The sequence below is a fragment of the Diceros bicornis genome, unplaced genomic scaffold (genome assembly GCF_020826845.1).
Source record: "Diceros bicornis minor isolate mBicDic1 unplaced genomic scaffold, mDicBic1.mat.cur scaffold_73_ctg1, whole genome shotgun sequence".
In the NCBI taxonomy this organism is placed as follows: domain Eukaryota; kingdom Metazoa; phylum Chordata; class Mammalia; order Perissodactyla; family Rhinocerotidae; genus Diceros; species Diceros bicornis.
Window position 1 is genome coordinate 486,483 of NW_026691615.1, and position 107,312 is coordinate 593,794.

Consider the following 107,312-nt stretch of genomic DNA (forward strand, 5'->3'; position numbering starts at 1 on the left):
CAAAAAACCCTTGTGGCTCCCTGCTGATCTTAAAATATCGAGAAATTCCCCAAAGACTGTCCCAGCCTCACCTCTCTCTCCTCTCTCCCTTCTTCCTGGTATTCCGGCCACTCAACTTACACAGGGCCTTTGCACATGCTGTTCCCTCTCATCGGGATGCTGTTCCCTTTCTTTAGCTTTAACTTCCATTTAGCTCCTCCTTATCTGGCTAGTCTCAGAGCAAGTGTCACCGCCTTGGAGAAGCTCCCCATGACCCCCCAGCCTAAGTCAGGCCGTGGGGCACCAGGTACCTCGCTCCCGTGGCACTTACCACCACCAGAATGTGAGTTCCAGGGATCTTTGCTTTGTTTGCTGCTGTGTCGCCCCTAGCACCTAGAACACTGCCTAGTATACAGCAGGCACTCAATAAATGTCAGTTGAATGAAGGGTCCCACCGTGTCTGTTTCTGCTCGCCTTCCTATCCCCAGTGCTTGGTACACGGTAGGTGATCAATAAATGGTTGTTGTGGAAATGGGTGATGGCCTCAGGCCTGGGTCACTGGGCACCTGTGTCTTGGGCCGCCAAGTGGCCACTGCATATTGCTGCCAGCTTGATCCCACCTGATTTTCCCAGGAAAATGACCAAAAAGAGGTTTTCTTTCCCATTTTGAAGATGAGGGAACTGAGTCTGGAGGTGGAGAAGCACAGCTCGGACACACGGCTCGGACTCCACGGCTTGCTGATTCCTCTGAGCTGACAGTGAGGTTTTTTCTCCATCAGGGATGCTCACTGTGGTGGGCTGCATAATGCACCCCCCCAAAGATGTCCACGTCCCAATCCCAGGACCCGTGACTCTGTTACCTAACACGGAAACATATTTGCAGATGGGATTAAGTTAAGGATCTGGAGATGGGAGATGATCCTGGGTTACCCCGGGGACCCAGTATCATCACAGGGCCCTTATAAGAAGCAGGCAGGAGAATCACAGAAAGATTTGAAGATGCTACACTGCTGGCTTTAAAGATGGAGGAAGGGGCTGTGATCCAAGGAATGCAGGCAGTTTCTAGAAGCTGTAAAAGGCAAGACAAGGGATTCTCCCTGGAGCCTCCAGAAGCATCACAGCCCTGAGGACACCTTATGGTTAGCCCAGTGAAAGCCGTTTCAGACATCTGCCTTCCAGAACGATAAGATAATAAATTTGTGTTTTTAAGCCACTAGGTTTATGGTAATTTGTTACAGCGCACGTAGGAAACTCGTGCACCCTCCAACCTAAGAGGAAGATTCCAGCAGGTCAGTGGGCAGAAGGCATCTGACAGATCCCGCATGACCGTTGCCTCAGCGTTCAAAGCCCTGTGTCCCAGACACAACTAGCCCTGTCACTCCAACTGCATCCCAAAACCAGTGGCTAAGCCTGCCCTCCCTGGCAGCAGAGGGTGAATTACAACTTTGGAAGCAGGACAGAGCTGTCAGAAGCACACAAAATGCATGATTGTGAAGGGAAACGGCAGCCAGCAACTATATGTCCTATGGCTGCGTGAACATCCAGACTTTTCTCTCCATCAAGAGAGAAAACTAGGGGCTGGGCCCATGGCACAGTGGTTAAGTTTGTGTGCTCTGCTTTGGCGGCCCCGAGTTTGCTGGTTCCAATCCTTGGTGTGGATCTACACACTGCTCATCAAGCCATGCTGTGGCAGCATCCCACATACAAAAGAGAAGAAGATGGGCACAGATATTAGCTCAGGGCCAATCTTCCTCAGCAAAAAAAAAAAAGAGAGAGAGAGAGAGAGAACAAAAACCAAGAAAAAAATATCAACAAAATGAAAAGACAACCTAAGAGATGGGAGAAGATATTTGCAAACTATATACATGATAAGGGGTTAATCTTCAAAATATATAAAGAACTCATACATCTCAACAACAAAAAAAACTAACAACCCAATTAAAAAAATGGGCAAAGGATCTGAACAGAGATTTCTCCAAAGAAGATATACAGATGGCCAACAGGCACAGGAAAAGATGTTCAACATCACTCACTATCAGGGAAATGCAAATCTCATTACTACTAACCATAAGAAACGATGAAATCCAGCCATTTGTGACAACATGGATGAACCTTGAGGGTATTATGCTAAGCGAAATAAGTCAGAGGGAGAAATACCATATGATCTCACTCATAAGTAGAAGATAAAAACAACAACAAACAAACATATAGAGACGGAGATTGGATGGGTCGTTGCCAGAGGGGAAGGGAGGAGGGAGGAGGGAGAGAGGGGTAATTAGACACATATGCGTGGTGATGGATGGTAATTAGTCTTTGGGTGGTGAACATGATGTAGTTTACACAGAAATTGAAATACAATGATGTACACCTGAAATTATAGAATGTTATAAACCAATGTTACTGCAATAAAAATTAAAAAAACAAAAACAAAAAACAAGAAAAACCCCGAGCACTCAGAGAACCCAGCATGACGTCGTGTTTCTGGGGAGCAAGGACGAGGGATAAGACGCGCCCAGCCGCACCCCTCCAGAGGTGGAGGCTGCAGGTAGGGAAGGACGCTGCCGATGACCAGGCTTAAATGAGCCCAGAGGTGAGACTGTGGTCTCCACATGTTTTTCTTAACTGTGGTAAAACACACATAACACAAAATTTACCATCTTAACCATTATTTGAATTCTTAAAATTATTTTTTTCCAACTTCATTGAGGAATAATTGACAAATATAATTGTGTTTATTTAAAGTGTACAACGTGAAGATTTGATACACATATACATTGTGCAAAGACGACTTCATCATTTTGAAGTGCACAGTTCAGTGGCATTAAGTACATTCAGGGTTGTGCAGCCATCCCCACCATCCATCTCTAGAACTTTCTTATCCCCCCAAACGGAAACTCTGTGTCCATTGAACACTGATTCCCCATCCCCTTCCCCAGCTCCTGGTACCCACCATCTACTTTCTGTCTCTGTGAATTTGACTCCTCCAGGGACCTCCTGTGAGTGGAATCAGACAGTATCTGTCCTTCTGTGTCTGGCATATTTCACTCAGCATGATGTCTTCAAAGTTCGTCCATGTTGTACGATGTGTCAGAATTTCATTTCTTTCTTCTTTTTTTTTAAAATGCTTTAAAAGCTTTTATTTAAAAATGCATTTAAAAATGCTTTTATTGCATGTCGAAATGCTCTGACCATAATTAATACTCCGCACACCGTCAGGTGCCAATCAGAGAGGGCTAGAGGCAGCGAAAGGAATGTTCTAGCACACTGGGACAGGGAGGGTTCTCAGGACTCGGTCCAGTTGTCTGAGCTCCAGGTTTTTTTTTTTTACTTACTAAACTACAGAGTTTATTTGGTTTTTCCAGGATCCAGTCTAGTACACCACATTGCATTTATTTGGTCATTAATGCCTCCTTAGTCTCCTCCAATCTCTGACAGTTTCCCAGTCTTTCATGACCTTGACACTATGAGGAGTACTGGTTGGTTATTTTTTTTTATTGGTGTCATAATAGTTTATAACATTGTGAGATTTCAGTTGTACGTTATTGTTTGTCAGTCACCATATAAATGTGTCCCTTCACCCCTTGTGCCCACTCCTCACCCCCCTTCCTCCTGGTAACCACTAATCTGTTCTCTCTGTCCACGTATTTGTTTATCTTCCACATATGAGTGAAATCACGTGGTGTTTGTCTTTCTCTGCCTAGCTTATTTCGCTTAACATAATACCCTCCAGGTCCATTCATGTTGTTGCAAATGGGACGAGTTTGCCTTTTTTATGGCTGAGTAGTACTCCATTGTATATATATATATATATATATATATATATCTATACCACATATTTACCCACTCATCAGTCAAGGGACACTTGGGTGGCTTCCACTTCTTGGCTATTGTGAATAATGCTGTGATGAACATAGGGGTGCATAAGCCTCTTTGAGTTGTTGATTTCAGGATCTTTGGATAAACGCCCAGTAGTGGGATAGCTGGATCATATGGTATTTCTATTTTTAGTTTTTTGAGGAATCTCTATACCATTTTCCATAGAGGCTGCACCAGTTTGCATTCCCACCAGCTGTGTATGAGGGTTCCCATTTCTCCACATCCTCTCCAACATTTGCTGTTTTTTGTCTTGGTGATTATAGCCATTCTAATGGGTGTAAGATGCTATCTTAGTGTTGTTTTGATTTGCATTTCCCTGATGATTAGTGATGTTGAACATCTTTTCATGTGCCTATTGGCCATCTGTATATCTTCCTTGGAAAAACGTTCATATCCTCTGCCCATTTCTTGATGGGGTTGTTTGTGTTTTTGTTGTTCAGCTGTGTGAGTTCTTTATATATTATGGAGATTAACTCCTTGTCAGATATATGGTTTGCAAATATTTTCTCCCAGCTGGTGGGTTGTCTTTTCATTTTGATCCTGGTTTCCTTTGCCTTGCAGAAGCTCTTTAGTCTGATGAAGTCCCACTTGTTTATTTTTCCTTTTGTTTCCCTTGTCTGTGTAGATATGGTGTTTGAAAAGATCCCTCTATGACTGATGTCAAAGAGTGTACTGCCTATATTTTCTTCCAGGAGTTTTATAGTTTCAGGTCTTACCTTCAAGTCTTTGATCCAGGGCTGGCCCCATGGCTTAGTGGTTAAGTGCTCGTGCTCCGCTACTGGTGGCCCGGGTTCAGATCCCGGGCGCGCACTGACGCACCGCTTCTCCGGCCATGCTGAGGCCGCGTCCCACATACAGCAACTAGAAGGATGTGCAACTATGACATACAACTATCTACTGGGGCTTTGGGGGAAAAAAAAAGGAGAAGGATTGGCAATAGATGTTAGCTCAGAGCTGGTCTTCCTCAGCAAAAAAAAAGAGGAGCATTAGCATGGATGTTAGCTCAGGGCTGATCTCCCTCACAAAAAAAAAAAAAAAAAGTCTTTAATCCATTTTGAGTTAATTTCTGTGTATGGCAAAAGAAAATAGTCTACCTTCATTCTTTTGCATGTGGCTGTCCAGTTTTCCTAGCACCATTTTGTGTGTGTGTGTGAGGAAGACCAGCCTTGAGCTAACATCCAATGTTAATCCTCCTCTTTTATTTGCTGAGGAAGACTGGCCCTGGGCTAACATCCGTGCCCATCTTCCCCTACTTTATGTGGGATGCTGCCACAGCGTGGCTTGCTAAGCGGTGCGTCAGTGCGCGCCCGGGATCCAAACTGGCAAACTCCGGGCCGCCTAAGTGGAGCGCTAGCACTTAACTGCTTGCGCCGCCGGGTTGGCCCTGTCCAGCACCATTTATTGAAGGGACTTTCTTTTCTCCATTATATGTTCTGAGCTCCTTTGTCAAAGATTAGCTGTCCGTAGATGTGTGGTTTTATTTCTAGGCTTTCAATTCTGTTCCATTGATCTGTGTGTCTGTTTTTGTGCCAGTACCATGCTGTTTTGATTACTATTGTTTTGTAGTGTATTTTGAAGTCAGGGATTGTGATGCCTCCAGCTTTGTTCTTTTTTCTCAGGATTGCGTTAGCTATTCGGGGTCTTTTGTTGCTCCATATGAATTTTAGTATTCCTTGTTCTATTTCTGTGAAGAATGTCATTGGGATTCTGATTGGGATTGCACTGAATCTGTAGATTGCTTTAGGTAGTATGGACATTTTAACTATGTTTATTCTTTCAATCCATGAGCATGAGATGTCTTTCCATTTCTTTATGTCATCATCGATTTCTTTCAATGATGTCTTATAGTTTTTGTTGCATAGGTATTTCACCTCCTTGGTTAAATTTATCCCTACACATTTTATTCTTTTTGTTGCAATTGTAAACAACATTGTATTCTTGAGTTCTCTTTCTGTCAGTTCGTTATTAGAGTATAGAAATGCAACTTATTTTTGTAAGTTGATTTTGTACTCCGCAACTTTGCCGTAGTTGTTCATTACTTCTAACAGTTTTCCTTTCTTTTATGGCTGAATAATATTCCATTGCATAGATGGACCACATTTTGTTTATCCATCATCCCTCGATGGGCACTTGAGTTGTAGCCACCTTTTGGCTATTGTGAATCCTGCCGCTATGAACACGTACCTGTTCAAACCCCTGCTTTCAATTCTCTTGGGTCTATGCCCAGAAGCACTGGATCATACGGTGATACTATGTGTAAATTTTTGAGGACCTACTGTATTGTTCTCCACGACAGCTACACCATTTTACATTCCCACCAGCAATGCACGAGGGTTCCAATTTCTCCTCATCCTCACCATTACTATTTTCCTTTTTTAAAAAAAATAATAGCCATCCTAGTGGATGTGAGGTGGCATCTCATGGGTATCACAGCTTTTTGCCTCTCCAAAGGGCAGATTGGTTCTCCATTGTCTTCAGGTGGTTCCAGATGAGAGCCCTCTCCTAGAATTTCCTCTCGATCTTCCCGTTCATGACCTTCCAGAGGTGGCAGATGTGTGTCTCCTCTCTGAGAGTCGGGAGCCCTCTCCTTCAGAGCCATGAGTCCGTCTGCATCTCAGGAAATGCCTGCCCGTCATTGCTCCACGGCTGTCTCCCCAGTTCCGAGTGTCGGGAAGTCCTCCCCATGCGGAGGCTGCCTTGTTGACCTTCAAGTGTCTTTGTGGGCCAGCCTCTCTTCCACTTCTCCTCCTGGCCAGCATTTTTGTCATCAGCAGCGGCCATCCTTCCTTCCCCTGTGACCTCTTGACCACACGACGGCTAAGCCACATCTGCAGTCTCCAGTCAATTCTTCACGTTCTCCCGGAGCTCCTTGCCATATCCCTGTGGATGTGCTGTTCCCCTCCTCCCTGTCCCTCTGGCTTCCTAGGAGTCACCCGGGACAATTGTCTCTTGTGCATCTTGGGTGTCTGCTCTCTGATCCTGTCAGGACTTGTCACCTCCACTCTGTCCATTGTCCCTTCGGCAGACAGGCTGCGGGGGTGGGAGGTGACGAGGGGGACCGTGCGTTGATAATTACTGAGGCTGAATGATGGACCCACAGTGGTTCGCCACATTGTACATACTCTCTCTGCTTTTGCGTATGTTTGACATTTTTCATAACAAAATATTTCTAAAAGCCCTGCATGATGTCTAGCATGACATGGCACCTGTACTTGGCTATTTCCTGAAGTCCTGAAAGTCCAGAGGTAGGTGACTAGGTAAATAAATCACCAGTTTCACCAGTTCCGCTCACCAACGTAGTCCTCTGCAGACATCAAAAAGAATGAGCAAGTTCTCTCCGAACTGACACAGAAATAGTACCAAGACGGGCCGGCCACATGGCTTGGCCGTTGGGTGCGTGCGCTCCGCTGCTGGTGGCCTGGGTTCAGGTCCCAGGCGCGCACCGATGCGCCGCTTCTCCGGCCATGCTGGGGCTGCGTCCCACGTGCAGCAACTAGAAGGATGTGCAGCTATAACATACAACTATCTACTGGGGCTTTGGGGGGAAAATAAATAAATAAATAAAATCTTTAAAAAAAAAAAAAAAAGAAATAGTACCAAGACCTCTTAAGAAGTGAAACAGAGCAAGTACATTCATAGCAGCACTATTCACAATCGCCGAAAGGTGGAAACCACCCAGGTGACCGTCAACTGGTGAACGGGTACACAAGCTGTGGCCCCGCCATACAATGGAATACTATTCAGCCATAAAAAGGGATGAAGTCGCCATACGTGCTAAGATGTGCGTGACCCTCGAAATCACATGTAGTGAAAGAAACTAGATTAAAAGGCCACATAGCATATGATTCCATTTACATGAAATACCCAGAATAGGCAAATCCATAGAGACAGAAGGTAGAGTCTTGGTTGCCAAGGGCTGGGAGGAGAGAGTAAGGGGGACAGGGTTTCATTTTGGGGTGATGAAAATATCTTGGAACTAGATAGAGGTGATGGTTGCACAACACTGTGAAAGTACTTGATGCCACTGAATTGTGCATCTTAAAATGGTTAACTTTGTAATGTGAATTTTACCTTAATTTAACAAAATGGTAAAAAAAAGTGATCAGGGAGAGGCACTTACCAGGAAAATAAATTTTTATAAAGAGGAAAAAAGCAAGCACAGAACAATGTACACAGGTGCCGATGTTTGTGTTTAATGTTAAAGAGAAAAGAATACGTGTGTATCAGAGAGACACAGGACTCTGTTACCTCCCCCTGTCTGGGAGACTGAGGTTTGGGGGGCTGGTAGTGGCAAAGCCCAGGGGCACGGGGAAAGTTTCAGGCTGTGTGACCTGGGTTCAGATCTGTCTGTGCTCCCTTTTTTTTTTTTTTTGGTGATGAAGATTGGCCCTGAGTGAACATTTGTGCCCTTCTTCCTCTATTTTGTATATGGGAGGCCACCACAGCATGGCTCGATGAGCTGTGTGTAGGTCCGTGCCCGGGATCCAAACCCACAAACCCCAGGCCGCGGAAGTGGAGCGCACAAAGTCAACCACTACACCACCTAGCCAGCCCCCTCTCTGTGCTCTTTACTGGCTGTGGGCCTAGGGTAAGTGACTTGGGGGCTCTATGCCTCAGTTTCCCCATCTGTATAGTAGAGATAGCAGAGCCCGCCTCAGGGGTCTGTTAGGGGTCCAGCTTGGCATGCAGTGAGCACTTGATGAACTGGGGGGGCTGTCATCCCCAGAGAACCTGACAGGGAAGCCCTTGGGGGTCCAGCTGCTCTCTCTGCCCCCCTCCTGTCCCACTCTGACCTTCTCGGGGCCATCCCGGGACCTCCGGGACCTGCCCTCCCAGCCTCATTCCCAGGCATCCGGCCAAACTCTCTGTGTGCATGTGCTCTGTCCTCCCCTCGCCCAGCTGCCTCCTGAGCTCAGACAAAGAGAGCTCTGTCCCCAGGCCACCCGGCCCAGGCAGGCCCAGCGCACCCCACACAGCATAGGCTGCAGGCACCCCCCGGTGCCCCCGCCATGTCTCTTTGCCCCCAGTCCTGGCCCCGTGCTCCCGGGCATGCCCTGCCCACCCTGTCTCCATCCCTTCCTCAGGCCGCGCTAATGGACATCTGGGAGTCTCCTGGCCCTGGATGCACACAGTAGCATCCTGCCTGCAAGAGGGGGCTCTGGGGCTTCACAGAAAGTCAGAGGGGGGGCGTGTGAGGAGAAAGGTTGGATCTGGAATGACTCAGACATTCCACAATGACTGAACAGGATGACGCAGTGTGGGTGCGCAGGGCAACACGGATTGTGCGCCCATGTGACAGGGACAGGTGACAATTAATAGGAACTGGGGATGATGGAGACACAGTGTGACAGCAACAGGTGACAATGAGAGGACAGTTGACAGCAACAGGTGACAATGAGGAGACAGCTGACAGCAACAGGTGACATTATAATTTAAAAAACCCCTCGGGATTGGTGTAATGTTGGTAGGGAGGCTGTGATATTCTAATAAAGGAAAATAAGGGGACATGTATGAAAATGACAGGGGACAGTGAGGAGACAGTGCGGCAGTGAGGGATGACAGTATTAAGACAGTCTGTGACTGTGATGCCTGACAGTAGAGAGATGCTGTGACAGGAACAGTGACTGATGATGAGGCAGGAATAACACAGCAGACAGGACCTCTGCCATTTTTTTAGCCATGGGTGACTCAGATGGCCTTTCTCTAGGTCTGGGACACGCCCCCTTTATGAGGCCGACCCCACAACAGAATCTCAAGACACTGGATCCCCATTTTCCCAGCCCGCCTTGCATCAAGGTGGGGGTGCATGGCCCCACACCCCTCTGCCAGGCACCTCTGCCCCCAACTTTGGTGGACGCTGGCCCCAGAGAAGTGGGGACCCTTGGACTCCGTTCTGCCGAGGGTGGCACAGGTTTCCAGCATCCAGATCATCAAGCATCATCTGAGCCCAGGGAGTGGAGAGGGAAGGGAAAGTGTCTTTGTGGGACCAGATCTGCGGGCAATTTCGGGGCAACTCTGCTGGCTGCAGACCCCCAAGCTTGGGTCTCCAGCCTCCCAGGGAATCTGCGTGCGACCAAGCACCCTTTCTGCCGAGACCGATTTGTCACTTGCAGTTTAAGAATCCTGACACTCTGGGTGATGGGACCGTCGTTAACGGATGACAACATCACAGCGACAAGGTGAAGGTGTAAAGGTGACAGGAGACAACACAAATGTCACAGGCAGCGGAGTCACCAAAAAATAGCAAGGTATCCTGTTCACTGTGACAATGAGAGGATGACAGCAGCGGGTGACAGTGACAGGTGGCCCTGTAATGGGAATTTGGTGATGATGCAGTATTGACGGGGAGACTGTGACATGCTCTGCCCTTGTGACAGTCTTGGGGTGGCACTGGGATGCTGGGGGGGGTGAGAACCTAAATGTCCCTTCATGACAGTGCGATGTCACGGAGTGACTGTGTAGGTGACACTCAGAGTGACCACATCAGTCGTGGGCAGCAGTGTAGCAGACCCAGGCAGTGGTGCATCGGAAGGAAAGACGGTGTGACAGTAGTGGGGGGTGTGAGGTCAAGAAGCACTCGCTTCTGCTGTCATGGAGAACTTTCTTGTGCACACACACCTCCTCTGTCTTGCCCCACCCTATGGGTTCCTTCTCCCCTCGCTTCCGGAGAGCAGGGAGGGAGAATTCTAGAACTGAATCACTGCCTCACCCACCACCCTTTCTCTGGGCTTAGCCATCGAAGCATCGGTCACGCGGAGTCCCTGGTAGGGGACTGTCCCTCCCCACGTTCTGCACATCTGCTGGGCTGCTTCTGGGACACCTGGAGCCTGTCCTGTGTAGGACACACTTGTTGGCTGAAGAGCAGACCAGGCGGGACTCTGGCAGAGGAGCTTCAGAAGAGGTGACAGAAGGGTCCCTGGAAGCTGGCCCATCCCTGAGAGCCTCTGGGCCTCCCACACTGGAATCTGCACACCTCTCACTGCTGTTCCAGGGTTTCCTTCCCCGGCACACCCTCGCCACACCCAGCCACCCTTCTCACAGGCCCCGGTAACCCTGCTCCCTCGGCCACGATGACCCAAATCTTGTCCCTGAAGTTCCTCTCTGTCTCATGCCCTCGCTGCCCCCCAGATGCGGTTCTAGAACCAAGGGGCAGCCTCTGGAGGGACCTCCTTTCCTGGGAGCCCACCCCAGCTCCCCTCACAGGCGGGGGGAGCCTACTGAGGGCTCCTGGGTGCTCCTGGCTTCTGCTCACCTTTCAGCCTCCCTTGTGCCCTCCCTCCCTTTCTCGCCTCCCCCAAAGCTCTAGCCTCACTCATTTCCATACTTTCCACACTTTCTCATCTCCAGGCCTGTGACTGTGCTGTTTCCACCTCCTGTCCCTCCCTCTACTTCTCTGACTTGCTCCCTTCTACTGAGCCCTCAAGGCTCCCATCAACAGGCAGAATGCTCCTTTCCTTCCCTGTTTTTGGGGTCCCTCCCTCTGGCCCGGGAGTGGGGAGTCCGGGTCTGTCTTCTGGGACGTACACTGGGAGATTATAAGAGTATCTCCCTCACAGGGTTTTTTGGTCATGAAATGAGATAACGTGTATGTAACTCTTAGCGCCAAGCCTGGCACATAGGCACCCAATAAATATTAGCTCAAATTGTTATTTGATATGTATTTATTACATACCAGAAGTGCTATGATGGAGGCATGATCAGCACAATCAGCTTTGGGAATTCAATACGGTAAACTAACAATTTGGTGGTGGGGAGATTTTTGAACTGGGCTTTGTCAGATGCATAGGAGTTTGCTGAGTAGACTAACAGCTTCAGGTCCAACAGTTTCTGGCCAATCCCCACCTTAAGGGTCACTGGTGGAAAATGCTGGGGAAAGCTAGAAATTTTCGCTTGGGTAGTAGGCTCCAGATAAGGGGTGTAAATTCTGAAGTTCAGCCCCTATGACAGGTGGAGAAACTGAGGCTCAGAAAGTCTAGACCTTTTGGACTCAAACTCTTCATTTTGAGAATCAGATGAAAACATGGCCCTTCTCCCCAGGAAATGCATCTGGGTTTTGCTTACATTTTTAGGGGATTCTGGCTCTTAGTCTAGTTAAGAATCCAGGCTCCAGGCGCCAGGTGAGTTTCCGAAGTTGCCCTCGGAATTCTCCCTGCCCGAGGGAGGGGGGAGGCGTCTTGGGAGGACGTAAGAGGGCCTCCCAGGTGAGTCTCGAGACATCCCGGCCTGGCTGTGCTCCAGGCCGCCCCAAATCGGAGCCCCACCTCAGGGCACCGCCGGCTCAGTTTCTACCCGAAAACGCGGTCGCCGCAGCCCCTCCACGCCCTGCGCCCCCCAGCCCGCGCCAGCCCCGCCAGCCCCGCCCTGGCTCCGTGCTCCCCGGTTTCTCCAGCCCCTCCGAGTTTCACCCGGAGCCCCGGGCCCTCCCCCAGCTCCGGCCCCTCCCCCAGCCCGGGATCAGAGCCCCCGGCCCCCGCCCCGGGAGCTTCGAGGTGCAAACGCGCCCTCCCCCGACTCCTCCCGCCCGCAACTCCCCCCGAGTGGCAGCTCTTGGCTGGGAAGGCGGCGGGGTCGGCCTCTCGGCTCCGCGCTCCCGCCCCGGGCCCCCGGCGCCGCGCCCAGCCAGCCCCTCAGCGCGGAGCCCCGCGCGCCCGCCCACCGTGCCTACCTCCACGCGCGCCGGCCCGCAGGTAGGGGACGCGCGGGGCCCGCGGCGGGCGAGGGACCCGGGAGCGGGGCGCGCGGGGAGGCAGGGCGGGGAGGAGGGGGCCACGGCCAGGGCGGGGGAGGGGATTCCTTTGTTTGCAGCCGGCAGCCCCGGGCCCAGCCCCCTCCCCTCTCCGCGCTCCGCTCGGCGCCCGCTGGGGCGCGGGGACCGGTGCCGGCGGGAGGGGCTCGGGCCCGGCCCTGACCCGCAGGTGAGGGCGGAGCCGAGTGTGGTCGCGGCCCCCGGCCCTGCCCGATGGAGAGCACCCCCTCCTCGTCCCCCGAGCCCGGATCCCTCGCCGCCCGGCCCCCGCCTCCCCGCCTCCCTGCCCGTGCCGTGCGCGCCGTCCCCGCTCATTCATTCGACAAACTCCAGGGCGCGGTTGGCGGAGGCCGGGCGGGGGCCGGGTCGGGCCAGGCCGGAGACCCCCCGAGGCGACCGGGCCGGGAAGGAGGCCCCGCGGGCTCTGAGGCTGCGCCAGGCGTCCTGGGAGCGCAGACCGGCCTGGACATCTTGGAAGCAAGAAGCCGCTGCCCCTCCCCAGCTGGACCGTGTCACCCCCGCCTCCCTGCTAAAGTTCACAAGGATCTCTCCTTTCTCCAAGGACCTTGGGACCACCTGGGTGGGCTCTCCTGTCACCCCAAGGCCCAGAGAGGGGCAGCCACGGGCCCAAGGGCACACAGCGTACTCCCCACCCGTTCCCCACCCAGGCCCAATTCTTCTCCGCCCTGGTCTGGAAAGTGGGACCTGAAAGGGGCCCCGGAAGGCCACTTGGTCGGCCTTATGTCCCTCAAGTATTTGGCTTCCATCCTGCTAACCTTTGCCTGGTCATCTCCTCCACCAGGAGTGGCCCTGTCCTCATCTCCTCCCTCCCATCTTTCCAGGTCCAGGAGCCAGCCAGCCACCTCCTGGGGGTTGGGGGGGGCGCCCCTGATCCTCTTCCCCTCCCTCCCCTCTGCCTGGGCTTCAGCCCCCTCTCAGCTCCTCACTAACTGTGTGATGGCCTTAGTTTGCTGATCTGTGAAGTGGACACAAAAGCTGTCCCCTCCTTGCTGGGCGGTGGGGGGTGCTCTCCATTGGGAAGTTTCAGACTCTGCCTGGTGCCCCTGCTCAGTATATCCACCTGTCACCTGTCTCCCAACCCTTCCCTCCCCGCTCAGCCCTCCCGGCCAGGACTCTGGGGGTCGCCTCAATGCTCCCCACCTCCCTCCAAGTCAGCTGCCACCTCCTGTGATTTCTTTCCTCTCTCGGCCCTCATCTGGACGCCTGCCTCAGCCTCCTCACCTGCACGCTTCCTCTGAGGCCCTACAAGCCCTTCCACACTCCATCAAACACCCATTCTGCCCTTGTTCCTCCCACTTAAAGCCCTTCAAGGGCTCTCCATTGCCCTTAACCTACAAGTAGGAGCTCCATTACACACTTATCGCTCTCACAACACTGGCCCATCCGTCCCTCTCTCTCCTCCACTCCATGCTCCACGCCCTCCTCGCCTCTGCTCTCGCTGTGCACACTGCCCCAGCACCTCTCTCTTGGTGAACTCCATCTCTGAGACATCACGCCTCCTCTGGGAAGCCTCCCCTGACTTCATGTGCTCCCGGGTCAGGGTTGGATGCTTCCCTGGGCTCCCACAGGCCCCGAGTTTCCCCATCCCGGCGGCCGCCCCACTGCTCCTGGTTCTTCTGGATGCCCCGTGGCCGAGGGCTTCTGCTGGGGTTGACTCTGCTTCCTCTCCGCAGTCTCCGAGGGACACATCGTGGTTCTGGAGGGTCTCTGCTTGGCAAGGAGAGGGGCTGACGCTTTCACCATGGCCTGGGGCCCCCTGGCTCGGCTCCTGCTGGCCGGAACAGCCCTGTCGTGCGTGGCGGGTGTCCAGGGCCGCTGGGACGGGGCGGTGGAGGCTGCAGGCCCCGGACGTGTGCGCAGGCGTGGCAGCCCAGGCGTCTTGCAGGGGTGCGCGGTACCCGAGATGCTGAGAGGCCCCCGGGGTGTGGGTTGGGCTGAGCTGTCCTGCTGGGGGCTGGGGGTGGAGGGACGAGGCCCAGGGAACATCCAGCTGGGCAGGGGCTCACTGCCCATGTCATGCTCTCCCGAAGGCCGAATGTGTGTGGCTCTCGCTTCCACGCCTACTGCTGTCCCGGCTGGAGGACGCTGCCTGGCGGGAACCAGTGTGTCGTCCGTGAGTGCTGCTGCCTCCTGGAGGGGGGCGCAGGAGGGGACACTGGGCAGCTCTCCGACCTGTGGGCAGGACCAGCCCTGGTTACAGGCGGCCTTGGCTGGGGGCGTCTGGACGAACCACAGGAATGGCCCTTGGCTGTCCTCAGGTTCCCAGGCCACCCTGCCATGTTCGTTCCTTTGCCTTACAGCCTCTTTGTGTCTGTCTGCCTGCCTGTCTCTCTGTCTGCCTGTCTCTTTCTCTCTTGGCCTCTCTCTCTTTCTGTCTCCATCTCTGTCTCTGTCTCTGTCTCTCTCTCTTTTTCTTGGTCTCTCTCTCAGTATTCTCTGTCTCGCCATCTCTTGGTCTGTCCGTTTCTGTCTCTCTCTCTCTCAGTCTCTGTCTCTGTTTCTCCTCCCCGTCTCTGTCTCTGTCTCTTTCTCAGTCTCTGTCTGTCTCTCTGTCTTTTTCTGTCTCTCTCCATCTCTGTCTCTGTCTCTGTGTGGCTTTTTCTGTCTCTCTGTCTCTCTCTCCCCCCATCTCTGTCTCTGTCTCTCTCAGTCTCTGTCTCTCTGTGTGTCTTTTTCTGTCTCTCTGTCTCTCTCTCTCCCCATCTCCGTCTCTCTGTCTCTCCCCATCTCTGTCTCTGTCTCTCTGTGTGTCTTTTTCTGTCTCTCTGTCTCTCTCTCTCCCCATCTCCGTCTCTCTGTCTCTCCCTATCTCTGTCTCTGTCTCTCTGTCTTTTTCTGTCTCTCTGTCTCTCTCTCTCCCCATCTCTGTCTCTGTCTCTCTCAGTCTATCCCCCTCCCCAGCCTCTAAAGTCTGACTCCACTCCCCAGGAGAGCCCCCTGGCCACCATGGCCGATGCCCCAGCACCCTCAGCTTCTCTCCTTGCTGCTCAGCGGTTCTTCCCCAAAGAACCTCTCTCCCAAAGGCTCCCGCAGAAGCCTGGAGCCTTGCCCTGGGCACATACGGGGTGGGGATGGTGCTGATTCGGGTCCTGGCCCTGACTGTCACCCGCTCTGCCTGTGCCAGCTGTCTGCAGACACGCCTGCGGCGAGGGCTTCTGCTCCCGACCCAACCTGTGCGCCTGTGCCGATGGGAAGCTGGCCCCCAGCTGCGCGGTGGGCCCAGGTGAGCGGGGAGCGGCCCGCAGGGGTGGGATGAGAAGGTTAGAAGTTTGTGGATGCCACTGGGAGCCCGGGCTGGTTTCGCTCAAGGACCAGAGCCAGGCCTGGCCGTCCTGGTCCTGCCGCCTTGCACGAGCATCGTGGGGCCTGTCGCCACCTTACTGTGCGTCCCTCCTCCCTGTCCTCAGGGTCGGGGTGCAGTGTGAGCTGCATGAATGGGGGCAGCTGCCGAGGGGAGTCTTGCCTGTGCCAGAGGGGCTACACGGGCACCGTGTGCGGGCAGCGTGAGTACCCCCCACGCACACCTGGGCCTGGGATCCCAGAGGGCGGGGCTCTGCTGCCACCTGCCCACACCCACAGTCACTTCTGGGACCAGGGATGGGAGGGGACACACTCATCACTGTCTTATCACTGGGTCTGGGTCAGATCATGGGGATTCCCGGGTGAAGACAGGCTCGCTAGGGGCCCAGCTCCCTCTGTGCCCGGGGGACCTCAGGCCACCCTGCCCTTTCCCTCCACAGCCGTCTGTGACCGCGGCTGTCACAACGGGGGCCGCTGCATCGGGCCGAACCACTGCGCCTGTGTGTACGGCTTCATGGGGCCTCAGTGTGAGAGAGGTACCAAGCTGGGGGTGGGGAAGGGCTCTGGAGGGAAGGAAGGGGGCTTCCTGGCAGCCCTGAGACGAGTCCAGGCCCTGGGAAGGCCCAGCTGGACTGTTTCCTGCCGCCCCTGTTGCTGTGAAGGGCAGAGAAACCAGGGAAGGGAGTCAGGGAGGGCTTCCTGGAGGAGGGAATAAGTCGGAGTTCATGAGATGGACAAGCCCCTTTTTCTTGCACCCTCTCTATCAAAATGATCCCACGGGCTGAGGTAGGGGGGCGTTGGGAGACAGTTGCCAAAAACTAAGACAGTGGAAGCAATGATGTTTTGTTGGACGTGGCGGGCGAGGGGAGGGATGGAGGCAAGGACGAACCCCAGGTCTGATCTGAAAACCTGGGGGAAGGTGCTGCAGCTGGAGGGCAGGAAGGGGGGAGACCCTGAGCTCAGTGTTGGCCCAGGAGCCAGGGGGTCGTCCAGGAGGCAGCTGGACACCCAGGCCTGGGGCTGCCCCATCCACGGGGCCTGAAGCAGAGCGCACGGTTGAGGTTCACGGGGAGGAGAAAGCAGGGAGATTTAAGTGCATACGGAAACCATGGAGCCCACAGGAGGCTGAGAAGGAGAAAGCGAACAGGAGCGGGCGGCCTTGGGGATGCCCAGGCTGGCGAGACTTTTGGTTGCAGGAACCATCAGAGTGGCCAAGGAGCCCAGGACGGCGAGGGTGGGCAGGGCCCTGGGACTGACCTCCAGGGGGAGGTGGTGGCTTGGGGAAGAGGCGCATCTGTGGTCGAAGCCAGGTCGGAGAGGGTGTATCGATGAATCAGAAGCCGGAAGGGCTGGGGGTGACCTGGGTTCGAGGGTGGGCTTGTGGGAACTGGATTTGACAAGAAGACAGAATTGGAATTTGAGCTGACAGAGGGGGAGCACCCGGGGTGGCCGAGGGGGAGTGAGGGTCAGTGGGGAGGGCGAGAGAGGAGGGGTTTGGGGTGGGTGGTGGACAGGGAAGGTCCCAGAGAGAGGCAGGGCTGGGTGCCTAGGCAGCAGTGAGTGGGGGTCCAGGGTGCTGGGTGAATTAGGTGAGATTCTGGGAAGAGAATGGCTTAGGGAGTCAGGGCCGTTGGGGGTCTCTGTGAAGCCCCTCCTCCATACGGGGCCTGGCTTTGGCTTCTCCTTCTGGGAGGGACTTCCCTTGATTCAGTGCCAGCCCCTTGATTAGAACCATCTGGAAGATGGAGCCAGGAAGTCACATCCGGGCCCGTGCGTGGCAGGGGGTAGGGGGGGTGGGGACGGACGGGACCACCTTCTGCTGGGTGCAGGGGTCAAGGATGTGGTGTTGTGGATCCAGAGCATCTGGGCAGATGCTGGGTCCCTCCCAAATTCCAGGGGATTTGGCAGGGCCAGATGTGTGCTCAGGGACCAGAGAGGCTCCCTAGCCAGGCATCCATGGGTCCCTGCCCAGGCCTGAAGGTGGGGCAGGGTCTGGGGGAGGGAAGGCATCCCCAGATATGTCCTGGCCTCTCTCGGAGGTTGGTTGGGGAATGCTTTGGAGAGAAAGGGTTTTGAAGGGTGAATAGGAGTTTGTCGGGTAGGGAAGGGGAACAGCATGAGTAAAGGCTTGTGGTCAGGAAAAAGCCTGGTGTGTTGGTGTAGGGAGGCTGGGAAGGTGGCTGCTGCAGGGGTCCAGGTGAGAGAGGTGGAGGCCCGAACTGGGGCTGCTGGGATGGAGATGAATGAGGCTCTGGGGCGAGGGCAGCTGGCCTCAGCTGCAGGACACATCCATCTGTCCTGCAGACTACCGGACAGGGCCCTGCTTTGGCCAAGTGGGCCCTGAGGGGTGCCAGCACCAGCTTACAGTCCTCGTCTGCACCAAGGCGCTCTGCTGTGCCACCGTGGGCCGGGCCTGGGGCCTGCTGTGTGAGCTCTGCCCTGCACAGCCACACCCCTGCCGCCGTGGCTTCATCCCCAATATCCACACGGGGGCCTGCCAAGGTGAATAGGGGGGTCAGCGAGTGGGGATGGAGGTCCTGGGGGCCAGGGCTGAGTGGGAGCCCTCAGCAGCCTTGGTTCCTCCCTCTGACGGGCCTCTTATTCCCTCACAGACGTGGATGAGTGCCAGGCTGTCCCAGGCCTGTGCCAGGGGGGCAGCTGCGTCAACACTGTGGGGTCCTTTCAGTGCCACTGCCCGGCTGGACACCGGCTCAGTGAGAACAGCGCCAAGTGTGAAGGTGGCCGACGGGGAGGGGGACGACCTGGGTCTTCCTCTGTGCTCTGGATGGCTGGGGCTCCCCTGCAAGGAGAAGGTGCGCAAGGGCTGGCGGGGGGGCCGGCTCTGATCGAGCATCTGTCTACACAGATGTGGACGAGTGTCTCAGCGTGCCGGGCCTCTGCTCTGGGGGAGACTGCACCAACACAGTTGGGAGCTACCTGTGCACCTGTCCCCGTGGGTTTGCCAGCAGCCTGGACGGCACCCGCTGCCTGGGTGAGCCGAGGGGGGTGGAGGGGCGGAGGGCGGGTAGGGGACAGGCCCCTTGCGCATCCATCTCTGCACCCCTCCGGCCCTCAGGCTCCTCTGGCCCTCCGAGCTCTGTCCTTCTGCCTTTTTTGGATCCCGGTTTCCATCCCCTCTGGCATCCTGGCTCCCTACCCAGTAGGCTTTGTGCTTTCTGGACCACAGTCTGTGCACCCCTTTGGCTTTCCATCTCCATGCCCTTTAGCTCTCTCATCCCCTGGCTTGGCCTCTTGGAGGCACTGCCCCCCTCTCTGTGCCCCTCTGCCTCTCAGACTTTAGGCCCTTCTGGCTCACTGGCCACCTTTCTTGCCTCTCTGGCCCCCTGCCTCTATGCCCATCTGACCCTCTAGCCTCCATCTCTGTGCCCCTCTTGTCATCTAGCCTCCATCTGTATGCCCCTGTGGTCCTCCAGCCCCATCTCTATGCCCCTCTGGTCGTCCAGCCCCATCTCTATGGCCCTCTGGTCGTCCAGCCTCCATCTCTGTGCCCCTCTGGTCGTCCAGCCCCATCTCTGTGCCCCTCTGGTCGTCCAGCCCCATGTCTGTGCCCTTCTGGTAGTCCAGCCTCCATCTCTGTGCCCCTCTGGTCGTCCAGCCTCCATCTCTGTGCCCCTCTGGTCGTCCAGCCCCATCTCTGTGCCCCTCTGGTCGTCCAGCCTCCATCTCTGTGCCCCTCTGGTCGTCCAGCCCCATCTCTGTGCCCCTCTGGTCGTCCAGCCCCATCTCTGTGCCCCTCTGGTCGTCCAGCCTCCATCTCTGTGCCCCTCTGGTCGTCCAGCCTCCATCTCTGTGCCCCTCTGGTCGTCCAGCCCCATCTCTGTGCCCCTCTGGTCGTCCAGCCCCATCTCTGTGCCCCTCTGGTCGTCCAGCCTCCATCTCTGTGCCCCTCTGGTCGTCCAGCCCCATCTCTGTGCCCCTCTGGTCGTCCAGCCCCATCTCTGTGCCCCTCTGGTCGTCCAGCCCTATCCCTGTGCCCCTCTGGTCGTCCAGCCTCCATCTCTGTGCCCCTCTGGTCGTCCAGCCTCCATCTCTGTGCCCCTCTGGTCGTCCAGCCCCATCTCTGTGCCCCTCTGGTCGTCCAGCCCCATCTCTGTGCCCCTCTGGTCGTCCAGCCTCCATCTCTGTGCCCCTCTGGTCGTCCAGCCTCCATCTCTGTGCCCCTCTGGTCGTCCAGCCCCATCTCTGTGCCCCTCTGGTCGTCCAGCCCCATCTCTGTGCCCCTCTGGTCTCTAGCCTCCATCTCTGTGCCCCTCTGGTCTCTAGCCTCCATTTCTGTGCCCCTCTGACCCTCTAGCCTCCATCTCTGTGCCCCTCTGACCCTCTAGCCTCCATCTCTATGCCCTTCTGACTGTCTAGTCTACATCTGTATGCCTCTCTGGTCATCCAGTCTCCATCTCTATGCCCATCTGCCCATCGGCCTCTCTAGACGCCCCCGTCTGGATGTCCCTCTTTCCACTCCCAAAGACTATTTAGGCGCGCCCATCTTCCCCCCAAGCCATGTGTTTGAGATAGGGAAACTGAGGCTCAGAGAGAGGAGGTTTGCTGAGCCGACTCAACAAGTCCAGATGCCCACACCCAGCTCCCCAGGCCCCCAGCCAGGGTGAGGTCCTCTGCGCCATGCCTTCCCCTGGATGCCCACCCTTCTGTAATCTCCCACACCCCGCCTGGTCGGGACGGGGGGACCCTTGGGCTCTCACTCCCTGTCCTGCTGTCTTGATGAGCCTGTCATTAGACTTTAGAAGTTGCTGGTGCCCAGCGGGGCCAGCCAAGAATATGGACGCTTGTGGTGGGTGATGGGCAGAGTCCTGGTTTGGGGAGGAGCGGGGCGCCTGCCAGTTCCCCAGCACCGCCCCCCCCCCCCCCGCCCCGGGCCCCTCTGGCTGGGCCTCTACCAGGCAGGGCTGGGAATATTGTGTTTGGAGTTCTGCCAGCATGCTGTGGCCAACGCCAGACCTATTCCTCCACCTCGGAGGGCCACCGTGGCGGCACGGAGGATCCCTCTGGGCAAGTCCCCCAGACAGTGGGCACCTCTCCCAGCTACTGCTGTTCAGTTGCCAAGAGCAGGTTGCCTCTGAACTTGAGGTTGGGGCTCTGTCCTGGGTTCCAGCTGTCATCGGAGCTGCTCACAAACTCTGTGACCTTGGGCCAATGGCTTAGCTTGTCTGTGCCTCAATTTCCTCATCTATAAAATGGCCATAGTGGCAGTACCCACTTCATGGAGTCATGGAGAGGATTAAATACAATTTGTGGAGTGATTTGCCCAGGGCTGTATGTAGTTGACACTCGATACACATTCACAAAGACAGGAGAACAGTGGAGTTGGGGGCTGTGGCCGCTTAGTGGGGCCTGATCACAGCGGATCGTTAATAAGCAATGGCAGCGTCATTTTTGTTAAAGTTCTTACGTTTGGTCTCGGTCTTCCCTGCTTCAGAGGCAGCTGCCTGGTCAGGGCCCCTGGGGTTCAGAGATCTGGCTTCCCATCCTTCCTCCCTCTTTAGCAGCTGTGTGACCTTGAATGAATCTGTTGACCTCTCCTCATCTGGGCAGGCCCAGCCCCCCCGGAGTGCAGAGGCGACTCCGACCCATGCATCTGGGATGTGCCCAGGTGCACGGGGTGGGGCCGGGGAGGTGGAAACTGTTGCATGTTTTCTCAGCCTGGGGCAGGGCAGGGGCGGCTGTGAGCCTGTGAGCCGCCCTCCGGGCTGGTGAGAGGGGTGTCTCCACTGTGGGCCCCCAGCCAGGATTTGTGGGATTTTAAACCTAAAAATACGCTCTTTGAGTCAGAGCCCAAGAAATCTGATCGCTGCATAAAGCCGTCTGACTTGAGGACCCAGTGGGAAGCGGAAGACTGTCCGTAGTTCTCATACCTGAGGGGCCTCTGCCTCAGTCTCCCCAGGGGCTGCAGCTGTCAATCCACCGGTCTGCCCCTTGGGGTTCCTCCTCAAATTCACAGCCTTTTAGCTTTCTCCGGAATGCCCAGGGCTGGCAGGCAGAGACGCCCAGCTATAGATCCCGGCGTCCCCCCAGGGCAGCCCCCAAACCGAGAGTTTTTCCTCAGTGTAGTTGAATACCCACAGTGACGGGGAGCTTACTACCAGTGCCAGCTTTAGGTGTTGGAACGCTCTTGCTTGAATGAGCCGAAATCTACCTCCCTGGGATAATTTGGAAATCTTGGTAATAAAAGATGTCGCTCAGTGAGGATTGGCCATGTGCCAGACATCCTATGCTCTGCTTTTCATCAGGGCAACACTCTTCCGAGGTGAGGTGGATGCTCTGAGCATCCCCATTCCATGGGTGGGGAAACTGAGGCACAGAGAGGCAAGGAGACCTGTCCTGCAGGCAGTGCTGGTGGACTTGGCATTTGAACCCGGCTCTGGTAACAGACCCGCCCCGCTTTCGTTGCAGACCACCGGGCTGGCACCTGCTTCTCGGCTCTGATCGTGGGCCGCTGTGCTGGGGACCTCGCCGGCCACTACACTCACAGGCAGTGCTGCTGTGACAAGGGCAGGTGCTGGGCAGCTGGCCCGACCCCTGAGCTGTGTCCTTCGCAGGGCTCTGGTGAGTGGCCTGGGGCTGCCTCCCGTCCTCCTCGGCCCCCAGGGCTCCGCCTGCAGCTTGGGGCCCCGGGGCACGCTGAGGGCTGGCCTCAGACCCTGCCTCCTTGCAGATGAGTTCCAGCGACTGTGCGCCCAGGGGCTCCCGCTGCTGCCCTCCTACCCCGGCCCCTTCCCTGGCCTCCCCGGCTTCGGATCCAACGGCGCGGGTCCTGGCCTTGGGCCGGCGCGGCACAGCCCCCACGGCTCCAGTGGCCGTGGGGTTCCCAGCCTGGGCCTCGGCGACGCCAACATTGGTGAGGCCTGGGACCTGGGAGGAGGGGTCCAAGACCTGGGGGAGGGGGTCCAGGCCTTTGGAGTGGGGGGTCCTGGCCTGGGCAGTAGGGATGAAAGTACCCATAGTGGTCTGGGGGCAGGGGTCGATTGGGGATCTGGGCCTCAGAAGTCAGGGTTTGGGCCATGGGGGGGTCTGGGCTCAGGGTGGTAGTCTAGGGCTGGGGTGGGGGATCTGTGCTTCTCTGAGCCTGGGGTGGGAGTCTGGGCCCAGGGTAGGGTTCTAGATCTGTGGTGGGGGTTCTGGGCCCAGGGTAGGGTTCTAGATCTGGGGTGGGGGGGTCTGGGCCCAGGGTAGGGTTCTAGATCTGGGGTGGGGGTCTAAGCTTCTCTGGGCCCAGAGTGGGGATCTCAGCCAGGGTGGGAGTTTGAATCTAGGGTATGATTCTGGGTTGATGTGGGAGAGCCTGGGCATAGGGGGCGGGGTCCCAGCCTCAGAGTGGGGGTCTGAACCCAGAGGCAAGACCCAGACTCAGGGTCGGGGAGGCAGTCAGTGCTCAGGTGCCCCCACTGGCCCCACGGCAGGCACAGCCACGCTGAACCAGACCATCGACATCTGCCGACACTTCACCAACCTGTGTCTCCACGGCCGCTGCCTGCCCACCCCTTCCAGCTACCGCTGCGAGTGTCACGTGGGCTACACGCAGGACGTCCGGGGGGAGTGCATTGGTGAGCAGCGGCCGGGTTTGGGGGGGTGGCCGCACCCTGCCGGGCTGGGGCTGAGGGTCGTCTGCCCGCAGACGTGGACGAATGTGCTAGCAGCCCCTGCCACCACGGAGACTGCGTCAACACCCCCGGCTCCTACCACTGCCGGTGCCACGAGGGCTTCCAGGCCACACTCAGCAAGCAGGCGTGCGTGGGTACGGCTGTCTATCAGAGGGTGGGGGTGACGGGGGCCTTGGCTTGGGGGGGCCTGAGTCTGCCACCTGAATTAGAGTCTGGGGGGTGCACCTGCCGACTGCCCCCCTCCCTCCCTCCCCACAGATGTGGACGAGTGTTTCGCCAGCAGTGGCCTCTGCCGCCACGGCCGCTGCATCAACATGGAGGGCAGCTTCCAGTGTGTCTGCAACGCAGGCTTCGAGCTCAGCCCTGATGGCAAGAATTGTGTGGGTGAGTTGGGGGGGTGGGTGGGTGGGCTGGGGGCTTCTGGGCCCCACTAGCTGTCTTTTAGGGCCACCTTGCATCTTGAGTCCTCCTGCATCACCTCCCTCCTTCCCTACGATGGACCCTCTGCTCCACCTCTCTGAGACCAGCCAGCCCACCTGAGGTTTTTCTTGTGCTCTGTCTACCTCCGACTTGCTTCTTCATTCCCTCCTTCCTGAATTCATTCCGTGCATCCCGGGAAGGGCTGTCTGATCCTGAGTCTGGAGCACATCCCCTCTCCTGTCCCATGATGCCCCCGAGAGCGATGGGATCAGGACCGTGGAGAGCGCCCCGCTCTCACGCTCTCTGTTGGGTACAGGGGTGCCATCCAAGCTCCACGGCTTGTGGGGGCCCCTGGGCTCCCCTTTATTTGATTCTGTTGCCTTGTCTGAGGAGACCTGCCTTAAAGTCTTCCCTCGTCAGGGAGGATTTTCTCCTTTCTGCATTCATTCATTATTAAAAACCTTTTTAAGCATCTTTATTGGTATATAATTCACATGCAATAAAGGTAGTCATTTAAAGTGTACAATTCATTGGCTTTTAGTATATTTAGAGTTGGACAAGCATCTAAGTTTAGAATATCTTTATCATTTCATCTCCATTAGTCATTCCAGAATCTTCTCTCCCTCCCCCCAGCCCTCAGCACTAGGCTAATCGGCTTTCTGTCTCTGTGGATTTGCCTGTTCTGGAGGTTTCCTGTAAATGGAATCACACGCTGTGTGGTTTTTTGTGTCTGGCTTCTCTCACTGAGCATCATGTGTTCAAGGTCCATCCACATTGTAGCATGTGTCAGGGCTTCACTCCTTTTCATGGCTGAGTAATGTTCCAGGGTGTGGATGGACCACATTGTGTTTACCTTTTCATCAGTTGATGGACATTTGGTTCTTTTCCACTTTTTGCAATTTTGGATAATGCTGCTATGAACATTCATGTACAGATTTTTGTGTGGATCTTTCATTTATTCATTTCCTTTTTCTTTTTGGGGGGGCAGTCCATTATTGTCCAAAATGGATACTTTGATAATCAACTCATTTCTGCATCTACCATGTTCCTTTAAATTAGGCTATTTTAAATAAGATCAGATTCACATGAGATCAACTGAATCATTTAAAAGTGAACAATTCAATGGCATTTCGTAATTCCCAATGTCCGTGCAAACACAACCTCGTTTATTCCTTTTTTTTTCTTTTTTTTGATGAGGAAGGTTGGCCCTGAGCTAACATCTGTTGCCAATCTTTCTCTATTTTGTACGTGGGCTGCTGCCACAGCATGGCTTAAGTGGCAGTGTATAGGTCCTCGCCCAGGATCCAAACCCAAGAACCCTGGGCTGCTGAGGTGGAGCACACAAACTTAACCACTACGCCTCCAGGCTGGCCCCTATTCCATTTTTTTTTGGTAGCAAAATATGCATGGTATTTCTAAGTGAACAATTTGGTGGCATTTAGCACGTATCCAACGCCGTGCAACCACCACCTCATTTATTCAAAAATAGCTTGCAGCAGAATATGCATAGCATAAAACTTACCATTTTAACCCTTTTAAGGGAACAATTCAGTGGCATTTAGTGCATTTCACAAAGTCCTGCAAACATCACCTCATTTATTTATTTTTATTATTTTTTTTATTGTGGCAAACTATACGTAACATTTACCGTTTTAACCATTTTTAAGGGAACAGTTTGGTGGCACATAGTACAATGTTGTGTAGCCACTACCTCACTTACTCAACTTTGAACAAATATCTCTGGAGTGCCTACTCCATCTTGGGTGTGGCAGGACCCAAGATGCAGACGTGAGCGAGCAGCTCCGTCCTGCCCCCTGGGAAGCTCACGTGCCTGCAGACAGACTAATGTCCAGCAGATGCAGTCACAGACAACCATGTCTTGTCTTCTCGGGCTCCCACACCCTGGGAGGGGTCCCTCGGGGGCTCAGCCCTGGCTCTGCCCTGAAGAAGTGAGAGGGAGGGGCTGGTCCAGTGAGGGGCGAGCGCCAGCCTTGCCCGGACCCAGCCTCTCCGGGTGTCCCCAGACCACAACGAGTGTGCCACCACCACCATGTGCGCCAATGGAGTGTGCCTGAACGAGGACGGCAGCTTCACGTGTCTCTGCAAGTCTGGTTTCCTGCTGGCGCCTAGTGGCCGCTACTGCGTGGGTGAGACTGGAGGCTGGACCAGAGGCGAGAGATGGGGAGGCTGGAAGGGCTGGTGGCGGGGGGCACAGCTGGCACCCATGGCAGTGTCCCCACCACCCCTGCAGACATCGACGAGTGCCAGACACCCGGTATCTGCATGAACGGCCACTGCACCAACACCGAGGGCTCCTTCCGGTGCCACTGCCTGGGGGGGCTGGCCGTGGGCGCAGACGGCCGCGTGTGCGTGGACACCCACGTACGCAGCACGTGCTATGGGGCCCTCGAGAAGGGCTCCTGCACCCGCCCCTTCCCCGGTGCCGTCACCAAATCCGAGTGCTGCTGTGCTAACCCTGACCACGGGTTTGGGGAGCCCTGCCAGCTGTGTCCTGCCAAGAACTCCCGTGAGCATCCTGCTGCCCGGCCCCCACCCGCTGTCCATGGTCCCTCCACGAGTCCTCGCTTCCCGTTCATCACCCTGGGGGAGGAGAGGATGGGGCTCTGGGCTCCTATGGGGTGGGGGCTTCTCTGCTCTGGGGGCTCTCCCCAAGAAGAGACTGAAGGAAATTGCTCTTCCCATGGGAGGGGGTCATCATACTCCCAGACTCTTGCTCAACACCGAGGGGCCATGTCCTTGGGCCACACCTTATAATGTTAGCAGTCACCGGTGACCCCTCTCGCCCTGCCCCTACCCTTCCAGCCGAGTTCCAGGCCCTGTGCAGCAGCGGGCTCGGCATCACCGCAGATGGCAGAGGTGAGTGGGGGCGGGGCCGGGAGACGGCAGGGGGTGGGGTTGTGGTTGGGCACTGTATCACTTTGCAGGGGCTACCATAACAAAGTAACACAAACTAGGGGTGCCAAGGGCAGAAATGTATCCTCTTGCTGTTCTGGAGGCTACGAGTCTGAGATCAAGATATTGGCAGCGTGGGTACCTTCTGAGGCTGTGAGGGAGGTTCCGTTCCTTGCTCTCTCCCAGCTTTTGGTGGTCTGCTGGCCATCTTTGGTGTTCCTTGGCTTGTAGAAGCCTCACTCTGATCTTTGCCTTCATCTTCACATGGTGTTCTCCCTGTGCGCGCATCTGTGTCCCAATTCCTCCTTTTTATAAGAACGCCGGTCGTATTGGAATGGGCTGGGGGTCCACCCTAATGACCTCGTTTTAACTGGATTACCTCTGTAAAGACCTTATCTCCAAATAAGGTCGCACGCTGAGGTCCTGGGGGTTAAGACTCCAACATGTGATTTTGGGGAGGACACGATTCAGCCCATAACAGAGATAGTGGATGTATAAAGCTGTGCTCCCTCCCACGGCTCCTTTCCCTCCCCTCCATCTCGTTCCCTCCTGAGTCCTGCTTTCTGTCCCACTGGCTGTGCAACCTCCAACGTGACTCTTCTGATTCCCCCAGGACTGGACAGTCCCTACCGGGGGCCCCCTGGCTCATCTCCTGTGGCCAGCAGGTCTCAGCCCAAAGTTGAACTGTTGAAACTTGAAAGGAAATTCTCTGTGTGTGTATCTTTTCATTCGTTTGCTGCTCAAACATGCGCACACGTGCGCGCGCACCGCCCCCCGATGCCTTCCTGAAACAGCTTTTCTGCGTGAGCAGAAATAAAAGGATACAGTCAAGTTTTCCATTGTGGGATAGATGTCTGACACCCCCTTTTCCCCCGGTTTGTCCCCTCAGTTAAAGGCACAGACTGAAGCCAGATGCCCGGGTTCAAATCCCGGCCCTACTCTCTACTGATTGAATAACCTCGGGCAGGTTACCTACCCTCTCTGTGCCTCAGGTTCTATGTCTGTAAAGTGGGGATAATAAAGGACTCATTTCAGGGGTGTTGTGAGGTTCAAACGGGTCAATATGCTTGGCACAAGCTAGCAGGCATCCCGTAGTGTCAGCAGTTATGATTGCTTTTATTTTTATTACGTTGCTGCTGTACAAATGTCTGGCTTGTGTGTTCCAAACTGGGGACAGTTGGAATTTGGCCATTTCTGGAGAAATATTGGAGAGGATGCTATTGGCATCTCGTGGGTGGAGGTCAGGGATGCTGCTCGGCATCAATGCCCAGGACGCCCCCACAGCAAACAAGGATCCAGCTCCAAATGTCCACGGCGCTGAGAAATCCTGTCTTAGAGGGAAATGCGGCAGGGTCTGGGCTGGAGCTCTGGCCCCAGGGGAACGTGGCTTCTGGAGACCCCTGGTGAGCTTCTGACGCCTTCCACCCGCTTCAGACATCAACGAGTGTGCCCTCAACCCTGACGTCTGTGCCAATGGCGTGTGCGAGAACCTGCGAGGCAGCTACCGCTGCGTCTGCAACCTGGGCTACGAGGCGGGCGCGGCCGGGAAGGAGTGCAGGGGTGAGTGTGCCCCGCGGACGGGCGGGTGGGCAGGTGGGGGAGCCTCCCCTGCTTGGACCCCTCACCCCACTCTCCCACCCCGCCCTGCAGACATGGACGAGTGCGCCCTCAACAGCCTCCTGTGTGACAACGGGTGGTGCAGGAACAGCCCGGGCAGCTACAGCTGCTCCTGCCCCCAGGGCTTCAGCTTTCGGCAGGACACGGAGACCTGCGAAGGTAGAGGACCCGGGCACGCTGCGTGCAGCGGGTGCACACACAGACACACACTCACAGACAGCTACATGCGCTGCATGAGGTGTGTACACGCACAGATGCACACACACTCAGACACTTACACACGCTGCATGTGGCGTGTACATACACAGACATGCGCACACGCAGACACACACTGGAGCTCTGTGTGCACACACCGAGACACATGCATGTTGCGTGTATACACACATGCACACAGACACGTACACACACTGCATGTGGCGTGTACATACACAGACGCGCACACACTCAGACACACACTCTGGAGCTCTGTGCACACACCCAGACACATGCATGTTGCGTGTACACACACACGCACACAGACACGTACACATACTGCGTATGGTGTGTACACACACAGGTGCACACATGCTGAGAGATGCATGTATACTCACATTCACACCCACATTCACGCCCCCATACTCCCAAGGACATACATGTATTCATACTTTATCTCACACAGTTATACACACTCAGGAGTGTACTCAAACACACATATACACACATTCACACACTCATTTATTCTCACACTTACACACTTGCACTCATAGCCATACAGTTACACCTTCAAAGGCCCACACATATGCCTGCATTCAGACACTCATACATTCACACGTGCGCATATGACCACTCAGTTACACACACTGGTACTCACTCAAAACACACATGCACACCCACAGTCACACTCACCAACACCCCCCTATAGTCACACACACTCACGTGCACATGCTCAGAGACACGTGTGTGTTTACATTGTCACTCACACTTTCACACAGTTGGGCTCACAGTCACACACACATGTGCATTCACACAAACCCCTCACATACCCACGCACTTGTGCACTCACACACGCTCACACTTGCTCGTGTACACAGGAATACATGCCCATCCTTGCTCACACACGTGCTGAAGCACATGTGCACACTGTCACACATACTTGTGGCGATGACCTTGCCCGTTCTGCGGCCCCTTGCACACTCACAGGCACACGCACGCACACACATACAAGCCTTCCGCCTGACCCCGGCTCCCCAGCCTGTGTCTTCTTTCCCTCCTCCCCTGACAGCCAAAGCTCGCCACAGTGCCGTCCTCACTCCCACCTCACCCTAACCCTGTCCCCGTGGTCACCAGAGCCCCCACGTGTCCCCTTCACCCTCTGCAGCAGCCCGGGCCCAGCCTCCTGCTCCCCGCTCCCCTGGCCGACCCCACCACATCTAGGCCTCTGTCCTCTCTGGGTTTTCCTCCTGCCTCCCGCTCTTGTCCTCTCTTGTGCCCTGACTGACCCCATGAGGGTCACCGTTCCCCACCGTGTCTGTCCCTCTGCCCTTTTCACACGTGCACGCTCCCAGAACCCTCTGTGTCAATGTGCTTGTTTGGGTGGACAACACGATTCAGTGCAAACACATGTGCCTGTGCGTTCCGTTCCTGTGCACGAACGCGCCTTATCTGTTCACGCATGTGCATGGACACGCATGCACCACCCCATGCCGCTGGGCTCCGGCAGCCCCCGGGGAGGAGGGGGCCCTGGCCAGGTGGGGCTCCCCTTCCCGCAGCTCAGGACATGGTGGGGGGCTGTCCTCACAGACATCGACGAGTGCCTGGCCAACCCGTGTGTGAATGGTGTATGCCGGAACCTGGCCGGCTCCTACGCCTGCGAGTGTGGCCCTGGCAGCCGGCTGGGGCCCTCCGGCACCATGTGCTTAGGTGAGAGTCCCCGAGTCCCACGGAGTTCCAGGGGCCCCGCTGCCCAGCCCGGAGTCTCTCCCCGGGGAGGGCTGGGCTTCTGTGCGTTGATGTGCAGGTGGGGGCCCTGCAGGTGACACAGGTGACCCCCTCTCCCCAGACAGCACCAAGGGCACCTGCTGGCTGAAGGTCCAGGACGGCCGCTGCGAGGCAAACCTGCACGGAGCCACCCTGCGGTCCGCGTGCTGCGCCACCCTCGGGGCCGCCTGGGGGAGCCCCTGCGAACGCTGTGACATAGGTAATGCCCTGGGTGGGCTCCTGGGGGTCTCCTGGACCCGGGCACTGTGCCTGCCAGGGCGCCCTTTCAGAGAACTGGATGGAAGAGGTACCCCGGGTCTGGATGGAGAGAGTCACTCCTCTCCTCGCTCTGGTTCTCCCAACCGCAGACCCTGCCTGCGCCCGTGGCTTTGCCCGCATGAAGGGGCTCACCTGTGACGGTAAGTCCCTGCCTCTTGTGGTACATCCCCAAGCCGACTGCATGCAAGTTGGTGTCTTGGGGGCTGCCTGCGGTCCCTCCCCGAAATCTTTTGAGATGCAGACAGAGACTTCCCCGCCCTGGTCCCCTGGTCTTCCCCGCGATTCCCCAGCTCTTGAGGCTGGCACCATCCCCCTGCCGCTTCCCCAAGGACAGCTAGGTTCTGGAGCCCCCAGCTTCTGGGAGCCTCCAGCCCTCGCCTCTCCCCTTGCCTGCCACTGGCCAGATGTGGACGAGTGCAAGGTCTTCCCCGGGGTCTGTCCCAACGGGCGCTGCCTCAACACTGCCGGCTCCTTCCGCTGCGAGTGTCCCCAGGGCCTGACGCTGGACACCACGGGCCGCCTGTGCGTGGGTGAGTCCGTGCAGGTCCCCGTGCAGGGCCACCTGCCCTGCTTTCATTGTCTCTACCCCCAGTGACTGGAGACCCCTCCCACAGACAGGAGGCATTGAGGGGGTCCTCAGGGACTGTCTAGCCCCCTGCCCACCTCCTGCTGATGCATCTCAAAAGACGTCTGTTTTGGGGGTTCTGTCTCTTCACTTAACCACCCGTTTAATGAAGTGCATTGCAAATGGGAAAATCTTATAAAATAGTATCTTCAACTTTTGTTTATTCTTTTCTCGTTACCAAATAAGGTTTACCCCCGGGGGACTTGAGCACAAGACACCTCTGACACAAGTGCTGAGATGCACACAGGAGCCTTCGTCCTTGCCCACGAATCTCCCTCAGCATCCAGGGCTCAAGCACTCTCCCCCAGTGGCTTACCCTCCAGCTCAAAGGCTCTGTGATATTTTCCCCCTGGAGGAGGGTTCCTTGGCTTTGCCCCATCAGCATCTTGAACCGGAAATTCCTTGGCCAAAAGCATCCATCATCTAGCAGACAGGGCTCCTGTTCTATCAGTTTTTCCTCCTGCAGGCCCATCAACCCGTTTGTAGCCTCGTCATCGGCCCCTCGGGGCCTCGTCAACCGTAAGGCTGGTGGGACCCTTATCAACTCTGATTTCCTTTTAAACTGAGTTTCAGGTGTACAATGGGTCTTCTCACTGACCCCAAAATGTGAGCAAAGAGAAAGTAACCAAGTAAAGAGAAAAAAGCCATTGCCTTGCAGGACACCCTGCGCTGAATTCAGGGCTGGGTGAAATGGAGAGACGCAAACCCTGGCCCAGGCTGGTCAGATGTGACCATTACCCCTGGCCCGAGGCACTGGGCACAAGAGAACTTAAGATGGACCCCTGTGTGTGGCTCAGCACTCTCGATTTTTCCCAAAGATTCTATAAAACTGTCTGATCCTCAAATTGACCACTTAAACATACGTTCCGGTTGCAAAGAGAGAAAAGTTGTCCTAGACCAGGGATCAGCAAACTTTTCCTGCAAAGGGCCAGAGAGTAAGTATTTTCAGCTCTGCAGGCCACACAGTCTCCATAGCAACGACTCAGCCCCGCCGTGTAGCACAAAAGCAGACACACATGGTATGGAAACAAAGGGACGTGGCTGTGTGTCAATAAAACTTTATTTACAAGAACAGGCAGCTGCCCCCCAGGCTGTAGTTAGCAGGCCCCTGTCTTAGACCCTCATGTCCGGCATTAAGGAAGGCTTGTCTGCTGTCAGATTGTTCTATTTACAGATTAAGCAGAGTCTGGAGCCCGATGGCATGGTTTGAACCCAGCTCTGCCTCTTACTAACTGTGTGGCCTCGGGCAAGCTACCTAACCCTTCTGTGTCTCCTGTAAAATGGGCACGATAGTAATATTTTCATCCTGGTGTTATTTTGAGGATTAAATGGGTTAATGAGCTAAGAACAGTGCCGAAAATGTAGCAAGCCTGCTGGCAATTCGAGTTATTATTATTAAAGCGTAACTGTTGGGGCCGGCCCCGTGGCCTAGTGGTTAAGTTCAGCGTGCTCCACTTCGGTGGCCCAGGTTCAGATCCCGGGCGCGGACCTACACCACTCATCAGCCACACTGTCTCGGCGACCCACATACAAAATAGAGGAAGGTTGGCACAGATGTTAGCTCAGGGCTGATCTTCCTCAGCAAAAAAACAAAAAAGTAGCTGTTGGATGATGTTGAACCTCAGCAGGAAGTCACTCCCATCTTAGTCTTCCTGTTGGGGAGGCCATCTCAGATGGGCGCTGCTGAGTGAGGCGGTAACGCCCATGTGGCGGTGGGCATGGTGTGGCAGGGGTGGACCCGGTGCTGATCCTCCATGCAGATATGCGCCTGGAGCTGTGTTTCCTGCACTGGGACGAGGACGAGTGTGGGGCCGCCCTTCCCGGCAAGTACCGGATGGACCTCTGCTGCTGCTCCGTGGGGGCCGCGTGGGGGGCTGTGTGCCAGGCATGCCCGGAGCCCGAGTCCCCGGCGTTCGCCAGCCTGTGTCCCCGGGGGCTGGGCTTCGCCAGCCGGGACTTCCTGTCGGGCCAGCCCTTCTATAAAGGTGCGTCTGGGCGCGGGGAGCCTGGAGGACAGGGAGAGGGCACAGCACATGCAAAGGCCTGGGGGTGGGAAGCACATTTGAGAGACAGCAAACCATCCACAGTCAGAGGTGCGGAAGCTCAGAAGCGAAGAGCCCGAAGATGTCGGGACCCTGTGACATTTGATGCCCCCCCCCCCCCCGCCCTGCAGATGTGAACGAGTGCAAGGCCTTCCCTGGCCTCTGCGTGCACGGCACCTGCCGGAACACCGTGGGCAGCTTCCGCTGCTCTTGTGCGGGGGGCTTCGCCCTGGATGCCCAGGAAAGGAACTGCACGGGTGCGTGCCCCCCTCTGCCTCTTTGCGGGGGCCTGCGGGGATGGGGGCCACAAACCAGACGTGGAGCGAAGGCCAGTTCTCTAGGTGCCTCTTGTCCTGCCTGCCTGCTGTGTGGCCCAAGGCAGGTCGCCACCCTCTCTGGGCCTCAGGAACCCGACTGTAAAAGGAGGGGCTGGCAAAGGGGACCCCCAGGGGCCTCTGGGCTGGGAGGGAATTCCCTGCCCTCTCTGGTGTGCTGTCACGGCGCCTCTGCTCCCCTGGCTCAGTGGGGCAGCTTGGGGCTCGTGCGGCCCCATGTGCGCGCAGAAGTGGAGGCCCGGCCTGCGCCACCTCTCTCCACAGACATCGACGAGTGTCGCATCTCCCCTGACCTCTGTGGCCAGGGTGCCTGTGTCAACACCCCAGGCAGCTTTGAGTGCGAGTGTTTCCCCGGCTACGAGAGTGGCTTCATGCTGATGAAGAACTGCGTGGGTAGGCGGCCGGAGCGCGGCGGGCACCCTGGGTGGGGTGATGCCTGCTGGGTCGCGGGCTGAGTGGAGGGACGGTGGGGACGTTGCTGTGAGGGACGCGGGTGGAGGGGGCAGGTGTAGGGAGAGCTGTGGCCCAGCTGAGACACAGCGAGTGTGGGCGCCATGTGGCATCGTCCCCAAAGGCAGCCGGACATGGGTCTGGAGGGCAGATGGGAGGCCTGGGGACCAAGATTTGGGCAAGTTCTCCCAGGGCGGGTGTCGCGTGAGAAAACGAGAGAGCCTGGGAGAGAGGAGCCTCTCGCCCCTTTCCTTCGCTTTTTTATTCACTCAGTGAACGTGTCACGTGTATCTACTCAGGGTACTGCAGAGAGCTTGGGGGTAGAGGGCCCTTCTCTCAGAGCTTGTGACTTAATTAATAAAATAAATCCCCAGAGAAATGCGAAGCGGCCAGCGTCAGAAGCGCTTGAAAGGGTCACGTGGTGGGGTTGGAGCCTGGACCCCAGGGATGTGTCCTGTTCTGTGGGCTTGAGGTTGTGGCTGAAAGAGTGGGAGTAAATGGGGTGAGCGGGGCTGAAAGAGCAGCCTGGAGGGAGAACAGCATGTGCAAAGGCCCTGGGGTCGGCCTGAGGGATAGAAGGAGCTGCTGTGTGGAGGGTCAGGTGGAGGGAACAGCACATACAAAGGTCCTGAGGTGAGCCTGAGGGGTAGAAGGAGGCAAGGGAGACGAGTGTGGTGAGGTGGGTGGCGAGGCTGCCTGCTCCCCGTGGTGAAGCCTGGTGGGGCTGGGTCTTGCCTTCCCGCTGTGTCCTGTGGAGGGGAGGGGGGCTTCTCAGGGCCTCCTTCAGTGACTCTGGGAGTGTTGGCCTTGTGGCCCTGATTCTCCTGAGAATTCCAGCTCCCCCCCGCCCCTGTCTGACTTGTCCCTGCTCCTCCCAGCTCCAACTCTGCTCCCTGGGGTCACCCGAGCCTCAAGCCTCCAGGCTCCCTTGAGGGGGCCACAGGGAGAAGCTTTAGGAGCCACATCACGCCCTCCCCAGGTCGGCATCTTCATGCCTCTCTCTTTCCACACGCCCAGACGTGGACGAGTGTGCGCGGGACCCACGGCTGTGCCGGGGAGGCACCTGCACCAACACAGCAGGGAGCTACGAGTGTCAGTGCCCCCCTGGACATGCACTGACGGCCCAGGGCACTGCCTGTGAGGGTAAGCATGCAACTGGGCGTGCGAGTGGGAGAGTGAGTGTGAGAGGGTTGCGTGAGATAGTGGGAATGTGGATTTGTGAATCTCTCTAGTCCCTACCTGCATGTGAGTGTGCACATGTGTGTCAGCATGTATCTACGTGTGTGAGTGGGTGCATGAGGGAGAGCGTATTTGAGTGGGTTTCTGTGAGAATGTGAAAGTGGAAAAGCAAGTGTGCAAGTATGGGTCAGTGTGTGTGTGTGAAATATGACTCTGCATGGATGTGAGATGGAGGGAGTTTGTCCATGTGGGCATGCAAAGGTGTATCTGTGACTGTGTCTACACATAAGTGAGTGTGTCACAGGTGCTTGTATGTGAGCCTGTGTGAGTGTGTATGTGTGTGTCTGCACAAGGGTGAGTGTTCTTGTGTAAGTGTGTGTGCTTGAGTCTCCATGAGCTGTGAGAGTGTGTGTCTGGGTGTGAATGTGTGTTGGCACATGGATGAGTGTGTTTGGAGGTAGGTGGGTGTGAGGGTGTGTTTGTATGTGGATCTGTATGAGTGTGCAAGAGGGCATGAGTGTGTATCTGAGTGCGGATGTGTGTGTGTCAGGGGCAAGTGTGTTTGTGTGAGTGCATGCAAGGGTTGTTTGTGAGTCTACATGAGTGTGGAAGAGAGTGTGTGTATCTGGGTGTGTATTCATACAAGGCAAGCACATTTGCCTATGAGTAGGTGTGAGGTGTATTTGTGCATCTACATGAGTGTGCACGTGGGTGTGTGTATCTGATTGTGAATATGTGTCTACTGAGAGTGACTATGTTTGCACGTGAGTGGGCGTGAGGGTGTGTTTGTGTGTGAGCCTATGAATGTGCACGTGATGTGTTTATTGGTGTGGATGTGTGTCTGCTGGGGGTGAGTGTGCAGGGGTGTGATTGTGAGCCTTGTGAGTGTGCGAGAGGATGTGAATGTGTATCTGAATGTGACGTTTGGGCGAGGGCGAGTGTGTGAGGGTGTGTTTGTGAGCGTGTAGACTCACACCCACAGGGTGTGTGGACACTGGTAGTGTGACCACATCGGCATGCATGCGTGTCCGAGCGTCTCAGGGCCCGCAGGTGGCAGATGGGGCCCAGCCCCGCCTTCCCTCGGGCCCCTCACCCGCCTGCTCACGCTGGGCCCCCGCCCGCCCTTCTCCCCCCAGATGTGGATGAGTGCTCCCTGCGGGACGGCCTGTGTCCCCACGGCCAGTGTGTCAACGTCATCGGCGCCTTCCAATGCTCCTGCCACGCCGGCTTCCAGAACACCCCTGACCGCCAGGGCTGCGTGGGTAAGACGGTGCCCCCCGCTGCCGGCCCTGCCCCCAATGCAGCCTCCTGACCCCAGATGCCGGACCCTCTCCCCACTGCCCTGCCCCTGCAGACATCAACGAATGTCGCCTTGGGAACGGTGGCTGTGACGTGCACTGCGTTAACACCCAGGGCAGCTACCGGTGCGGCTGTGGCCCTGGCTACTCGCTGCTGCCCGATGGCAGGGCGTGCGCAGGTGGGTGGCACGGCCCCTCCCACTGCCCGGGATGTGGGAGGGAGGAGGGGTCTCCCAGACCCGGACGGGCCGCTGAGCCTGTGGCAGGGTCCCCGGGGCTCCCCGCGTCCCTGCCCACCTGCAGCCCAGCCTGCACCCCGCTCCCCCAGACGTGGACGAGTGTGAGGAGAACCCGGACCTCTGCGAGGGAGGCCAGTGCACCAACGTGCCCGGGGGACACCGTTGCCTGTGTTACGACGGCTTCGTGGCCACACGGGACGCGGGGACGTGTGTTGGTGAGGAGCTGGGGCCGTGGGGTGGATCACGCAGATGCCCCAGGTCCCATCCGTCACACGCAGGCAAGGGGACAAGGCTTTGCAAATCATGGCCACCGGTGCCTTGAGCCCAGGCGCTAAAGCCTGAGGAATCTCATCCATAGCATCAGAGCCCGAGAACCTTGTTCCTTTGAAGTACATTTATTGGGCACTTACTGTATACCCAACACGTACAGAGACCCGTGCCCTGTTCTGAGGGCTGCACTTTAAGATCGCCACAGACCAAGGGGTGTTATGCAGAGGAGGGTGAGCAAGATGGGGAAGACCCTTAGAACTGTGTTCTCTGAGCCCCACGTGGGCACCCCGAGCTGTTGGGGCCGTGATCATCATCCCTTCCTGGCTGTGAGTCCTCACGAGGCCCGGGAAGCAGATGTGTACTGGGTGGCTCATCAGGACAGGGCTGGGGCCGGAGTGGGGACGTTCCAGGAAAAAAAGAGGTAAAGACTCCCTCCCGAGAAGACGTGTCCAGCCCAATGCAGCTGCAAGAGTTCCAGATCGCAGAAGTCTTAGGAAGCACTCAAGGGCCTTGGACCAAATGGAATAGGCCCTCTTGCAGATCTGCATCAGCGTAAAGGCTCTGAAAAGGTCTGCTGGAAAAAAATCCAGTTAGCTTTGTCTAACTCAGAGTTTTCTAAATGTATGTGGCTATAAAATCCTTCAGAGGACGCGTGCCCAGTGCGTTGCATGGAATTGCTCTGTAAAATGTTGGCATACCACAGCTGCGGGACCAGAGGGAGCCCCCCAGCCCTGGAGGTGGGCAAGGAGAACCCCAAAGCTGGTGCAGTGCTGGTGCACCCCGTCCACCCTCCCCTGCTCCCTCTCCCGTCATCCCCGCACCGAGCGCTCAGGCGTCACCCTCTCTCTCCCCACAGATGTGAATGAGTGTGACCTGAACCCCCACATCTGCCTCCACGGGGCCTGCGAGAACACAAAGGGGTCCTTTGTCTGCCACTGCCAGCTGGGTTATGTCATCAGGAAGGGGGCCACGGGCTGCTCCGGTGAGCCGGCGGTCAGCGGTGCAGCGGAGGGGGCCCCCGAAGGGCCAGCTCAGTGGTCGTGGGGTCTGCCCCGTCCCTCAGGGCAGAGCAGGACCAGACATCCTTCTTACAGATTTCCGGTGCTGGGCCCTCTTGTTAAAAGCAGGAACAGGACCCAGTCAAGTGCCCCTGGGGCTCCCCTGAACAAACAGCTCTATGGGGGGGGCTTTGGAGCCCCCAGGGTCCACAGCGGCATCCCCAAGACACTCAAGCCTGGTGGTTTTCAGTGACACAGGGGTGAACATTTCAACAGTTATTATTTTAGTTTCCTAGGGCGGCCGTGACAAATTCCCACAAGCCTGGTGGCTCAGAACCACAGAAATTTAGTCTCTCTCCAGAACAGTTCTGGAGGCCGGAAGTCTGAAGTCAAGGTGTCGGCAGGGTTGGTTCCTTCTTGGGGCTCAGAGGGACAATCTGCTCTGTGCTGTCTCCTGGCCTCTGGGGGCGGCCCTCAGTCCTTGGGGCTCCTTGGTTTGTAAAAAGGCATCGCTCCAATCTCGGTGTCCGTCGTCACGTGATGTTGTCTCTGTGTCTGTCCAAATTTCCTGCTGCTTATAAGGACACCGGAGTAGTCCTTATAAGAAGTCACTGGAGTAGGGCCCACTGTAACCCGGGATGACCTCATCTCAACTTGGCTACATCCACAAAGACCCTATTTCCAAACAAGGTGTCATTCACGGGTTCTGGGAGTTAGGACTTGAATACATCTTTTTTTGTTTGTTTGTTTGTTTGTTTGTGAGGAAGATCAGCCCTGAGCTAACATCCATGCTAATCCTCCTCTTTTTGCTGAGGAAGACCGGCTCTGAGCTAACATCTATTGCCCATCCTCCTCCTTTTTTTCCCCCAAAGCCCCAGTAGATAGTTGTATGTCATAGCTGCACGTCCTTCTAGTTGCTGTATGTGGGACGCGGCCTCAGCATGGCCGGAGAAGCGGTGCGTCGGTGCGCGCCCGGGATCCGAACCCGGGCCGCCAGCAGCGGAGCGCGCGCACTTAACTGCTAAGCCACGGGGCCGGCCCCTGAACACACCTTTTTGGAGGACACAGTTCCACCTGCTAAAATTAAACAGTTACTTTAATGTGGACCAGAATCAAATGTCACGCAACAGAGCATCAAATCCACGGCTTCTTAGGGACTGTTGGTGGTGTTATAAGATTTTCTTTTAAAATACATTTATGTAGGTAAAAACAGGAGGCAGTGTAAAAAAATGTTCGGTAAATAGCTCCGTTAGGTGGCGTATGATGCAAAATTGACTGAGGATTAGAAATGCTGGTTTAGAAGAGGGGGCGTGTTCATTAGGACAGTTACTCTTAATGTCTACCCGAAGTCTCTCATGCTGCCATTTCGGACCATTTCTGAGGGCTGCTGGGAGTCATGCCTGTTGGGTTTCCAGGTTTTTCTCTTGGGCTCTGGTTGAAGGTGGAAGCTCCCAGAGTGGTGGTGGGGGGGCATTTCCGGGCCAGCCCACCCCAAGGGGGGGATCCTTGTTCCTTCTCCTGCCACTACACTTAGTCTCCCCACTCTGCCCCAAAGCCCTATTTCTACTAGGCCCGGGCCTCATAGGGCTGCTATGTCCTCCTCCCCTCTCCCGGTCCTGCCCCTCCTGTGACTGGGTCCCTGCCCTCTCAGATGTGGACGAATGTGAGCTTGGGGGACACAGCTGTGATGGTCACGCCTCCTGCCTCAACGTCCCCGGGAGTTTCAGCTGCAGGTGCCAGCCAGGCTGGGTGGGGGATGGCTTCGAGTGCCAAGGTGAGTGCCTGAGGACAGGCGATCCGGGCAGAGCAGCTGAGGGAGGTGGGGGGCAGGGCGGGGGTGGCTGGGCCCAGGGGTGCCAGTCAGGGCTGGATTGGAGGGTCTGCCTCCTCGTGGCCCCCCAATGCACACCCCCGGGGGTCCCCGGGCTCCGTCTCCTGCAGACCTGGATGAATGCGCCTTCCAGGAGCACCAGTGCAGCCCGAGAGCCGACTGCCTCAACACCCCTGGCTCCTACCGCTGCGCCTGCCGCCACGGCTTCGCGGGGGACGGCTTCTCCTGTGAAGGTGAGGTCGGGGGTGGGCTGGGAGGGCAGGAGGGGCCCTCCTGGAGGGGGCCAGCCACGCAGGCTGGATTCCGAGGTGGCCACAGTGGTCACTCGGCTTCCCAACTCATGCTGATTCACCTGCTGCTCTGTGGGTGCTGGAGACACCGTGCCCTCAGCCCACGGGGCCACCGGCCAGGCCCAGAGTCCTGGGAGCGGTCTTCTGCCTGGACTCTGAATGCATGGAGCCTTCTGGATGTGGGGAGCAGGAACGCTTGCTTACTTCCCAGCAGCTCTCCACCCCAGATCCTGAGAGACCAGGTCCCCTGTCTGCCCACCTGGCTGGAGTCCCAGTGACCAGGTCCCCTGTCTGCTCCCTGGCCCTGACTTGGTCACCTGCCCACCGAGTCAAGGTCTGAGTTCTCAGTGCCACTTGCCTGCTCCCGGGACCCCGGGGGACAGTGAAGGGTGCAAGCGATGGGGCCCACCCTGTGGGTCCTGGCTAGCTGGCCGCCAGCCCTCTGCCTCTCGGGGCCCTCAGACAGGGACGAGTGTGCGGAGGACGTGGACCTCTGCGAGAACGGGCAGTGCCTCAATGTCCCCGGTGGCTACCGCTGCGAGTGCGAGATGGGCTTCAACCCCACGGAGGACCTCCGGGCCTGCCAGGGTGAGGCCTGGGGCTGCCGGGGAGGGGGACAGGGCAGGCGGGTCCCCGGGGCCCTCTGGCACCGGGGGCGGCCGGAGCAGGCTGCCCGGCAGAGCACGCTGACCCGGGGTCCCCACAGATGTGGACGAGTGTGTTCTCGGGAACCTCTGTGTGTTCGGGAGCTGCGAGAACCTGCCCGGAATGTTCCGCTGCGTCTGCGACGAGGGCTACGAGCTGGACCGTGGTGGCAGCAACTGCTCAGGTGTGGGAGCAGCGGGGCGGGGGGGATGAGGGGATCAGGAGCGGGGGCGAGGAAGAGGCACAGCTCACTCCTTCGCTGCCCTCCGATCTCATCTCAAACGTCTTCTCCTGGGGGGCCTCGCTTGACCCCCCCATCTCCAAAAGTGCTCCTGTTCCCGTTAACCTTCTTCCTTGTCTTTGATCATCCTCGGAAAAAATGCAGTGAATGAATGAAAGCGAGCTCCCTCCACCACAACCGTCAAAACGGTCTCCCATCCGTGTGTTTAAAACAGGGGTCGGCAAACTTTATCAGTAAAGGGCCAGACAGTACATAGTTTCAGTTTTTTGGGTCATATGGCCTCTGTTGCAGCTACTCAACTCTGCTGTTGCAGCTCAAAAGCAGACGCAGGCGATATGTGAATGAGTGGGCGTGGCTGTGTGCCAATAAAACTTTATTTATACAAACAGCCGGGGGGCCAGATTGGGCCCGCAGGTTGTAGTTTGCCAACCCCTGGTTTGAAAGCACGTTCTAAACGTTGGTTTTGTTTATTGGCTGCGTGGAATCCAGGCAAGGGGCGCTTTCAAGGGCAAACCTCCAGGCCCAGTAGAACAGAGCAGGGAGGGGAGGGAGGCAGAGCCCGAGGCTGCTGTCCCCTTGGGCTTTCTTCCCAGGGGAGGACACGGCCTCACCCCACAGCCCCGCATTCAACATCAAGGGCTTCGACTTCCCAGGAGGAAGGTGGGAGGGAAGCGGGCTGAGGGAGGGCTCCCCACTGAAGTGCTCCCACCCCACAGATGTCAATGAGTGTGCAGACCCCGTGAACTGCATCAACGGCCTGTGTGTGAACACCCCCGGCAGCTACCGCTGCAACTGTCCCCAGGATTTCGAGCTGAACCCCAGCAGGGTGGGCTGCGTGGGTGAGTACACTCTTGGCTCCGGCTGGGGCCCTGGGGTCAGTGATCTGGCCGGGGCCGGGGCTGGGGCCTGGGTCCCCCTGGCCTGTCGACCTGTTCACATCCACCTGCTCCTCACCAGCGGGATCTTTGCTGGCCCCGGCCAGAGTGATTGTCCCTGTCGCCTGTTGCAATGCAGCCTTCTGCTCTACACACACACACACACACGTGCACACAGATGTGTGCACGCAGAGTTATGTGGTCACACACACATACACACGTGCACACAGACGCGTGCACGCAGAGTTACACAGTCGCACACACAGACACACACAGAGACACACACAGTCACACACACACCCTTTCTCCTCCGCCACCTGCTAACCATCCCCTTCCGCCTGTTCAGACACCCGGGTCGGGAACTGCTTCCTAGACACTCAGGACCGAGGGGACGGTGGCATCTCCTGCGGTGCTGAGATTGGGGTTGGCGTCTCCCGAGCATCCTGCTGCTGCTCGCTGGGCCGGGCCTGGGGCAACCCTTGTGAGCTGTGCCCCATGGCCAACACCAGTGAGTCCCTGGGCAGGGAGTGGGGTGGGCGGGCACTGTGGCCTGAGCCACAGAGACCTAGCCCTGGTCTGGGCCTCCCCGGGTCTTCAGGGGTCATCTATGCTAAGGGAGGGAAGCTTGGAACCAGAGAGGGAGAGGGGCTCGCCCTGGGTCACACAGCATACTCTCAGGAGTTCATTGGCTGGGCCTCTCTCCAAGGTCTGTTCGTGCCTTCCCTTCCTGCAGATTCTCTGTGTGTTTATATTCACTTGCTCACTCAGTCAGTCAACAAACATTGGGAGTTCCTCTGTGCTCTATGCTAGGGACTGGGGATCCAGAGAAGGATGAAACAAGGCCACTGCACACTGCCCTTCACCCATAAACCAATGGTCCCCAGACTGTGAGAGTAGAGCTATCCTGAGGGTCTGTTTGAGGCACAGTGATGGCTCAGGAGAAAACCGTGGAGAGGGAGGGGGTAAGGGAAGACTTCTCAGGATAAGAAGCTTGAATGAGGTTTTGAAGGATGAGTAGGAGTTTTCCAGGCAGAGTAGGGGGAAGGGTGTGGAATGCAGTGGGAACAGCATGGGCAAAGACCTCAGGTGTGAAACAGGGAGACATCTGTCTACCTGGAGTAGACAGGAGTGAGTGTGTGTGTGTGTGTGTGTGTGTGTGTGTGTGTGTGTGTGAATGTCCAGGGTCTTCCTTTCATGGGGGAAACTTACGGTCACACTAGGGTCTGATTTTCGATCAGAAACAATCCCTCCTCCCCACCCCCAGCTACTACCACATGACCCGTCCGCTCACATGTTGAATGTGAACACATTTAGACACACACATACACAGGTACTGGACCCCCCAGGAGTGGCCAAGGTCTCTTGGCCCTGAGAGGCTGAGGAGGTAAGAGGATGTAGTTGGTGTGGTAGACGGATGCAGGACCCACTCTTGAGTCCCTCTTGGGGGACCTCGTCTCCCCTGCCTCCCCTAGGCTTTGCCCAAATGCCCCACCCCACAGTCCCTCACAAGAGCCTCTTTTCCTTGCAGCTGAGTACAGAACCCTGTGCCCAGGTGGTGAGGGCTTCCGGCCCAACCCCATCACTGTCATTCTGGAAGGTGAGTTCCTGGCAGACCATCCATCCGTGCACCCACTGATTGCCCTTTCTCATCCCTGCCTCACCAAAGGGCAGAGTTGGGCAGCTTTGGGGAGCCTAGACCCTCCCACTTGGAGGCCAGGCATCAAGACCAAGATGTACTTTTAGTTTGGGGTGGATTTTTTTCTCTGTCCTTTGAGCCACCTCTTCTTCCACCTGTTGGCTTATTGATCCATCCTTTCACCAATCCCCCATCCATCCATCCACCCATCCCACACTCATCCAGTCCCTTTCCTTTCTTCCTTCCATACAGGTATATATATACCCATATATAAACACACATACATCCACTCATCTACCCATCCATCTACTCGCTTACCTACCCACCCACCCATCCGTTCACTCATTCATCTTCTCCTCCGTTGACCCACTTGCTTGTTCACTCATCCACTACTTTTCATATCCATCCATCCACCCATCCATCCTCTCATCCATCTGTCCATCCATCCACTCAACTACCCATCCATCCATTCATTCATCTAGTCACCTACCTACTTACCCACCCATCCATTACTCACTCATCTCATCCATTGACCCATTTGCTTATTCACTCATCCAATACTTTTTATATCTATCCATTTACCTATTCACCTGTTCACCTATCCAGCTACCCATCCATCCATCCATCCTCCTCCATCCACCTATCCACCTATCCCCTATTCATATATCCATCTCCCTCCACTCATTTATCCATTTATCCATCCATCCATCCCCAAAACATTCATCGATCCCCCTCTATTCGTTTATCCATTTATCTATCCATCCATCCATCCATTCATCTATTTTCTTGTCCATTCACACTCTTGCTTATTCACTCATCCACTACTTTTCATATCCATTCACTCATCCATCCGTCTGTCCATCCATCCTTCTGTCCACAGGGTGTAATAAGATTGGAGAATTCCTCCCAGAGGGAACTATGTGATGGATGGATGCATGGGAGGATGGACTATAAGATGAAGGGGTAGGGGATGAATTCAGGATGACATTGACCCAAGAGAGTCTGGGTGCAGCCTCCAAGATAAGCCCTGGCCTGAACCCTCCAGATAACCATCAGCTATTGAGTATTCTTGAAGAAGCAAGACTGGCTCCTCCAGGGCCCTGGACAGCCCAGGGCAGGGCTTGAGTGTCCCCTGAGTCCTCTGCTTGGGTTTAGCTTCCAAGCACAGCTTCCTCGCTTTCTGACAGATATCGACGAGTGCCACGAGCTGCCAGGGCTTTGCCAGGGGGGCGACTGTGTCAACACCTTTGGCAGCTTCCAGTGTGACTGCGCACCTGGCTACCATCTCAATGAGGACACCCGCATCTGTGAGGGTGAGCACAGACCCTCCCCGCCTCCCTGCCTCCCCGCCCAGCCTCACCTCCTCCTCAGGTGCTGCGGCCTGAAATGCCCCCAGGAGCCTGCTCACCTGTCTTGCTGCCTGGGGCCCAGTGGAAGGATGGAGAAGGCCTCATCGGTGTGCCCTGTTCTATCCTCTGCTCTGCTGACTCCTCCTCTCTGTTGCCTGACCTTTGACTTCCCCACTCAGAAATGATCTGCAGTAGCCATGAGTTTCCTCCTTTGGGCAAAAGTTGACCCAGAGCTAGAATTGGGAAGGGAGACACCAAAGGAACAGCCCCACCTCTCCTTCAAGCATCCCTTCACCTGTCTCCTTCCTGTTCTGTTTTGCGCATCTTAGTAATACCCAACAGGTTATTGGTGTCTGTGACTGTGTGTCACCACTGTGCTGAACATCCTTATTTGTAATTCATTCATTCACTACAACAGCCCCATGAAGGAGGTCTCGTTCCTATTATGATCCCATTTTTCAGATGCAGAAACTGAGGCTCAAGGAGGTTAAGTGACTTGTTCAGAGACACTAACTCGTAAGTGATGGAAACTGGCTTTGAGCCCAGCCATCCTGATCCTTGAGCCTTCCAATGAGCTCTTCCAGTGCAATGTACCATGTTCATCCATTCACTCATTCATTCATCCATCCATCCATGCTCACCATTCATGCTCACTGTTGCCATCTTGAAATTCTTCGTGTATTTTGAACAAGAAAGCCCCGATTTTCATTTTGCATTGGGCAAATTCTGTAGTTGGTCCTTGTCCAAGAGTTTGTCTCACTCCTGGAATCACTGGGTCATGTGGTAATTCCACTGACTCTTTGAGAAACTGCCAGACTGTTTTCCAAAGCAGCTACGCCATTTTACATTCCCACCAGCAACATGTGAGGGTTCCAGTTTCTCCACATCCTCACCAACACTGGTTATTTTCCATTGTTTAAAGTTATATCATCCTGATGGGTGTGAATTGGTATCTCATTGTGGCTTTGATTTGCATTTCCCTGATGACTAATGAAGTTGAGCATCTTTTCATGTGCTTATTAGCCATTTATCTATCTTTTCTGGAGAAACATCTGTTCAGGTCTTTTGCCCATTTTTAAATTGGACTGTTTGTCTTTTTGTTGTTGAGTTGTGAGAGTTCTTTATTCTGGATATAAGACTCTTATCAGATATATGATCTGCAAATAGATTCTCCCATTCTGTTGGTTGTCTTTTTACTTTCTTGATAGCATCCTTTGATCCACAGCAGGTTTTAATTTTGATGAAGTTCAATTTATCTGTTTTTTTTTTTCTTTCATAGCTTGTGCTTTTGGTGTCATATCTAAGAATCCATTGCTAAATACAAGGTCATTAAGCTTGACCCCTATGTTTTCTTCTAAGAGTTTTATAGTTTTAGCTCTTATGTTTAGGTCTTCTATCTGTTTTAAGTTAATTTTGTATATGGTGTGAGGTAGGGCTCCAACTTCGTTCTGTTGCATGTGGATATCCACCTGTCCCAGCCCATTTGTTGAAAAGGCTCTTCTTTCCCCATTGAATGGTCTTGTCAAAATCAATTGACCATACATATAAGAGTTTATTTCTGGACTCTAAATTCTATTCCATTGATTTATATGTCTAGCCTTATGCTAGTACCACACTCTGTTGATTACTGTAGCATTGTAAGTTTTGAAATTGGGAAGTGTGAATCCTCCAACTTTGTTTTTCTTTTTCCAAGATTGTTTTGGCTATTTGGGCTTCCTTGCAATTCCATATGAATTTTAGGGTCAGCTTTTCCATTTCTGCAAAAAAAAAGAGTCATTGGGATTTTCACAGGGGTTACACTGAATCTGTAAATCGCTTTGGGGAGTATTGCCATCTTAACCATAATAAGTCTTCTAGTCCATGTACACAGGATGTCTTTCCATTTATTTAGGTCTTCTCTAATTTTTTTTTTTTTTTTTTTTTGTGAGGAGGACCAGCCCTGAGCTAACATCCAATGCCAGTCCTCCTCTTTTTTGCTGAGGAAGACTGGCCCTGGGCTAACATCCATGCCCATCTTCCTCCACTTTATATGGGACGCCGCCACAGCATGGCTTAACAAGCGGTGTGTCGGTGCGCACCCGGGATCCGAACCGGCGAACCCCGGGCCGCCGCAGTGGAATGTGCGCACTTAACCGCTTGCGCCACTGGGCTGGCCCCTTCTTCTTTAATTTTTTTCATTAATGTTTTGTAGTTTTCAGTGTTCAAGTCTTGCGCCTCTTAGGTCAAATTTATTCCTAAGTATTTAATTTTTTGGACACTATTATAAAAAATTTCTTTTTCGGTTGCTCATTGGTAGTATGTAGAAATACAACTGATATTTGCGTGTTGATCTTGTATTATGCAATTCTTTTGACCTCATTTATCAGCGCTAACGGTTTTTATTTTGTTGATCCTTTAGGATTTCTTATAGATCAGATCCTCTGGTTGCTGTAAGTTTTTGACTGGATTCCAGAGTCTTGCAAAAGTTGATTTTGTCATTTTTGCCAACTCAATAGTTGTTTTGATGGAGAAATGGAGCCCTGGCATTCCATGCTCTGCCATTTTTGGTGACATCATTCCTAGCGTGCCAATATTCCGCCACCTGTTTTTGTACAGCCCACTAGCTAAAAATGCTTTGTACATTTTTTAAATGGTTGGAAAAAAATCAAAAGAAGTATAATATTTTGTGACACATGAAAATTACATGAAATGCACATGTCAGTGTCCATAAACCAAGTTTTACTGGAGCATGCTGATATATTTAGCTATTGTCTATGGCTGCTTTCACACTACAATGGCAGAGTGGAAAGCTATGTCCGAGACCATTGTTTGCCTTGCAAAACTGGAAATAATTTACTTTCTGCCCTTTATGGAAAAAGTCTACTGCCTCTGGGCTAGAGAATTGATCAGATTGAGAATCAACCTTTTTTTCAAGAATACTTCATCCATGGGGCCCTTGCTTCCTCTCACATCACATTAGGAAGCACATGATTCTGCCAATCTTGGTGACGATGTAATTAACTCATGGGCTCAGGTCATATTTTTCCCTAATAGAATTGGGATCGTAGTAAACGTTTTCCCTCGCTTAACGCCATGTCGTACATGTCCACGTCACTAAAGTGGCTGTGCATTTTAAGCTAATCTTGAAACCAAACTCAAGCCATAGTGAAGTTGCTCCACCGGACCTGGGATGGAGAGTTATCCAGACAGTTCCAGGATACTGCCCCTCCCTCCCCTGCAGACATCGACGAATGCTCCGCACACTCGGGCATCTGTGGCCCTGGCACCTGCTACAACACTCTGGGGAACTACACGTGTGTCTGCCCCGCAGAATACCTGCAAGTCAACGGTGGCAACAACTGCATGGGTATGAAGTGTGATAACGGGGGAGACCTGCAGTTGTGGAAGCAGCGCTCAGGTGTGGGAGGGACTTCTGGGAGTCTCCAAGCCTTGGAAGAGTGTGGGGAGGCATGTTTGGGAGAGGAGAGAGAGGGAGAGTGAGTGTATTTGAGATGCCGGTATGCAGCAGTGAACAAGGCTGCAGGACTCAGGGGATCAGGGCTGCCATGAATGGTTGTCCAGGTTGTGCACTGCCCAACAAAGTCTAAAATGTGAATGGCACCCCCAAGTGTTGGGGAAGAGACATCAAGCCAGTTATTTTCAAATGAGTTTCCTTGGTCGGACTCTCTCTCCCTCTGGCTTGAGTGTTTTTTATCTACACTCATCTCCCTAACCCAACCACAGACATGAGGAAGAGCGTCTGTTTCCGGCACTATAACGGCACGTGTCGGAATGAGCTGGCCTTTAACGTGACCCGGAAGATGTGCTGCTGCTCCTACAACATCGGCCGGGCCTGGAATGGACCCTGCGAGGCCTGCCCCACCCCCGCCAGCCGTGAGTCCCCCTCTTCCACCTTCTTTCCAGCTTGGCCTTTCTCAGTGCAGTGTTTAAGGAGGCACATCCACTTAGGGCTCCCCGATCAGTCTATATTGTTCTGATGAGAGCTGAAGAGTTGAAGTTATGTCCCACTGTATGGAAATCAATGCTTTTACTGTGGGCAAGCCATCCTTCCTTCCATTTTGCAGATTTGGGAAATTCAGGATGTCTTGGTGAAGCTTTCATTTGTGGTAAAGGTCTTTGAAGACTCACAGATTATCTGGGGTGTTGGGAGTGCCTGGGGCCGGGGAGAAAGTGCACAATTGGTTCGAGGAACCAGGGGCCCCATGAGCTGGGGTAGGGGCAGACGCGGGGAAGCTCCAGGCAGGATTGCTGAAACATCAGTCAGGATGAAGAAGGGTGTTCCAGGCAGGGAACAGCATGAGCAAGGGCCTGGAGGCAGGACTGAGCACGAGACAATTTTGGCAGCTGGGACGAGACCTATTAGAATGATCTAGCAACCAGCCTAGGCGTCAGAAGGAGCTTCAGGAATGGAGCAATGACTAGAAGGGAGGGTCACAGTTGTGTTAGTGCTATGGACTGACTGTGTGTGTCCCCCCAAACTCATATGTTGAAACCTAATCCTCAGCGTGATGGTATTAGGAGGTGGGGGCTTTGGGAGGTAATTAGGTCATGTGGGTGGAGCTCTCATGAATGGGATTAGTGCCCTTATAAGAAGAGACATGAGAGAGATATCCTCTCGTCCTCATGTGAGGACACAGCTAGCAAACAGCCATCTATGAACCAGGAAGGGGCTCTTACCAGATGCCGAATCTGCCAGCACATTGATCCTGGGCTTCCCAGCCTCCAGAACTGCGGGAAATCAGCGTTTGTTGTTTAAGCCCCCCAGTCCACGGTATTTCGTTATAGCAGCCAGAGCAGACTAAGACAATTAGTTTCCTAGGGCCGTGGGAACAAATTACACAAAGTCGGTGCCTTAAAAAACCGGAAATATACTCTCTCCCAGTTCTGGAGGCTAGACACCAGAAATCACGGTGTGGGCAGGGCCACCCGCCCTCCAGAGGCTCCAGGGAAGAATTCCTCCCTGCCTCTTCTAGCTTCTGGCGACTCCAGACGTTCTTTGTAACTGCATCACCTCCATCTCTGCCTTCATCTCACGTGGCTTCCCCCCGAGTGTCTGCATGTCTCTCCTTTTCTCATAAGGACACCATTCGTTGCATTTAGGGACCACCCTAATCCACGATGACCTCATCTTAACTTGATTATATCTGCAAAGACCCTATTTCCAAAAACGGTCACCTGCAGAGGGTCTGGGTGAACATGGACTTGGGGGGGGTGGGGGTCATCGTTCAAACCAGTGCAGTGCAATGGGGAGGGGTCGTTATGGCCATCTCCGGGCTCTGGGCCGTGTTTTGTGTTCTAGAATAAGGCAGACCCGAGCTGTGCAGTCAAGGAGGAAGCTGGGAACAACCAAGTGTGGTTGTAGGATTGTCAAGACAGAGCATATGTCACCCATGGGTTATGTGCTGGGACTTAAGTATCTGCCCAGATCTTGTGCCCTGAATCTGACGTGCAGGTAGAATATGATGAGGCAGAAGTCCACCCAGCAAAGGGGCTGCTGAGATTGTCTGGTCTCATCACAATGCAGGCAGAAGAGCAAACAAGGGCCAGGGCAGGGACCTGGGAAAAGGTGGCAAGGTGGCACTGTCTGAACACCTGCCCCTGTCTGTCAGGTGACACCCACCTCTCCTGGGGATTGAGGTGGGACAGTCAGCATGATGGTGTCAAAAGTGGGATGTAATTAGAGACTGCATTGCCCAGGAGAGCCTGAGGGTGGCGCCATGAGGTGCCTGGGGCCAGAGTGGCGGGTCAGGGGGAGCCCTAGGGAGCCTGCCCTGTGTCCTCGAGGTTGGAGTGAGCTTTGCTAGGGAACAGCAAAGGGAACAGCATGTGCAAAGCTGTGGCAGTGTGACAGAAGAGGGCATAGTCAGACGTGTAATGAAATCAGTGTGACAGGAAGGTAGGGCTTACTGAGGGAGGAAAGAGGGGGCTGGGGGGTGAGGGTCTGGAGGTCCAAAGTGAAGAGTCTGTGTTTTGTGGGGAGGGCAGTGGGGCGTGGTCAGGGGCACTCACACAGAGAGGAGATAAGGGAGGTCACGTCTCTGTGTTGGAAAATCACACTGCACAGCTGGATGGTGGTCTTTAACCCTCCCAGTGCTCCTCCAAGTGGAGGGCTGGAGAGGGACTAGTTATTGGAGGCCAGGTGAGCCCTGGGCTGCAGGGGTGGAGGAGGTGATAGGTGGGGGTGTCAGGAAGAGGAGGAGGGGTCCCCCTACCCCAGGGAGCCTGCAGCCCCAGTGCCCCCCTCCCCTGTTCTCCTTTGCCCAGTGGACTACCAGATCCTGTGCGGAAACCAGGTGCCTGGCTTCGTCATTGACATCCACACAGGGAAGCCCCTCGGTGAGTGACTGCCGGCCCCTGCCCATATCTCCAGGTCCCTCTGTCCCCAGAGCCCTGACCTTTCCCTTCCTCTCCCCTAGCCCCTGGCCCCACCGTCTACTTTCTGTCTCTGTGGATGTGACTCCTCTAGGGACCTCCTCTGAATGGAATCACACAGTATCTGTCCTTCTGTGTCTGGCTTATTTCACCGAGCATCATGTCCTCAAGGTTCATCCGTGTTATAGCCTGTGTCAGAATTTCCTTCTTTTTTAAGTTAAATCAGGTTTCATACAATTTAATACCTGAAGGCCAAATTTCAACTGTGCAGTGTTTAATTAATGGACCCACGTCCAGTTGTTTTATTCCCATGGATAAATTCTCCTTATTTTAAACAATCGGAACAGGGTAGATAAGATTCACTTCCTCTCCAGTCACCACCTTAAATCTAAGTCTCCTTCCCACTCCTGCAAGGTTCCCGCGCTTTATGGCAGCAGTATTTCTTTCTTGTTCTTTCTTCATGCATTTAAATACACAGAGAGGTCCCCCCATGAAAATGTACGAAATTATGTTCTGGGGAGTTGACATAAATTCTGTGATTCTCTATACATTGTCTGCAAGTTGTTTTTTTCACCCAGCAACGAGTTGTGAAGAACTGGCCAGGTTGCTATACACAGTACTACCTCCCTCATTGTCCTGCTTTGTAGTATTCCATGGGGCTGCCCCGTCCCAGGTCACGAGCCAGTCCCCCATGGATGGACACTTAGGTTGCTTCCAGATTCTTTTTTTTTGTATTTTTTATTTTATTTTATTTTTTTTTGTGAGGAGGACCAGCCCTGAGCTAACATCCAATGCCAATCCTCCCCTTTTTTGCTGAGGAAGACTGGCCCTGGGCTAACATCCATGCCCATCTTCCTCTACTTTATATGGGACGCTGCCACAGCATGGCCTGACAAGCAGTGCGTCGGTGCGCACCCGGGATCCGAACCGGCGAACCCCGGGCCGCCGCAGCGGAACGTGCGCACTTAACCGCTTGCGCCACCGGGCTGGCCCCTCCAGATTCTTTTTCATATATAACAGCTTCATTGAGATATCGTTCACATACCATGCACTTCCCTCATTTAAAGTGTACAATTCAGTGGTTTTTCGTATATTCGCAGAAATGTGCACCATCACCTCAACCTAACTTTGGGACATTTTCATCATGCAAAAAGAAACCTCATCCCCACGAGCTGTCACTCCCTGTTCTGTCCTCCCCCAGCCCCTGGCAACCACTAATCTGCTTTCTGTCTCTATGGATTTGCCTATTCTGGACATTTCGTATAAACGGAATCCTACAGTATTTGTTCTTTTGGGACTGGCTTCTTTCACTGAACATCATGTTTTCAAGGTTCATCCATGGTGTAGCAGGTGTCAGAGCTTCATTCCTTTTTAAGGCTGAGTAATATTCCATTGTATGGATGGACCACATTTAGTCATCCATTCCTCCGTTGATGTTTCAAGTTTCTTGCTAAACATCATCTCAGAACCTCGCCATGCAGCTCCCTGCTCACAGAGGGGGCTGCTTCATTCCCACAGACCCCGCAAAGCAGGCTCGCTGGGCAACAGCAAATGGGCATATTTTTTTTTGTGTGAGGAAGATTGGCCATGAGCTACCATCTGTTGCCAATCTTCCTCTTTTTGCTTGAGGAAGACTGTCCCTGAGCTAACATCTGTGCCCATCTTCCTCTATTTTGACGCTGCCACAGCATGGCTTGATGAGCGGTGTGTAGGTCCACGCCCGGGATCTGAACCCGTGAACCCTGGGCCGCTGAAGTGGAGCGCGCGAACGTAACCGCTACGCCACAGGGCCAGCTCCAGGATATGGGCATTTTTAATTGAGAAAGATGGTCTCTCCCTCTGCTCGTCTTTCCTCCCGCATCCTGATCTTTTTCTGCTGGGCCCAGAGATATTTTGGCCACAGCAGGATCTTTCGAGTGTGTGCTGGTTTGTGGTCACATCTTCTCCCAGTCTGCATGGTCCCTTAGTTCAGGGTCCCCACACGTTGTTCCTGGGGGCTGGGCTGCCCCTGACGGCTGACACCCTCCCCAGACATCGATGAGTGCGGGGAGATCCCTGCCATCTGTGCCCACGGCATCTGCATCAACCAGATTGGGAGCTTCCGCTGCGAGTGCCCCACGGGCTTCAGCTACAACAGCGTACTGCTGATCTGCGAAGGTGCCACCTCCCCGGCCCTGGGTGGGATGCTGGCCCCCCTGTGCCCTCTCGGCGAGTCACTTAAACTCCGTGAGCCTCAGTTCCCCCCTCTGCATAATGGAGCTAACGCCTTTCCGAGGGCCTCCATCCCACGTGACCACCCTCCCTCTGGTTATGGCTGCTCCCAGGGGGACCTCCTCCTGTGAAGCCAGGGGCTGCATTTAGGGTTAGATCCTCCTTCACCCCCACCCTGTTGGTTGTATCCCCCAGACATGGACGAGTGTGCCAGCGTGGAGAGCCCCTGCCAGCAGAATGCCGACTGCGTCAACATCCCTGGTAGCTTCCGCTGCAAGTGTGCCCGAGGGTACAAGCTGTCGCAAGGCGGGGCTTGTGTGGGTAAGCGGGGACCCCAGCAGGGCACGGGCTAGGGAGGTGAGGGCTTGGGATACAGGAGCAAGCCAGGCTCTGTCTCCCATTGTGACTTGGGGAGGGCTTGGCTCTGTCCAGGCCTTTCTCCTTGACTGTACCACGGGCGGGTGGGGATGCTGAGAGCATCTGTTAATAAGGGAGTTATGGCGGTGGCACGGGAGGTGAAGAGACGGTGCTGGCAGCAGCTCGAATGGGGGCTTCCAGGCAGGCCCTGGCTGCCCCCTTGCAGCATGCAAGGGCTCAGGGAAGCACTGTGGGGGGTGGGGAGCATGGAGACACCACGCTGCCTGCCCTCCCCCAGGACGGAACGAGTGTCGGGAGATCCCGAACGTCTGTAGCCACGGCGACTGCGTGGACACGGAGGGCAGCTACAGGTGTCTGTGTCACCGTGGCTTCCGGGCCTCGATGGACCAGACCCTGTGCACAGGTGAGTGTCGCCTTCAGCTCCCTCCTTGCGGGCCAGGCTGCCAAGGGCAAGGGGCCACGGGTCTACACCCCCCCTGGGGTGGGGATGGTGCTTCCATCCATCCTGGTTCACAGACTCACACGTTTGAGTCCTGGCACCTAAGACCTTGAGGAAATGACTTATTCACCTCCCTGGCCTCAATTTCCCCTTCTGTTAAATGGGAGCGATAGGTAGTATCAGGGGTACTTCCCAGCCCCTCACCCCCCGAGCCGTCCCATGCCCTGGGTGAGCTGGGCAGGGCTCGGGGGCTTTGCTCCGGCAGACATCGACGAGTGTGACCGGCAGCCGTGTGGACATGGGACCTGTAAGAACATCATCGGCTCCTACAACTGCCTCTGCTTCCCCGGCTTTACGATGACGCACAGCGGAGATTGTGTTGGTGAGCCGTCCGAGCTGGCAGGCGGGCCTCAGTGTTCCCCGCTGAAAAGTGGGTTCTTGGCTTGCGGGCTCCCCTCTGAGATAAAGGATCTTGCACCAGGGATCCTTCTAGAAAAACACCCCCAGGGGATGGAAAATGAGTCACCCCAAAGTTCCCCACACATTTTTAATTGTCAGCTGCTGGGGGTTCCTGGCTAGAGCTATGCTCAGGTTGATGGGAGGTGGATGGACAGTATGGAGAGGAAGGTAGAGAGTGAAGGCAAGACTTTGGGGGTGTGACAATGGCAGTTTAGTACAGTGGCTAGAAGCGTGGATTCCAAGGTCGGGCGGTGTGAGTTCAAATCCCAGCTTTGCCAGCTGCCAGCTCTGTGACCCTAGACAAGTCATTTACCTCTCTGTGCTGCAGTTTCCTCCTCTATAAAAAGAAGATTAATAGTAGTACTTACTTATATTAATATCAGACCAAATAGACTTTTTTTTTTTTTTTTTTGGTGAGGAAGATCAGCCCTGAGCTAACATCCATGCCATCCATCCTCTTTTTGCTGAGGAAGACTGGCCCTGGGCTAACATCTGTGCCTATCTTCCTCCCCTTTATATGGGACACTGCCACAGCACGGCCTGACAAGTGGTGCCTTGCTGGGCGCCCGGGATCCGAACCCGGGCCGCCAGCAGCAGAGTGCATGCACTTGACCGCTACGCCACGGGGCCAGCCCCCAAATAGACTTCTAAACAAGGAATATTACCAGAGATAAAGAGAGACATTATATATTGATTAAGGGGTCAGTTCCCTAAGAAGACATCATAAATGCATATGCATCTAACAATATAGCTTCAAAACAAGTAAAGTTTAAATAGAACTGAAAAAGACATAGACAAATCCACAGTTATAGTTGGAGAGTTCAATACTCCTCCTTCAGTAATAGAGAGAACAAATAGAAAACCAGTAAGGATATAGAAGACAACACTGTCAACCACCTGATTGATATTTATAGAATATTCCAGAATACACATTCTTCTCAAATGCACATGTACGTTTACCAGGAAAGATCATATTCTGGACCATAAAACAAATCCTAACAAATTTAAAAGAACTGAAGTCACACAAAGTACGTCCTCAGAATGTAAGGGAATTAAACTAGAAATCAGTCACAGAAAAATATCCAGAAAATTCCCAAATATTTTGAAATTAAACAACAGACTCCTAAAGAATCTGTAGATCAAAGAAGAAATTGTAAGAGAAATTTTAAAAAATTTTGAATTAAATGAAAACGAAAACACAACATAAGAAAATTTGTGGGATGCAGCTAAGGGAGTACCTTGAGGCAAATTCATAGCACTAAATGCTCATGTTAGAAAATATTGGTGTCTGCTTCATAGGCTAGTTGGAAGGTTAATATACAGAGCCTGGCACAAATTGAAATCACTGCTGTGAACTTAGCTTTGTTGTGAACAAAAGTGCAAGGGAAACTCAGAGCCCCACGCACTGTGGGTGACACCTCCTGCCCATCTCCTCTCTGCAGACATGGATGAGTGCACCACCCTGGTGGGACAGGTGTGCCGATTTGGCCAGTGCGTCAACACAGCCGGCTCCTTCCACTGCCTCTGCCAGGATGGCTTTGAGCTGACAGCTGATGGGAAGAACTGCATGGGTGAGTCACACGGTGCTGGGGGCCATCTCAGCCGGCCCCTGCTCCGAGTTTACTTGCAGTTGGTACTTCTGAGGGATCATGGTTCCGTTTCATAATCATGCATTTATTTTTTAAGAAGAAATAAAACCAGCACATCAGACCTATGTTTTCATAGAGTTTGCAACTTAGGGTGAGGCTGTCTTGACAATTTAAGTTTTCTGAAGGAAGGAATAGTAGAGATGCAAGTGGATACCGTGGAAACCATGAGAGGGATCTGCCAGTGGCTTGAGATTAGGAATCTTCCTCCCTCTTCCCGTGACACCACTAGGCTCCACCTATAACCCACACCAGGACCCAGAATATCCTTCCCCAGATGTCCCTGTTTTCCTGAGTCTTGAGCCCTTCCCCTGGATCCCGCACTGCCACAGGGAGGACTTGTCCTGGGACCCTCTGCCATCATGCAGTGACTGTAAGTGCTGGTGCCAGTCCCAGGCAAGCCCCCTGCCACAATCTGGCACTGGGACCCCTCCTTCTCTTCTCCACAGACACCAATGAGTGTCTCAGCCTTGTGGGAGCCTGCCTGCCAGGCACTTGCCAGAACCTTGAGGGCTCCTTCCGCTGTATCTGTACCCCCGGCTTCCAGGTGCAGAATGACCACTGCGTTGGTGAGTGTCTGGACCCACCTCCCAGCTCCAGGGCCAGGAGGTGTCTCTGGGCCTCTGTTTCCCCATCTGTAAAATGGGAATGCCAGCTGGTATCGTGGCGAGGGTGGAGATGCACTTAGCACAGTACCCAATGCAGCTCCTTAACGCTACTGTTTTTAGGATCATTTTGGACTCCCAGCTCAGGGCTCTCTCTCTGGGGCCCACAGGCTTCCTCGTGAATCCTATAAAATGGGAATGGGTGTGGGGTCAAACTGCACCTCCAATTACCCAAACATAGAAGTCTTCACTCAATGAAGGGTGGTCATGGACCAGTCTGCCCTGAGCTCCAGTGGGGTAATCCCCCGTCTGGATGACTTTGTACAGTGTGGGCTAACCTGGACCAGTGTGGCCTGACAACTTCTAGTCCATTCATCCACTTGGACCAGCCTTGTACAACCTGGGCTAACCTGGACCAGTCTAACCTGAGTAGATGGGCTAGCCTTGTGCAGTGTGGGTTGACCTGGACCTGTCTAACCTGAGTAGATGGGCTAGCCTTGTGCAGTGTGGGTTAACCTGGACCAGTCTGGCCTGAGTAGATGGGCTAGCCTTGTACAGTGTGGGTTAACTTGGACCAGTCTGGCCTGAGCAGATGGGCTAGCCTTGTACACTCTGGGCTAACCTGGACCAGCCTGGCCTGACTTTCTGTGGTCTATTCTATTTGGACTAGCCCAGTGCAGCATGAGCTAACTCCATCCAGGGTAGGCTAAATTTATCCAGTCTCAGTTAACTTTCTACAAATTTAGTCTCTAAAGATGAATTTTGCCCAACCATGACCCCTACCCCAGAGACACCTTCTAGGAAAGACCCCCCCACACACACTGCCCACCTAGTGCTCCAGTTCATACTGAGCCCTGGAGGCCCCTGCCCAGCCCCAGTCCCTGGGCCCACCCTGGCTGGGCCCGCACTCCATCTGCCCCTCCTGACAGCTGAGCCTGCCCCACTCTGGTGGAGGTCCCGCTTGCGTCCCACCCAGCTCTTGTCCCTGCCCCTCCAGACATCGACGAGTGCTCAGAGCAGCCCAACCTCTGCCTCTTTGGCACCTGTACCAACAGCCCTGGGAGCTTCCGGTGCCTCTGCCCACCTGGCTTTGTCCTCTCTGACAATGGGCACCGTTGCTTCGGTGAGTCTGGGGTCCAGGGAGCACACAGGGCTAAGGGAAGAGGTGGGAGGTGAGGAGGGGCAGAGTCAGATCACCCAGAAAAGGGGGCTGCAGTTTCTTGTGTGCGTCTCCAGGAGCTCTGCCTGGGCTTCTCTGCCTTCGTGGGGTCGTCCTTGTCCAAGCAACCTCTTAGCCAGACAGGTCACTTCTACAGAGGGCTACCCTGGTCAAGTCTGGGCTAGCCTGGTTCCCTGGGCTTGGGCTGTCCCATATGGGCTACAGTTGCCTTACCTGGCTGGCATCATCTCAGCTGGCCTGGCCTTGTCCAGTGTGGGCTAGCCTCACCCAATGTGAGCCAGACTCTTCTCTCCCAAGTTAGAGGCAACAAGGCTGAGGGCAGGGTAATATTTGTTGTTCTGGGGGCCACTGGTGGGCCAATGAGGACTTCTCAGGCTGATGGAGTCCAGGGCTGAGGACTGGGGGTGAGTGACAAGGATTTGGAGTCTGAAGTCCGGGGTCTTCCTGCTGTCTGGAATCCATCGCTTTGCTACTCCAGGAAGGGACTTGTGATCCAAAAATAATGTGGCTGAGTTTGACCGTTCTCCTTGGCATGGGGCATCCCCACAGCTAGTGTCTCTGGAAGGGATTCCCAGGGGTCCAGCAAAAGCCCCAGGGCTGACCCTCATTGGTCAGTATAGGTCACATGTCCATCCTTGAACCAATCACCACGGCCAGGGGCCTGGAGTGTTCTGATTGGCTGCTGTAGGGTCAGGACCGCCCATTCACCAGGACTGAGATGGGGGAGACCTGCTGGGCAGGTGGGCGCTGCTGATGGCCCTTCTCTCTGGGGAATTGCCCCACAGACACCCGGCAGAGTTTCTGCTTTACCCATTTCGAGGCCGGAAAGTGCTCAGTGCCCAAAGCTTTCAACACCACTAAGACCCGGTGCTGTTGCAGCCAGAGCCCTGGCGAGGGCTGGAACGACCCCTGTGAGCTGTGTCCTCAGGAGGGCAGCGGTGAGCCTGCCCGTCTAGTGCCCCTCTGATTCTGCCTGCCTGCCCCCTGTCTGCTCTCCTTCCTCTCTGTTCCTCCTTCAGCCTTCCCTGCACTCACTCTGGGGGACCTGGGGGGCTGCCCCTGGCCCCTGACCCTCACCCCTTCCCTCTCTGTGTCCAGCTGCCTTTCAGGAGCTCTGCCCCTTTGGCCACGGGGCGGTCCCAGGCCCAGATGACACTCGGGAAGGTGAGCCCCTGGCCCACCTGCTGAGAGCCCCTCGGGGGCTGCTGTGCCCTCCTCCTTTCCCACCCAGCCCTGGTTCCCAAGTCTCAGGCTCCCTCCCAGACCCGTGGGTGGCCTTACCAGTGGACCCCCACCAACCTGGAGGGAAGGAAGAGACCCTGAGTGTGGCCAGGGCGTGACAGAAGCCGTGACCGTGCCCCTGCTGCCCGCAGACGTGAACGAGTGTGCAGACAGTCCTGGCGTCTGCGCTGACGGCCTGTGCGTCAACACCGACGGCTCCTTCCGCTGCGAGTGTCCCTTTGGCTACAGCCTGGACTTCACGGGAGTCAGCTGTGTGGGTGGGTGGCCAGCCGTGGCCCGGGAAAGGAAGGAGCGGAGTGGGCAGGGCAGACGCCACCCAGGGCGGGATCCTGTCCCTCAGCGACTGTCGCTCTCCCCACCCACTCCTTCCCTCCCTCTGCTGTTCACTCGCTCATTCACTTATTCATTAATTCACTCACTCGTTCTTATTCATTTACTCATTCATACACTCATTTGCGTACTCATTCATTCACTCGCTCATGCATTCACTTGCTCAGCCATGCACTCATTTATTCATTCATTCCTGTATTTACTCATTTATTTACTAATTCATTTACTCATTCATTCACTTACTCATTTACTCATTCATTTGTCCATTCCCCTATTCATTCACCCACTTGCTCACTCATTCATTCGGTCACGTGCACATTCATTCATCAATTCACTTATTCCTTCACTCATTCACTCTTTTGCTCATTCATTCATACTCTCACTCATTTTTCTGCTTGTTCATGCATTCACACCCTAGCTCGCTCATTCATTCACTTATTTACTCATGCGCTGCTTCACTTCTTCCTTCACTCATTCACTCTTATTCATTCAGTCAGTCACTCATTCATTGGACACAGATTGCATGCCTGCCCTGCCCCCAGCGCAGGGGTGCACAGATGTGGCCCTATGCAGTATGTGGCAGTCGGTGGGGAGGCAGACAGGATAATATCAAGGACAGGAGCTCTCTGCAGGGGCTGACAACCCCTTCTTCCACCCCAGACATAGATGAGTGTTCTGTCGGGCACCCCTGTGGGGAAGGCACCTGCACCAACGTCATCGGAGGCTTCGAATGTGCCTGTGCTGATGGCTTTGAGCCTGGCCCCATGATGACCTGCGAGGGTACGACCTTGCCTGCCCAGGACCTGGGCTGTGTGATGGGGACATGGGGGGCTGGCCTGAGAGAGGGATGGGGAGTCCCACAGGCAGATCCCGCCCAACTGGCACCTCCATGGCCTCCCCAGATGTCGACGAGTGCTCCCTGAACCCCCTGCTCTGCGCCTTCCGCTGCCACAACACTGAGGGCTCCTATCTGTGCACCTGCCCAGCTGGCTACACCCTGCGGGAGGATGGGGCCATGTGCCGAGGTGGGTGCGAGTGGGTGGGTGGGTGATGGGCAGGGCCCCAGGGCTCCCCAAGCCTTGGTCCTGAAAGAAAATGGAGAAATGAGAGCCTGTGCCTTCAAGCAATGAGCCATAAGTGCTAAAGTGAAGGGAGAGCTGAGGCAAGTGAGTGTGCAATGGACGCAGTTTTGTGAGTGGTGGTTCTGCTTCTGTTGTTGTAAGTATTATTATAAAAATGGCGTACAAGTATCTCCCAGGGTGCCAAGTCTAACAGGACAGTGAGTGTGGGTCTGGAGGCCTCTCCACAGGGGCTGGACATGCCCTGAGTGGGGTAGGTCAGTGAGGACAGCAATTGTGCCCCCAGGGGACATGTGACAATGTCAGGAGACGATTTTTATTGTCACAGCTCCAGGGTTGGGGGATGCTATAGGCATTGAGTGCTATATAAATATGCTGGTAAATATCCTACAATGTACAGAATGGCCTCCCACCACTAAGAATTTTCCGGTCCCAAATGTCCATAGTGTCAAAGATGAGAAACTGTGGGCTGGGACTTGGTCTTTCCAGGGCTGTTTCAGGGTCACTGTTCCAAGGACCCTGGTGAAGGCCAGACAGATTCCCAGACCCTGATGTGGGCAGGGGACGTGCGTGTTTGGGCAGTCCTGACCCCCTCGGCTTCTCGGGAGGCCTGGGACGGTCAGGGGAGGGTGGACACTGGCTAGTGCTGCAGGGACCTCACTCTGGCCCCACCCGAGGCCACCGGGGGTGGGATCCGGGTCCCCACAGCCTGGAGCCGGGCCCTGGTGCGCCTGACTTCGGCCGCCATCTGTCCCTGGTCGTCCCCAGATGTGGACGAGTGTGCAGACGGCCCGCAGGACTGCCACGCCCGGGGCATGCTGTGCAAGAACCTCATCGGCACCTTCACGTGCGTCTGCCCCCCAGGCATGCGGCCCCAGCCCGGCTCCGGGGAGGGCTGCACAGGTACAGGGTACTTCAGGGGTGCAGGGACCCTCCACAGAGGGGAGAGTTCAAAGCCAGAGACTGTGGGTGGGCAGACATTGACACTGGAGGGGGATCTTCCAGGCCGTGGGGGAGGCTGGCTCGGGGGGCTGTGTTCTCTCCGCTGGCCTGCCTCATCCCTCCCACCTCAGATGATGACGAATGCCGCGCCCAGCCCAGCCTCTGTGCCAATGGCCGCTGTGTCAACACGGCGGGCAGCTTCCGGTGCGACTGTGACGAGGGCTTCCAGCCCAGCCCTGCCCTCACCGAGTGCCACGGTGAGTGTGGCCAGGCACAGGCATGGTGGACACAGCCGCCCACCACGTGGCACCACCGCCTGTCTCTCCTGCCGCCTGGGAGCTCCCCGAGGTGGGGACGGGGTCCAGGGCACTGAAGGGGCACGCGGGGGGGTGCTGAGCCGATCTGGACACATGTCTCCACCGTGCACCCCTTCTCTTCCCTTCGTGACTTCAGCCAAACGCTCTGGAAGAGCAGACCGCCCCCCCCGCCCCGTCCATCACACCCAGAACCAGCCCTCCCCAGCTTTGCCACTTCCTGGCGGCCAAACCTGGCAGGAGACCCACTGGTACCATCTGTCCTGGCGACGTGTCCATCCCAGTCCCCACACAGTCCTCCCGTTCTCCTTTCCTCCCTGTCCACTCTCCCCCCAGCACGGTCTCCACCCCACAGCTTCAGGCCAGATGTGTGTGTCCAGCTGCCTCCTGGACCCCCCACCCCAAACAGCCCCCCGCATGCAGCTTGCCCCAAAGCAAGCTGAGCCTCTTTGCTCCTGGGCTGTAGCACCCACTGGTCCCCCAAGCCAGCCCCTGGAGTCATCTTCACCTTGACGTCCAGTCTCCAGCCTGTCCTCTCCACTTCCCGCGTGTCGCTGGATGTCACCCTTCTGCTCTGTCCCCGTCTGTCAGGACACCACCACGTCTTGCCTCCCCCACAATGTTTCCAGCCTCCACACTGCCCCTTGAGCATCTGTTCTCTCTACGGATGCTGCCCTTTGCCCTCAGGAAGCTGCCCGGGGTCTACAGCCCCGGGGTGTCTCTCTGATCGTGGGTCTGCAGCTTCTGCTGCGGCCCAGCCCCAGCCCAGAAAGGGCGTCTACCAGTCTAGGTGACACTGGCTTGGGACATTGCACCCCGCACACGCAGAGCTGTGTCAGACGTCTGGGAGCCCGTGTGTAAACTCAACACCGCCAGTCGCCATGGGAGAGGGGCCCTGATGGCACGTTTCTCCCATCCACCATCCCCACCCCGCTCTCTGCAGACATCCGGCAGGGGCCCTGCTTCTCCGAGGCGCTGCAGCCCGCGTGCCAGGCCCAGTCGAGCGGCGGTGAGGTGGCCACCAGGGCCCAGTGCTGCTGTGGGGGTGGCCGTGCCTGGGGGCCCCGCTGCGAGCTCTGTCCCCTGCCCGGCACCTCCGCCTACCGGAAGCTGTGCCCCCACGGCTCAGGCTACACTGCCGAGGGCCAAGGTGGGTGGGCAGTTGTGCACGGTCGTGTGTCTGCATTCTAGCGGGTGCTAGAATGTGTGAGCCAGTGTGTGTGCGCGTCTCTGTGCTGGCAGGCATGTGAACGGGTGTGAGCCAGAGCCCACTCTGTGTGGGCACATGACCTTGGGTGGACGGGTGAGCAGGTGTGTGAGCCGTGTGTGTGTGTTCTTGGTGTGTTCGGGCTTGTGAATGAGCTTGTGAAAGCACGTGAGCCAACGTGCACTCCCTGTGTGTGCAAGCTGGTTGATGAGCATTTGTGTATTAGTGACGATGTGAAAGTGTGTGAGCTGTTTCATGTGTGTGCAAGCTTTGCGATGAACTCCTATGTGCTAGTGAGTGTGTAAAAGCATGTGAGCTGGTGTGCATTTCCTGCATGTGCAAGCTGGTTACTGAGTGTGTGTCTGTGTGCTGAATGTGTGAAAGTGTGTGAGCCGATGTGCACTCCCTGTGTGTGCAAGTTGGTTAATGAGCATTTGTGTGTTAGTGCATGTGTGAAACGGTGTGAGCCGATGTGTTTCCTGTGTGTGCAAGCTTTCCAATGAGCATCTGTCTGTGTGCTAGTGAGTATGTGGAAGTGTGTGTGGTGGTGTGCATTCCATGTGTGTGCAAGCTAGTTAATGAGTGTGTGTGTGCTGCTGAGCATGTGAAAGCATGTGAGCTGGTGTGCATTCTGTGTGTGCAAGCTGGTTAACGAGCATTTGTGTGTTAGTGTGTGAAAGTGCATTTTCCGTGTGTGTGAGCATGTTTGTGAGTGTGTGTGTGCACTAATGAGGGTGGGAGCTGGTGTGTGTTTCGTGTGTGGGAGCTGAGTAAGAAGCACGTGCCAGAAGGTGGGTGACAGAGGGAGCCAGTCTGCGTGTTTTGGGTTCTGGTGAGTGTGACAGTAGGTACATGTGTGGGAGTGAGTGTGAGTGTATCTGTGCATGAGTGTGTCTTATCAAGCATGACAGTGAAGGTGGGACAGGTCACCCCAAGTGAGCAGCGGTGACATCTGGGGCTGAGAAGGAAGAGCCTTTGCGAGTGCGTCTGGGGGACAGAAGGGCCTGTGTGTGTCCTTGTGATTCTGCAGGAGTGCCTGTGGGTGTGACTGGTGTGCAATGCGTGTGTGTCGCTGTCTGTGCTTCCTCGTGTGTGTGTGGGTGCCCTGAGGCGATGTCGTTGGTGTGACTGGGGTGGGTGTGTCCCCCGGGTGTTCTCAGTGTCTTGTGGCTGTAGCTTCATTAGCATGTCCTGCTCACGGAAGTACGACCTGCAACCTGAGTGTGGGGTCCTCGGGGGCTGGGCCCCCAGCTCCGGGGTGCACAGAGGGGAAGTAGAGGCTGGCCTTGCCTCCAGGAAGAGGGCTGGTGGGCAAAAGGGCAGAGGCGTGTCCCAGTGACCCGAGGCGACCAGCCCCAACCGAGCCCCGCTTGTCCCCAGACGTGGATGAGTGCCACATCTTCACTCACCTGTGCCCCCACGGCGAGTGCATCAACAGCCTGGGCTCTTTCAGCTGCCACTGCCAGTCTGGGTATGCCCCAGATGTCACTGCCACAGCCTGCCTGGGTGAGCCCCCTGACTCCATCCCCGACCCAGCCTAGCCCCTCCACACAGCACTGTTCCAGCATTTCCGTGAGAAAAGCGAGACCAGGAGCAAAACATCCTTGGTCTTTCCCCGTGCCTTGATCCCATTTGGCCCACTTTCCTGATGTTACTTTGTGCGTCCTAAGATTTTCGTGTAGCAGGTATTCATCTAAGTCAAGAGTCAGCAAACTCTGGCCCTCAGGCTGAGTCTGGCCCTCCACTTGTTTTTGTTAATAAAGTTTTATTGACACACAGCCACGTCTGTTTGTTTCCTTAACCCTCTGTGGCTGCTGTCCTGCTACAAAGGCAAAATTGAGTAGTTGACTGAGACTGTGTGGCCCGCAAAGCCAAAGAGGGTTACTCCCTGGCTTTTTACATAAAAAATGCAATTCCTTGCTTAAGCCCACAGATTCTGGATGGCTAGGGTTTGGGAAGGAGGCCTCAGCAAGGCCTGGGTGGAGACCCCAGCCCCTGAGCCCCCGGGAATGTGTGTCTGACCCCTTTGCATGCTGTGAGACCATCTAGATGTGGACGAGTGCAGCCAGAGCCCCAAGCCATGTATCTTCCTCTGCAAAAACACGGAGGGCAGCTTCCTGTGCGCCTGCCCTCGCGGCTACCTGCTGGAGGAGGACGGCAGGACCTGCAAAGGTGACGTCCCCCATCCCCCACCATGCCCCTTGGGGCTCCAGCCCTGCCCCCAGGGATGCCCCAGGCACAGCCCCTGCTGTCTCATCCCCTCCCCGCTGCGTGGTGTCAGGCGCCACCTCCAGGGTCTCTTCCCCGGGAAGCCCCGGCCCCGTGGGCCCTGCCTGAGCCCCCCCCCCCCCGTGCTGTCTGTGCCGCAGACCTGGACGAGTGCTCCTCCAGGCAGCACAACTGCCAGTTCTTCTGCGCCAACACCGTTGGCTCCTTCACGTGCCGCTGTCCCCCTGGCTTCTCCCAGCGCCACCAGGCCTGCTTTGGTGAGTCCCCTCACACGACCCTGGCTTTCACTGGTTTGTTCACCAAATAAATCCAAGCACCCAGTGTGTGGCAGACATCGGGGACACAGGGGTGATTGGAGCAAAGTCCGTACTCTGTCGGTACTCACGTCCTGGTGGCATCTAGAACTTCGGTCTCTTCCTCGCCCTAGGGACCTGGGAGGCCCACTTTCAGGAGTCCCTCTGATATTGGCCCAGGACACCTACCCTCGCCCCTGACCAGTGCCTGCTGAGTCTCTCTCATAGGGCCTCCCCGGGGCGCTCCCGAAAGCCCAGGTGCCCACGCAGTCCAAAGGGGAAGTTGGCTCAGAAGCGAAAGTTTCCAGGGCATCTGTCACTTCCATCACTTCTTAGTGTCTTGTGACCCGGGAGAACCAGACCTCCCTTGAGGGCCAAGCCCAGCCAAGAGTGGCCCCATGCAGCCTCCCACTAATCCACTCAGCCAACACTTACTGAGCACCTACTGTATACGAGGTAGTGCTCTCGACCAGAAGTTGGCAGACTCCAGCCTCCAGGTCAAGCCCAGCCCCCTACTTGCTTTTGTTAATAAAGTTTTATTGACACACAGCCACGCCCATTCATTTATGTATTATCTATGGCTGCTTTTGCACTACAACAGCAGAGCCAAGTAGTTGCAACAAAGTTACAGATATTTCCTCTCTGGCCCTTTACAGAATGGGTCTACCTAGCTCTGTTCTAGATCCTGAGGGCACAGCAGTGAATACAAGGGTCAAGCCTGTTGCCGGCATGGACTGTCCCTGCTGAGGAATCAGACTAGAAACAAACATAACAATAAGTTACCACCATAACATGTTAAAAGGTGATGTGCAGAACGAAAGAAAGAAAAAAGAAAGCAGAGTTAGGAGATCAGGAAGGCTGCAGTTTTAAAACTGGGATCTGGAGAAGCCTCCTTGAAAGGAGACATTTGACCAAAGATTTGAAGGAGATGAAGGAGTGAGCCATGTGCACATGGGGTGGGGGGAGCATTCTGAGCCTTGAAATGATAGGCATTTCTCTTTTTCTGCACAGTAAAATTATTTTCCCTGTTTCCTAAGATGAGCACCCTTAACAAGGCATTTGTATGCACGCAGCTGTGCGCGTGTACACACACAGACCCACGTGCCCGTGCACACGTGTAGTTACTACGGATTGAGGGCTCCAGATCGTTCATGAGTAACACTTCTATACCTGTACTCCTGGTGGGTGGTCTTAAGCTAACTAGGTCAGGGGTTGGCAAACTTCTTCTATAAAGGGCCCGTTAGTAGGTATTTTCGGCTTTGTGGTCCGTATGATCGATGCGGTAACTACTCCACTCTGCCGTTGTAGCTCAAAAGCAGGCATAGACAATACGTAAATGAATGGGTGTGGCCACGTGCCAATAAAACTTGATTTATAAAAACAGGCGGTGGGCCGGATCTGTCCCACGAGGCCCTGGTTTGCTGATGACTGAACTAGAAGGTCAAACTCACCTGACCACAAATGGGCCACCTAGACCCTTTGGTTTGATTTGCTGGATACAAAGGGGAAGAAACCACAGGTGGTGCCGGATGTTTCTCTTGGGTGGGATCCTGGTGAGAATCCGGGGCTAGTCTCTGTGGCCCCTCAAGGGACAGCTTACGTGTGAGGGATGAGACCATGGGCAACTACAGGAGCCACTCTGTCCCCAATGCCTCTTGTACCCCAGGGAGATTCCAGGTCCCCAAAGGGATGTGCGTCATGTCGAGAATCTCCATACTCCGGGAAGCCAAAACTAGGGTTCCCTGCCCCAAAATATATTGTTCGTTCCCCAAAACCCCAGTCCAAATGCAATTGACGAGCCACGGGCCATTGCTGCCAGAGCAACGTTGTCTGGTAACCAGCCTATCTTAGCTCTGGCTGCCGTACAAAATGCCACAGACAGGGGGCTTAACCAACACACGTTTATTTCTCACCGTTCCGGAGGCTGGAAGTCTGAGATCCAGGTGCCGTCAGGGTTGGTTCCTGGTGAGGGCTCTCTTCCTGGATTGTAGATGGGAACCTTCTTGCTATGTCCTCACATGGCAGAGAGAGAAAGAGAACTCTCCAATGTCTCTTCTTATAAGGACACTGATTCCATAGTGGGGGCCCCAGCCTCATGACCTCATCTAACCCTCATCACCTCCCGAAGGCCCCACCTCCAAATATCATCACATCAGGGGTTAGGGCTTCAACACACAAGTTTGGGGGACACACACATTCAGTCCATAACACTGGCTGACACCCCACAATTGTCACTTTTCCACGAGGACAGAGCACAACAGTGACCCCAGGTCATTTTCCTATGGAAAGGGAGAAGGGGTTTGTTAATGTTTTACTCCCGTGCTGAGCACTGTCCTAAGCCCTTTACGTGATTAGATTAATTTAATTCTCACAAAGACGCAATCAGGCAGGTATTATCATCTCCATGCTACAGCTGAGGAAACTGAGGCACAGAGAGGGTAAGTCACTTGCCCCAGGTCACACAGCTTTGAGGTGGTACAGATGAAATTCCGACGAAGTCCTATGTGTCCGTGGTCTTAAATACTCGTGGCAGTTTCACGAAGTGGGAACTGTTACAGATCTCATTTCACAGAGGGGGAAACTGAGGCCCAGTGAGGGTAAGTGACTTGCCTGAAGCCACACGGTGGGGCCTTAACCACCAGGCGGCCCTGCCCATTCTCTGTCCTCTGCAGACAATGACGAGTGCTTGGCCCAGCCTGGCCCGTGTGGCCCCCGGGGACACTGCCACAACATTCCAGGCAGCTTCAGCTGTGAATGCTTTCAAGGCTTCACCCTGGACAGCTCAGGCCATGGCTGCAAAGGTAGAGCCAGGCTCTGAGTGGGGTCTAGGTCTGGGAGGGGGTCCTGAGGGCCACCAGGCGAGCCCTCTCTCCCTCTCTCTGTGTCTTGAAGACGTGGATGAGTGCAACGGGCCGCATCGCTGCCAGCATGGCTGTCAGAACGAGCTGGGAGGCTACCGCTGTGGCTGCCCCCAGGGCTTCACCCCACACTCCCAGTGGAGCCAGTGTGTGGGTGAGTGGAGGGGGCCGGGAGGGAGCCGGGCCTCCCGCCAGAATCTGTCCGGAGCGGGCGACTAGGAACCACCACCCGGAGGGATATTGTGATAAAGCACAACTACCTAGAGATCAGATGGGCCGGCCTGAAAGGTAGTGAGTTCCCCACTGCTGGGGAGGCTGGGGAGCCAGGGGGCTGCAGAGCCAGCAAGGCAACGTTCAAGTCCATTTCTTAGGGTGTGGTGGCCTGGAGGGCTCCGCTGAGAAAGATTCTGAGCCGGTGCCTGTGATCACTGGGAAAGAGTGCTGTGATTGATTAGTGATGTCTGCCATGGATGCGGCCATGGGGAATGGGAGCGTGCATGCTACATCCTTGACATAGCTGTTGCAGAAGCCCTCGGTTTGGGGGGCTAGCCTTCTGCCCCCCAACCTTTCCCATTGCACACTTCTCTATGCTGCTCCAGGGCCTGCTAATAACAGCCTTATCCTCACTGCCTCTCTTCGTTCCTCCTCGATAGTCTGGCTTTCCCTCTCTACCCTTGTCGGGACCTGCTCTCCTGTGACCTATCTGTCACCTCTCCTCAGTCTTTATCTTCAACCTGCTCTGCTCCGGGCCCCGCTACCTACTCCTCCTGGACACACTCTCCTCTCGCGGCTTCCATGACGTGGCTGTCCCTGCTCGCCAGCACTGCCTTCTTTCCGGCTCCTCCTTCTGCCCCTCAGGGTGGGTCCTCAGCTAAATTCGTCTTTCTCTCGCCCAGTGGTGTTTGTCCCCTGGGGACCCCGCAGACCATCCCTTCTGCTGCCAATTCCTCGTTCTCAGCCTGTCTCCTCTTTAGACTTACTTATTCATTCCTTTAGCAATGACTTTTCCAGGTCCTGCCTTGCACCAGGCCCCGTGGATACACAAGCGAGCCGAGAAACAGACTCTGTCCCTCTCCTCCAAGTTGTGCAGTCTGGCGGTGGGGACAGGGACTAATTAGGCCAGTGGCTCTCATTTCGCCCCCTGGGGCACATTTTGAAGTGTCTTGGAGACATTTTTGCTCATCACAGCTGGGCGGTGCCTGCTACTGGCCTCGAGTGGGTGGAGGCCAGGGATGCTGCGAAATGTCCTCCAGTGCGCGGGCCAGCCCCCAGCACGGAGGGTAATCGGGTCTCAAATGTCACTAGTGCCGAGAGTGAAAAGCTTGTTCCAGATCAGCCCACAGTCTAGGATTTCTGGGAAGTTTTGAGAAATGCTTTGAAGGAGAATTACAGGGGTGGGGGGGCGTGAAGGAGTGTAAAGGAGGTGCAGACCTGGTCTGGGGGCTCACGCGAGCTGGATGGGGGTTTTGACATCGGCCTTGGGCTCTGAGGAGGTGTTGGAGTTGGCGAGTGGGGATGGGGAGCGTTGCGGGCAGAGGGCTCTGGGGGTACGAAGGCCGCCCCCCGTCCCCTGTGTCCTCTCTCTCCCCGTCCCCACCTGCAGATGACAATGAGTGCGTCCTGTCTCCCGCGGCCTGCGGCAGCGCCTCCTGTCACAACACGCTGGGCGGCTTCCGCTGCGTCTGCCCCTCTGGCTTCGACTTCGACCAGGCCCTGGGGGGCTGCCAGGACGTGGATGAGTGTGCGGCGCGGGGCGGCCCCTGCAGCTACAGCTGCGCCAACACCCCCGGGGGCTTCCTGTGCGGCTGCCCCCGGGGCTACTTCCGGGCTGGGCAAGGGTGAGGGGCTTGAGCGAGGTGGGCACGGACCCCCCAACCCCGGAAGAGCACACACGCACATGGGCCCGTGCATGTGTGCATGGACACACATGCACAGAGGCCCAGCAGCACCTGTGCATACACACACACAAGCTCATACCCCACAATGGTGTAATTGTCCTCGTGGTGCTCCCGTATGCTTGCACGTCCACAGTGGTAGATGCACACGTCCCTGTAATACACTCGAGTGTGCATGGCTCACATTTATGCCAACATGCCCGGGCACCCTGGTACATTCGTATATCCCAACGTGCACATGTGTGCAAGCATACCTCAGCATCCTGGGGTGCAGGCTCGCACAGGCACATGCCCCTGGGTACGCTCAGGTACATTCATGCACCCCTGCGTGCACGCAGGTTCACACCTACGCCCAGGTAAGCCAAGGGGTGCACACGCACAGGCACACACCCCTGCGTAGGTGCATGCCAAGCCACACCGGCCCATTGGCACACCAGCGCTTGCCACCACAGGCTCCGAATGGAGTGTGGGGGGTGGAGGGGAGTGCCGAAGAGGTCCCACCAGCCTGCCCCTGAAGTCCTGCCGTCCCCTGTCCTGGCCCAGGCACTGTGTCTCTGGCCTGGGCTTCAGCCCTGAACCCCAGAACACCCCAGACGAGGAGGAGCTGCTCCCGCCCGAAGCCTGCTACGAATGCAAGATCAACGGCCTCCCCCCTCGTGACCGGCCACGGCGCAGCGCGCGCGGGGACCACCAGGTGCCACGGGGATGCACCAGGCGCGGCGGCACTGTCAGTGGCGGGGGCTGCCAGGGGACGGGCGAGGGTGGGAGCACCGGACTCCATGTGCCGTCTTGTCCCCCGTGTTGTGCTGCCTTCCCAGGTCTTCCTGTACTTCGTCAGCCCCGGCTTCCGCCTGGGGGCTCTTTGGGGGACACAGGCCCCTGAGCACCCCACCTCACTCTGGGCAACAAGTCAGGCACCTCCCACATGGACCCTGGCTGGGCTGTGATGCTTCCGTGGACCCCTTCCTTGGCACTTGGATGCAGGAGAAATGCCTTTGGCCCCCCAACACTGCCTGCACCCCGATACTTGTCACCCCTCGCCTCCTGGCTGCTGAAGCCCTCCTTTGGAGCCCCTCTGGACTTAGCACCGTTGGGGCCCAGAGCAGCCAGCTTAGCCCCATTGTCCATCCCCCCTCCTCAGACCCTCCACTCTGCACCCCTTTCCTGCACCTGCGATATACCTGGACCTCCGGAACCCACCTTGTCTCTAGAAGTCACAGGGGTCCTCCCCACTCTCTAAGGGTCAGCAGAGCAGGCCTGCAGCTGCGTCCCTTCTGCCCCCTGGGGCCACACCAGCCTGACCCAGGTGACCGTGACCCCACCAGGTTGTGCAGGGAGAGCACTGTGTCACAGCTTTGGCCTGCTGGCCCCTCAGCCCAACAGTCCCCAAGGCCACTGCTGGTCGGTCTTGCCACCATCCCCCAAGAGCTCTGAAAGGGAAACATTTATTAAGCACCTACTGGATGCAGGCACTGCTCCAAGGACTCTGCATTCACTCACAGCATCTCAATGTTTACCACAGCTCTGGGAGGTGTAGATGCCACGATCATCCCCATTTTACAGATGGGGAAACTGAGGCTCAGAGAGGTCAGATCGTGTACCCAAGTTACAGGACTTGAAAGTGGCAGAGCAGGGACTATGCCACATGGCCTTCTCTTTACAAGCAGCCTTGGTCTTCATGGCCAGGCATCCTGGGCCCCTCTGCAGTCAGCACCTTCTGAGCCCACCACTTTACATTATATCAAAAAAAAAAAAAATCTCTGCGCATGGAAGCCATTACCCACATCTGGGACCAAACTCCTTCATGCCACAGATTTTGCTGGACACTTGCTGTGCACTGTGTCATGGAGCAACAATGAACCAAAAAACCCAAAAGTCCCTGCCCTGGTGGGGCTGATATTCTAATAGAGAGACAGGCATGAGATCAGTAAAACACATTGTATTTTATAACACGTGATAAATAGGATCCATGATAAATGCTGTGGGGGAAAATGAAGGCAGAAAGGGGATAGGAATGCGGCGTGTGAGGAGCTTTCAATACTCAATTAACTAAATGTGAATGTATTAGTTTGGCTTTTCCCCTCCTGTTGTATTTTTCCCCCTTGGTGGGAAAACGGTGGCTGTATATAGTATCCCATAGTTACTGTTATTTTTTGTAAGCTTTGCAAGGATAGAGCCCTGTGTCTGCTGCGTTTGTATTGCCAGCCTTTGGTACTCACTAAGAGTGAGTGGGGTGGTTGTCAGGGCTCCTGGGACAGCCACCAGCCCGACTGGACAGAGGAGGGCTGGGCTGTGACTTTGCCTGCAATACCCACAGACTGCCGGCAGGTGTCAGTAAGAGCACATGTCTGAGCAACTCTCCCAGGGAAGGGCTGAAATTTGCAGAACTTAGGGGCTGGGAAGCAGGAAGAGCTTTCACTTTAATGCAGCAGCAGAACACCCCATCGGCATGTAAATTTGGTGGAACAAACAGTGCTGCCCTAAGCAAAGGAGAGGAAAAAACACATAGCCTCCTGTGGGATTGGATACGTCCCCCAGCCCGGGTTAGCCCGTCATTGAGGCTTGCTGGCTTATTCAGGGCTCTGTCCCACTGCCAGGACCGGGACTGCACTCAGAGGAGCTCAGATAAAGAGGGGTTTGTCATCCACACACAGGGGGCTCTCAAATAGCCCAGATGCAGGAAGTGCAGTGGGCCTCCGCGAACCGGAAAGCTATTGGGCGGCTCTGTCTGGCCCAGCGGGATCTTGTGTTTCTCTCACTGTGTCAGCTCCAGTGTCTTTCGGGGGCTGGCTTCTGCTGCAAGGCCCTGGGTCATGACTCCAGCCACCCCAGGCCACCTCTGAGTGACCTCAGGGCTCTGGGACCCAATGCCATCTGACAGACTCCCCATCTGGGTCTCTGAGAGCAAATCCTCGATTTGCTCAGGCTGGCAGGAATCTAGCGAAGGCCGCTCAGCTGAGACTAGGAGTCTGGAGTGAGCGTGTGACAAAGTGGCTGCCTACTCGCCCCTCTTTTCCTTCCACCTGGAACCAGCCTCCGCCGTCATGCCTCTGTCTGTAGCCCAAGCTGACCATTGGCCTTGTGGATGGAGGACTAGACAGAAGTCAAGGGCAGAGAGTGGTCCACGTTGTCCTCCTCTTTAGAGATTGGCTGAAGTCTCCCCTTGGCCCCGTGGCCCCCTGCCCCCACCACATTCTGATTCTCCCGGCCTCTGACCATGCCCCTGGTCTTTCTCCCCAGGTGAGCCTGGCCAGCCTGGACTCGGAGGCCCCGCTGACCCTGGGCCTGAACCTCTCGCGCCTGGGCCAGGCCGAGCACCTCCTGGAGCTGCGGCCGGCCCTGGAGAGTCTGGGGAGCCGGGTGCGCTACGTCATTGCCCGCGGCAACAAGCACGGTTTCTTCCGCATGCACCACCTGCGAGGCCTCAGCTCCCTGCAGCTGGGGCGCCGGAGGCCGGAGCCTGGAACCTACCAGCTGGAGGTGGTGAGCGTGGCAGAGCCCTGGGGCACCCAGCCAGAGGGGCGGCCGGGGCCAGGCGGCCGGGCCTTGAGGCTGAAGGTGCGGCTGCACCTGCTGTAGCCAGGAGGAGTCCACCCCTCCAGCCTGGCCCCAGGCCCCTCCCGCAGCCCCCCTGCAGACTCACCGCCTGGGCACCGCCCAACCCCTGCCTCCTTCCACGGGGTTTTGGGGAAACTCTGATGTCACTCTGCTCACTACACACTGTGGGGAGACTCCGGCGACGAGCCCTGGACTCGATGGGCCGCAGAGCCCCCTTGCCGTCCTCCTCTCCAGAGACAGGAGATTCTGGAGCTGGGAGGGATTCATCTCCAGCGGCAATGGCCGACCGGGTGGAACCCCGAAACTCAGGAAGAGTGAAATGCTACGCTACGACCTCAAGCGAGCCCAGCCTCTGCCCCGGGGACCCCAGCACTCCGTCTTTCTGGAGACAGCTGGGAGCTGCCGTGTGCACCCTTCGCCTCCAACCACCTGGGTCAACGAGGGCCCCTGTCTCACTGTATCTGGTCAATCTCAGGCTTCAACTTCTGCACTGCACCGGGGCTCGCCCCTGGGGGTCAGCAGGACAGGAATGGGCAGCTGGGGTGGGCATGGGGCTTGTCCCTCAGAGCAGAAGTTGGTGACACACAGCCATGTTCATGCCCCCAGGAGGCCGGGTGAGGGTTGCGAGGATGCTTTTATATCGGAAGCAGAGACAACAGTAAAGTTATTTGGGGTTAAGTCTGCCCCCTTGGCATGTTCTCGAAGTAAACAGACGCTGCCCTCAGCTGGACCGGGCCAGGCTCACATGTGGGGAGCTGGAGGCCCTGGGAGGGAGGAAGCCTTGAGAAGGACGGGCTTCAGCCCAGGGCTCCGAGGAGAAAGTGAGTGGGGAAGACGTGAGTGAAGACCACCCTCCACCTGGGGGTGGGGGACTCGGTCCCAGGGTGCAGGTAGGTTCTGCCAGCTTCAGACCCGTGCGTTTGGCACAAAGCCGGACTGTGAGTGGTAAGACTGGGAGCCCTCATGGGTATCAGCCACGTGCTACGTACCAGGCACTGTTTTAAGCATTTAAAACATTCGGTCGTCCCCACAGCCCCATGGAATAGACACTGTTATTCTCATCCCCATTGTACAGATTGGAAAATCGAGGCTCAGAGAGGTTAAGCAATTCGCCCAAGGTGACCCCAGGTCGCAGGTGGCAGAGCCGGGTTCAGAGTCGGGCAGCTGTGCCAGTGTCCCTGCCGTCGCCTGCCATGCCGTCTTGCCTGGCCCCAGGTTGGGCCAGATCTCCGGAATGTGATGGCTGGGACGCTCGCCTTGTTAACACGTCCTCAGCGTGTGTGTGTGCGTCACGGAGCGCAGCGCAGTCAGTCCCCACAAACACGTATGAGGCAGGCAGTGCTGTCACCCCATTTCACGGGGGGGAAGCTGAGACTTAGGGAGTTTGTGGAATCTGCCCGGGTCCACCCCCCAGATTAGAGGACCCCAGGTCCTCCGAGTCTGCACCCTGGCCCCCTTGCCCCAAGCTGCCTCGTGTCCTCTAGACATGGTGCATTTGGTTTACATCCAGAATGTTCTCTCTTGTGGTGGAAACTGAGGCTGCCTGAGGACAGCGCCCACTCGTGGGTGGCTGGAGTCTGGGTGAGTGACCTGGGCCCTGATGCCTAGCTCTGCCTCCTGGAAAGAGGTCTCTAGTGCCTGGCCCCGGGGCTCTGTCCTCGGCCCGATTCTGATTCCCCGACTTCTCAGGAGCCTCTGGGTCCCCAGCAGAGCTCACAGAGGGCTTCCCTGTCCACTAGCCCAGGGATCCCGGCAGAGCCAGCACGTGGCCCGTTTTATGGACAAGGAAAGAGGGGCCGGGAGAGTGAGCGGTTTGCTCAAGGTCACCAGTTGGGCTCGCACCCAGGCCCACAGCCCGCACACCCGGTGCCTGGTCCCCGGGCACACAGCCGTCTGCGGTGAGGGCCGAGAGCACAGACCCCAGGTGGGGGCCAGCCACAGGGGACTCAGCACAGGCTGGGCAGCAACTCACACCCCCAAGTGACACGTGACAGAGACAGGGATGATGTCCCACCGAAGGTTTATTGAAAAGTTATGGGAAAGCTGGGAGGGGCATCCTTGGACGGAGCTTTGCAAGGACCTAGAGGGATGCAGGCAGGTGTGGCCCGGGGTGAGTGGCAAGAGGCTGCAGGCAGGCCACGTATCCCGATGATTCTGTAGATGACCCGTTGAGCAGGGCTGACTCTGGTGCCCGGAGCAGGCAAGGGGCTGAAATAAGACTAGCTCCCTCCTTCCGGCTGCCTGAGGAGCTGGGGTTGCAGGGGTGATGGGGAGGGACCCAGCGCAGGCTCGGATGGGATTCAGATTTGACCTGATGAGCGAGGAGCTGGGGCAGCCGGGGCTGCAGGGTGATGGTTGCGGCAGAGAAAGATGCAGCCCATCTCTGCCGGCTGATCCTGGAGACGTGCTGCTCATGGTCCTGCAGGAGGGATTGGAGAGGACGGCAGGTGACGGGGGCTGGAGTGGAGTCGGGGGCCCTGCAGCTCTTGGTTTCCTTTCAGCTCTTGCCAAAGCCCCCTGGGCTGGGTCAGGGTGGTGAACGGCCAACTAGGACCCTCCCGTGTGAATCCGCAGGGCTGACCGCAGAGCCAGCCCTCCTTGGTCCTGGAGGTGAGTCCTCTCACCCAATCTGGGCTGATCATAAGCCCTCATCCCTCAGCAGTGGTGATCATGATCTGACATGATCAGAGTCCTTACCTGGAGTAGCTGTGGTTGGGAAGGAGGCGTTCCTCTTGCTGCTTTTGGCGGGATCTCTAAATGTGAACAATGGTAGCCCAGAGGTTCCAGAGTTCAACTTCCTCACCCCAGAGTGAGAGGCTGTCCAAGAGATAGATAAGAGCTCTGCCAATACCCTTTGAGCACCTGGATCCAGCCGAAACTGAAGCCATTGGCTGGTTATTTGAGCCAATGAATTTCCCATTTGCTTGAGTTTTCCATCTCTAGCAATTGCAAGTGTCTTGACTAAAAGAGTTGCTCCTTCACTCAGTCTCCCACTCACCAGCAACTGGCTCTCTTTGGGGTGGGGGCAGCTGTCATTATGCCGGGCTGCAGTCCCCTCCTTTGAGAGTTGAGAAGCTCAGGGGCCCACAGCAGGGAAGGTAAGCACCTAGATGCAGAGCTGGGGTCTTACCCACCTTGGAAGTTTCTCCGGGTTCCATGGGGGGACTTTGAGAGGGCCTTGTTCCGGGCATCCAGGATCTTCATCACATTCTGCACCCACCTGGCCCTTGGGTTCCCACACACCATCCTTTGCCTCTGGCGGAAGAAGAATCTGGCGGGTGGGGGTGGGGTGCCCAGGTTAGGGTGCAGCGGGGAGCAAAGCTGTGTGAGCCCCTCCCCCTGGCCCCCACTGTCCCACTCACATCACGGCGGGCAGGTTGCAGCTCCCGGTCACCTCCTGGCGCAGGTAACCCTGGGCGTGCCGCAGCAGGGCCAGCCCAACGTGGCGGTGGTAGGCTAGGCAGCAGTCCTCAAAGACTCCTGCAAACACACGGCCGCCCATAGGCTCACGTCTGTACGCGCACATGCACGGCTGTGTGTGCGCGCTGCAGGGATGGCCACAGACGTGGGGACCTGTGCTCACAGCACGACCCTCCCAGGCCCGGCCGAGGCCAAGGGACAGCCCAGGTGATAAGGAAGCTACTTCGCTCACCTTTGGCCCTTGATATGGGGACAGCTGGCAGGAGATGGGCCCAAAGGCCCCAGCTGGGAAGGGCCTGGAACCCCCAAATAGGTGAGGGACCAAGGCCACTGCTACTCCTGCTCTGGGACAGGGGGCCACGGGGAGCAGGTGCAGTGCCCTGAGCAAGGGGACCACCCAGCCTAGTGCCTCCTCCTGCTCCTGACGTCCTGGCTCCTGCTCCAGGCTAGCCCTTCCCCACTGAGGGCTATCGCAAGCACCTCTTCCTCTCTGTCCCCATTAGAGTGATCGCTCCGAGTTCCCCGGCTAGAAACCGGGAAGTCTCTGTTCATTTACCCGTTGGTCGAACAAAAGCATTTAAAGAGCTCCCACTAGGTGCCAGATGTCTAGACAAACAGAGGGGACTTGGCCCCAGAGTTGTCATGGGGATCTCTCCACTGGGTGGGGAGACCGGCAAGTTGATCTACGCTGGGAGGGGGAAGCGCAGAGACCTGGGGTGGACGGCTGCCTGGACGAGGAGGTGCTGGTGCCCCAGAGGGTCTGGGAGGCTGAGCAGGGGGAATGAGCAGAGGATGAGTCCCTGTAGGAGACAGTGCAGAGGCCTTTGAGGTCCTCTGGGATCAGGCCCTCTGCTGACCCCTGCCTCCAGGGGCCACATCTGAGTCCTGGCAGAGCACAGTGGGAGGGATGGGGGCGGGGGAGGGCTCGAGGGCCCCCCCACCCTGCACAAGGGGAAGTGGAGTCAGACGACCCTGGGCTGCAGTGCCTGGCACACAGTTTCCAGGGCTGAGGGCCACTCTGCCCCCAGGATCAAAGGCTGGGCCTGGCTCCGGGAATGCGCCTCTGATAGCGGGACAATGGGAAGGAAGCCCAGCCCCCTCCTGGGCAAAGGCTAAGGTCTACTGGGGGCAGGGTTAGGGCCTCTCAGACCTAGCAAGGGGCAGGCGAGGCAGAGGGTGGGGCTGGGCCCGGCTTGGCCAGCTGCCGGCGCTCCGCGGCCTCCGCCAGGGCCCACGGGGCTGTAGGACACAGTGGCAGGGCTCCTGGAGGACACTGGGCACCCAGAATTGTCGTTTAGTCACCAGAATCCTCAAGGGCCTAGTCTAGGGAGAAGAGGGATGGGATTCCCCATTAATAACAGTAATGGGTATCGTTGTTGCCAGGCACGGGGCCAAGAGTTTTGCAGGTGTCAGCTCATGCAGCCACGTGTCCGATCTCTGTGGTGGGAATTCGGAGTCCCACTTTGCAGACGAGGAAACTGAGGCTCAGAAAGGCTGAGTAGCAGCTCTCAACCAGACGGCACAGGCGGCCCCATGAGGGGGAGCCAGGATGGGGCCCTATCCCTGTGGGTCCCGGGGCTCTGATCTCCAACCCCGCCTCTGCAGGGTCAGTTTACTGCAGTGCGAGCCTGGTGGTAAGCGGCTATGCCTCCGCTGGGAGCCGCCCTCTGCTCCCCACAGTCCCTGCGCCAGCTGGAGACCCGGCAGGGAGGCCTTGAGTGATGGACTGTGGAGGATGCACCAAGAGGCTCTGGAAGGAGGGGCTGGGGACCCTGCACCCCCAAGATGCTGCACAGAGGCCAGAAGTTTCTGCATGCCTGGGGCGGGAGCTGTCCGTCAGAGAATTCCATGGTGGAGATGGGATCAGGGGAGGCTTCTGGACGAGGGGAGGGGCAAATGGGGGGGTGCACAAGGACGAATGGGGAGAGGGGGGCTCCAGAGGGACAGGGTAGGTCTGGTCCAAGACAGTACCTTGAGCGTGGACGGCGGGGGCCCAGGCGCCCACGCAGCAGGCCACCAGGCAGGCCAGGAGCCACGGGTTCATAGCGCAGGCTGGTCCTTCTCCTTGGGCACCTCCAGGGATAATGGGGGAGGTGGGGGGTGATGAGGACCCCAAATGGAGAGCAGCGGGCACTGGAAGCACCCCCAAGGCCCTCTGCAAGGCAGGCAGGCAGCACAGGAGGGAGACAAGTCGTGCCAGAGGGACCTGCCGCTGCTCTCAGCTGTGGTCAGCGTGAGGACTAACCAGAGCCTACAGGGTCTCCAGAGCAGGTGCCTGCTGGCGCGTACCCAAGTACTCCAGCCCGCCAGGCCAGCAGGCTTCCCCCTTTATAGAGGGAGCCCCACCTTGCCTCCACCTGCCCGCCTCCTCTCCCACCTCCTCCCCGCCTCTGCCTCTGCACTTCTCCCTCCTGCCCTGCCCCTCCTCTCTGCTCCCCGTTTCTCTTTCGAGCTCCTCTCTCCAGGGTCAGGGTGCCTGACCGGGCACAAGAGGACCCAACTCAAAGAGCCAGGCAGGGCAACACTGACTCTTTCAACTAACTACTCGCACGTGGGACACACAGGGGCTGGCTCCTTTGGTGATGAGAGGCAGAGGGACACAGATGGACAGACCCAGCCCTGACTTCGACCAGGCCACCTGAAGCCTGGCTGCGCCATGACCCCCTCACTTCCTCTCCCATCCTAGGCCTCTCAGCCAGCACCCCGGCTTTCTCCCTTTTCTCCTCCCTCTCCCGTCCCCTCTCCTGCCTCACACCTGGGTGGACACTGGTCGCCCGTGGACAGGACTCGGCCTCCCTGGAGCCGGGGGAAGACCTTCACCTCTGCCCCCCATCCCAAGCCACCTTTTTCCCCCGGGGACCTGACTTCACCCCATTTTTCTCTCCTTCTACACAATGGGGTGACATCATTTCACAGAAATGCCTGGGGTTTTGAGAACAGGCAAATCCATAGAAACAGAAAGTAAAATTAGTAGTTGCCATGGGCTGGGAGGAGGGGAGAATGGGAGGTGACTGCGAAAGGGTGTCTTTTTGTTCCGAAATTAGTGGTGATGGTCGTGCAATTCTGCGGGATGGTACACTTTGAATGGGGGTAATGCACGTATGTGAATTTTCCCGAATATTATCTTGAGACTGCTAACAACCACGACAACAAAGAAACGCTCTGGTTTTGGAAGAAAAGCCTGGAGCCCCAGGCAACCACCTGCAGGGAGCACAGCAAAAGCCAGCTAGAAGGTGTTTCTTCTTTCTCTGGGTCAGCGTGGCCAGGAACAGGGGTGCGGGGGGATGGAGGCGGGGTGACATAGGGAGGAAGGGGGTTCTGCAGAGAGCTCACAGCTGATTGCTTTTTTTAAACATTTTATTGCCCGCATCCTTAGCTATGGACCCGTGTACCCACTTCTCACCTCTCCTGCTCCACTAGGCGCCCACTAAGCAGATTTGGGTCGGGAGGCTGGGTGGGTGGGGCTTAGCACCGGGGGGCGGGGCCGACCGGGTGGGGCTTAGAATGGGGGCGGGGCTTAATGAACGGCACTCGGCGGCGGGGGCGGAGCTTGATGAATGGCAGTGCCGGGGTGGGGCTTGGTGGGTGGGGCTTAGTTCTGGGGGCGTGGCTTGAAAGTATTTGGTGCGGGCGGGGCTTGTGCCGGAGGCGGAGCTTACGAGCCCAGCCCCGCCCCCTAGCCGCTAGGACGCTGCGGTCCTGCAGCCGCGGCGGTGGGCGCCCCCGGGGGTGGGTGAGGCTGGGCCGGGACGCGGCTCCGCGTGGCTGCGGGCGTGGGGACGCGGCGTGGCGGGTCGGGGCCAGCCTCCCCGCTCCGGCCCGCTGTCCCCGCCTGCCCCAACGGCGGGCAGCGGCCAAGACGTGGCGTTGCCCAGACTTGGCGGAGGTCCCCCGCGAGTGAGCCCGCCTCCCCGCCCCTCACGGTTCGCCCCACCGGCAGATTTAACGGGAAGGAGGGGCTCTGAGAACAGGACGCAGGGCAGACAGGGATTTCCGCGCTCGTGGACCCGGCTCAGGACCCAGGGCGGACGGGATGCTCAGGGACGGATGCTCAGGCCCTGCATGAAAACCCGGAGGCGCTGAGTGTGAGGGCCAGATCTGCACGGTCAGGGCTGAACTGGGAGAGGGGAGGCCTCTTCTGCTCCTACAGCTGCTGGAGGCGTTACGGGGAAACTGTACCGGCAGGGGACCCTCTCTTCCGAATGGGTGAAATGGGCACAGCTGGGGTGACAGAAGCCTCCTCCCGCCTCCTGGTCACCAGCTCTGAGGATAGGGGCCTTCGGGGGTGCTCTCCAGCTTGCAGCTGAGCTAAACTCAGGGACTGACCACACCCCAGGGCCTGCAGGGTTGGAAGGGCAGGCAGGGGCCTTTCTTCCGTGAGCGTGGCTCAGCCCTGGGTGGCACCCCCAGAGAAGGCAATTCTAGTGGGTGCACACCGGGGGCCCTACGGCAGAATGAGGCAGGCAGTGGGCTCTGTGAGGGGAAATACCAACTGCTCCCTTGGAAGTGAGCTCCTCTGGGGGCTGAGGCCTGCTCACTCTCATTTCTTTGCTGGAGGACCCTCCCAGATGCTCAACATTGGCCCGCTTTACAGAAGAAGAGACTGAGGGTCAGAGAGGCCAAGTCATTTGCCCTTTTCTTTTGGCCAGGAAAATCCAACTTTTATTTCTTAAATACTGTGAAGGAAACGGGGACAGTCCCCTAATGGGGGAGGGCCATTGAGCAAAGGCCTAGGGGTCATCAGGAAAGCAGCACCACCAGCTGAAGTGGGGGTCTTCCTGCAGCTGCTTTTGCATATCAGATCCCCCCCACCCCCACTCCCACTCCCGGTGCTGCCTACAGCTCTCCTGAACCTCTGGTGCCTCCAGGTCCCAACTCAGGTGGCCTCTGAGAGAAGCAGCTGCCCCCCAACATTGTTGTGCATCTCATGGGGAGCCTACCAGACCCCAGGTGCCCTAGCTGCCGGGCCTGGACTCCTGTTGTGCCCAGCTGCCTCTTGCTCTGGTCCAGATGCACAGTGGTCGCCAGGCAACTGGAGGAAGCGGGGAAAGGGATTTTTCCAGGATGCCTGGCAAGCCTCTGGCCTGACATTCAGGGACTTGGTTTACAGACTGGCCCTGTGTGACTCCTTTCACTGTGTTCCTGATGTGGTTGGCCCTGGTGCCTCCTAGAAGGTCGGCTTTGAGGGGCTTCCCTCCCCAGGCTGACCAGCTGCCTCTATGTTCCAGGGGGCAGCAGTAACGACAGCTTGGGCTACTGGCACTGGTCGTGACCTTGGCCTCAGTCCTTGGGCTTCTCCTGCTCTTACTGGACGTGTGGGGGCCGGGCCAGCTGGGGCAGGGATGGCATGGGAGGGAAGGTGGTGGGCTCCGGAGAGGGTCCCATAGAGTCCTGAGTCTCTCTTCAAAGCTACAGTACTGAGCACCATTCACCCCTTCCACACAGGTTTTCTGGACCCTCTTACATACCAGCCACACACTGGGCCCCAGGGTGACGGCAGTGAGCAAGCAGACGTGTCCCAGCCCTGAAAGATGACAGTGATGCCACTGATCCTCACTGAACACCTGTTGGGGGCCATTTGTTATCTCATTCATTCAGCAAACAGTGAGCGCCTACTGTACGCATCTGCTATATACCTATTGCATACCTACTGCATGCTGGGGATGGTGGGGCTCCTTTAAAGAGAGTGGCTTGAGGCGACAATAACCATATAAATATTTATCCACATTGACAGGGGAAAAAAAAACCAACTGAGGCCCAGAGAGGTTAAGTTGCCGACCAAGTAAACAGGGGCCAGATTCCAAGCCCAGGTCTGACTCCTGCATTCCACATGTACTGATCCGGTGCTGTATGAATTAATTAATGAGTTATTTTTTAACTTTAATAATGTATTTTATTGAACCCTATCTCTCCAAAATATTACCATTTCAACATGTAATCAAATAAAAATTATTAATGAGGTATCTCCCTTTTTTGCACATAGGTCTTCAAAACATGGTTTATTGTACTCGAAATGCACTTGTAGCACATCTCAAGTGCTCAAGAGTCACATGTGGCTGGTGGCTACCTTACTGAACAGTGTGGTTCTAGCCACAGCTAATTGTCAACTCATAATTTTATGTTGTTTCGTTTTAATATTTTTATTATTGTTATTATCATTATTATTATTATTTTTGCTGAGGAAGGTTGGCCCTGAGCTAATATCCTTGCCAATCTTCCCCTATTTTGTATGTGGGACGCTGCCACAGCACGGCTTGATGAGCGGTGTGTAGGTCTGCGCCCAGGATCCAAACCCGCGAACCCCAGGCTGCTGAAGCGGAGCGCGCAAACCTAACAACTAAGCCACCAGGCTGGCCCTATATTTTTATTTTTAAGACTTTTTTTTGGGGGGGAGCATTTTCTCAGCAAAATTCAAGGGAAGGCATAGGGATTTCCCATATAGCCCCGGCCCCACACAGGCCTAGCCTTCCCCATTACCAACCTCCTCCACCAGATTGGGACATTTGTTGCCACTGATGAACCTACATTGACACGTCATCATCACCCAGAGCCCATAGCTGACATTAGGGTTCACTCTTACTGGTGCACATTCTGTGTTTGGACAAATGTATAATGACATGGATCCATCATTATGGTATCACATGGAGTATTTCACTGCCCTAAAAATCCTCTATGCTTCAAGCATGTCTTTTTTATTCTGATGTTTTGACAGCTGGGGCCTGGCTGACCCCAGAGGGACTGCCCCTCTCAGGGCTAGCAGATTCCTAGAGATAGTGAAGGACTTGCCTGCCAGCACACCGTTCACATGCAAACCAGTCAATCCAGAGCCCACACCCCCACTGCCTCCTTTATGGGGTCTCACACTCAGGGCCACTCTCCCCTGCCCTGATCACCCTAGGGCCAGGTGCCAGACAACTAGGGCCAGCCCCTATGCCCCAGAGCCTGCTGGAATTATTCAGACTAGCCCATCCTAAGACAGTATATGCTGCCTCGCTCATTCTTTCCAGTGGAAACCACAATTTCCCCCCTCCCTCTGCCCCCTGACCCACCCTGGTGCTTCCCCATGTGGCCCTGCCTGGTGCACTGTGCCCCCTCCTCTTGGGATCTGTGAGTAATGAAGTGTCTTCTCAATGGCAGTTGTCTTCTGATCTGTTAGCTTCGCCATAGCTGAATAATAATAAAACCTACATTTTAAAACTGGTGCCAAGTGATGTGCAGACAGCTGGAGACAGAGGGCAGATAACAGATGCACTGTTCCCTGTGTGGGGCTCACAGCTAGTGGGGGATGTTCACAGGAGGCTGCAAGACTGCATGGTTAGTGTTCTAGAGGAACATCTGCATGCAGACTGTGGGGGTGCAGAGGGCACCCCACCATGTTTCTAGAGGGAACAACTGATGGATGGAGACCTGAAGGACAAGCGGGTGTTAGTCAGAGGCCAGATAGAGCTGGACACCAGAGGGACCTGCCAAATGCAGAACAGCTGGTGTGGGAGATGGGGGGGCAGATAGCAGAAGATGAGGTGGGAGGGGACAGGCTATTCAGGGCCTCACATGCTGAGCTAAGAAGGGTGACCTTCATCGAGAGGGCACTGGGGAGCCGCTGAGGGATTTAGCCAGGGGAGGCTTGTGGTCAGGTCTGGGTCTGTGCTCTGCCATCGTCACGTGGAAGAAGCACCAGAGGAGAACCAACTCAGACAAAAGAAGACTCAACAGTCAACAGCCCGTCTTCCCCTGGGGGCTGTGGGGAAGACCCTTTTCCTTATCCCCTACACCAGCAACAAATAACTCAGGAAATATTTACCGAGGTCTACTACGTGTCAGGTTGAGTAGTTACAACAGTGACAAGACAGACTAGTCCCTGCTGTCATGGAGATTTTCATTTTTATTTTTCTAACAGAGAGGTTACAATAGCATGTGATGAATGCTGAGATGGCACAAAACAGGGACCCAGAAGAGAGGAAAAAACAAATAACTAAAATCAGAAATGAAAGTGGGAACATAACTACTGACCTTACAGAAATAAACAAAAAGGGTTATAAGAGAATATGACGAACAATTGCATGCCAACAAATTAGATAAACTAGATGAACTGGCAAATTGCTAGAAACAAACTACCAAGACTGACTCAAAAAGAAACAGAAAATCTGAAAAGGCCAATGACAAGTAAGGGGATTGAATTGGTAATCCAAAACCTCCTGACAAAGAAAAGTCCCAGACCGGATGGTTTCACTGATGAATTCTACCAAGCCTTTAAAGAAGAACCAACACAAATCCTTCCCAAACTCTTCCCCAAAAACGAAGAGGAGGGAACACGTCCTAGCTTATTCATTCTATGAGGTCAGCATTACCCTGATACTAAAGCCAGATAAAGACATCACAAGAAAACTACAGACCAATAATCCTTATGAAGATAGATGCAATAATCCTCAGCAGAATCCTGGCAAGCCAAATCCAGGAGCATATTAAAAGGATTATAGGACCGGCCCCGCGGCTTAGCGGTGAAGTGCTCGCGCTCCACTGCTGGCAGCCCGGGTTCGGATCCCAGGCGCGCACCGATGCACCGCTTCTCCGGCCATGCTGAGGCCACATCCCACATACAGCAACTAGAAGGATGTGCAGCTATGACATGCAGCTATCTACTGGGGCTTTGCGGGCGGGGGGGGATAAATAAATTAAAAAAAAAAAAGGGTTATAGACCATGACCACATAGATTTATCCCAGGAATGCCAAGGTGGTTCAACACAGGAAAATCAATCAACTTAAGACACCACGTTAATAAAATGAAGGAAAACCTAGAGGATCATCTCAATTGATGTAGCAAGAGCATTCGACAAAATCGAACACCCTTTCATGTTAAAAACACTCAACAAACCAGGAATAGACGCAACTCCTCAACCTGATAAAGGGCATTTATGCAAAACCTACAGCTAACGTTATACTCAGTGATGAAAGACTGAAAGCTTTCTCCTTAAGATTAGGTACAAGGAAAAGATGTCTACTTTTGCCAGTTCCATTCAACGTTGTACTGAAAGTTCTGGTTGGAGGAGTTAGGCAAGAAATAGAAATAAAGGGCAGAGAGATTGGAAAGGAAGAGTAAAACTATCTCTATTTGCAAATGACATTTTCATATATATGAAATAAATCCTAAAGAACCCACACACAAAACTATTAGAGCTAATAAAGTCAGCAAAGTTGCAGGATACAAGATCAATATGCAAAAATCAGTTGCATTTCTATACGATAGCAATGAGCAATCTGAAAAGGAAATTTAAAAAACAATTCAATTTCCAATAGCATCGAAAAGAATAAAATACTTAGGAATATACGTAACAGAGGAAGTGCAAGACTTACAGATTGAAAACTACATGACATGGTGGAAAGAAATTAAAGAAAACTTAGATAAACAAAAGACATCCCATGTTCATGGATTGGAAGACTTAATATTGTTAAGATGGCAATACTCTCCAAATTGATCTACAGATTCAATGCAATCCCTATCAGAATACCAATGACATTTTTTTGCAGAAATGGACAAGCAGATCTTAAAATTCATATGGAATTGCAGGGGACCCTAAATAGCCAAACAAATGGGAGCCCAGGACCACCAGTGCTGGGAGAGGGACCAGCCTTCTTCCTCCTGCAGGGCCACAGGGCCTGCCTGACCAGCCAGGCAGGACTCTGCCACAACCTGCAGCTCCCTTTGGCTGCCACAGCTGGACACACCCCCACTTAGAGCAAGCCCGGCCTGCCACTGCCCCTCACTCAGCCCTGATGTTCTGTTGCCTCTACACCACCAGATTCTTCTTCACAGGTTTAGTGGGGTCAAATCTAGGGGTGGTGGTGCAACTCTTTAAGAAATTCTATGCAGAATCCATCACCCCACCCTAAGAGAAAACAAATTAAAATAGAGCTGTGTGGTTCAACCACTGGCTGGGGGCCTCAGAGCACCCCCACCCCAACCCCCTCCACCCCAGACTTGTGGGAACCCTTGAGTCTCTGAAAAGAGCTTGAAAACCACTGGCTTAAGGGGAAAAGTAGGATCCCTAAAGTAGCACATGGAACTGGTCAAATTTTCTACTTCTTCTTGAATTGGTTTTGGTAGTTTGTTTGAATTTGTTCATTTTACCTAGATTGTCTAATTTGTTGGCACACAATTCTTCATATATAATGAAGAATCCTTTATGTTCCTGTAAAGTCAGTAGTTATGTCCCCACTTTCATTTCTGAATTTAGTTGTTTTTTCTCTTTTTTTTTTTTCTAGGTAAAGCTTTGTCAATTTTTCTATCTTTTCAAAGAACCAACTGTTGGTTTTGTGTCTTTCAATTGTTTTTTTCTATGCTCTATTCCAGTTACGTCCATTATAATCTTTATTATTTCCTTCCTTCTGCTAGCTTTGGGTTTAGTTTCCTCTTCATTTTCTAGTTCCTTAAGGTATAAAGTTAGGTTATAGATTTAAGATCTTTCTTCTTTTTTAATGTAGGCATTTAAAGAGCTATAAATTTCTCTCTGAGCACTGCTTCTGCTGCATCCCATAGGTTTTGGTATGTTGTGTTTTCATTTTCATTCATCTCAAAGTTTAATTTCCCCTGTGATTTCTTCTTTGACCCATTGGTGTTTAAGAGTGTGTTGTTTAGGGGCCAGCCTGGTGGTGTAGTGGTTAAGTTCACGCACTCTGCTTCGGTGGCCTAGGGTTCGTGGGTTCAGATCCCAGGCATGGACCTATGCACCACTCATCAAGCCATGCTGTGGCAGGCGTCCCACATACAAAATAGGGGAAAATGGGCATGGATGTTAGCCCAGGGCTAATCGTCCTCAGCAAAAAGAGGAGGACTGGCTACAGATGTTAGCTCAGTGCTAATCTTCCTCACAAGAAAAAAAACACAGTGTGTTGTTTAGATTCCACATACCTGAGAATTTTCCAGTTTTCCTTCTGTCATTGGTTTCTAGCTTTATTCCATTGTGGTCAAAGAAGATACTTTGTATGATTTTGATCTTTTAAAATTTATTGAGACTTGTTTTGTGACCTAATATATGGTCTATACTGGAGAATGTATTATATGCATTTGAGAAGAATGTGTATTCTGCTGTTATTGGGTGGAGCATACTGTATATATCTATTAGGTCTAGTTACAGCCATTATTGAAAGTGGAGTATTAAAGTCTCCAACTATTATTGTAGAACTGTCTATTTCTCCCTTTAATTCTGCCAATGTTTGGGCCAGCCCCATGGCATAGTGGTTAAGTGCACATGCTCTGCTGCTGGCGGCCCGGATTCAGATCCCGAGCGCGCACCGATGCACCACTTGTCAGGCCTCGCTGTGGCGGCGTCCCATATAAAAATGGAGGAAGATGGGCACGGATGTTAGCCCAGCGCCAGTCTTCCTCAGGAAAAAGAGGAGGATTGGCATGGATGTTAGCTCAGGGCTGATCTTCCTCACTAAATAAATAAATAAACAAATAAATAAATAAATAAATAAATAAATCTGCCAATGTTTGATTCATATATTTTGAGGCTGTATAGTTTGGTACACATAGGTTTGCAATTATTAAATCCTTTTGATAGATTGGCCCTTTTATCAGTATGTAACGTCCTTCTTTTTTTCTTGTAACAATTTTTGACTTAAAATCTATTTTGTCTGATATTACTATAGTTACTCCAGCTCTCCTTTGGCTACTATTTGCATGAAATATCTTTTCTCAGTCTTTCACTTTTAACCTATTTGTGTCTTTGGATCTAAAGTGAGTCTCTGATCTAAAGATAGCATACAGTTGGATCACATTTTTAAAAATCCATTCTGCCTTTTCTTTACAGAGTCTAATCCACTTATATTTAAAGTAATTACTGATAAGGAAGGACTCTGTCATTTTACTATTTGTTTTAAAGGTATGTCTTATACCTATTTTGTTCCTCAATTTGTCCATTACTACTTTCTTTCGCATTTAATTGATTTTTTTGTGTGCGTGTGTGAGGAAGATCAGCCCTGAGCTAACATCTGTTGCCAATCTTCCTCTTTTTGCTGAGGAAGATTGGCCCTGAGCCAACATCCGTGCCCATCTTCCTCTACTTTATATGGGATGCTGCCACAGCATGGCTTGACAAGTGATGCATAGGTCTGCATCTGGGATCTGAACCTGCGAAACCCCAGGCTGCCAAAGCGGAGGGCGTGAACTTAATCACTATGCCACCAGGCCGGCCCCATAATTGATTTTTTTTGTAGTGCACCATTTGATTCCCTTCTCATTTCCTTTTTTGTATATTTTTAATTGTTTTCTTACTGGTTACCTGAGGATCACAGTTAATATCTTCAACTTGTAACAATCTAGTTTGAATTAATACCAACTTAGTTTCAACAGTATGCAAAACTCTGCTCATATACAGCTCCATCCTTCCCCTTTATATTGTTATTGTCACAAATTGCATCTTGATACACTGTATTCCCATTAACATAGCTTTATAGTTCTTGTTTTATGCACTTGTCTTTTAAATCATATAGGAAAAAAAGAGGAGTTACAAGCCAAAAATACAATAATACTGGCTTTTTTTGTTTACTTCCATAGTAAACGTTACCAGTGTTTTTTATTTATTCATACGGTTTTCAGTTGCTATCTGAAACACTCAACCTGAAAGACTTCTTTTAGGTTTAGTTAACCTCTCTCAACTTTTGTTTATCTGGGAATATCTTAATTTCCCCTTCATTTTTGAAGGGTAGTTTTACCAGATACAGAATTCTTGGTTGACAGTTTTTCCTGTCAGCACTTTAAATATCAGTCACTGTTTTCTGGCCTCCTTGATATCTGATGAGAAATTGACTGTTAATCCTATTGAAGATCTCTCATATGTGGTGATTCACTTCTCTCTTGCTGCTTTCAAGATTCCCTCTGTCTTTATCTTGCAACAATCTGATTATAATGTCTTGGTGTGGATCTCTTTGAGTTATCCTGCTTGGAGTTTGTTGAGCTTCTTGGATTTATAGTTTCACAACTTATTAAATTTGAGAATTTTTCAGCCATTACTTCTTCAAATAGTCTTTCTCTTTCTCTTTTCTCCCTCTGAGACTTCCGTTATATGCATGTTTGTACACTTGATGGTCTCCCAAAGGGGTTTCAGATTCTGTTCATTTTCCTTCATTCTTTCTTCTTTTGGCTCCTCAAACTGGATAATTTCAATCGACCTATTTTCAAGTTCAGTGATTCTTTATTTCGCCTATAGAAATTTTCGGTTGAAACTCTCTAGTGAATTTTTTCATGTTATTGTACTTTCCAGATCCAGAATTTCTATTTATATCTTATAATTTCTATCTCTATTGATATTCTCTATTTGATGAGACATCATTCTCCTGACTTCCTCTAGTTCTTTTTCTGTGGTTTCTTTGAGCTTTTTGGGCATATTTAACACAGTTCATTTAAAGTCTTGGTCTAGTAAGTCCAATGTATGTACGTGCTTCCTTGGGGACAGTTTGTTAATTTCTTGCTTTCCTGTGAATGGGCCATACTCTTTTGTTTCTTTGCATGCTTCCTAAGTTTTTTTGTTGAAAGACAGACATTTTGTATACTAAAATGTGGTAACTCTGGAAGTTGGATTCGTTCTCCTTCTCTGGGTTTGCAGTTGTTACTTGCTGTGGGTTGTTGTGTAGTGACTTTTCTAAAATACTTTTAAGACTGCATTTCTTGTTGTGTGTGGTCTCTGAAATGCCTGGTCCTTTAGCTTCTGATGAGCTAGTTGTCTGACAGAGATTTTGGAAATGCTAGGAAGAATAAGAAGAAGGGGGGGGCGGCCTGGTGGCGCAGTGGTTAAGTTCGCGCGTCCACTTCGGCAGCCTGGGGTTCACCAGTTCGGATCCTGCTCGTGGACCTACTCACCACTCGTCAAGCCGTGCTGTGGCGGGAATCCCATACAGAAGAGCTACAACTCGACAACTATGATATACAACCATGTACTGGGGCTTTGGGGAGAAAAAAGAAAAAGAGGAAGATTGGCAACAGATGTGAGAGCAGGGCCAATCTTCCTCAAAAAAAAAAAAGAATAAAGTAAATTTATTAAAAAAAAAAAAGAATAAGGAGAAGGAGGAGGAGGAAGAGGAGGAGGAGGAAGAAGAAGAAGGATGAGAAGAAGGAGGAGGATGAGGAAGAAGGAGGAGGAGGAGAAAAGAAAGGAAAGAAGGAAGAAAGAAAGAAAGAAAGAGAAAAGAGAAAAAGCACTCTCCTGGTCTTTGCAGATTGACTCTGTGTTGACTCTTCAATGCTTAGCCAGGCTGTCCACAGCTCTGCCTTAGCCATCGCTTCCTGCTTGTGCTGAGTCTAAAGACCAGCTGGAGGTGAATGTTTAGGGTCTTCTCCAGTCTTTTCCGAGCGTGCATCCTGCCCTGGGCATGTGCATAGCTCTCTAGATTCCATCACACGTGGGAAGTTTTTCAAAGCCATTGTTCCACAAGGTAACTCTCCCCAGCTTTTCCTCTCAGGCTTTCAGTGGCATGTCTATCGTGTGTCCCAACTGTAATCCTTCCCTCCACGTGGCAGCCCCTTGTTCATTTGCCTTTCAGTGTTCTCAAGGAATGCCCTCTTAAGAGCCCTTTTCTGCTCTGAGAGTTACAAGTTAGGTGAAACAAAGGCCAGTGCCTTGCACCATTCTTTCAGGGACCCCCCAGACAGGTCCAAACAGGTGAACACAATTCCTCAGGAACAAGGAATTCTTGCTTTGTTTTGGGGAGGAGGTACCAAGTTCCTTTACTTGAAGGAATGATGTGAATGAAAGAACTCAAGTGGATGTTCTAGCACAACTTATGGAAAGGTAATGGTAAACACAGCATGGGTGCACCGCCTGGTGACCACAGAAGGGACTCCGTGGCTGTGGGGAAGCCAGCCTGAGGCTTAGCCCTCGTCGTCACCATCTCCCAGGCTGTACTTGTGAAAAAGAAATGCTGCCAAGGCAAATGTTCCAAGGCCCCATCTTGTGCGAGTTAGTTACATGGTCACTCCATTCTTTGATGGATTTCACCTGCTCATTCAATGAAGTCACACAAGTGCCTTGGCCATTTTTGTCAGCGGCCACTTTGTGCATTTCCAGTAGCGACTGATTCATGCTTTTTTCCCAAGTGTAACACCCTCTCCGTGGCATCCTGCCTGCTCTCCCAGCCGTCGCCGTCTGGTGTTTCAATATCCTGAGGGAAGATTCGGCCACCTCGTTGGTTCTGCAGCTTAATCGATTTCTCAGCAAGTTCCCTCTCCTCGCGAGACTGGCGAGGAAAATGTGTGGCAACGTTCTTCAAAGCCACCTCATCTTCGTCAAAGTAGAAAGACATGGACAGGTAAATGCAGAAGGCATCGAGTTCCAGGTTGATCTGGTGGTGAATGGTGGCCTCTGGGTCCTGGTGGCACTCCCAGTGCACCTGCGACGGGGACACAGTCTCATGGCAGGTGGCTTGGGGGGGGTGTCTGTGCAGCGTTGGAGCAGCAATGGGGCCATGGACTGGTCCAAGGGCGCTGCCAGCAGGTGCCGGGACCCCACTGGATCCGGACAGCTTGGGTACCACAAACATTTATTGAGTGCCTGTTATGTACCAGGCACTGTTCTAGAATGCGAGGCTACACAGTGAATGATCCAAACAAAACTCCGCGGCCTTGCGCAGCTCACATTCTAGCGTGGGGCTTCTCAGCCTCGGCACTATTGGCATTTGGAGCTGGACACTTTTGTGCCATCGAGGGCTGTCCCGGGCATTGCAGGATATTGAGCAGCATCCCCGGGCCTGACCCACTAGATGCGACTAGCATCCCTCCGTGGTCATGACAACCAAAAATGTCCCCAGACCAAAATCCCTGTCCCTCTCGCCCCCTCTGCTGAGAACCATTGCTCTAGCGAGGAAGTGGGGGAGCCAAGGTCAGATCTATCTCACGTGCTGTGTGTGTGTGTGCGCGCGTGTGTATTGAGTACTGCCTACCCTGTCTGGCCCTGCTCTCTCAGCTGTAATAAAAAATCACGCAATCCCTACTATAGTAAGCTTGCTACACGTCAGGACCTGTACTGATGGATTTTATATCCACTGGTGCAACGACTGAGGCTTGGGCAGGTCAGTCCTGTGCCCGAGGTGTCAGGGCTGAGTCGCTAGGCTGGGTCTGCTTGACTGCAGAGCTCCGGCAGCTCCCAGACACCGGGCTGTGTGGTGTTCTGTTCAAAAGGAAGGGATGGGTAAGGTGAGGAGCCTGAAAGCCCCATGGGGCCCCAGGCTGCACCTGATTAATGGCAGCAGGTTGGGGCTGGATGGCTAGGGTGGTGTGGTGCTTGGTCTGGGGCTGCTGTGGTCTCTCCCACAGCTGCCTATGGGAGCTGGAGCAGCGGCGGAGGCTGGTTACCAAGGACGTGTTTGTGTGCTGTGGGCTGGGGCTGTATCTGGAGGTGAGCGGCCAGTATTCATTTTGGGGGCCATCAGGTGGGTGGTGGCTCCCTCAGGGCTGCTGGGGGCCAGCCCTGGGCCGGCCAGCATAGTGGCAGCAAGGCCTGGCCCTCCCGACAATGCCCTCGACCTCATGGGGCTCATGGGGTGGGACCTGTTGAGGGCTGAGGTGTGCTGACTCGGGTGCTAAGCAGATGGGGGTCCTAAGACCGCCGAGTCTGGATGACAGGACCTGCTGGCTCACTTCCTTCGCACGTAAGCTCCTGGGAGGCCTGGGGGCAGCTCCAGCTTCCGGCTGAGAAATCAGTCCCCCTCCTCCAGTATCACTGGGACAAGGGGACCCGTGCACCCCACACGTACTCCATCTACCTCCCTTGTACCCCCATTTTCTCTTTTCTCCTCCTTTCCAGTCACAGCTCTGTCTCTCACTGTTTTAAAACGCAGGTTTTATTATTCAAATATGGAGAAGCCAACAGATCAGGAGATGACTGCCATTGAAAAGACAGTTTGTTACTCACAGTTCCCAGGAGGAGGGGACACAGGCAGGGCCACACGGGGAAGCACCAGGGTGGGTCAGGGGGCAGAGGGAGGCGGAACGTGGGCAGGAGCCTTTATTGTGGTTTCAAGGGAAGGAAAGGGCCAGGCAGGGGAAGCAGGCTTAGGATGGGCTAGTCTGAATAATTCCAGAGGGCTCTGGGGTGCAGGGGTTGGCCCTAGTTGTCTGGCACCTGGCCCTGGGGTGACTGGGACAGGGAGAGTGGCCCTGAGTGTGAGAGCTGATAACAGAGGGAGTTGGAGTGTGGGCTCTGGACTGGTTGGCTTGCACAAGTCCTTTGCTGTCTCTAGGAATTAGCTAGTCCTGGGAGAGGCAGTCCACCCCAGATCAACAAGGCCTCAAGATGTCAAAGCATCAGAAATGCAGAAAATAAACAACATGATTAATACACTCATCACCTCTCTTCTCTCACCACCTATTACCCCCATTTCCCCATGTCAAATGCCAAGGACCGCTCTCCAGTCTCCCCGACCCACAGAAACCTGGCATCCCGATCCCTTCCTGCCTTACCGTTCCCCCCACCTTATCACCTCCAGCTTCTGCACTCCTGCACTGGCTCCCCCCCTCGCCCTCAGACCCCCGGCCATTCCTTCCCTAGGGCTCTGACCTCCCTTCTCTTCAGAGACACAACCCCCTTGGTGCCCTGTCCCCCTCCTTCCTGTCATCTGAGACAAGAGCATTTTCTCAGGGTTCCACCCCTCAACCTTTCCTCTCGGATCAGGCAGAGGCCACACAAACCTTCCCTTCGTATTTTGGCTGCTGATGAAAGACCTAGAGATGCCTCATAGACCATGTGTCCGTTTGTGAACTTCTGCAACTCAAAATTCATTTTCCCTCTCACATTGGCTATAAAGATCAGAGATGTCTTCTCCTAGGGAGGGAGGAGAAAAGAATTGGCCCAAGACATGTTGAAGAATGTGGGTGGCCTTTCAAAATCAGCTACGTGAAGCAAAGATTGGGGCTTTTTGATCTATATGAGTAACTTTTTTTCTTTTTTTTTTTTTTTTTGTGAGGAGGACCAGCCCTGAGCTAACATCCAATGCCAATCCTCCTCTTTTTTGCTGAGGAAGACTGGCCCTGGGCTAACATCCATGCCCATCTTCCTCCACTTTATATGGGACGCCGCCACAGCATGGCTTAACAAGCGGTGCGTCAGTGCGCACCCGGGATCCGAACCGGCGAACCCCGGGCCGCCACAGCGGAACGTGCGCGCTTAACCGCCTGCGCCACCGGGCCGGCCCCCTGTAACTTTTTTTCTTAATTTGGGAAGAAATAGTGGTCATTTTGTCTGCTTCTCCATCTCAGTGTTCTGAGTCTGAGAAAGTCTGGTCCACCCAAGGCCTGACTCCCAAACCTTTGTACGGTGAGTCTTCCCCATCTGGTGGGAGATGCTCACAGTGGGAGACACAGTAGCCCTTTGGGGCAACATAGCTCATGCCAAGAGGCAAATGCCAGCCCAACCGCCCAGTCTCTCCCCGACTCAGGGCTTCACTCTGACTCAGAGTAAACACCCGTGTGAGTTCCCTGTGGCTGCATAACAAATCACCACAACCGTAGCGGCTTAAAACAACACAAATGTATTATCCTATAGTCAGGGAGGGCAGAAGTCCTAAAAATAGAGGTGTCAGCAGGGCTGGTTCCTTCTGGAGGCTCTAGAGAGGAATCGGTTTCCTTGTCTTTTCAGCTTCTAGAGGCCACCTGCCTTCCTTGGCTCGTGGCCCCTTCCCCCGTCTTCAGAGCCAGGAGCATAGCATCTTCCAATCTCTCTCTCTCTCTGACTCTGCTTCCCTCATCACATCTCCTTCTCTGATGCAGACCCTCCTGCCTCCCTCTTATAAGGCTCTCGTGATGACATTGGGCCACCGGGATAATCCAGGATCATCTCCCCATCTCCAGATTCTTAACTTAATCACACCCACAAAGTCCCTTTTGCCGCGTAAGGTCACATATTCCCAGGTTCTGGGAATCAGGACGTGGACATCCCTGGGGGAGGGCATTCTTTTGCCTACCATGGCACCCATGGGGGTCAAGCTTCTAAGACAAGCCCCACGGAACACTCCTTGTTCCTTGGGGGACATATGTGGACTCGGTTCTGGGAGGCAGCGAGTGGGGAGGGAGGGGGGGATGGAGAATTCCAGACAGAGGGAACAGGACACGTAAAACAGCAGGCTCCCTGAACACCTGACCTGGATGTGACCTGAAGGCCCTTCCCATCAGCACAGGAACCCAGGCAACGGAGCGCCCTTTCCAGGCTCTGTTCCGCAAAGTGGGGGTTTTCACCCAGGCCGATTCTGCCCCAGGGGACACCTGGCCACATCTGGAGAGATATTTAGTTGTCACAGCTTGGGGGGGGCGATCAGAGATGCTGCCAAATGTCCTACAGTGCACAGTTCTGTCCCCACCACTGTCCCCACCACAAGGAATCCTCAGGCCCAAAGGTCAGCGGCATCGAGAGCGAGAAGCCCCCCCCCCCATAGAGGGTTTCTGCTCAGTGACCTCTGGCCTGTCTACCCCTGCCCTGCCTTTCTGGGGAAAACCCGTTCCTACTTCCTCCTGACCCTTGGCCAGCCCCGAAACAGAAGCATTAGTGTGGACTGAACGCTCCTACCTCTGGAATGCGAAGGAAGGCCCGGCCTGCACCCCCAGGAGGATGGATCTGAGAGGAGCGGCGTTTTCTCTCCGCCCCAAGCCTGACCCGCTCTCACCTCTGGGTTCCTGCAGCCCTGGGAAGGCGAGTGAGGCAGACGGTGTGCTAAGGACGCGTGCCGAGCCTGTGCTGGTCACTGGACGGGGAATAAGCCAGTTCATTCAGACATGGGTCAGCAGATGACAGGACCCTCGTGACAGGAGGGGAGGTGAGTTGGGGGGGCCGCCCCCCCTCTGGCTCCTTGTCGCTGCCACCCTGAAGTGCTCATGTCAGCCACACCCCTGGAGTCAGACAGGCCCTCGTTGGGCAAGGGTGGCAGTGGGGTGCCCATCTCGCCCACCGTGGAAGGGACCCCAGCTTGGGTGGCCTGATCCAGTAAGACAGTGATAAACCCGGGCTGGTGTCTTGCTGCCGTTGGCCCTCGTCAGAAGGGTTCATTGCTTGTTCATTCGGTCAGCAAACCTTTGCTGCCTACTGGGTGCCAGGCCCTGTGTGGGGCGCTGGGCATGACAGGACCCAGCTGTTCCCTTGAGGAGCTCAGAGACTGGGAAGAGGAGGGTCCACGTTTGCTGACTGCTTAAGTGGGAGCCAGGCCCCATGCTAGGTGCCTTGCTGCGGTTCTCATCTTGGCAGGTGTGGTAGGAGCAGAGCAGCTGCGTGTCTGGGGAAGGGACAAGGGGACGCTGGCCAGGGGCAGGAGGGCAGCAGGGACGTGGGTAGAGAAAGCCCAGTGCAATGGCTCAGAGAGGAGGAGGAAGGCGAGCATGCGTCCAGAGGGACTTCCCTGGGGGTGAGCCTCGGAAAACCCCTGCTCCTGGGGGTGGGAGGGCTGGTCCAAGGAGATGGCCTGTCCCTCCCACTGCAGGCTCCTGGAGTCCCCCCCCGACTGCCCCTGCACTGTCTGTAGCTGCTCTGGCCAGCCTCTGTGGATTTCCATGTAGCCCCTCACTGAGTCTGAGCCCCTGATGAGCTCCCCATCCTAACGGGGCTCCAGGTCAGCCCCAACTGCCAGAGAATGGGGTGTCCAAACCCTAGAATCCTGCCTCCTTGACCTGTGGCCAATGAGGCAGTGCCCATGGGTGATAAAGGCCACCTGAGCTCTCCTGCCGATACCCAGCAGGCTGTAGCTGAATCCCACGCTCCCCCAGAGTTATGGCCTGAATTGTGTCCCCTCCCTCAAATCCCTATGTTGAAGCCCTAAGCCCCAGGACCTCAGAATGGGACTGTATTTGGAGATCAGGCCTTTAAAGAGGTGATCAAGTTAAAATGAGGTCACTAGAGTGGGCTCTGATCCAACATGCCCGGTGTCCTTATAAAAAGGGGAAATTAGGACACAGACACACACAGAGAGAAGACCACGTGAGGACACGGGAGGAGACGGCCATCTACAAGCCACAGAGAGGCTCCAGAATGAAACCAACTCTGCTGACCCCCTGACCTTGGACTTCTCGCCTCCAGATCTGTGAGGAAATACATTTCTGTCGATCATAAGCCCCACCCCCGTCTACGCTGCTTCGTTATGGCAGCCCGAGCAGACTAACACACCCAGGATGCACCTGAGTAAAACGGCAGCACACCAGGCGCCTAGAGACGTGGGGAGGGGACGTCCCTAGGATCAAGACGGACCCTTTCTCCACGGCCTCGGTTTCCTCCCTGTCCCCTGTGGACCTGAGGCCGTCTCTTTAACTGCACCACTGAGTTTGTTCCCTTCCCTCCAGACTCAAGCATCTTAAGCTGCTGGGCCCTGCCTGGATGGGGGGAGCGGAAATCACACCCACAGATGCCACCAGGAATCCATGACCCCCCACCCGGCTGTGCCCTCCTTCTTCAGAGTGGTCCATGCAAACCCTCCCCGACCTGCCCCCTCCAGCCCCCCGCCCCTTATCTGCATCCTGCTCAGGCCTCCTCCTGCCATCCCCCTGGGGCTGGGGCCTGCCTCAGGGCTGGTCCATCCAGTTCCCCTGCCCTGCTTTCTCCCTACCTTTCCAGCCATAGGCGGAGGGCCTTGCAGAGTGTAGGTGCCATTCTGTGCCCTGCCTCTTTCTCTTATATCACGAGCCATCTGGCACCAAGGTTCCGTGCACGAGTTCTGAGGTCCGTTGGCTGCACCTCTGGCTCCTTTCTGCCCCTCTTCTAGGAGTGTGTGACCTTGGGCACACTTGATCCTTCTGTAAAATGGGGCTAACAGGACCCAACTTACAGGCTCGCCGTGAGGAGCAAACTGTGTCTGCACGGTGCTCGGCTCAGGGCCCGGGAGCCACGCTTACTCCACATGGCAGCGGGCCCCCTACCCGCCATTTCTAGTGGACGCGCAATTCACCAAGGCAGCCTCATTGCCGGGCACCTAGATTGTTGTCAACCTGGAGGTAACTCATTAAAGACAGTAAGAAACATCCTTCTGTGCGGACAGCCCTTCCATTAGTGGCTCAGGATAATTTTCAGTGGTATAACCACAGGGTCGGACTATGAGCCCTTTTATAGGCAGGGTAAGTAGCTTCCAAAGGGTCGTTCTGATAAACACGGCCGCCATCTCCAGGAAAGCAGGGTCCTGGCAGGACTGGAATGATCTTTGCCTTGACCAGCCCTCACCCACAAGGCCCCCGCGACAACAGGCAGAGCCGCTCTGGGGTTTGTTGACTCTCCTTCTCCTCCTCTGTGTTGACTGTTTCTGATCTTTGCTCCTTTGGTTCTTATCAATTTGCGTGAGCTTTTAATAGGCTGATAACATCTGGCTTGTCCATCTTGTGCAACTTGGTTTTTTTTTTTTTTTTTTGGTGAGGAAGATTAGCCCTGAGCTAACATCTGTTGCCAATCCTCCTCTTTTTGCTGAGGACGATTGGCCCTGGGCTAACATCCGTGCCCATCCTCCTCTACGGCTTGACAAGCAGTGCGTCGGTCCGTGCCCAGGATCCGAACCTGCAAACTCTGGGCCACCAAAGCATAACACGCGCACTTAACTGCTGCACCACCGGGCCAGCCCTTGTGCCACTTGCTCTTAACTGCACACATTCAGAGCTTAGCATGCGTGGGGCGCTCCAAGAAATGCTGCTGGGTAGGCTTTTGGATCTTTCGTCTGGGGAGCTGGGAGGTTTGGAGGATTCTGTGGTACGCTGAGGGTGGGAGTTGCCAGGGTGGGGCAGAAGCCGGTAACAGAAACACTCATCCTTGGTGTTCGTGCCCCAGCACATTGGGGGCAGGTGGGCGGCACCTTGCAGGCAGACTCTGGCAAATCCGTGGGCCCCTGGCCTGCGTCCCACGGGATGCTGGACGAGGAGCAAGGCTGGCGGATTGTCACAGCAAACTGACCGCCTGCCAATGTCTGGCAAGCATGAAGCCTCCGTCTCAGTTATAAAGAAAAGACTGGGGAAAACAGCCTGGTGGTTCCTCAAAAAGTTAAACATAGTTACTATATGACCCAGCCACCCACTCCTAGGTATTTACCCAAGAGAAATGAAAACATATGTTGACACAAAAACTTGTCCATTGATGTTCACAGTAGCATTATTCACAACAGCCCGAATGTCTGTTGATGGATGGAGGGATAAACAAAATGTGGTATATCCATACAGTGGAACATTACTCAGCCATAAAAAGGAAGGAAGTACTAATTCAGGCTACAACACAGATGAACCTCGAAGACGTGATGCTCAGCGAAAGAAGCCAGACACAAAAGGCCACATATTGTATGATTCTATTTATACGAAGTGATCAGAATAAGCAAATCCATAGAGTCAGAAAGTAGATTAGTGGTTGCCAGGGGCTGGGAAGTGACTGCTAAGGGGTATGAGGCTTCTTTTTGGGGTGATGAAAATGTTCTGGAATGAGATAGTGGTGACGTTTGTATAACTTTGTGAATATACTAGAAACCACTGAATTTTCGCTTAAACAAAAACTTTTAAAAGAAGCACAGCAGATAACCTGACAAATACATGTAAAACATTTAGAGATAAAGGAAGAAAGAGAACTCGTATGACATGAAAAAGAACACCAGAGGATGGGCTGGTGGCATAGTGGTCAAGTTCATGCACTCTGCTTTGGCAGCCCAGGGTTCACAGGTTCGAATCCCGGGCGCAGACCAATGCACCGCTCCTCAAGCCATGCTGTGACGGCGTCCCACATACAAAATGGAGGAAGATGGGCATGGATCTTAGCTCAGGGCCAATCTTCCTCAGCAAAAAATAAAAGAACGGTTGCATTAGAAAAAACACAAATCTTAAAAGTGAAAAAAAAAAAAGTGATATAGTGGTTACGACCATGTCATGTAGCAAAGAGGAGGGTAGCCGTGTGAGAACTCAGAGGAGAAAGCAGTCACCATCAATAACACTCCGGATGACATGGGAAACCAGGCCACTCCGTGACCCTGGGAATGAGAGCTGGGGGGCCTTTACTAACCTTTGACCCTATGGGAGATAAAACGGCCCCTGCTGTTCTTGCCAGAAAGATACTGGAGTGGAAGGGTTATGGGTCAGATCCAGAAAGATAATTCTGGAAGACAAAACTCGCCAAGCTCACTCAGGTCAGTGCCCCCCATTATCTCGAGCAGCAGTGTTCGAGGAGCGACGATTCTGAGATAAGAAGCAGAGCCCTTCCTGCGTCTGGGGCGGTAAGCACAGAATTTTCTTTCTGCGCCTGCTGACTGACGGTAGTCCCCGTGCGTCAGATGCTCTGCTGGATGTCTGCTTTACTTGTGTCCATGACGTAGTGGTGCCACCTGCCTTGTACAAACAAGCAAACGGAGGCTCGGGAATATTCGCACGGCAGTTCCTGAAGGAAAGCCTGTGTTTCTGTGCCTGCTTCAGGGCCAGGCCCTCCGGGGCAGAAATGTGCATGAAAGGAACCACGGGTGACCCACGCACAGAAGGAGCCAGTACCTTTGGCTACTTGTTCTTCCAATTCTGAACTACTCAGGACCGTGAACTCCAAACTGTTGTTAATCCGAAAATAAACTCAGCTGCCTAAGAAAAAATAAATCCAGCTTTTCCTGGTTTTATGACTGATCTATTCGGCACTTCAGATGGAATTGGACTGAAGTCGGGGCCCACAGAGAGCTTGAGTGCCGGAAGGTTTTTTGGGCTTGTTCGGGCCTGTCTGGCTTCTGTTCTCAGAACAAGCATTCTTTGTGAATGTATTAGAGCCCTGGCTTTGTTTGGGAGCTGGCCACTGAAACGCTCACCTGACATTTAAACCCTTAAGTCCCCAAAATATCCCCCGCCCACACATGGAGCCCTGAAAATGGCTCAGATGTCAGGGCTTTCCCCCACATCACTGTCTAATGAATCGGGGCACTGTCTTCTCCACATTCGACTGGTCACCAAGTCCCAGTGATCCCACCTCTAAAATGTCTGGAATCCTCCGCCTCTCCACACCCCCCCGCCCGCCACCTGCCTTGACAACTCTCCCCGAGGTTGTCTTGACAGCCTCTGGCCGTGATGTGAAGTGTGTACACCACCCTTGCCTCTGGTTCCTTTCCTTCAAATAAATAAATAAGCCAAGAATCGTGCAAGTCTTTCATTTAAAATTCTCTTGGCTAAAAGACAAATTCTAGATACCCATTGCCTGTGGCAGGTATGTTGTTCTCTATGGCTGCTGTACAAATGGCTGTAACCTTGGTGGCTTAAAACAACACACATTTATTATCTTACAGAAGATAAGTCTTACCAGGCTAAAATCAAGGCGTAGACAGGACTGCCATCCTTCTGGAGGTGCTGGGGAGAATCTGTTTCCTGGTCTTTTCTAGCTTCTAGAGGCTGCCTGCATTCCTTGGCTCGTGCCCCGTCCTCCATCTTCCAAGCCGGCAATGGCATCTCTGACCTCTGTTTCCAATGTTAATCTCCTTCTCTGACTCTGACCCGCCCGCCTCCCTCTTATAAGAACCCTTGTGATGAGATTGGTCTCATGCAGATAATTTAGGATAATCTCTCCATCTCCAGATCCATAACTTCATCCGTTCTGCAAAGTCCCTTTTGCCAGGTAACATATTCACAAATTCCAGAAGATTAGGATTATTCTGCCTACCACAGCAGGACCATACTCTTTCTGAAAATGGCCCGACAGTAAATATTTTAGGCTTTGTGGTCCATATGGCTCTGTCGCCAAGATCAGCTACAGAATTTTCAGAGGCCAGTGCGAGATCAAAATGCGGGGACCCTCATCCCTAGATTATTAAGAATTTCAAAATGGTGACAGTAGGAGCACGGGCCCTGTGTGACTACACAGATCGCACAGCCACCAAGTGGGCCCTGCCTGAGCAAATCTGCCTCTGATGTTGTCACTTGAAAGCAGCACGGGCAATATGTAGACAAAAGCGTGGCTGTGTTACTATCAAACTTGATGGACAGTGAAATAGCATTTCATGTAAATTTCTCATGTCACAAAACGCTATTCTTCTTTTGTTTTTTTCCAACCATTTAAAAATGTAAAAATCATTCGTAGCTCACAGGCTGTGCAAAAATAGGTGTGGGCCAAATCGGGCTGTAATTTGCCAGCTCCTGGTCTACAGGATAAAATCCCAACTTCTCTGCCCAATGCTCTAGGGCCCTTGAGAGTTGGGGACAGACATCTGGGTGGCTGGAGTGTACTCTGATTCTGACCCCTAAGAACCAAAACTATGCTTTTTACCAAAAAAACAGAAAACAAGAACTTCCTATCTCAAATTCAGACCAGAGAAATAAAGATCTCTGAGACTAAGCAGCCCTGGGTTCAAATCCCGGCTCTGTCCTTACTAGACATGTGCACTTGGGCAAGTCACCTCCATTTCTCTTAGGATCGGGTCTGAAGTCACCACGGCCAGCCAGGCCCTGTGTGACCTGCTCTTTCCAATCCCACTACCCTCCTATCCTGCCCATGTCTCCACCACCAGCCTTCTCTCAGTTCCTAAGTATGCCAGGCTTCTGCCTGCCTCAGGGCCTTTGCACTTGCTGTTCTTGCTGTAGAAACATTCTGCCCTCCTTTTTCTGGTGATTCACCCTTCTTGCCTCAGCTGCAACCCCAAGGACTTGGGGAGCCTTCCCTGGCCACCCTGAAATGCAGTCAGGTCCCCCTGTTACACGCTGTGCTGGTACTCTGAACCTTTGCAGATAGTAACTATTTGTGTAATTTCTTATTACTATTAATAATAAGAAGATTTAATCCATGCTTTATGCCAGGCTCTGTCTCAGAGATTCTAAAAGTGAACGATTTCACTGAATTCTCACAGTGCCCTCATGAAGTATTACAATCACCCTCATTTCATGGATGAGGACACTGAAGCTTAGAGAGATTAAATAACTCACCCAAGGTCACACAGCTAAGTCAGTGTTAGAGCTGTCCTCTTAAGTCTGTCCCCACAAGTTGACTGTGAGTCCCATGAGGGCAGATGTCACATCTGGCACAGTCACTGCTGTATCCCCAGAGCTGAGCACCTGTACTGGGTGCATTGCTGGTGATTAAAAACATATTGATGACCTAAAAGGAACAACAGCTCAGGAGAAACGAGCACTCTGAGCACCCAGATCTCGGTTTCTAACACCATCCTCTAGTAAAAGGAACAGGCTTGGAGAAATGGCTGATTCTAGGACCGGGGCAGGAAATACACGCAACAAGCCTGGGGCATCTCGTAGTGCCAGAAAATAAGCAAGTGCTCCAAAGAAAACAAACAGAAAACCACAAAAAACAAAACACGTGGATGGAAGTCAAAGGGCCACAGAAGGCAAGTGAAAGAGCCCCCAGTGGCCAGAGCTGGAACAATCTGAGCAACGCAATAAATAAAGTAGTATTGGGTTTTAACTCAGAGCATGAAATAAACACCCAGGAGTCCATACTGATATAACTAAATGATTGGATAAACTAGCAAATGGAGGAAAAGAGACAGATCTCCCATGCAGAAGAATTCCAAATAATTTATGTAGATATCCACCCTTCAGGAGGGGGAATGTAGGTCCCCACTCTTTAGTGTGGGCAACTTCCTTCCAAAGTATACAATACAGAAAGTGGGGGAGTAAGTTTGTAGTGGAGAAATCTGACAGATTCTACCTCAGCCAGGGGATCAAAGCCAACAGCCAGAGGCATAAATCATGCAGAGAGTATGTATCCTTGATGTGACATGAAGAGAACGACATACTTTACCTCTTTGGTCTTTGGTCTTTCTCCCCCAAACCCATCAGCCCAGTCTTAGCATGAGAAAAACATCAGACGAATTCCAATAGGGGGACATCCTACAAAAAATCGAGCCAGTCCTCCTCAAAACCGTCAAGATCATCAAAAACAAGGAAAGCCTGAGAATCTGCCATACCCAAGAGGAGCCTAAAGAGATAGGACGACTAAGATGATAGATCTTGCAAGTTCTCATCAGAAGAAAAAACAATTGTAACTATGTATGGTGATGGATGTTAAGTGAACTTAGGATGGTGATCACTTTGCTGTATATACATATATCAAATCATTATGTTGCACACCTAAAATGAATACAATGTTATAAGTGAATTATAGCTCAAAAAAAAAAAAAAAAAAAGAGAGACAGGACAACCAAATGTAATGTGGCATCCTGGATGGGATTCTGGAAGAGAAAAAGGCTATTGGGTAAAAGCAAAGGAAATCTAAATAAACTATGAACTTTGGTTAATGACGTGTCAATATCGGTTCATTAAATTTAACAAATGTATCACACTAATAAAAGATGTAACTAATAGGGAAAACTGGGTGTGGGGAAAATGGTCATTCTGTACTTTGCAATATTTCTGTAAATCTAAAACTTCTTTTTGTTTTTATAATTTTATTTATTTATTTATTTTCCCCCAAAGCCCCAGTAGATAGTTGTAGGTCATAGCTACACATCCTTCTAGTTGCTGCATGTGGGACGCGGCCTCAGCATGGCCGGAGAAGCGGTGCGTTGGTGCGCGCCCGGGGTTCCGAACCCACGCCGCCAGCAGCGGAGCACGCGCACTTAACCGCTAAGCCACGGGCCGGCCCTAAAACTTCTAAAAAAATAAAGTCTATCGATGATAATAATAAAGTATAGATGAATGAATGAAGGATTTCATTCATTCCTTCTGGCGACAATGATGATAGTTCCTTCTCACAGAGCTATTTTGAGGATTCCATATGAGAACCTGCATAAAAGCATTTAGCAAGCAATACTACTCAACTCAGAGCAGTTACCGCCATTCTACTAAATCTATGCCATCTGCTATGGGAGCCACTGGCCCTATGTGGCTCTTTAAATTAAATATTTTTACTTTTAAATACGTTAAAAATTCAGTTCTTCAGTGGCACCAGCCACATGACAAGTGCCCGAAAGCCACTTGGAGCTGGTGGCTACTAAATTCGTGCTGATAAAGAACATGCCCATCATCGCAGAAAGTTCTACTGGATGAACACTGCACTGCACAATGAATGGCATGATTATTTGTTTAGTGTTGTCAGGTCCTTTCAGTCTTTCTGAAAATACCATCTTCTCAACCTTCCCGATTGCCCTCTTTCAAATCGCAACCCCCACACCCCTCATGCTCTTTTCCCAACTGACTTCTCTTCTTACCACTTTTCACTAGTTGATGTGGAATCCACTTGATTTCTTTTCTGCCTCCCCATCTAGCACTGCACGGTCCAGTGCAGTAGCCACTGGCAACGTGTGGCTGCTGAGCTCTTGCAAAGTAGCCAGTCCAACCTGAGACGTGCTATGAGTGTCAAACACACAGCGGATTTCAGAGACGTGTGGGGGGAAAAGAAAACAATGTAAAAGATCTCTTAACCTTTTATTGATTATGTATTGAAATAACATTTTGGACATAAATTGGGTTAGATAAAACATTATTAAAATGAACATCACCTGTTTCTTTTTACTTTTTTTCTCCTTTAACACGGCTACTAGAAAATTTAAATAATGCATGTGGTCAACATTTGTAGCTTGCTTATATTTCTACTGGACAGCGCTGGTCTAGAATGTCAGCCCAGAAAGGACACGTCCTTTTGCCTGCTCGCTGTGCATACAGCGACTGGCATATAGTAAGCGCTCAATAAAATTTTAATGAATGACTGTTAGGCTGAGC

General features: G+C 54.3%; 2 protein-coding genes, 1 long non-coding RNA gene and 1 pseudogene across 3 annotated transcripts; 1 reads left to right on the forward strand and 3 right to left on the reverse strand.

The window, feature by feature from the left end:
* Positions 1–12,062: 12,062 nt before the first annotated feature.
* On the forward strand, positions 12,063–74,965 carry FBN3 (fibrillin 3). The gene is made up of 65 exons (XM_058538016.1): positions 12,063–12,542; positions 14,296–14,509; positions 14,653–14,735; positions 15,747–15,845; positions 16,030–16,125; positions 16,363–16,458; positions 18,227–18,424; positions 18,535–18,660; positions 18,789–18,914; positions 22,349–22,501; positions 22,611–22,793; positions 23,356–23,499; positions 23,571–23,690; positions 23,815–23,940; positions 26,001–26,123; positions 26,228–26,503; positions 26,800–26,853; positions 28,324–28,449; positions 28,540–28,665; positions 30,286–30,405; positions 30,545–30,682; positions 30,831–30,881; positions 31,146–31,271; positions 33,127–33,351; positions 33,540–33,665; positions 34,008–34,136; positions 35,211–35,336; positions 36,509–36,634; positions 36,727–36,849; positions 36,999–37,124; positions 38,036–38,161; positions 39,829–39,951; positions 40,119–40,241; positions 40,761–40,886; positions 41,005–41,127; positions 41,901–42,023; positions 42,406–42,567; positions 43,588–43,656; positions 44,883–45,008; positions 48,265–48,390; positions 48,768–48,917; positions 51,309–51,380; positions 53,448–53,573; positions 53,823–53,948; positions 54,283–54,408; positions 54,710–54,826; positions 56,346–56,474; positions 56,999–57,118; positions 58,152–58,277; positions 59,120–59,272; positions 59,433–59,498; positions 59,708–59,833; positions 60,567–60,686; positions 60,809–60,931; positions 61,754–61,888; positions 62,059–62,184; positions 63,185–63,391; positions 64,829–64,954; positions 65,498–65,620; positions 65,818–65,934; positions 68,643–68,771; positions 68,863–68,982; positions 70,432–70,666; positions 71,267–71,417; positions 73,964–74,965. The coding sequence occupies exons 2-65, from the start codon at positions 14,364–14,366 to the stop codon at positions 74,300–74,302; spliced, it is 8,532 nt and encodes a 2,843-aa protein (XP_058393999.1). The 5' UTR covers positions 12,063–12,542; positions 14,296–14,363; the 3' UTR covers positions 74,303–74,965.
* A 1,310-nt stretch (positions 74,966–76,275) lies between these two features.
* CCL25 (C-C motif chemokine ligand 25) lies at positions 76,276–79,745 on the reverse strand. The gene is made up of 5 exons (XM_058538019.1): positions 79,673–79,745; positions 77,644–77,761; positions 77,416–77,552; positions 76,979–77,098; positions 76,276–76,700 (listed from the first exon to the last, which is right to left on the reverse strand). Exons 1-5 carry the CDS (start codon positions 79,743–79,745, stop codon positions 76,693–76,695), a joined length of 456 nt encoding a protein of 151 aa, XP_058394002.1. The 3' UTR covers positions 76,276–76,692.
* Positions 79,746–92,344: 12,599 nt separating this feature from the next.
* Positions 92,345–93,235, reverse strand: LOC131403558 (ferritin heavy chain-like; annotated as a pseudogene).
* Positions 93,236–100,969: 7,734 nt separating this feature from the next.
* LOC131403604 (uncharacterized) lies at positions 100,970–106,060 on the reverse strand. The gene is made up of 2 exons (XR_009219416.1): positions 102,949–106,060; positions 100,970–102,005 (listed from the first exon to the last, which is right to left on the reverse strand). It is a non-coding gene; the product is annotated as an uncharacterized LOC131403604 (long non-coding RNA).
* Between the last annotated feature and the right edge of the window lie 1,252 nt (positions 106,061–107,312).

Excerpts from the sequence above, each read along its gene's own strand:
- CCL25 (XM_058538019.1), bottom strand. The coding sequence starts at position 79,745 with ATGAACCCGTGGCTCCTGGCCTGCCTGGTGGCCTGCTGCGTGGGCGCC. Across the intron at positions 77,762-79,672 it reads CCCCGCCGTCCACGCTCAAG|GAGTCTTTGAGGACTGCTGC; the intron begins GTACTGTCTTGG and ends GTGTGTTTGCAG. Across the intron at positions 77,553-77,643 it reads TGCAACCTGCCCGCCGTGAT|ATTCTTCTTCCGCCAGAGGC; the intron begins GTGAGTGGGACA and ends CCCACCCGCCAG.
- FBN3 (XM_058538016.1), top strand. The coding sequence starts at position 14,364 with ATGGCCTGGGGCCCCCTGGCTCGGCTCCTGCTGGCCGGAACAGCCCTG. Across the intron at positions 23,500-23,570 it reads CGTCCGGGGGGAGTGCATTG|ACGTGGACGAATGTGCTAGC; the intron begins GTGAGCAGCGGC and ends GTCTGCCCGCAG. Across the intron at positions 35,337-36,508 it reads CCAGGGCACTGCCTGTGAGG|ATGTGGATGAGTGCTCCCTG; the intron begins GTAAGCATGCAA and ends TTCTCCCCCCAG.